Source organism: Bos mutus, chromosome 3 (assembly GCF_027580195.1).
Source record: "Bos mutus isolate GX-2022 chromosome 3, NWIPB_WYAK_1.1, whole genome shotgun sequence".
Taxonomy (NCBI): Eukaryota; Metazoa; Chordata; class Mammalia; order Artiodactyla; family Bovidae; genus Bos; species Bos mutus.
The window spans coordinates 104804734-104948912 of record NC_091619.1 but is presented as its reverse complement, the minus strand read 5'-3'; the positions used below and the strand labels follow the sequence as shown (position 1 = coordinate 104948912).

At 42.9% G+C, this 144179-nt stretch overlaps 4 protein-coding genes, 1 non-coding gene and 2 pseudogenes across 8 annotated transcripts; 2 read left to right on the top strand and 5 right to left on the bottom strand.

Moving 5' to 3' along the window:
- Positions 1-44637: 44637 nt before the first annotated feature.
- RRAGC (Ras related GTP binding C) lies at positions 44638-59736 on the bottom strand. Its single transcript, XM_070368381.1, has 7 exons — positions 59407-59736; positions 57470-57673; positions 56316-56515; positions 53686-53800; positions 52032-52174; positions 50165-50313; positions 44638-46180 (listed from the first exon to the last, which is right to left on the bottom strand). Exons 1-7 carry the CDS (start codon positions 59641-59643, stop codon positions 46029-46031), a joined length of 1200 nt encoding a protein of 399 aa, XP_070224482.1. The 5' UTR covers positions 59644-59736; the 3' UTR covers positions 44638-46028.
- Positions 59737-62850: 3114 nt separating this feature from the next.
- MYCBP (MYC binding protein) lies at positions 62851-69811 on the bottom strand. 2 transcript variants are annotated; one of them, XM_005907781.3, is made up of 5 exons: positions 69640-69791; positions 69373-69445; positions 65635-65683; positions 65315-65444; positions 62851-64063 (listed from the first exon to the last, which is right to left on the bottom strand). In XM_005907781.3, the coding sequence occupies exons 1-5, from the start codon at positions 69721-69723 to the stop codon at positions 64019-64021; spliced, it is 381 nt and encodes a 126-aa protein (XP_005907843.2). In that variant the 5' UTR covers positions 69724-69791; the 3' UTR covers positions 62851-64018. The 2 variants fall into 2 exon arrangements, with proteins under 2 accessions (XP_005907843.2, XP_070224485.1); XM_070368384.1 differs by lacking the exon at positions 62851-64063 and having other exon boundaries at positions 64076-65444; positions 69640-69811.
- A 604-nt stretch (positions 69812-70415) lies between these two features.
- GJA9 (gap junction protein alpha 9) lies at positions 70416-76534 on the bottom strand. Its single transcript, XM_070368380.1, has one exon. The coding sequence runs from the start codon at positions 72499-72501 to the stop codon at positions 70960-70962; it is 1542 nt and encodes a 513-aa protein (XP_070224481.1). The 5' UTR covers positions 72502-76534; the 3' UTR covers positions 70416-70959.
- Positions 76535-76785: 251 nt separating this feature from the next.
- On the bottom strand, positions 76786-134777 carry RHBDL2 (rhomboid like 2). 3 transcript variants are annotated; one of them, XM_005907779.2, is made up of 8 exons: positions 134547-134777; positions 107733-107998; positions 104639-104787; positions 102683-102795; positions 85930-86030; positions 84245-84305; positions 78100-78161; positions 76786-77325 (listed from the first exon to the last, which is right to left on the bottom strand). In XM_005907779.2, the coding sequence occupies exons 2-8, from the start codon at positions 107976-107978 to the stop codon at positions 77146-77148; spliced, it is 912 nt and encodes a 303-aa protein (XP_005907841.1). In that variant the 5' UTR covers positions 107979-107998; positions 134547-134777; the 3' UTR covers positions 76786-77145. The 3 variants fall into 3 exon arrangements, with proteins under 3 accessions (XP_005907841.1, XP_070224483.1, XP_070224484.1); XM_070368382.1 differs by lacking the exon at positions 134547-134777 and adding an exon at positions 127097-127240; XM_070368383.1 differs by lacking the exons at positions 84245-84305; positions 85930-86030.
- Positions 97147-99934, bottom strand: LOC138987262 (NADH-cytochrome b5 reductase 3 pseudogene; annotated as a pseudogene).
- A 5384-nt stretch (positions 134778-140161) lies between the features above and the next one.
- The window catches only part of LOC102284647 (probable ribosome biogenesis protein RLP24 pseudogene), a 10088-nt pseudogene continuing 6070 nt past the window's right edge, over positions 140162-144179 (top strand).
- Positions 141628-141699, top strand: TRNAA-UGC (transfer RNA alanine (anticodon UGC)). The gene has a single exon. It is a non-coding gene; the product is annotated as a tRNA-Ala (tRNA).

Sequence of the window (144179 nt, the reverse complement as noted above, 5' to 3'; positions counted from 1 at the left end):
CTAAATATTAGAAGGCCGAGGAGCAGGAATTCAGCAGTGGAAAACCAACAGGCTTCTGCCTTGAGCATCCTCTCCATCATCCCAGCACCTGCCCAGAAAGCAGAAAACATCTCAGGCCCATTTTTTTACTTTTAATTCTGAAAGACCAGAATGCAGGAACCACCCAGCAGGTGGTGAAAGAGTATGCAGAGTGTGCTCGGGGAAGGAATCTAAAAACACCTGGACCAGCCCTCAGCTTAATCTGGGGCTGACAGGGGCTTCAAGCAGAACTAATGGCTCAGTTACAGACCTCATTAGGGGATGGGATTTTCCCACTTTCCTTACTGTGACTGAGGTTTGTTTGTTTGTTTTTCCCCCCTCTCTCCTGTTGAGCAGAAGGAGTAACAACGTTAAATTATTTGCCGTTTTCAAGAGGGGGAAAAATCAATTAAAAAAGAGAGAGAGGATAAAAATGAATTTCTCCATCATTGGTGCTGATTATTGAAGACAGGATTTTCCCCTGCAGAGCTACGGCAAAGAAAAAACGGTACTTCTAGGGCGTTTGCTAAAGAAAAAGTTCTTTCTCACTGGGATTATCACTGCCATGTCCCACCCCTTTTCTGCAAAAGGGGCTTGGAATTCTTCAGTTTAATCTCCAGCTTGGTGTAGTCTCCTTGATGTTCCAATCTGGGGTGCTCAGCAAAAGAGATTTTATATGGAAGCAGCCATGCCATGCTCACCATGGACAAATGCATAGCCCTTATGAAATAAGAATGCATTTTGTCCCTCCTGCAGAATCCCAGGGGCGGGGGAACCTGGTGGGCTGCCGTCTATGGGGTCGCACAGAGTCAGACACGACTGAAGTGACTTTTTCCCTTTCTGGGGAAAGCCTGGCTGCCCTTCCTGCCAATGAGTCTCTTTCTAGAAAATGGGGAAATGAACTCCCCAATACCAAGCCTCCTTGTCTGTCCACCCTTGTGCTGAACCAGAAGCTTTCTGCACCGCAAGCAAACCTCCATCTCTGCTCTCATAAACCTCTGAGAAGTCGAATTACTAACAATATTTCCGTTTGGAGAAACTTTTATAAAATATTACAATCAATTCAATTGCATTAACACACTTGAACCTCTTAAAGTCACCACAGTGGAAAACACAATACTTCTCTATTACATCAAATGTCTGGTCAGATCTGTATCATAGGAAACTGAAACCAGAGGCACTGGGGTGGGGGGCTGTTTATCCCAACTTAGCAAAAGGAATTATCTGACAGTTGGAAATGAAAAACTTCTAATAAACATTACGGTTTATTGAAAAGTTTAAACAATAAGATTAAGGAAACTTCTGAAATATTAAGAAATGTATATTATCCTACTTTACCTTGCTTGGGGAATTCCTCAAGGATTTATTATTCTGTTACACCACCAAAAAGCCTGTGTTATGTTAAGAGATTCTGCCTTCCTGCCTGCATTCCGCATGAATCTAAAATTAAGAGGCAATCTTTCTTCAGCACGTTGTACTTCCCTAAATTAGGTTTGGTTTCCAGTGCAGAATTTGGAAGCCAGTGTTTTTCCTCCGGGTACCATTGGCCCCTAATAATAAATGCTCTAGAGAAAAGAGTCCCCTTTTCTCTAGTGCTTTTGTTGTTCCCACTGAAAAATATATGCATGTGAGGCTGGTAAGGATGCTGGCATGGAAGCTGACCCCCAGAGCCCGGGGCCCAGGGTACAGGGTGATGGGCAGGAGCTCGGGGCTGCTGCAGGAAGTGGTCTGGCCTTTGACTAGCCAGTCACAAAGAGGTCCTTGGGTGTTTCAGCCTTCCAGAAAGCAGCCTCTAAAATCCTCAGAATATGATCAACCTATGAGTGGCCTGGCCCATGGCAATGTCCTGCTTCCTGGACTACCTTACTCCCCCTTGAAAGGAACTCATCTTTCAGTGGGTCTCCACCTGATCCCCAGCAGCCTACCAAGTCTCTCTCCAGGCATGAGAGATTTCAGGAGAATCAGGGTAAGATGTTGCTAGCAGGATCTAAAGCTCCAGATGGGAAAAGAATCTAACACTTGACCAGTCATCCAACAACCTCTCAAGGTTCAGATGCCTCCACTATAAATAAAGGGTGTTGATAATGTCAGCCAAATGTAACCGCAGCCTGCGGGAGCTACAGAGGGGCTTTTTAAACTTTCCCCGGATGTGGGTTGTGTCCCCAGACTCACACACCTGTGGTCTTAATTCTGCTCCCCCATCATGCCTCTGTTCTCCCCCACATCACCCCAGGTGCAAAACTCAGCCACTTGACTAGTGTCCACTGGAAATCCATTCACTCTGAGCATTTAGTGAGTTTCAGTAAAATCGATGAAGAAGGTAACAGCAAGGGAAGTAGGGAGAGGGGAGAGGGAGGGGCCGCATCAGACAGTACAGAGCATGCCACCCCTCCCCCACTTTGCAGTACCAGTTCACAGATAATCCCACAGCTTTTAAGTAGCAATGAGCATTCCACCACCTCAGTGACACTCCCTCCAGCAGGCACTCTTGCCTCTGAATCGTTCATGCAGCAGGGAGGGGGATAAAGCACCCAGAGTCATCCACACTCAGCCTCTTGGGAGGACCAACTGCAGGGCATGGGGCAGATGATACAGCCTTTGGCTAGGATTTGAAGGTTTCTCTCCTCCACATTGCTAATTAGCACCTGCTGAAGCTGAATCTATAATCCTGGTGGGGTTCATGCCAACCCAAACAACAGGCTATTGAGATCCAGTTGGAGAGGATCCATGTGTAAGACCAGGATAAGGAGATGTGCATTATTGTCTCACAAATGCCTCACTCCTCGGGTAGCCTCTAGAAATCTGTGTGTTTCTGAGCCTCAGTTTACCCCAGCTACAGAATGGGCATCATTTTGTGTCCATACTGATACTAAATGGATCTTTACCAATGCCATCATCTTTTATAACTGAAACTCCAAACCAAAACTACTTTTCTGTCCCAGAATCCCTGGGGTGGTTTAGTTCTTACTACTCCCCTTAAAATCAAATTCGCTAAAGACCCCTTGGTCTCTTGAATGCCACCCCCCTCAGTTGGAGGTGTGAGGACAAAGCTTGGCTCCCACAGGTTAGCTCATTTAGGACTTGCTTTCATCCACTCTGTTCATGTATGTTGGAAATGTCCCCAAATGCATTTTAATCTCCATCTGCCATTATAGGGAAATTTTCCCAAATTTTTTTATTATTACATCTTGTAGTTCTAGAACGTAATGTTTAACCATCAAACCTCAAGACAGGCTTGTCCTTCAAAATTCCAGATCTTTCCTCTCTTGGAAATTTCTGCATCGTGAATTGTTAAAGTGTTAAAAATGTAATGGTTTGCAATGGTATTCAGCTGTATTTCTTTTTTCAGCACAATAGAATTAACACTCCAATCTGACTTTCCTCGGCTCCACAGGAAGCAACCAGGCAGCTGCATTTCTTGTCCAAGGAAGGTCACTTTACCAAACTGGACATCCCAATAATGCCCCAATAACTAATTCACAAAACTTAGGAAAAGTAGACAGTGAAGCCAAATATAACAGAAACCACAGCACACAACAGCACCTACTCATCATGATATTTGGTCTGGTCTGGCCACAGTCACAGCTTCCATATAATCTAAACCTTCTAATACAAAAACCTCTAAACCCAAGCATACCTTTTGCTGTGTGGAAAAAGATGGGATTGAGCTGCAAAGAAAGACAAGTGCTAAAAACAACATTCATCTTCCTGAACGTTAGGGAGAATCCTCCCTACTTCACAGAATCTTGGGGTGAAAAGAAACAGCATTTTCTCCCCAATACCCCATTTGCTCTTCACAACCTCCTGAGAAGTTGATATGTCTGTGCCCATTTCATAGATGGGGAAACTGAGGCTCTTTTCAGCAGTGATTTGCCAGAAATCACACTATTAGGGAATTGCAGAGGTAGGAAGCTGTACTCAGTTCTGTCCAGCTTTAAAGTTCTTCTCATTGGTTTTTCATAGTCCAATCAACGCCCACCTCACTCCCCATTCCTACCCCCATCATCTAATGCCTGAATCCCTTCTGTGACTTCCAAATATCTAGTGGCCATCCTGCCTCTGCTTGAACACCTGCAGTGGTAGAAGGCTCACTCCCTTATGAACAGCCCCCGACCCCCATCAGCTCCTCTACCCTTTCTTCCCTCTCCACTGGGGAAAGCCAGGAAGACTTTCACGCCCACTGAGGTAGAATGATAAGAGGGAAGCCTCAGAGTTAGCTTTTAAAAAATTAAAATTAGAAACAATCACTCAAAGCAAAGAAGAACAAAAACAGACAATGCAGCCTGCTCCAAAGTACTCGTCAATTTTCCTTTTCTAAGGAAAATGGGAACAAGTGAAGGGAGTAGGTGATGGAGAAGACATCCCTCCATGGGTCTGAGTGAGTCCAGCTGGACACATCTGGGAGATGGCTCCTATCATCAACCCAGATGAACATCCAGGGAAATGTGGATGGGCTTTTCTCACATCCTTACTCTGTGTCTAGGGGGAAAATACACTGTACAAGTTTTGTGGATCAGCAGAGAAATGCAACAGTTTGACTTATTCAACTCAACTAAGGAGTTGGGAACCAGCTTTGCCATATCTCTCACGTGCCTATGGTATACCAGGATCTCTGCTGGAATCCTCACCTGTCACTGCATCTCCTAAATACCCTGGGAGGCAGATACCATTATTACCCCTGTTTCATAGATGAGGATTTGAAAGTCTGCTTTACCTCTGTGCTCTCACCCAGTCATTGGCAACTGAGCCTCAGTTGCCCCATGTCACTAGTAAGTGGCAGAGCTGGAATTTGACCGCACTGGGTTTCAGAACCTGTGCTCTTAATCGCTAGCTACACTGCCTCAGTATATTGTGGCTAATTGCATGGTGTTTATACAATAGGCAGCAAGTGTGTGTGTGCTCAGTCATATCGGACTCTTTGGCTCCTCTGTCCATGGGATTAACTAGGCAAGAATACTGGAGTGGGGTTGGGATTTCCTTCTCCAGGGGATCTTCCTGACCCAGGGATGGAACTCAGACCAGTAACTTTTATGAAGCCAAAAATCAACCAACCAACAAGCTGGAAAAAAAAAAAATTCATACAGAAACCACAAGTCCAAAATCACTGGTGAGAGTAGAGGCTGCTAAAAAGCTTCCAAATCTGTTTTCGTAGTCAGTATAATATCAAAGCCAAAACTCTACAAAGAACCAAAAATGAAAATATCTTATCCTATTCATGAATATTGAATAATAATCTAAATAGACTATTAGCAAACTGGCTCCTACCACATATTAAAAGACTAATATACCATGACTAAATGGAGTTCATCCCAGGAATGCAAGGCTGGTTCAGTTTTAGAAAATCTATCACTATAATTCACTATAACAACCAATTAAAGAATAAGGACCATATGATCATTTTACAGGTGCTGAAAAAGATTTTATAAGTTTCAACATTCATTCCAGATTTTTAAAACAGAAAAACTCAATAAAATAGGAATAGGTAGATACTTCATTAACATGATTTATACATCTTAAGCATCAGCACAAAATTTAGGCAATGCTGAGTGTTGGCTAGGATACAGAGCAACTGGAACTCTCATATATTGTTGGTGGACATGCCAAACTTTTTGAAAAAGGACGGGTACTTTTTTATAAAATTAAATGTATTCTTATCTTACAACCCAGCAAATTTTCTAGGTATATTCTCTAGAGGAATGAAAGCAAATGTCCCCAAAAGGCTTTTGCATAAATATTCATAACACCTTTATTCATATTAGTCTAAGACTGGAAAGTATCTGGGTATTCATCAATAGGATAATAGTTAAGCAAGCTGTAGTATATTCATGTAACGAATATCTTAGTCTGCTCAGGCTGTTATAACAAAATACCATGGACTGGTGGCTTAAACAACCCAAAAGTCTATTTTCTCACAGTTCTGGAGACTAGACAGTCCAAAGTGAAGGTGTTAGCATGGTCTGGTTCTAGCGAAGGTGCTTTTGTTGGGTTGCAGGTGGCTAGCTTCTCATTGCACCTGCACATGGAGAGGAAAAAGAGAGGGAGAGAGAGAGCTCTGCAGTGTCTCTTCTTATAAAAGAACTAACACCATCAGACCAGGGCTCCACCACAATGGCCTCATCTAACCCCAACTGTCTCCCAAGGGCCCCATCTCCAAGCACCATCACACTGGGGGCTCAGGCTTCAGCATATCAATTTGGGGGAACACAGCACTCACTTCCTAAAAATGAAATAAGACTCAGCAATAAAAGGACTGCTGATACCTATAGCAACATGAATGTATCTCAAAAACCGTTACACTTTGTGAAATAAAACTTATATAAGAGAATGATTTATTTGATATGAAATTCTAGAAGAGATCTAACTAATCTATGGTAAGAAAAAAATCATAACTGTGGTTGCCTGAGGTGGAGGGATGGGAACTGAGCTAGAAATGAATACAATAGTATTCTGGAATCATAGTAATATCATATATTGATGAGAGTTTAGGTTATGGAAGTGTATGAATTCATCTAAATTCACAGAATGGTAGAATTAGGATCTGTGCATTGAATTGTATGTAAATTTTACCCTCCTAAAAAAAAGGAACCATCTCAAACATTGAACTCTGGTTAATGAGATGCATGCTGAAATTTTTAGAAGTAAATTGCACTGATGTCTTCAACTCACTTTGAAATGCATCCAAAAACTCAAATAGAATGATGGATGGATGAAGCGAATGGTAGATGGATAGATATGTAATAAAACATGTAATAATATGTTAATTGTAGCAACCAGGTGCTGGGTATGTGAGTGTTTGCTATATACAATTCTCTCCACTTTTCTGATATTTGAAATTCTTCATAATAAAATGTTAGAGGAAAAAGCCAGCTTCATACTTAACAGTAAAATACTAGAAGCATTTCCATTAAAATCAGAAATAAGTCAAGGATATCCACTATCCATCAATATTAACTTAATTTCTTTCTGAAAGTACCAACAAGGTTACATACTCAAATGCCTTCAGGGGCCATGCAGGTAATGAAAAAAGTAAAGAGAATTAGGTTTTAAAAAAATAGGGACAGGTTAAATTCTGGAGTCTCGACCCATCTTAGGACAGCAGCTCATGAGTTCCAGTGCATTTTCTCCTGCAGGAATACCAACCCAGTGTGGTCTAATCACCTAAAATTTCACATGAAGCTAGGATTCCAGCTTTTGGTGTTTGTGGGAAAGCTCTCAATTTTTTAAAAGATGGTCTAACTGTTTTGCAAATACAGAAAATATACCTGGCCCTGGAACACTTAGTTATCAACCTCCAGAGTGGCAAATAAATAAGAAAGAGAAGGCCATTTATATGTGGAGCCCGGAAAACAATACAAACGAACGTGTATGCAAAACAGAAACAGACTCATAGAAAACGAACTTGTAGTTACCAAAAAGGAGAGGGGCGAAATAGGGGTGTGGGATTAAAAGATACAAACTACTACGTATAAAATAGATAAACAATAGGATATACTGTATAGCACAGGGGGAAAGAGCCATTATCCCCTAATAACTTTTAATGGAGTATAATCTATAAAAATACGGAATCACTATGCTATACCCCTGAAGCTAATATAATATTATAAATCAACTATACTTCAACTCAAAAACTTAAAACTTTTAAAAGGAAAGTAAATCCAAAATAACTGAAAATCTATTAGAAAATCTAAGAGTTTCCATAAGATGAGTAATTACAGATGTAAAACAATAAACACTGATAGCTTTCCTATATATAAATCACAAGCCATTAGAAAATATACAGGAAGGAAAAAAAAGTCATTTATAATAGCAACCAAAAAAAAGAAAGAAACCTAACAAGAAATGAGCAGGATCTAAAAGAACAAAGCTTTAAAGCACTACCGAAGATGCATCAGGCAGTACAGGCTAAATGATGTTGCAGAAACAACCAGCACCAAAAATCCCAGGTTTAACACACCTGAAGTCAGCTGAGTACCGAAGCAGCTGTCCTCCTACGTGGTTCAGCAATAGGCTTGCTTGGATCCTACGATACCTCATGCTTCTATAATAACCAAAGCAAAGGAAGAAAACAGAGAAAACCACACGTGAGTTTGTCATTGTCTCAGCCCCAAAGTGTCACATGTTCCCTTTACTCATATTTCACTGGGCAGAACCAGCTAGGTAGCCCTACCATGTCCAAGACACTGCAAAATATAACAGAACAAATTAAATATTTGCTGAGCATTTTCTCCTCCAGAGCAAAGGAAAGTCATATTATGACCTTGACAGAAAAGAATAAAGATATCAATTCTCCCTAAATTATGTCATAAATGTAACATAATCCCAAAATATCAAAAGAGTAATTCTTGGAACAAGACAAGTAAATCTTAAGTTTATATGTAAAAATAAGCATATAAATACAGCCAGAAAAATTCTGGGGGAAAAAAGAATAATGGCATATGATTGATCCTATTATACATTAAAATATAAAACATCAGTAATTAAAATAATTTGGTACTGAAACATGAATAGACCAACCAATCAATGGAGAGAATAAAGGGTCTAGAAATAGATAGAAACATATATCAGGATTAGGTATATAATAAAGATGGCATTTCAAAACAATGAGAAAATGTTTGATTCTTTAATAAATACCATTGGAACAACTGGCTAGCCATTTTGGGGAGAAAAATTAAATTCTTACCTCACTTCTTATACTAAAACAGATTCTGAAAAGATGAAAGATCTAAACACTAAAAAATAAAATTAGAAACATATGAAAGAAAACATGAATAATATTTTTGAAAATGTAAAAAACATTTTTAAGATCTTTCTAAGTAAAATACACATCTGATGAATTTTTTCAAAATTAATCAATTTAACTACACCAAAATGTAAAAATTTCTGCCAGACAAAACAAAAACCAAATCAAAAGACAATGGCAAGCTGGAAAAAAGCTAATTTCCATAATATTATGTAAGAACTCTTGGAAACCAAGAAGAAAAAGTCCAACAACCCAATAGAAAAAAAGATCATAGAAAGAACACAAATGACTTAAACGTTTTAAAAGATGTTCAGCCTCAGTCATTAAAACAATGAATTATTTTTTTACCTAGCAGATTGGCAAAGATAAAAAATGTAATAATACCTAGTATAGACAAAGAAATGGAGATACCAGCATGCTCATGAATTATCAACAAGGGTATTAACAGATACGACTTTCTTTGAAGGACAAATTGGCAATAAGTTTCACATTTTCAATCTACTTGTTCTCTGAGCCAGCAATTTTGCCTCTAAGAATTTTTCGTACAGACACGCTCACACATACGTACCAAAAGTACGTTTGCTGCAGCTTTTTTTATGGGATCACCAAAAAAAACACCCAAACTGAAAAACGTAAACACTTGTCAATAGGATAGCTAAACACTTTAAGAAGTATAGTGAATGTCATACAAAGAGACGTTGGAAAGAGACACTAACAAAAGCAGATGCTCGAGGTGGAAGGGGAACTCCCACAGGGGAGACAGGGATAGGAGTAAGACTTCTCAATATACTCCTCTTTCAATGATTCTGGGTTTTGAACCTTTTGAATGTATTACCTATTTCAAAAACAAAATTGAATTGAAAAAAAAAAACAACAACAAGGAGAAGAATGAGATCGATCTGTACACGCCAATACAAAATGATTTCCAAACACAATGTTAGCGGGGGGGAAAGCAAGGTTCAGAAGCCTGTGGAGTATGCTACTATTCATGTGGCAAAGTGTATGCATTGAAAATGTCTAGAAAGATACACAAGAAACTACTAACAGCAGTTTCCTCTCTAATAAGGAAACCAGAAATCTGGAGTAGAAGAATTACTTTTCACTTCATACCCACTAATACTTGTTTTTTGACAAACGAATGCAATACAATTTCATTTAATCCTCAGATCAAAGTCACTAGTCTAGAATCACCATGATGAAATCAGCAGAATCTCACAGAAAAAGATGTAGAGCTTGTGTGTGAGATTTAAAAAAAAAATACATATATATACACATATATATATAGCAAAGCGCCCCCCGCCAACACTCAGTGACCTAAAGGATACATCTAGCTGGGCACTGAGCTTTTGGAGATGAACAAGACTTCAGAGTCAAGTCCACTTGAATCCTGACTTTGCCACTTACTAGCTGTGTGACCTCAGGCAAGTTCCTTCACCTCTCTGGGCCTGTTTCTTCATTCCTTAAAAAACGAATTATTACACTTGCCTTCCGTTACCATGATTAAACGAGATGGTACAGGTAAGGGGCTTAAAGACCTGGCATGTAGCAAGCATTTAATTAGGAGTAGCAAGGGAAAGGTTAAGTTAATTATTATACCCTGGTGCTCTGGAATATTATTATATGGTTTTGAAAATAATTACACAGGACTTGGCCTGATAACGTGGAAAGATCTCCAGGGACATTCTTACGGGAAGAAAGCAAGTGAGAGACCAGAATGCACAACGGGATTGCAGCCTGCAGGGAGGGAGGACCTATATTATGTTTCGATTATGAACTTTTAAAAAAAATCAAATTGCTATATTAAAAAGTCTGGAAGGCTTCATACCAATGGTAAAAGGTGTTTATCTTTGGAAAGGAAGTTTGGGGAAAGACAGATTGGAAGGACGTTCGCTTTTTACTTCATGCGTCGCGGTATTGTTCGAGCTTTTCACTACTAGTGTTGATCACTTTTTTTTTATTTTAAAAGAAGCAAAGACCTTTTCATTAGAAAATTAATGGGAATTAGGAATCAGGGGGAGGCTTCCGCAGCGACCGGGGAGGTGGGGCGGCGAGGCGCCCACTCCTAGCTCTTGACACAGACCTCCCTACCCGCTCCCGGTCCCCTGCCCTCCCCCCGGCGCGCCTGCCCTGGAGGGCCGCGGGGGCACACGGGTTCACTGGGGCCGCGGGGCCGGGAAGGGGTCAGGGGACCAGGGGTGGAGGGGTCCTCGGGAGTGGAGAGGGTCGCGGGGACCTCTGGGACGCCGGGGGCCAAGGAGGACCCGGGGTGGAGGGGGACACGCGGGAGCAGAGAAGAGCGGGGAGAGGGGGGGACACAGAGCCACGGGGGGCGCGGGGCCCCGGAGCGTGCGGCCCGGGCAAGCCGGGCGCCCGCTGAGCCCGCGGGCCTCGCCGCCGCGCCATCAGCGCCACCATCAGCCGCGCCGCGTGCGGCCCCGTGTCCCCCGCTGCTCGCGGCCGCGGGCCCCCGGCAGCAATAATGAGGCAGAGCGCCGTGACCGCGGCCCCGGGCTGCGCCGCCGCCAGCCACGCGGGCGCCGCATTAGCATTTCCGAGGCCTTGCTGTTTGTTCTTTTGTGCTCATTTTCCAGCCCGAATGCTCAGCACATCCCAGGCCGCGTCCTTAGCAGCGGGGCCACCGAGGCAGAACGCGGCTGCCCGGGTTTGGGAAGGCGCGCCGGCCGCGGGCCCGGTGGCCTCCGGAGGACCCCTGCCTCCCGCCCTGCCCGACCAGACCTCCTTGGGGACGGCCCGCCAGGGAAAAAGAGGCTGGGCAGGGACAGGCTTCCCCCCAGAATATGCCCTGAGCGGAGGCCGTCGTCTCTGCAATTTCGGCGGGGGCGCACAGGCTCCAGAGACCGGAGTGGGCTTGGGTCCGAGCTCTGCCACGAAATAATATGGTGCCCTGATCTACAGACTCTTCTCTGTGTGCCTCGATTTCCCCACCTTAAAAATGAAGCTCAGTACATATCTCATCGGAGTAAATGCTTCTAAAGTACTTAGTGCTTGACACATTATCTAATTTATTCTTCAACAATCCTGAGAGGTGGATATTAATACTGTCAAAGTAAATGGAGCTCAGAGGGGTGAAGTGGCAGAGGTCTTGACAGCTAGGGAGCTACCGCACGGCTGAAGGAAGCAGCCAAGAGCAGAAGTATTTGTCTCTAAGGTAGACTGAGGCGTTCTCTTTGCGACTGAAGTTTTCAGGCCCATAAGTTTAAATGAGGAGGCTGGAGAAGGCTATGCTTGGGGTGACACCTTTTAAGAAGGGGCTAAGGAGCCCTGGTTCAAATGTAAGTGTTCATGCATCTGCTGCCCCAGTATCAATTAAAAAGAGCAGCTGCCTCTTTCCACCATTGGTGCCCCCTGCCCATAGCCTGAGGAAAGGGACTGGAGAAGGGGGCACAAAACCTACTACAAAGCTACAGTAATCAAGACAGCATGGCACTGGCATAAGGATAGGCATAGATCAATGAAATAGATGAAAGTCCAGAAACATGCCTTCACATTATTGGTAAATTGATTTTTTACAACAGAGTCAAGATAGGTTTACCTATGGCTGATTCATGTTGAGGTTTGACAGAAAAGAACAAAATTCTGTAAAGCAATTATCCTTCAATTAAAAATAAGTTAATTAAAAAAAAAGATAACTCAAAGGGGAAAGACTAGTCCTTACAACAAATGGTGCTGGTACTACTGAACAGCCACGTCATCATACACAAAGAAGGACTGGAAACAGATCATAGGCCTGGATGGAAGAGCTACAGCTGTAGGGTTCTTAGAAGAAAACACAGGAGTAAATCTTTGTAGCTTCATGTTAAGCAATGGTTTTTCACATAAGATACTGAAAGTGTGTGTGCACGTGTACAAAGGAAAACTGAACTACATCAAAATTTAAAACAGTTGGGCTAAAAAAAGAGAAGACAATCACCAAAATAGGAGAAAATATTTGCAAATCACACATCTAGTTAAGGGACTTGTATCTAGAATATATAAAGAACTTACAACTCTATAATAAAAAGATACCTACCTGATTATTTTTAGTGGGGAAAGAATTTGAATAGATATTTTCCAAAAGAGATATACCAAATGTACATGAAAATAAGTATATGAAAAGATGCTCAACATTATTCATCAGGGAAATCATATTAAAAATACAATGGCCTTACTACCTCACCCACTAGGGTAGCTGTAGCCAAACAGGCAGGATGTGGAGACACTGGAGCCCTCATGCACTACTGGTGGGAATGGGGAATGCTGTAGTGATTGGAAAAGAGTTAAACAGTTACCATATGACTCAGCAATTCTACTTCTAGGTATATACCCCAGAGAATTGAAGACATATGTCCACACAAAAACTTGTATATGAATGTTCACTGCTACTGCTAAGTCACTTCAGTCGTGTCTGACTCTGTGTGATCCCATAGACAGCAGCCCACCAGTCTCCCCTGTCCCTGGGATTCTCCAGGCAAGAACACCGGAGTGGGTTGCCATTTCCTTCTCCAATGCATGAAAGTGAAAAGTGAAAGTGAAGTTGCTCAGTTGTGTCCAACTCTTAGCAACCCCGTGGACTGCAGCCTACCAGGCTCCTCCGCCCATGGGATTTTCCAGGCAAGAGTACTGGAGTGGGGTGCCATTGCCTTCTCCGATGAATGTTCACAGCAGCTTTTATTCATAATAGCTAAAGTGTATTAAAACTCAGGCTTCCCAGGTGGCACTAGTGGTAAAGAACCCACCTGCCAATGCAGGAGACATAAGAGACTCAGGTTTGATCCCTGAGTCAGGAAGATCCCCTAAAGGAGGTCATGGCAACCCACTCTAGTATTCTTCCCTGGAGAATCCCATGGACAGAGGATCCTGGAGGGCTACAGGGTCACAAAGAGTTGGACATGATTAAAGTGACTTAGCACGCATGCGTGTGTTAAAACTCAAATGTCCATCAACTGATGAATGGAAAAATAAAATATAGCATATCAGTACAGTGAAATATTCAGCCCGCACTGTCTCCAGGTATAGGAAGTGGTCTATATCTGTGTTGAATGAGTGACCAAATGGAAAGTGAAAGAATGACTTCAGCTGAAAGCTGTCCATCCACATTCCCCTGGGTCCCTGCAGAAAATCTCAAGGCACAAGCAAAGTGCTACCCTGAAGCCGGGTGGGCACCCTGCCTGCCTCCCCGCCCTGCTGTGGGAGCTTTCACTGCCCTCTTGGAGCAGGTTTACTCACCTGTCACAGAGTCATCAGTGCCTGCCCACTTCCCTTCCAGGGCTGTGTGACTCAAATGGAGTGTGGCAGGTATTAAGTGCAACCTTCACACTCAAGTGGCCAAGGAATCTTTTTATTTTCTTTAAGTAAGTTTAAGTCCAGCTCTGAAGACCCAGCCCTCTAAACCATTGGAAATCTAAACAGGCATGACTAGGTCTCTTCCTTGCCCCAAGGTTGCTCCAGGATACTGGGGTCTTGGGCAGGACCAAGCCTCAGACAGGCCCTCTGGTCACTACCTGCCCTACTTGTTCCAAAGGATGTGCCAGGAGACCCAGCCTCACAGTCCCTTAGGCCAGACCAACTCTGCTACCCCCATACTCTGCCAGCCTTCCGAGGCTGTGTTCTCTCCCAGAAATGGGTCCCTGGGATCCCTTTGGAGGAATTCACTACCCTCTCCCATCCCAGGCTCATGAAGCCTCTGTCTTCTCCCTCTCTCAGTGCTTTGCAAGGCAGTCCCTACTTTCTAAGCCAGTCAGCATCACGTTTTCAAGGAACTCTGGCTTTTACAGAACAAGAGCCCTCTCTTCAATCAACTCCTGCTTTGCCCCAGGAATTTGAAGGGCCAGGCTATTGGCTTAGAGCATAAGGACTGGAGAATAGGAGAAAAAAAAAAGCAAAATGCATTCATATGTCAAAAATAGATTCCGCCACAAGCATGTACCAAAAAAGCTCTAATAGATTGCGAAGGGCCATGCCTAGGGTAGGAGTTACACAGCTTGAGTGGGGCTTCAGTTACTTCCACGTGGGGACATCATTTGGGAATGCCCTGCCACAGGAGGCATGGCAGACAAATAATAATTTGTGGAAAGAAGAGAAAGGTCTAACTTCTTCAGTCCCAAGCAGCAAGCTTTTCCAACTTAAGCAGGGCCTTCAAAATTCAAAACTCAGTCGCCTGATACCCGACATTGGCCTTTGGGCTGTCTTTGGTTTCTCTGTTGTTCTAGACCAAGGGCAGGATTTGCAGCCAGAGTGCAGGTGCTGACTGCCCCAACTGGGCTGCTTCTTTAGAGAAAACATCTTGCTGAGCCATCCTGGAAATACCCACAACCGCCCTGACATTGAACACACTAAACACTAGCCTCCGAATGCCCAGTACCCTCCTCTCTTTGAAATGGTATTTCACTTAATCTGTAGGAGAGTCCTACTGTATTCCTTTTTTTTTTTTCCCACCACATGGGATCTCAGTTCCCTGACCAGGGATCGAACCCGAGCCCCCATGTAGTGGAAGAGAGGAGTCTTAACTACTGGACTTCCAGGGGAAGTCCCTGCATTCCTCTTTTGACACCAAGAAAATTATAGCAGAAAGAAGTGGGTTCAACTAGCATCTGTCTGACTCCCAAGGCTGTGTTCCTAACCTCCCTCACACATACTGCCTCCAGCTGTTTTTTAAAAGTCTGGAAATTTACCCGTGATGGGAGAAGAAAATTCACTAGTTTCCTGGGAGACAATTACTAGCTTCTAGCAAGATTTGGGGGCTTTCCTAGTAGCTGAGACGGTAAAGAATCCACCTGCAATGGGGAGACCTGGGTTCAATCCCTGGGTTGGGAATATCCCCTAGAAGAGAGTATGGCAACCCACTCCAGTATTCTTGCCTGGAGAATCTCGTGGACAGAGGAGCCCAGAGGGATACAGTCCATGGAGCCACAAAGAGTTGGACACGACTGAGCAGCTAAACACACAACAGCAGGATTTAGGGGAGAGGGTTACTCAGCACTGGCCCACAGAGCACCAGTAGGGGGCAGAGTCACAATAGCCCTGGTGTGTGTAATACTGCCCCTCACTGTCTCGGACTGCCCTGGAGTTCTGGGGCTCACGATACAAGCTCAAATGCCCAGGTAGTCCACACCATATCATACTTCTGCTCAAACATCTTCAAGGCTTTCCCATCACCCCCACAGCCAGACCCTTCGACCTTTTTCCAATCTGCTGTGGAGCAAGCACTCGTCTGGAGTCTGGCAATCTGAACTTTCTTTTCCTCCTAGAACCTTGACTTCCTCCTCTGAGAAAAGAGCATCCACATCCCTCAGCCCTTCCAGCTCTAACGGCTAGACTCCATGGGTCTCTCTGCAGCCCCTCTCTTAGCCTTTCACACTTCACCCAAAGGACTTACCTTGCCCTGAATCTTCATGCTCTCTCTCCCCTTTGTTTGTTCACGATAATCCTTTCTGTGAAATCTTCCCTCCCATCTCTGCCCACCCACATCCTCTTCCTACTCCTAGCCCAAACATCACTTCCTCCAAGAAGTCTGCTCCAGTCCCAAGAGGAAGCAATCTCATCCCCTCTGCACTCTCCCAGCACGATGTCAGTGGTCTTCTCTTCTTTTTTTTTCCTGGGGTTGGGGGGACAGGTTATGCCATCCCAAAAGGCACAATATTATTTGAGTCAAGAATGCAGCTTTGGGGAATTCCCTGGCAGTCCAGTGGTTAGGACTCTGTGCTTCTACTGCAGCAGGCCCAGGTCCAGTCCCTGGTCAGAGAACTGAGATCTTGCAAGTCACACAGCATGGCAAAAAGAAAAGATGCAAGTTTTGAGTCAAACAGACCTAGGTTCAAATCCTGGGTTTCCTGGACGGTGATGATCTTGGGCAAGTGACATAATGGTTCTGAATTTCACTTTCCTAGCACGTAAGACAGGAATAACACAGCCTCTCCGTCAGAGGGTCTTGGTGAAGACTAAATAAAATGATGTACATTAAAGCCCAATAAATAGTTGGTATTACTATTGTCTTGTCTTTCTCTTGATGTAAGTACCTCGAAGGAGGACATAGCATCTTTCTCCTGACAGCTCAGCACAGGGTCCTTCCTGAGCATGGTTTAAACATTTTTAGAATAAATGAAACAATCAGAAATAGTTTCAGGCTGTATACCTATGTTCACAGAGGCATTTTTCACAACAGCTGAAAGGTGGAATCCACCCAAGTGTCCATCAACAAATAACTGGATAAACAAAATGCAGTATTTACATAAAATAGAATATTATTCAGCCTTAAAAAGGTAGGAAATTCTGACATATGGATGGATGAACCTTGAGGCCATTATGCCAAGTGAAATAAGCCAGTCACAAAAAAATAACTATATGATTCCACTTATACAAGGTACCTAGAGTAGTCAAATTCATAGAGAGGAAAGATGGAATGGTGGTTGGTATCCAGGGAAGCCGGGAGGGAAGAATGGGGAGTAGCTGTTTAGTGGATACAGAGTTTCCATTTTGCATGATAGAAAGCATTCAGAAAATTGGGGGCACAACACTGTGAATGTACCTAACATTATTGAGCTATACGCTTAAAAATGGTTAAGATAGTAACTTTTATGCAATGCATATTTTATCACAATTAAAACTAAACAAGATAAAAATCAATAACTTGCTCAGACCTTTAAAAAAATATATATATACATATGCTCCAAACGAGCTCATTTTTCTTCTCCTTTCTGCTCTGAAGGGTGACATAAAGATCACCAGCACAGGAAGGATCTGAACGACCTGCTGATTACAGGATAATATTCATACAATGAGGTTAAAAGCACTGGCTGAAAAGTTCTTTCATAAAACCTGCTACATGAGAAGAGAAAATAATTTATGAGAACATGAACAATTAGCACTTTGTAAAAAAGAAATAATGCACTTAACTTGATCCCTATATTTAACATCAATTAAAGATTATCCTCATGAATGAAACTCGACCTGGAAATTAACAAGGGATTTAAATTGCATTATGCAAGCAAAAGATAGAAACCAAGAAGCCAGTACGTGAGCTCAGGGCTTCCAATATTCAGCTAGGCTGGCATCTGTACGATGAAGCCTGACCATTTCTTCACATTTCTCTGAGCCACAAGATATTGCTGCAACATAAAAGGACATTTGTTTCAGCCCCCAAATCGCATGATAAAAATCCCTAGGTAGCTGCAAGCACAAGGTTGGCACCCTTGATTTTTAAAAATAACTTCTGGGTCATTTTTTTTTTAATAAAACTAACCAAGAGATTCCCTTTAAAAGAATGACTGCACTGCTTCTAGATTTGACTCTGGATCATTTCCATAAAACTATTCAAGTGAATCTATAGGGTGAGGCTAGATCAGAAATTCTGGGTCACCTAGTTTCTACCCAATTTACAGAGCATTTTATTCTCTAAAATGAGCAGCTCAAAGGGTGTGAAATGGGTCTCAGAAAACAAGTGTGGACTGTAGCTATTTATGTGTGATTTTAAAAAAATAGTTAACCTTGTACTGAGCCATACTCTGTGCTAAGCAACCCACAACCCATCAGGCCAATTTTACTATCCCCATTTTATAACTAAGAAGAGAGAGGTTCAGAGGCTTCACTTATGGAGATTCACATGGGCAGATATGGGATGGGGACCCAGGTTCCTCTGTTTCCAGAGTTCACTGGCAGTCACACTCTTTACCATGGAGGGCAGAGATGATGGCAGATGCAGAGATGATGGCAGATGCAGAGAAACCCTCAAAGAAGACATACACAAGACCCCCTCAGAATGCCCCAGAGCCTGTGTCTAAAACCAGAGGCGGAATCTCTGTTTGTCTCCTGATACAAAGCATCCTGCTGCTCCCCAGGGAACATGTCAGGACCACAGCTCTGATGCTGATTGCTAAGAATTGCCCCACTGGGAGGAAGCAGAGAGCTTCTTACCATCATTCAGACCCCCTGCAAGAAAGGGTCTTGTTCACAGCCCCATGAGAGATTTGGCTTTGTTTCTTTTTTTTCCTTATCTCACTGTCACTCTCGCTACATCCAAGTTTTCTGGTTATTGTTTCTAGTGCCAGATCTGGGGACAATTTACCCTTTGCAGAGAGAAAAATTCGGCTCTCACAGTCCTGGCTTGGTGTGTGTGTGTGTGTGCAGAGCACAGGCTTTCCCATTGTTATCTTGGGAAGGAGAAAGCAGATGTTAACCGCTACCCCTTGAGAATTCACCTTGCTGTGCTGTAAAAGTCTGCATTATTAATATTCCAAAATCCTTCCACTCTTGTACGCATCTTAGATGGGAGTGCATTTTTGAGAATTCAAAAATGTGGAGAGGATGGAGGTGGCAGAAGTTTATTAAATTGGCCCAGGGCAGTTTTGAAATTTGAAAGTTTCTCACTCTCCATGGCTCTGGGCCAACTCAGCCAACTTGGTTGAACAGCTTGTGCAGAGGTTTCTCACTGGGTAGCCCTCCCCATCCTCACAGAGGGTGAAGAGCAAGTACAATGGGTACCCAGGGAGGACAGGTTAATCCAGCTCCACTCTGGAAAAAGGGCACAGTGGCAAAAGGAAGATACTCCATAAGACTTCACAGTAAGTGCATTAAATATTAGTTAAATTAATTGATCACTTTTAAGATAAATAATTCTAAGGCAACTTCTCTGTTATATAAGTCAGCAATGAAACTCAGCAGTTTCTTCCTCCTCTGATCTGGCTGACCCATTGGAAAGTAAGAGCTGGGGCTTTTTTTTCACTCTATTTCGAAAAAAAAAAGAAACAGCAAAACCAAACAGCCACTCATTGCAAAATTGTAAAATAATTGTAAAGGGTATTTCCCCAGATACAAATGAGCTTTGCAGCAAATAACTGCAAGTTTCTGTAACAATAGAGCAGAGTGAATAAGTCCAGAGTTTTGAAATCAGAAGGACTTAGGCTGAGTTCCACCTCTGTTCCTTTCCAGCTGTATCACCATAAGCAAGTTAACCTCTCTGAGCCTCAGTTTCCTCCCTTGACAAAAGGAGATGACAATAGCACCTACTTTATAGGTCTGCTCTGAAGATTAAATAAGATACTGGAGACAGAGTATACAGTACCTGACACATACTAGGTGCCCAAGAAATGTTAGCTGCCTCATGTTATTATTTGCATCATCATTATTGTTGGCGAGGTTGTTTTTCAAGTACACTGGCCCCCAGATGCAGTAGCATCCACACAGCCTGCCCTGAGACCAACAGCTGGGATTTGATTTTGCCTCATGAGCTAGACCCAAGGATCTCCTAACAGGAGACAAACTGCAAAATAAAGGCGCCTTCCAATAGGAAGGGTTTCTCTTCCCCAACCCTCAGCCCCACCCCCTGGTTTTGATCTCAGAATTCCCAGCTACTGAAGATTTATTAAGGCCATTTGGGGATAGGGAGAAAAGAAAGACAAAATAGAATCTATTTCTGTAATTAACTACTTAACTAGAGCTTTCAATTAATGGAATCTCTTAAAGAAGAGAGGGATGGATACCCACCATCTCTCATCTGTCTTCCCAGGGGTGAGTTGTTCCCTAACCCAAGGGCAAAGTGTCATCCCAAGGGAACTCAGGTGAGTCCTGTTTGTTACCTCCTGAGCCTAAGGCATCTGAGGACAGAAGACCCTCGCGGGTTTGTAATAGTAATAAAATATGGGGTCAGCGGAGCCTGGAGCGGGAGACGGACGTTTACGAAAGACTGGCACAGGTCAGGATGAAACCGAAAAGACTGGTCTCATTAATAGAAAGTAACCGGCCAAGTTAACTGACCCAGAGCCCATCTTCCCCGAGCATTTGGGAAAAGGGAGCTTGCTGAAGCCACAGCTCCTGGTGTGGGAGGCTGAGCGGCGCTCCCTGCAGAGGGAGCTGTGCAGGCGCTCCCCCGCCCGGGAAGACAGCCATCCATCACTCCGGGAGAGGCGGCGGTGGGGACGTGAACTCGGTCACCTCCTCCCCCTCTCCCTTCCCCTGCAGGCTCCAAGGAGCCGAGGCGGTGGCGGCAGCGCGAGGAACAGAACGCGCTGCAAACTGCTTGGCTACCCCCTTTGCAAGACTGACGCCGCCGACACAAGTTTTTCCATTTCCCCAAACAGCCTCTCCGGCTGCCAATAAAGACGGCGGCGCTAGGCCCAGGCACGCGGTCAAAGGGGGCCTTTCCAGCGGCTTCGGAGAGGCCCTCTCGGCCCGCGGCGCGCGCTGGGGCCCCCGGGGGACGCTCAACCTTCCCCCTTCTGTCTGCCGGTGCGCATGCCGGCGACCCGGGCCGATTGCAAGGCTGTGCGGAATAATTACCGAGTAATTGATGGCGGGCCTGATAGGTGCCAAGTCCAAGACCCTTCGAAACCGCCGTCTGCGTCCTGCATGGGGAAGGCACGGTTAACGCCCAGGATCCTACTTTCGCAGGGCTCTGAGGCTCTGAGTTGACAGGCTCCATTAGAGAGCGGCTGTGTCATGGAAATTGTGATCTTAGCAGAGGAGTATGTGGTGGATACCCAATTACCTGCACCAGCCTACACTGACTGGCAGGCCCCTCTCCCTGCCTGATTAATAGGATCAGGGGCTGTTCTCATCCCTGACCTAACCCATCACCATGACCTAACTCCCCAGACCAGTCCTCATTGGACTTGACCCGCAGGGCCGAGATTGGGGAAGGCATGGCCTGGAGACCCTCACAGCAGGGGAAACAATGTCCCTTCTGTGCCTGACCCAATTCCTAGACCCAGGCCTTCTACCAAGAAGGTTCAGATGCTTCTCCAAACTGCAGAACTTTGCAAGGCTCTCAGATCTAAAGTAGAAAAGTCTTTGGATCAAGGCTTGCAGCTGTGTGGGACACGTGGATGCCCAGGAGTGACCTTGAGAAAGGCCTTCTCCTGGGTCCTCAGTCACACACACACACACACACACACACACACACACACCCGCCCCGCCTCCTCAAGTGCCACGACAAGGCCCAATTTCTCAGAAGCTGAAGCAGATCAGGTCTGTCCCTGACCAGTACATAAAGACGGTCACTAGGCCAAGACAAATTCCAGTGCAGCCCCCTTCCTTCTAGAAAGCAGAGAAGGCACCTGGAGAGAAGGGACTTGACTGGAGAAGGGAGGGGAGAGGGTGTTTGTAAACCTCACCTGCTCACAAAAGAAAAACTTGGAGCCCAAAAGAAAGAGGCCAATAAAACAAATCCACGAATTCATATCACACACTCCAGAGACAACAGGACTGACCACAGCCCCCTGCATCCTACCTTCCCCCTACTCAGGAAAGACAGGATTTGCCCCCCTACCACCATGGCCCCCTCCTCTACACAAACAAACGTCTCTCTCCAGTGGCTGGGTCCAGGTCCCACGGTGTGCTAGCCTCAGAGACACGCCAATCGCTGCTCCCCAAAGGTGGGGCCGTGGGGATGGGGAGAGGAGGGATGACTCTGTCGGCCACTGCGGGTCTTGGTGGACCAAGCACCGCCGTGGCTGAGAGGCCAGCAGGGACTGGCCCAGGATCACCACGCCCCTAGTGTGAGGCCCAGAACGCTCAAGTCTGGGGCAGAGAGAAGGGGGAAGGCTTAACCGTGGGCCACATCTAAAGGGACGGGATTAGAACAGGCTAGGTGGCCTCCCCGAGGGCCCTGCGCCCGCGCGCCCTGGATTGCCAGGGCTGAAAGCGCCGCCACCCCGGGGAGAATCACGGAGCTCTCTCTCGGACCCCGCTCCAGGAGAGCCCTGAACAAGACCCCGTTCATTCCAGGCAGGGGAGCCTGGACTGCTTCCAGCAACCTTCTTCCCTTGGTCACTTGGAGCCTGCCACCCGGTCCTGGGTACCCACGGAAGCGCCTCCCACGGAGCAGCCCGCGGGGCCTCCGGCCGGACCCTCTGGAGCGTGGCGGCGGCGCCCGCCGAGCCCTCGCTGGCCGCGCGCGCGGCGGAGACCAAGGCTGCCATCTAGCGGGCGCAGTAGGCAGGCGCCGGGGGGCCCCAAGCCTAGGGATCCCGGTGTCCGCTGCAGCCCGGCAGGGTTTGGAAGCCAAGGACTCGGTGCAAACTTAAGCGCAAGCTGCGTTACCCTGGACAAGCCCCCGACCTTTTTGAATCAAACCTGTTTTCCTGGTAAAACGGAGAGGGAACGACTTCTCCGCTCAGGGTCGTCGGGAAAGATGCGTCGGGGAGAGAGGCGCAGCCCCCTTCCTCCAGGTCAGCCCTCCGCGCGCCTGCTTCACACCCCACTCCTGCCCAAATGAGTCTTGAGCAAACCCAGTCCCCCGAAGACGCGAGAAGAAGGCGGCGCTGAGGAAAGCCAGCAAAGCAGGAATCCGCACTGAACAGCAGGATCCTTTTCTAGGAATTGTAAACCCAGAATTGTAAATAAAATGCTAATGATTTATTCGTGCTCAAACTCCGGGGGCTGCGTCGCAGCTTTTGAAGACAATTCCAAGCGAAGCTTTCCAGGAAGGCGGGCCTCCCCGCGGCGCCTTCCAGAGCTCACCGGGGGCTTCCAGGCGGTGGTTCTCGGCCGAGAGCTCTGAACTGCCCTTGACTGAGACCTGCACGGGGTTAGAGGAGGACTGGTCTTTTTCCTTAAGTCTGCAACTGAGTCAGACCCCTCAGCATTCACCCATCATTCATTCAACAAATATTTACCCATCACCAAGCACCTACCAAACCCTTAGCTAAAACCTGGTGATCAAAACAGACATAGAATTCAAATCTGGTTGGGTAAGTTTGACTTAATGAACAGTCCTAGAAATAAATCCATGCAAATTACAGTGAGTGCCTCAAAAAGGAAAAAAAAAAAAAAGCAAGAGTATAGATTTTTAACTTCCAAGGATGGATTCCATAAAAGTTCTGGAAGCTTCCAGGGGTTCTGGAGGGTGATCTGAGGGTTGATCTCTGAGTGTCCTAAATATTTCACAGTATTTCTTCAACAGATGAGCTTTTTTAAAAAAAACAACAACAACAACTTAAAAACAATTCAACAATATGTATAGACATCTGCTGTACATGGTAGCCATGGTGATACCTGGCCTGGCTGGGTAAGGTGGTGATCACTGAGCACCCATAGGTTGAGAAGGAGAACACAGCTAGCCCATCAGACTGCTATCCAACCAGTGCAACCCACAAAGCATCAGAGAGAGCCTCACTTTTAGCTGCTTCTCCCAACAAAGCAAGAAGCTCAGCACTAGCGGGAGAAGCTGCAGTGGCTACAAACCCTACCCCTCAGATCAGGAGACCTGGAGCAGCCCCACCCAGCTCGTCGGAGCTCCCTGCGAAAGCACCTTGCCGGCTGTGTTTGTTTTTAATAAACCTCTCTTCCCCACACTCCCTTTTATGTAATTTCTTGAGAAATGGTGAGTCTCTGGTTAACACTGACCTTTCTAAGGTCTTTTTGAATATAAGATACAAATGCACTAAAGATGATCCAGATTCCTGTTTCCATCACTAAGCTGAGTTTTGCATTTGGGGGGCCTCCATCAGCCCACCAAGGAAATAGTTCCTCCCTCACTGGTCACTGAAGGCCACATTGTTGAGGAAATTCAGGCATCCTGCAGGGGGCATTCTGAATAACTTTTATTCTTTTCTTCAGTGGACAAAGTTTTATTGCTCTCCTACTATGCGTGTGTGCTAAGTTGCTTCAGTCATGTCCCACTCTTTGCGATCCCACGGACTGTAGCCCTCTGTCCATGGGATTCTCCAGGCAAGAATACTGGAATAGGTTGCCATGCCCTTCTGCAGGGGGATCTCCCCAACCCAGGGTTCGAACCTGCATCTCATGTCTCCTGCATTGGCAGGCAAGATCTTTACCACTAGCATAACTTGTGGACTGACTCTACACTGGGTCCTGGTGATGTAAGGCAGATAAAACACCTCCTGCCCTTAGGGGGCTCACAGTTTAAGTCTGGCTTCTCCTTTGCAAAGCAAGGAATTAGGAATTCCCTTTCCCTGGCCTGGCTGTGTCGAGACCTGGACCCCAGCAAAATTCTATGTCCTTTAAATTAGTGTATGCTTTGAGGGAATTCATAAAGCAATCAGGTCCCTAATGCTATAAAAAAAAAGGATGGCATTTGATCAGAGCATCCAGAACCAAAGTCCAAAGAACAACTTTTCTGGGACACCCTTGTTCCAACTCCTGCCTTGTAAGCTGAGTTTTATCATGCTTTATTTCACAAGGCTGGGTTCTCATAAGTTTCTTTAAGATAATTCCCATGTAAAAGGAAAAATACCTGCAATGAAAATGAATGAAATTCAACTACAGGAAACAGCATGGATGAATCTCATAATGTTGGAACCAAGAAATAAGACACATACGTACAAGATGGTTCCATTTATCCAGACTTTAAAAGCAAGCAGCAATAAGCTATTTGGGTGGGAACATTATGAAGAAAGGCAAGGATCATGGTCAAGAGAGGGATTATTTCTAGAAGGGAGGTGGTTGAGATAAGGGAGGGGCAAACAGTGGGCTTTGGGGGAGCTGGTAATACTCTAGTTCTTAACCTGGATTGTGGCTGCAAAATTATTTGCTCTATATATTATTTGTCAAATCATGTCTGTTTTATGCACATTTCTATATATGTGTGATAGCTCACAATAAAAAACATATTCGTTCAAGAAATAGGTAGAAAAGTAATATCCAACCTATTTTTTAATGTATTACAATTTTTTTCAAACTGAATTGTTCAGTTTGAGTATCTGTGTAAAGTGAAGTTGCTTCAGTCATGTCCAACTCTTTGCGACCCCTGTGGACTATAGCCCGCCAGGCTCCTCTGTCCGTGGGATTTTTGAGGCAAGAATCCTGGAGTGGGTTGCTATTTCCTTCTTCAAGTTTGAGTCTCTGTACCCTTTCTGAATTTTCTGTAACTGCTGTATCAACACTTTGTTTGATTCTCTCACATGACGGCAACAGGTTCTAATCTCTACTCAGCTTTATAGATAACACAGATGAGGAAGAGCTCAGCCCTGGAGCTGGAATTCTGGTTCTGTACTATTACTAATTTACTGTGTGACCTTGGACAAGTCTCTTCCCTCTCTGGGCCTCAGTTTCCTCTAGTACACAAGAAGGGGGTTGGAGGAGATGATTCCCCAGGTCTGTAGTTATGTGAGAGGTATCTTGCATGTTGAGTGAGGTTTTCTCTGTTCTAGAAACCCCCTTCCATCTCCCAAAGGACCCGTACTTGTGGAGCCCAGCAAATCTCACAGTGATGCCACACTGCAGAGAAAGTGAGGGCACATCCTAAAAGCAAGGCCATCAAACACTCCAGGTGGCTGTCTGAAACTGCCATAGGCACCCTGTCTTTCACCACCTCCCAGCATCCACGCCCAGAGAATCCCAGCGCCTTCAGTTCTCAGATGTCTCTGCTTGGCCAAGGCAAGAGCTGTCTTTGGGCCTGATGGCCCTTGGGGATGTGAACACTGCTAAAATCCCATTGATTAATCGGGTCCCACCCTTGGATCAATGGCTGGCATTAGGCAAGCTTAGCACAGTTTTATTAGTCTGGCTGCCCTCTTGTAGATGTTATAGATGAAGAAATAAAATGAGGAGGAGAGGGAAAAAGGACAAAATCATTAGTCTGAAAGGAGCAAAAGAGCATCTTCTCTATTTTGTATTCAGATTTAGAGCTGCACTGGGAGCACACACAACAATCCATTTTTATGCTGTTTCCAGAAGTTCAGTTCAGCCTCCTGATTTCCCACTTTGCCTGAGAGCTAAGATCCCAGGAGCATCTGATCCAGAGCTAAGGCCAGCCTTTCCAGGACCCCCCTCTTCAGCCTCTTCAGCCATTCCAGGACCCCCCAAAACCCTAGGGTCCCATTCATTCATGTGTTCACTTCTCACAAGGGCAGAAGGCTTTTGCCTGATGCAGGGGAACAGCCCTAACCCTCCACCAGGAAGTCCATCTTGAAAGGGTCCTGTTTGCTCTGAAGGTACTGCTCCTTGCACAGGACTTGCAGAGAAACCTGCTATACACACATCCCCGTGTTGCCAAAGCTTTGGTTCCAACAGAGGAAACACATGGCCTCTGCTCACTGAAGCTCTCCAGAGAGATGCTTTGAATTAAGACCAGAAATGCTTTTAAAAGACTTCAGTCCCTGGCCTTCTGATGATGACCTCTTCCTTAATTTTGTGATGGCTTCATGTGCCTCCTTCCATCATCTAGGTAGCTATAAAAAGCTAAACACCTCCTACTAACCCCATTAGGATGAAAGCGGAGGATTTTATTATTCATTTTTAATAGGAGGAAGAGGCTCAAACTCCCCCAGGAAGTGTAAAAGGTAGGGTTTTGATGTATCTGATGTGGAGAGGTTGCAACAAAGCAGAACCCCCGAGAATGGGGAAGCCTTGTCAGAGGACAAACAGGGAAGACTAGGGTGACCGGCTTCTGCACACAAGGCAATGATCTCAGGCAGCCCCAACCGACTTCTCCAAAGCGCTGAGCTCTGCGGCATGAACTGCTTTCAGAACCTGCCTGGGAATCCAGGAATACCCTGAATCCCCTAGAACACTGTCTCCTGATAATTGTCTGTTAAACATTTGCAACTCACACACAAAGGTAACTAATCGGAACGGTTCCCTCCAGGACCACACTGTTCATAACAGTAATAAAGCCCCTAACACAGACAGCGTCATTATCCAAACGCCATTAACGTCAATATTCGTATCAAATGCCATCTGGCAATGAAGCCCGCAAGCCTTAACCCCTCCTACTCTGGGACTTGGCAGCCTGGTGGGGTGAGGGTGGCCCACAGCCCTCCTCCCCTTGTAGCCTGATGCTCGGGACAGGCCTGCCAGGGAATCAGGGCCAGGCTAGTAGGCTGATCCCAGGAGGAGACCGAGGTATATATACAAAGAAGAGCAAAAACATCTAATTTATTCACTGCCATTGACTTTTCTTCAAGTCTTAATTATGAAGATGCAGTCAACTGCTCCTCCACATTGTCATAATAGGAAACTGATTGAGTATTTATATAAACCTCGAAAGAATCATTGTTTGGAAGAGAAACAGAACTTAACCGCCTGCCGGTCCTTGGGGTTGCCTTGCAGACAGCGTCATCTCCAGAACCCTATACTTAAGTTGAAAGAGCTTTCTGTGGGGAGTAATTAGGTGACCCCAGAACACGAGTTCTTCCTGGAGAGAGAGGCTGGGTGCTTGGGGCACAGCTCAGCTCCTCCCCGGGGCTGGATCCCGTTTCCTCAGCCTCTGCATTTGTGTCACCAGATGGCCCTCTGAGAATCACGGGTCACCAGGCCGTGGGGCCATCCTCCCTGAGCATGGGCATGTGAAGGCAATGGAGAAGGCGGGAGCCTTGTAGGTGTGGGCTTGTCAAAGTGATGCTGAGCACAGGCAGAAACACAAGAGCAGGCTTCAAGGAGATCCTCACAAACCACGCCGAGCCGCATTTTTTCCCACTGTCAACTGTTACTATTACGTTGCTGTTGTTGTTTAGTCACTAAGTCATATCTGACTCTTTTGCAACCCCATGGACTGTAGCCCACCAGGCTCTTCTATCCATGGGATTTCCTAGGCAAAAATACTGGAGTGGGTTATGATTTCCTTCTCCAGGGGATCTTCCCAACCCAGGGATGGAACCCACGTCTCCTGCATTGCAGGCGGATTCTTTACACTGAGCTACTTGGGAATAAATAGCTGTACATGAATCAATCATACCGGCTGCTCGGGCTTACGGTGAGATTCTGAATGAAGTAGTAATGATGATGGTGATGATGTTGATGGCTGCCATTTATGGAGTGTATGTGTCAGGTACAAGGCTGAGCGCTTCACGTTTTGCCATTTAATCCTCACCACAATCATGTTAAAAAGTATTGACCTCCATTTCACACAAGACAAAACAGAGGTTCGGAGAAGTTAGGTGAGCTACCTAAGCTTACCTTAGCTAAGTAACCTACTAAGTGGGAGAGCTGGAATTTGAGATCAAATCTACCCAGCTCTAGTGCCCAAGCACTCGACCACTATTCCGCCCTCCTCCCAAAAGCATTTTGTGAGCTCTGATATACTGAGCACAGGATCTTGAAGTAGAAGGCCAGCGTTTCAGTCCCAGCCCCCTGACTGCTAGCTGTGTGACCTTGGGTTGGTCACTTTGCCCCTCTGGGTCAAAGTTTGTCTTCCTGCCTCACGGAGTGGCAGTGATGGTCTTAGGAGATGAAGGCTGAGACTAACTGCTCTTAATGGGTAAACTACTGAACAGATGAAAAGAGCAACCACCAGCCTTGCTCCTAGGAGAGCAGCATGGACCAGCAGTAAATAGCTGGGAAGCAGCATCTACAAAGATGAGTGGCTTTGGGGACGCACCAGGGAAGAAGGCTGTTTGAGCCCAGTGTCTGAGGCAGCCAAGAAACAGAACAACTGTTTCCAACCACAGCGGGCTTGCTAGAGAGCCACCGAGGGCCAGAGAGATGGGAACCGGGGCTATCTGGGAACAATGGACTCCCAGAACCAGGAACCTGGATGATGGCAATGGGAACATAGTTGCCCTTAGCAGCAGCTGCCGGAGAAGGCAATGGCAACCCACTCTAGTACTCTTGCCTGGAAAATCCCATGGACGGAGGAGCCTGGTAGGCTGCAGTCCATGGGGTCACTAAGAGTCGGGCACGACTGAGCGACTTCACTTTCACTTTTCCCTTTCATGCATTGGAGAAGGAAATGGCAACCCACTCCAGTATTCTTGCCTGGAGAATCCAAGGGACAGAGGAGCCTAGTGGGCTGCCGTCTATCGGGTCGCGCAGAGTCGGACACGACTGAAGTGACTTAGCAGCAGCAGCAGCAGCAGCAGCTGCCAGGTCTTTCATACTGAGACATGACTGGCCGGCAGCAGCACTTAGAACTGCTCTGCCTTATACTGTCTTTAAAACGGCTCTGACTTATACTGTCTCAATGAAAAGTGGAAAAGTAATCATACGGCAGGAAGCTCTTCTCTAATCCCATTTTAAATCCTTTTGGGAGAGATACAGGGCTCAATAAATTCAAGAAACAAAACAAAAAGAAGTGAGCTTCCTGACACAGGAAGCATCTGTTCACAGCCCACCAAGTGCTGTCCTAGGGAGGAATTCCTTCATTGACAGGGAAGTCTTCAGTCCCAGAAAAGTAGTTCTATAGCCGCCCTTTGTAATCGGCCAGCACAAAGCCTTCATACAAGAGATAGGAACAGACTCGGAGAGGATATGTCGTTATTCCCTGGAAGAAGCTAAGTCTTCGGTGCTGCTACTCCGTGTAGCTCCTGTGATAAAAGCGGAATCATCCCACACAGCCCATCTCCCTCTCTCTATATGCCTCTTGGGGCCAGCATAGTGGACACTTGTCAAGGGCTAGGATTGGGTAGGTTTGGAGGTCAGGACAGAACTGGAGTTCCCTGGCCTTGGAAAGCAGAAGACACCACTGCCAGATGGGAGCAAAGTCAGAATGAAGCTCTGAGTCGGGAGCAAGAAGATAAGTCCAGCGAGGCAGGTCAAGATCTAGTGGAAAATCTGTGTGATTGCATCGAATTCCAGCCAGCATTTAGAGCTCACCTTTACAGCCAATGAGGACTTGATTCATGGCTTGGTCAGCCCTGTTCAGAAAAGATCGGAGAGGATGGGTGCTTGGAAGTGAATAGGAGCAGCCCCTGCCCATGCAAGTACCCTGACATACACTGGACCCTCTGAAAACCTTGGGCACATCCTTCTTCAACTCTATCCTACTAATACCGCAACCCTGGCAGAGAGAACTTTTTCCTTTTCCACTTTTCCCTAATGCATTCAGGCAGAAGAGTCATTAATACTTCACAAGGAATGAAAAATCAAAGGAAGAAGACAATTTTTTACTGTATTTCTTAAACATTTGGGTAAGAAAAGTCAGATGTCAAAAAAAAATCCCCATTTACATCTTTTAAAATGTGAGCAATTAATATTTTCCATGGAGGTTCACGCTCCCTCTCTTCATTCTGTTTGCAGGGTATTGTTAAGCCATGCTTTGTAATTTGTTGCATGTTTAAATATTCAGTCTGTATTTCATTTGGGCTCCACATTTAATTCAGCCAACATGTTCATTTTAAGATCAATACTGTCATAACTATGTTGAAAAATTAAATTATTGTAACTTTATTTACATTTCTTAAAAGTACTGTGAAAATTATTCTTAACCAGGACCTAATCAATGTTAGAGTCTAAAAATATGCCACTCTGCATGAAGCTATAAAAAGATTAATGTACATTTTTTTACAAGAAATTAGTAGCTTAATGAAGTGGATAAAAACGCTGTCACAATTTTTATTGGATCTAAATTGCATAGTAGTGGAGGTACAGTAAGTGCCTTCTGCATAATGACATAATGAGTCATGACTGGTGCTGGAAGGCTAATTTGCCCTTAACTGACACAAAACCAGGGAATTAACATCCCAGTCGCTCTACGCCAATAGCAGATGCATTATTTCATTGCACAGCAGGGTTTTTAACTAAACTCTTAACTGTAGAAATATTGATCTATTCTTCTGTGAAATGATGAAATTGGAATTTTTTAAAAGGACGTCTTAAATTATGGCTGCTGCAGTGACATTTGCTTTCACAGTACCATGTCTGCCGACAGAGCAAATGTAACAAGAGAAGTTTGATGAGGCTCCTACCTGTGTTTTAGAGTCTTTAGTCAGAGGAGAGAGGAAGGGGAAATTTTGTATGAGAGCAAGTGCTGGTGTTTGAGAAAATGACAGACCATCTATAGGAACCTCAGTTCTAGAGGGAATATTCTTGAGCATTGTCCTAGCCCATGAACTGGTTTCCTTTGAAGAATATTTGGTGCTTGAAAGTTGTTTGGGGTAAAACACCACCAAAACAATAATATTTAGTCCAAAACAATAATGTACTCGTGCAAGGTAGCCTGGGAGTAGTTGAAGGAGCTAGAGACCCTTATAAGAGATAAAGTTAGAGACACTGTACTACCATGGTTTCAACTTTGTGATTCATTCATTCACTCATTCATTCTGCCTATATTTACTAGGCACCTATCAAGTGCCAGAGATGGATAAATACAATCACTTCTCTATGGGGGCTAATGATCGCTTCTGTCAAATAGTGCAATGCAATATATTTCTTTGTTTAACCAAGTGAATCAAACTTCATCTTGTTTTGAAATTTTTGCAATAAACCTGGTAATAACTGCAGACATTGTGAGCTATCGCAACCCAGGAAGTTAAAAGAAAAAAGAACAGGATATAGTCTAGCAGATATACATCTGACACCTCTCATGTGTCGATAGAGACACATGAGTTAACATCAAAAAATAGTAATAATAAAGATTGGCAAAATCCGAATTCTTTGTGATCAAGGAGCTGGCAGACCAAACCTATTTAACTCAATTCAACAAGCATGTATTATGTTCATGACCTAAACCTGGACACCCAGAGTAATTAGATTTGGTTGGATCCAGAGGATCTCAACAACACTAAAAGATAGCAAGTCACAAGGGGACAGCCTTATTAGGACAACCTGGTATCACTATTTTTTAAAAATCAGCCCCAAGTGATTCTGGAGTACAGCTGGGGTTCAGAATCACTGCTTAAAAGGCTTACAACATAACACAATAGAGACTGCTCAGACCACACTCAGAAAGTTGGAGGACTTGAGGGTCCGGCTCTGACTAGGAGTGGAAAGGAAAAGGGCCATACACTGGCCAGGTGAGGATGCACAGAAGAGGGGCAATTTGAGGTACTGGAAACTACAGACAACAGATTTGGTCCCCTATGCAGATTCTTTCATGTCTGAGCCACCAGGGAAACCCTAACACTGTTCTGAGTCTAGGACCATGCTCTGCTGCATGTTAGAAATCTCAAAACCTCTCCTCCTCATCTTCCCTTCAATTTGTATAGGATATTTTTAAATCCGTGTGTGTGTGTGTGTGTGTATGCTGCTGCTAAGTCACTTCAGTCGTGTCCGACTCTGTGCGACCCCATAGACAGCAGCCCACCAGGCTCCTCCGTCCCTGGGATTCTCCAGGCAAGAGTATTGGAGTGGGGTGCCATTGCCTTCTCTGGTGTGTGTGTATATATATAGTTATTTGTAAAAAGGATACATATTCATTGTAGAAAAATTGGAAAACTATTGGTGATGGCATCACCAACTAAATGGACATGAGTTTGGGTAAACTCCAGGAGTTGGTGATGGACAGGGAGGCCTGGTGTGGTGTGGTTCATGGGATCACAAAGAGTAGGACACAACTGAGTGACTGAACTGAACTGACAGCAACACATGTGTGAAAGATCTCATCCTTAGACTCTCACCCAGCATCATCCCTTGGGGAAAAGTGCCCCCTTGATAAGGAGAAAGGGAAGCTGGTTGTGATTTTAATTTCCTTTTCTTTCTATTGCTTGTGAGGTCTTATGGGTTTTCATGTTTGGGGCCTCCTCTACTTTGTGTGTCCGTGTTATTTTTCCTCCTCACTCTATTTTGGAATGTGATTTCTTACAATTTGTAAAATTACATCAAGAATATTAACATTATCTATTACACGTTAGTGAACGTTTTCCCTTGGAGAAGGCGATGGCACCCCACTCCAGTACTCGTGCATGGAAAACCCCATGGACGGAGGAGCCTGGTGGGCTGCAGTCCATGGGGTCATGAAGAGTCGGACACGACTGAGTGACTTCACTTTGACTTTTCACTTTCATGCATTGGAGAAGGAAATGGCAACCCACTCCAGTGTTCTTGCCTGGAGAATCCCAGGGACGGCAGAGCCTGGTGGGCTGCCGTCTATGGGGTCACACAGAGTCGGACACGACTGAAGCGACTTAGCAGCAGCAGCAGCAGAACGTTTTCCCTGGTTTCTCCTGTTTTGTTTATAGTATATTTTGACATAAAAAGCTTTCCATTCTTATGGGGGGGAGGGGAGCAGACAACAAAAAGAACTCTGTTAAATTGCCTCTAATATCTTGCTTATTTCTCCTCCCTACACTCTATGTGTGTCACCAAGCCCCTGGGGCCTGGAGTCAAAAGATCATTTAAATGGTCACTTCAGTTCAGTTCAGTTCAGTCGCTCAGTCGTGTCCAACTCTTTGCGACCCCATGAATCACAGCACGCCAGGCCTCCCTGTCCATCACCAACTCCCGGAGTTCACTCAGACTCACATCCATCAAGTCAGTGATGCCATCCAGCCAGCTCATCCTCTGTCGTCCCCTTCTCCTCCTGCCCCCAATCCCTCCCAGCATCAGAGTCTTCTCCAATGAGTCAACACTTCGCATGAGGTGGCCAAAGTACTGGAGTTTCAGCTTTAGCATCATTCCTTCCAAAGAAATCCCAGGGCTGATCTCCTTCAGAATGGACTGGTTGGATCTCCTTGTACTCCAAGGGACTCTCAAGAGTCTTCTCCAACACCACACTTCAAAAACATCAATTCTTTGGCACTCAGCCTTCTTCATAGTCCAACTCTCACATCCATACATGACCACAGGAAAAACCATAGCCTTGACTAGAGGACCTTTGTTGCCAAAGTAATGTCTCTGCTTTTCAATATGCTATCTAGGTTGGTCATAACTTTCCTTCCAAGGAGTAAGCATCTTTTAATTTCATGGCTGCAGTCACCATCTGCAGTGATTTGGGAGCCCCAAAAAATAAAGTCTAACACTGTTTCCACTGTTTCTCCATCTATTTCCTATGAAGTGATGGGACTGGATACCATGATCTTCGTTTTCTGAATGTTGAGCTTTAAGCCAACTTTTTCACTCTCCACTTTCACTTTCATCAAGAGGCTTTTTAGTTCCTCTTCACTTTCTGCCATAAAGGTGGTGTCATCTGCATATCTGAGGTTATTGATATTTCTCCCAGCAATCTTGATTCCAGCTTGTGTTTCTTCCAGCCCAGCGTTTCTCATGATGTACTCTGCATATAAGTTAAATAAGCAGGGTGACAATATACAGCCTTGACGTACTCCTTTTCCTATTTTTACCAGCGTTTAATTGAGGGTGCCCAACTTCATGTATGTAAATCTGTTTTCCTTCATCAGCATCCCAACTTTTATCAGGATGAAATTCAGTCACCACTCTAATGGCAAGAACTTGGCTATCTTGTATCTACTTGTATATACTTGGCTATCTTGTATCTACTGATACATCCCCAGAAAACAGAGTACTCAGTAGGCACTCAACAAATATTTGTTAAATGAGTGGATAAGCATTTGGCCTGGACTCTGACCCAAAACAGGCAATCAGCACATTGTGGTCTCTCACAACAAGCCCAGATGCCACTATCTTAACCTGTCAGAATCTGTATCTTGTAATCCAGCCATTTACATCTTTGCCATGATTCCCCAAGTACAGTAATGTATGTATTGAGTGTCTAGTATGAGAATAGGCCTGTTCTGAGCATCCCTGGTGGATATGAAAGAGGGCTACTGCACAAACTCTGCCTTCAGCCTAGTGACGGCTCTTATAGGATTTCGTTGTACATACAGAATAATTAAAAGAGGAGATGAGATGAGCCAGAATGTGGGCCAGGAGTCTCACTGAGAAGTGAGATCAAGAAGGGAAAAGCAGAAACACGGAAGGCTTGTTAAAGAAGGAGGCCCCCAGCAAGAGATTTGAAGGATGAAGACTCTTCCAGCATGCAGAGGCGAGGAGGCTTCGAGGCCAGATGATAAACAAGGATCCAGGCTTGCTTTTACTCTTAAGACTATTGGCCTAATGTGCTACTTGACCACAAGACAATTGTATTATATATTCATGATTTCCCTCACCCAGACTATTTTACTTGCTCATTGGCAATGATTCCATATGCTAGTGTACTGGTTTCTAGAAAAGCTCTCCTTTTCCTCTTAGGATTGGAAACCCCAGGGGAAAAATGTGAAATCCAGAACATTCAGCCAAGTCAGGCTTTCATTTCAGTTCTAAATCAACCTAAGTGGTTTATGTTCAGATTCACAACTAATTCTTCAGTTTTTTGAGTGCAGACACACTGGAGAGTGAGAAGAAAAGTGGGGTTCCTTCTGTCCAGTTGGTACATGTAATTTTGCACACAAATACAGGAGCTCTCAGAACACCTGTAGCCCATCCAATGACTCCTAGGGTCATACTGTGAACCCCTTGCATCAGAAGTTGACCCTGAAGAGTAGCCAGCAAACTGCAGCCTTCAAATTCTGTAATTGTTATAATCTCCTTGGCCTGAAAAGGATTATTTTGGGCATTTTGCAACTGGCTACAAAATCTGAATCTTTCCGGTTTACTTCTTTCAAGAGATGATGTCCTTTCTCACTCACTACCTGTCCAAGTTCCTACCTAAAAATCACAACCAAAAGAGTGTGTAGGTGTGTAAGTTAAGATAATACCAACTGCTATAACAAATCAAGTCTAAGGACTTCCCTGGTGGTCCAATGGTTAAGAATCCGCCTTCCAATGCAGAAGATGGAGCTTCAGTCCTTGGTCTGGGAACTAAGATCTCACATGCCCCAGGGCAACTACTGAACCCTCCCACGCTGAAGCCTTATGTGCCACAATTAGTGAGCCCTGCAGGACCCAATTAATATTCCGCATGATGAAATGAAGATCCTGCATGTCTCAACTAAGACCAGACTCAGTCAAATAAACAAACAAAAAACAAATCAAGTCTGTCATCTCGAAGACTTCACATCATTTATTCACAGCTTATGTAACATTCCAATGCAACTGTTTCTGGTCAGCAGATGAGGCTCTCACAGCCCGTCTGGGAATCCAGGCTCCATCCACATCAAAGCTCTGCATTTTCTGAAGAGTTGTCATGCTATTTTTTCCGTCTTGGGGAAAGAAAGGATAATGAGGGAGAGGATTTTATGGGTTAGACTGGGAGTGGTGTGCACCACTTCCTCACATTCTTACAGCCAGAATTCAATCATATAACCATCTGTAATTGCAAGGGAGGCTGGAAATGTTATCCCTGCACCCAAGAGGAGAAAGCTTATTGGTGAACAGGTGTCCTACCTTGCCCACAATGGATGACTACAGCTATTTCCAAACTACTCTTGGGCAAGCCGTTCAGAGTCCTCACTAGCCATTCTTCTTCCTTCTTTTGTAGACTCAGCCTCTAAGGAGTTCTGCCACTACCAAGAAGGAAGCCCTTTGCCCAGGCATCAGACAAGTGAGACTTCAAATCCAAGCTCTGCCAGTAACGAGCAATATGTTCCTGGAAGTTCATCTCTGTGCCTCAGCTTTCTCATCTATAAAGTGGACCACAACAATAGCTCTAACCTCATGATATTGCTTATTTAACTTATATGCAGAGTACGTCATAAAACTGCTGGGCTGGATGAATCACAAGCTAGAATCAAGATTGCCCAGAGAAATATCAACAACATCAGATATGCAGATGATACCACCCTAATGGCAGAAAGTGAAGAAGAACTAAAGAGCCTCTTGATGAAGGTGAAAGATGAGAGTGAAAAAAGCTGGCTTAAAACTCAACATTCAAAAACTAAGACCATGACATCCTATTCCATCACTTCATGGCAAACAGATGGGGAAAAATGGAAACAGTGACAGATTTATTTTCTTGGGCTCCAAAATCACTGTGGATGGTGAATGCAGCCATGAAATTAAAAGACGCTTGCTCCTTGGAAGGAAAGCTATGACAAACCTAGACAGCATATTAAAAAGTAGAGACATTACTTTGCCAACAAAGGTCCATATAGTTAAAACTATGGTTTTTCCAGTAGTCATGTACAGATGTGAGAGCTGGACCATAAAGAAAGCAGAGCACTGAAGAACTGATGCTTTTGAACCGTGGTGTTAGAGAAGACTCTTGAGAGTCCCTTGGACTGCAAGGAGATCCAACCAGTCGATCTTAAAGAAAATCAACTCTGAATATTCATTGGAAGAACTGATGTTGAAGCTGAAGTTCCAATACTTTGGCCACCTGATGCAAAGAGTCAACTCACTGGAAAAGACCCTGATGCTGGAAAAGACTGAGGATTGGGGATGGGGAGGGGGGAGAAGGGAGTGACAGAGAATGAGATGGTTGGATGGCATCATTGACTCAACGCACATGAATGTGAGCAAACTCTTCAAGATAGTAAAGTACAGGGAAGCCTGGTGTGCTGCAATCCATGAGGTTGCAAAGAGCCAGACACAACTTAGTGACTAGACAACACCACCAGTATAACACTGGTGGGCTACATGAGAAGGCACAAGTAAAGTTCTTAGCCTGATGGTTGATGAGTTGTAAGCACTCAAATAATCTAATACCAATGCTACTGCTAATAATACTTAAAACAAAAACAAAGCTATTATTATGGGGCTTCCCTGGTGGCTCAGACAGTAAAGAATCCACCTGCAATGCAGCAGACCTGGGTTCGATCCTGGGGTTGGGAAGATTCCCTGTGAGGAAATGGCTACTCACTCCAGTATTCTTGCCTGAAGAATTCTATGGACAAAGGAACCTGGTGGGCTACTGTCCATGGGGTCACAAAGAGTCGGACATGACTGAGTGACTAACACCTTTGCTTTTGCTTACACTTCCTTTCTTTATAGACTAGTCCAGATTTTGAAAATGAAGAATCTAAGAGATAAGCCAAGGCTTCTGTAAGAATTTTGATTAAATGTGATAAAGCTTACACTTCCTTTCTTTATAGGCTAGTCCAGATTTTGAAAATGAAGAATCTAAGAGATAAGCCAAGGCTTCTGTAAGAATTTTGATTAAATGTGATAAAGGTTTGGCCTGGGGTAAAATGAAGAAGAATTCCAGTGTTCAACAAGTACTTTTATGACCATTAACTTAGATCTGAAAGAAATCAAGAATAAATAATTTTGGGACTTCTCTCGTAGCTCAGTGGCTAAGACTCTGTGGTTCCAGTGCAGGGAGTGAGAGTTCGATTCCTGGTCAGACAACTAAAATCCCACATGCCACGTGGTGCAGCCAAAAAAAATTTTTTTTCATAAATAATTTCAAGATTTAACAATACCATTAATGGGGAGAGGAAAGTAAAGAACCTATAGAAGTTGCAAATGGTCCAGATCTCCAGTTCAGAGGTTTTTCCAAGTCACCAGTACTTCTAGGTAAAATTAAGATCTATTTGTTCTCAGCCTTCAGATCTCTTGCTGCATTTCACATTTCACAGTCTACCTGGTTTTCTTCTCACTACGAGGATCATTCTGACTTCTTCCCCAGCGAGGCTCCTTCCACTGATCAACCATGGCCTTCATTCAGTCCTGCCCTGAATCCCTCCCTCAAACTTCAGCTCAGCCTCCAGCTCAGCCTTGTCACTCGAGTTGTCCAGGGAACATTTCCACTAAGATCCTGTGACCTTTGACACCTAAATGAGTTCCTTTTTGCCAAATAGGCTGCCTTTCTCAATTATCCCCTTTCTATCAATACCCCGCCACAAGGGTCATGCAGTGAGGACACAGAGCCCAGAGAACTTTCAGTCTTAACAACTAACCAGGAAAAGCTGCAGTGCAGCTATAAAGCATCCTCCAAGCATGAAATGGCAAACAGCTCTAATTTCCAAAGACAGGTATTAGAAAATGTCAGTAGGGCTCTAAGCTTACTTCTTAGTTCATCTTGCAAAAGTGTAAAGCCAATACCTTGTCTGGGATAAGGCTCCAGTACAGAGAGTTCCAGTACTGCTTTTTAGAGTAAGATAGGCTCAAATAAGGGCTTCCCAGGTAACACTAGTGGTAAAGAATCTGCCTACCAATGTAGGAGACACAAAAGAAGCAGATTAGATCCCTGGGTCAGGAAGATCCCCTGGAGGAGGGCATGGCAACCTACTCCAGTATTCTTGCCTGAAGAATCCCATGGATAGAAGCCTGGCAGTTCTTAGGGTTACAAAGAGTCAGACACAACTGAAGCAACTTAGCACCCACACACTCAGGCTCAAATAAATTAACATTCCCTTCTCAGCTGACTCATTACCTAGAACACAAACTTTGCATGCCTGTTTGAATACAGACAGGAGAGAGGACAATGAAAAGGAAGGAAGGAATATACACAACTTGCTAACATGAGTGTAACAGCACCTCTCTTAAAAAACAAAAACAGCAAAAAGAACATTGTAGAAGATCAATATTCCGTTTTTACAACCCAAGCTCCTATCTATATTGTAGTAAACCAAATTTTAATTGTTTTCCGTGTCCCTTCTGATATTTGATCACTTTAGCTCTAAAGATGCTTTAAAAAAAAAAAGTATAGTAGATTTACAACTTTGTATCATTTCAAGTATATAGCTTCCCTGGTGGCTCAGTCCATAAAGAATCTGCCTGCAATGAAGGAGACTGCCTGCAATGCAGGAGACCTGAGTTCAACCCCTGGGTTTGGAAGACCCCTGGAGAAGGAAATGACAATCCACTCCAGTATTCTTGACTGGGAAATTCCACGGACAGAGGAGCCTAGCAGGCTACAGTCCACTGGATCACAAGACATGACTTAGCAACTAAACCACCGTCACCACCAGGAATACAGCAAAGTGATTCAGTTACACAAACATGTGTATATTCTTTTTCAGATTCTTTCCATAACAGATTATTAGAAGATATTGAATATAGTTCTCTGTGCTATACAGTAGGTCCTTGTTGTTTATCTATTTTATATATAGTAGTACGTATCTGTTACTCCCAAAGCCCTAATTTATCCCTCTCTTTCCTTCCCCTTTGTTAACCATAAGACTGTGTTCTATAGCAGTGAGTCTGTTTCTGTTTTTTAAATAAGTTCATTTGTATCCATTTTTAGATTCCACATTTAAGTGGTACCCTTTGATACTTGTCTTTCTCTGATTTATTTCACTTAGTATGATAATCTCTAGGTCCATCATGTTGCTGCAAATGGCATTATTTCATTCTTTTTGTGACAAATATTCCACTGTATACATATCACACCTTTAGCCATTCATCTGCCCATGGACACTTAGGTTGCTTTCACGTCTTGGCTACTGTAAACAGTGCTGCTATGAACATTGGGTACATGTATCTTTTCAAATTAGATTTTCCAGTTTTTCCGGCTATATGCCCAGTAGTGGGATTGCTGGCTCATATGGCAGCTCTATTTTTAGTTTTTTAAGAAACCTCCATACTGTTCTCATAGTGGCTGCACCAATTTACATTCCCACCAACATTGTAGGAGGGTTCCCTTTTCTCCACACCTTCTCCAGCATTTACTATTTATAGACTTTTTGATGATGGTCATTCTGACTGGCAAGAGATCATTGTTTTGCATTTCCCTAATAATCAGCAATATTGAGCAAAAGGATGGTTTTTGAAGTGCAAGGGTCTTAAACTGGAAGTTGCAGTACTTTCTGAAAGACACATTGGTAGTAATGGGAGTGGGGGAGGTCGAGGGGTAACTCGTTTCCTTCTACTCAGTTCCTCATTATAACTGTCCTTTTGCAATTTTCTCAGTTATATTTTAAACAGTTCTGAAGCTACACTGATGAATCTAGGTTTTTTTACATTAAAATTTGTCCTTGTGGAACAAAGTCACAGCTGGCGATTGTGGCAAGATGATATGCCCATGGAGGGATAATGTGCTGCAGCCTTTTTCTTTGCAGTGTTTTAGCTCTCAAGTGTGAAATAATTACAACAAACCTCATCTGAGGCAAAAAAAAAAAAAAAAAAGTGATGAATGCAGAAATTATCATTCAAACATGTGGCATTTCCTTCCAAACGAGTGCCCATTACCAGTGCCCATTACTACTAATGTGTCGTTAGAAAAGTACTGCAACTTCCACTTTAAGACCCTTGCACTTCAAAAACCATCCTTTTGCTCAACATTGCTAATTATTAGTGAAATGCAAATTTCCTTCCTTCCTTTAAGAGCACACTCATCTACGGCAGATGGCTTGGTGAGCAAATCGTTCTGCCTGCTATAGGCATAAGGACAGCATGCTCTTATTAAAGCTGCTTTGTAACCCATAATCCAGTGAAGAAAAGAATGTTAGGACCTTCATCCTATCCAACCCCTTGTTAAAGAGCTGATAATGAACAGAAAAAGTGAAAATCACAAACTGCTTCACCTCCAACACACTGTCTCAATCAGCACGGAGTATGATTTCAGGGGAAATAACTTCAGCAATCCTTTGACTCTCTAAGTTAGGTGTATACTTGGGTGATACAGGCAATTGAGAAACTTTCAGAACAGAGCCAACTTCTGGGAGCCTGAAAGCTTGAGTTTAAATGATACAACACCGCCACCTAGAGGTCAAGCAATGAGGAACTGGACACTGCAGCCAAACGGGTAAAAAGCTTGACAAGCTTACCGCCCAGCCAGGAAAAGCATCATTGCCTTCACGTCAAAGCTGCAATGAGAGACATTTAAATGAGTCTGGGTTTTCCTCAACATATGGGATATTGGAGAAATCCTACAGAGTAGAAAATATGCTTCCCCCATCACAACCTACAAAGACAGGTGCTGAGCAAGTCACCAAAAAAGAGGGCAGAGAACAAACCCACCCATGGTGCTAGGGAGGCTCAGTGGTTAGAGGGCTTTTGTAGAAGTTAGGACATTTAAGCTGACCTTGGTAGGATGAACAGAATTTCTATATGCCAAGGGAAGCAGATTTCGAGCTGAAGGACCAGCATGAACTACTAATTTCAATTATGAAAATATACAAGATTTACTCATCACCAGTTCATTATAGGTTATATTAAGCCACTTGGAAAATGGAATAAAAAATCATATTTCCAATTCCACATAAAACATTCCAGTAAAATGTCCTTCTGTGTACTTATTTAACATGCTGTCATGCCTGTCTGCAGCCCAATGAACTACAGCCCACCAGGCTCCTCTGTCATGGGATTCTCCAGGCAAAAATATCAGAGAGGGTGGGCATTTCCTCCTCGAGAGGATCTTCCCAACCTAGGGACTGAACCTGAGTCTCCTGGACTGGCAGGCAGGTTGTTTACCACTGAGCCACCTGTGAAGCCCATGCTCTTGAAAAGGCATTTCTTAAAACAATCAAACTTAGGAACATAAACCAAGGTAATCAGACTTCTTTACTGCAGGTCTTCTCAAAGAATTTAGTATTTTACTGTACACAGTAAATCTCCGAGAACTACAGAATGTGGTTTCCAAACTTCACAGAATTTGTTTTCTGCACAATTTTCCATGAGCAAACCCTCCCTCCCTGTGAAGGAAGTGAGGTAAAGTGATGGTTGAAGGATGCAGGTTCTAGAATCAAACTGCATGGACTCCACCGCTACACCTCCACAGGCCTGTTTCCCCACCTGCAAATAGAACTAGAGGCCCTAGCTCACCAGGTACTGTGAAGATAACGAGGTAATACACACAAACACCTGAAATAATTAGTAGTTGCTGCCCCTTCATGTCCCTCCCGCCACGCTCTTCACGGCTAGACCCTCAGCTCCATAGGACCAGTTTGAGCACTACTAATGGAAATGCACTCCAGCTTTGCCCAGCTGCTGCCTACAGTCCCTTGGAAGACTCTGTTCCTTCAAGGTCTCTGGGAAACAAAGGAGGAATGTTTCAAGTTACTTTGGTAGCTTAGATGAAAAATAACAATATTCACTAATTAACCTCTTCTGGATATAACTCTAAGAGCTGTCAGCATTTGCAAAACAAAACAGGACCGATACAGAACCTTAACAAAGCCCACGAATCACACACATTAAGCTTGTGACAATCATAATTTTATCTTTCAAGTCATTTGTTTCTGTGTGTACACACAGAATCCTAAATGTAGGAGGGAAATATATACAATTCCAAATACCTTGAACATTCGGTTATTGAGACATTATTACATAAGTGTGTCTGTGTACATATATGCACATGTATGTATGAATGTGTGTGAACAGGAGAGGCAGTGTTACGTGAAACAGTTCCAACACCCTGCTGCAAAAGATGATCAAGGTATTCTTCCACCATGTCTGCCAGCTCTCTGAGGTAGTCTGGTGCATATAAACATCCATGGAGATACAAAACATTTCAGGCAAATCCTTTTCTGACTTTTGTTTCCTTTTTCCTGAGTCTGTTTCACCATTTTCCACTTTTTCTCCTTATCACTCCCTGAATTTATAACTTCCCACAGTAGTAGAAAAAAAATTTTTATGGGCACCCGTGTCCCTCTTGAGGCATTATCTCCATTGGGTCAACAGGAGCCTGAGGCTGGAGATGCAGGCAGGCAGCACAGGGCTGCCAGGTCTGGAGCACAGGCGCCCCTTCGGCTCTAACTAGCTCTGTGACTGAGCTGCTACCTGGCTTGCCCCGAACAGCAGAGTACACACCTGTTGCTCTGGCGTAGTTATTAACGACATCCCTTTCACTCTCAACAGTACCCTGGATTTAAAGTTACAATGGTCATGCCATCTATTACCCTAGACAGGGCTCTTTACTCCTCTGGATTTCAGTCTCCATAATTTGAAAATGGTATAGGATTAGATAGTACTTTAAGGGCTTTTTGTTTTAACTTGTTTTTGTGATTTCCATTTTTTTTAAATAGCCCAATCACAAAATTAAAGATCTTTCAACCTCTACCTCCCTCCCTCCTAATATACTATTTTCCCCAACCAGTTGAGATCCAACCTAACTGTATAAGCAGAAGAGACATTTAAGGGTCAATAATGAGTATCTCAGAAACTGGAAGAAATGAAAACTAAACTGCAATCAATACATATTTTGTAAAATGTGTTCTACTTAACTCATTCCTTTACACGCTTCCTGGCTTAGATATCGTACATCAATTATGTGAGGCCCTGGATAGTCCCCACCATGAACCACCACAAAAAGACTACAACCAAAAGACCCATTTCTACCTATGTTTAGATCTCCTAAACAGAAATGGGTGAGAGAGAGATGCCTGGACACAAGGCATGGAATTCCTGCACCAGGACAGAAGTTTAAGTCCTGAAACATACAGTATCTTAACCATATGAGGCAGCAAAAGAAGAAATGTATAATAAAATCAGAGTGGGAAGAGCCAATGTTTCGTTGCCCCAACCCTCCATATCTTATGCAAATAAAAAACTGATTCTGGAGTAAATACATTTATTGATACCCATTTTATATAGTTCAATGAAATAACCTATAAATATAAAAGCATTTTTCTTTTGGATATCACCATGGTCCATGTAAATACTCAACAGTCAGAATCACCTGCAGGAAGCACTCAAGTCACACAGTTGGGTTTACAGACCTGAATACACACACTTCATTAACAGTGGCACTTATGTACTCAAGTGGTCCAGTGGCTTCGGATATATGACAACTGGGCGTGTGGAGTAAAAGTAACGTATAAGTTTAAGTCAGTGGAAAGGGTATCAACTTTCAACAAACAACAACCAATTATAAATCAATATCCTGGGTGAAGAAAGTACCACAGTTGACACCGGGTGTCTGGACACTGGAGACGAAGCACGTTCACCGACACGTCGTGGTGCCGTACGCTCTTCAAGCCCCAGGGCAGTCCACCAGTGCCTCCGGGTCATTCAGGGTCAACAACACAGCACTTCTTAAAAGACTCTCACCAGCTGAGAAAAAAGGTATGTGGAGACTGCTATCAAGTTTAAAGAAAAATGAGCTAAATATTTCAATGACATGATGAGTTTTCCTCCTAAGAGGAGGAAGAGATTGTGGGGAAAACAACTTTTTTAATTCCCTTTTTTTTTTTTCAAAACAGTGATCAGAATCATTTATCAAATGCGAGGGAAGGAACCCAGGTATCTGGTATCCAAAACACAGGTGCAAAAATCTTCTGTCTCAAAGTTTGTTCCTCAACACTTCTGAGGGAACGAACACAGCAGCCACTGTTGGAGACTTGCTCTCGACTTTATGCAGCATAAAATTTTCTCATTTCTTCAGAAACAAATACAGGAATGTCCTTTCTTGCTGCAGTCAGACCACGTGTCTTCCGAGTTAGCAAGCAAATGCGTTTAGAAGGTCTGAGGTGTGCAAGGTCCAAAACTGAAATCTGAGAGGCAGTGTTAGAACTTAAGCGAGGCAGGATTTTTAGAGACTACTCAAATGAAAATCTAAGTGAAGCATATAAAAATTCAGTTCTTTCTATTATTTTCAACTGGTATTTGATGGAGACATCCCCTGGTAAGGACGGGTTAAGGGCTGTTATCTCCAGGTCCAAGATGTCCCAACTACTTAAAGTAGGGCCCCCAAGAGGAGAAAGACACACACTTCTGTGGTCTCTGGAATTCTTTTTTGCCTTTTTTTTTTTTAAAGAAATAGTAGCTTCAGTTGCACACCACTGGCTGAAGGTGTTTGCATCCAAATGAGAAACTCTACCCCTTGTCTCTAGTGGGACAGGCACCAGGTTCCCACAAGCGGCAACTCCTATGTCCTGTAGCACATGGCACCTGACCCTGGAGTGAAGAATAAGCTGGCACAGAGCCCCGATTGCTGGCGTCCAGGCTAGATGGCGTTTCGTGGTGTGCCGTTGTGTGTCAACGCTTTCAGGCTGGGGGCACTGGTCTGGTGACTACAGCTCCTGTGAGAAGTCACACCCACCTCAAAAACCTCATGAATGGCTTTTCGGAAACAATGGAAGTTATAGTCTATTAAACCTGCAGGAGAGAAAAAGGAAGATCAGGCACCCTGAATGTCAACTATCTGTTAGGAAACATTTGGTGACGGAAAGAAATAATTGGTATGTATTTTAAAACATATATCCAATTGAGAAATTCTCTACAATGGAAGCATGATAAAGCATATGCCCAAGTTGTTAACACTGATTACCTCTGGGCCTGGGAATGAAGAGAGTAAATAAAAAAGCAATTAGGAAGACAAATTTGCTAAGAAAATTTACAATGAACTCTAAAGTGAAAGTAAAATACTTTCGATACATCAAGTTTTTCCTTTTACAAGTCTCTGGGGCAGGCAAAGAAAAGCTGAAGGAAACAGTTGGAACAAGAGTTGTGCAAACTGCTTAGTAGAGCCATGGGGATGGGAGGGATCAGGAAGGCCCCTAGGGCAGAGCCTCAGGAAGCCAGCTCCCCCACCTCAGAGGGGAAGGAGGGCAACTCTGTCCTTTTCTGCTTATGAACTGGCTTCCAAATCAGATTTTAGTCAAAGGGTTCCTTGCAGGTGCGTATGGACATATGACCAATTCCGGCCACCAAGAAAAGTGCAAGTGTGTAAGACCTGCATGGAGTCTCCTTAAAAGGAAGACCTCCCTGTTCCTCCCCCAATCCTCCTTAGTGCCCAGAATTTGAGGGAGATTGCTGGAGATCCAGAAGTCCTTCCACATCACGAGAAGAACCTGAAACTAGTAGCCAGTACTGAGAACAGCAGAGCTGAAAGAGAAGCACTGGTCCTCGAGGACACCGGGACAGAAAGACAACAAACCAAGAAACAAACCGAAGCGACTACAGATGCGGAAGCAGCCCAAAGGTGGAAGGGTCAAGTGCAAGGCAAAAGCAGCCAAGAAAACTGCAGGGCACAGACAAGACTCTGAGGATACGGGCAAGATTTAAATAGGCAGGAAAGAGGAGCAAAATCACAAGAAAATAGCAGGGCGTTTGCACTGAGAACACAGCACACAGGTGAAGACAGGAAAGAAGCTGGTCTGACTGGAGATGGGAGCAGACAATTCTTGGGAGAAGTACTGGGAATGGCGGCTGAAGAAGCAGGTTAGAGTCAAAATAAGGAGTTCCTTCAGATTCAGAGAAAAATAAAGGTTTTGGTAACTTCAACTACATTAAAACTGAGTTCTCCACAAATGGTAAAATTAAACTGACAATCAAGGAAGCCTGAACAATGTGTGGATATGTGATGATGATATGAAATCATTGTTAATTTTTTTTTCTTTTAACATCTATTAATGGTAATACCATTACGCTTTAAAAACAGCACTACTGCTTAGAGATACCTGCTGGAATCTCTATAAGACAAAATGATTTGATGTCAGAGATTTGCTTCAAAATCACCCAATAGGAGAAAAGGTACAGAGATGAAATAAAAATGGCTATGATTTTGATAGTTGTTCAATCTGGGTGATAGATACGAAGGGCTTCCTTACATTATTTTCTCTCCTCTTTTATGTGTGACACTTTCCACAACAAAGGATTAAAAAAAAAAATGAAGATATACAGGAAACAAGACTGACCATGTGTTCATGACTGTGAAAGCAGGGACAGGTACATGGAATCGCTGAGCTGCTCAACTTTTGTGTTTACTTGAAAATTTCCAGGAACCAAAAGTTTTTAAAAATTTTTAAAGATTAGAATGGAAAAAGATAAGAAACTAAGAGGCACAGAAAAGATAAAAGCATAGGAACAAATAAATTACTAGAGAAGCCTAAACAGACATGAAAGAGCACCTGCAATAAAAAAGATGCTTGCTCCAACCAGTAATTAGAGAAATAAAAACGAGACCCTAATGAGACATCATTTCGCACCTACCAGACTGACAACAACTGAACAATCTGACATCATCAAACATTAGCAAGGACATGAAGTGACAGAAACTCCCACAAAGCTCTGTCTGGGGTGAAAACGATAAAGCCACTTTGGAGAGCAATTCAATAATGCCTAATAAAACTGACATGAACTTGAGCAGGGGACATGACCTTGGGAAAATTTTGGGAGATGGTGAGGGATACACAGGCCTGGGGGGCTGCAGTCCATGGAGTCACAAAGAGTCGGACTGGGCAACTGACTGAACAACAACAATAAAACTGAACACATATGCCCTCCATAAATTCCACTCCTAAATACTTCCTATTCTAGAGAAATTCTCCCTATGTGCAAAGGCAAACTTGTTCATTAATTTCTTGCAAAACTATTTGTAATCTTAAAAATCATCTAAACATACAGTAAAAAGAATATAAACTGTGATATACACACTCCACAGTGACAAAGAATGAACTGAAGCAACATGCTATTAATATGGATAAACCTCAAAACCAATCTTGAATGAAGAGAAACAAGCAAGCTGCAGAAGATGACTTACATTTTGACATGGTTTACACAAAGATATATAACACCCTATATAGTTTAAGGAAAGATAAGAAGTAAAGACTAATTCAGACACAGGAAAAAGAAAACACTACATTCAACAGAGCACAAGAGAGGGTTTCAACTGAGAAATACACAAAAGACAAATATGTATTGGTCATGTTTCAGATCTTAAGCTCAAAGGGGAATATATACATTTTTGTTTTATCAAAAAAACTTTGTATATCTAAAATATTTCATTAATATAAGCATCAGTGAAATATTAACTCATTCAATATTAATTAATATCACAAACCCAGACAGAAGAGAAGGAACTTGTTGCATGAGTAACAGAGCTACTACAGACCCTTGAGTAGTTAAATAACACGATGAAAGGAATATTCTGAAAACTAGTCTGCCTTGAGAATAAAGGATGATACAGACTGAGCCCTCAATATATATGTTGAATGCAGCACCTTAGGCCTGGATGGGTGAGGACTTGGACTGGAGATACCAACAGTGGAAATGGATAGGACACCCTAGAAAGTTCCACAAGAAAATGTTAAAGAGTTGGTGAAGATTCAATGAAAACCACAGAAAAGAATGGGAAAAGGAGAACAAAGAATACCCTCTGTGAGATGCTGTGCAAGGGCCTCGGAAGCAATTACACCACACGATTACCAGACTGCACACAGCTAAGTGTGGACACCAGGAAAATGGCATAACTAGTAACAGAAGTAGAGTAGCCATGAGTCACGAAACAATGGGGAAAATATTCATCGGTTTTTGACATCATGGAAAGATAAATATTTAAGTAAAGATGCCTTACTAACAGCTTCAAATATGGAATGGAAACAGGCCCAAGTCAGAGCTGGAGAGGTGAATTTTTCCGTCAACTACACAGAGATTAACTGAAGTCATAGATGTGATGTGCTGACCAGAAGAATAAGTGAAGAAGTGAGCCAGAAGCCGCGGCTCTGAAGGGCACTCAGAACTGAGAAAAAGAAAAATTAGAAGAAACAGGTGGTCAGAGAAACAGACACACAAAAGAACCCAAAGAGCTCTGCTTTGGGAAAGCAGAGAGAAGAGGGCGTGAAGGAGGACGGGATGACACGGTCACATGCTTGGGAAGGCTGAAGAGGAAAGGCCACCAAATGTGGCAAGAAGGTGACCCGGTGACGTCTCAAACCACCTCAGGAGACTGGTGCAGGTGGAAGCCAAATGCAGGCAGACAGGTAACAGAAGGATGTGAAATCAGAGGCTGGAATAAAAAATGTGATTTAAAAACAAAAGACCAAAAGAAGGCAGGAGAAAGCATGGACTGTACATGGAGGGAAAGGCACAGAAGTAGTTGAAAACGTCATGCAAGTGAAAGTGTTAGTCCCTCAGTCATGTCCAATTCTTTGTGACCCCACAGACTGTAGTCTGCAAGGCTCCTCTGTCCATGGAATTCTCCAGGCAAGAATACTAGAGTGGGTTGCCACGCCCTTCTCCAGGGGATCAAACCAACTGGTAAATCCTCTAACACTGCAACAATGTTTTCTCTTGTTTTCCAGAACCTAAGAAATTATGACAAAGACCTTTATATAAAGACAGTTTTTAAAATGTCATTACCTTTTCTTTCAAAACTTTCTTCCCTAAGGATGCAAACCAGTGCCAAAAATTTAGTCACCTCCTTTAAATACAGGACAGTTGTGTTATTCAGCTTGATGATGGCCATGGACTCTTTGTCATAAGCACTTCCACTTCCATCTTCCTTTAGCCTGTTTTAAAACAAAGTATTGTTCATTATAGGTTTCCCAACTCGGCATTCTGTCACATTTGCACAACAAGTCTTTCTACCCAGTTTCCTAAATGTCTTTTGAGAAAAAAGGCTGGCTCGACCACAGTGGAACAGAAGCTGTGTTTAGCTGTGGGTGCCCAGCCCCTGCTGCATAATCATTCCATGTGCTCACACCACCTTGTTGACCTAGGAAGCATGGAAGACAGCAGACTTCTAATTTTTACTTCACACTAATCAGTGCTGACACCCTCCGCAAATAAAGAAGGACCTGAAATATGAAAACTGTGAGTAGGGAAAAAGGAGTAAGTACAAAAACTAAAGTAAATACGGTCTATCAAAGATACTGTGGAATCCTGATGCCTGCAAAGTGAGCCTTACAGGGTCTGAAAGCTATTTCATTTATCAGATTAGATTGTCAGAATTACATGGAGTCCCCCTTCAAAAAACACAAATCAAGAGCCAAGTAAGCAACAAACTGAACTTCAATAAAGCATACCAAGTTTCACACACGGGTTAATAATAATGAAGTAATGGCTGTTTCTTTTCTTTTTTATAATATACTTTATCATGTGTAATGTAGTTTACAATGTGTCTTATACTGAAAATAAAATTTACAACTAAATTTGATTCTTTAATTATAAAAAATACACTCTATTCATCTCTTTTTAAAACTAGGAACAGGAACATGAAACTTTTCTGCATGACCTACAGACAAAATTACTTCTTCTCTGGGGAAAGAATAAAAACAAAGGCAAGCATGTAGTCACAAAACTGACAGGAATAGAAAACAAGAATAGACAGGTAAAGAAGAGCTAAGACAAATGCATTCCCTACCCCGAGGCAGCTAGAGAAAGACACTGACAAGTGAGGCACAAAGACCAAGGTGCCAGGTAGGGACAGAGAGATGAAAGAGGGATTTAGACTAGGTGGAACACAGAGGAACAACAGATCAAGGACAGAGGCATCAAAAAGCAAAGGTAATGTCAGAGCATCAAAAAGCAAAGGTAATGTCAGAGCATCAGGACAGTGCTTGGGAGGGCTGACATTAATATACAAGATGAACCATCACTATTAGAGGCGCAGAGGTCACTGGCTTTTGAAATAATTATTAGTAAATCCACCAAGGTTTTCACTTGTCTTCTGGACTATTCTACAAAACCATTTCTTTACAAATTTCTGTATAAAGTGTGGTGAATTTAAATAAAAGAAGAGTTTATATTTTAGAGACTTCTTAGAAACTGAGACGTGTAGGTCAAACATTCCTTGTTTCTGTGCTCTCTGAAAGATTAAGGACTCCTCAGTTCCACAGAGCCTAAATCAAATTAGGAACCAGTACATACTCTTGTTATTCAGTGTTTTCAATAAATTAGTCTAGTTTATTGATCTAACAGTAGTGAGAAGTCGCAGTAGTGAGAAGACACAGTATAAACCCCCCAAATTAAAGCAGGTGAAACTTTCACTGATAATTAAGTCTGGCACTAGTCACACCTTTTCAACTGCTCTTGTCCATCCACTCGGAAAGAGTAAGACCCAGCAGTCCACTCACAGAGAAATTATGCTCCAAACTGAAGCACTATGGTCAGTTCTACTTCATACAGTACTTGCTAGATGCCTCAGAAATTAATCCCCCTAACAAGTCAAACTGGTGGTTTTCCACTTGTCTGAGATCTTACAAAAATATATACAAACACAACTTACCCATATATACAAGACACATCAATTACAACATCAATCATGTCACAGCAAAGTTCATATGACTGCATATCCACAGGAGAACTGTCTGTTGCAATGTAGATTTTGCTGACAACATCGAAGAGAAAAGCTTTTTCAATACCTGAATTCTTAAAAAAAAACAAAGTCAAGTGTTCATTTTTTAAAGAATCACAATTTGTAAACTTATCAAAGATCCTGAATCATTAACATCCAAGAACATTTTTAACAATACAACCCAATACCAAGAGTAAACAGTACTTTGTTTAGGAGACACTTTTCTTATCCAAAGAAGAAAAGTCAAAATGTTTCTCTGCTCTTGATTTACTGACATAATAGCACACTCAAATTTGTTCTTCTTTCGTCCTCTTTACTTAAATGAATTATTTTCTAAGATACCACCATAAAACAAACAAAATCCTCCTAAAATCAAGCCATGCTACATTTCTGATGATCCTTTTCTTGACAATAATCAATCTCTGATTCAAATGATCCTGCTACCAGAAAGGTTTGATGTGGCACTCAGCAAACAATGTTTCACATCAACATCCAGCATAGTGCAAAAGCCTAAAGAACTGGGGATCACTACACACTGAGTCCTTCAAAGCAGTGTTTGGAAAACACAGTCGCTGAATGCTAAACTGATGGGAAGAATATCCTTTTTAATTAAGCTGAATCCTCAAAATAAGAAATGTGAAATATGACACTGAGATTACAGTTAACAAGGATCAATTTTTCAATGTGACCTTCAATAAAGCAGAGATTAAACTGAGTCTAATTCCCAACACCCAGTATATCCCACTTTCTACTCTTCCTTCAGGAAAAGAGATCACAAAGATATTTTTAATTAAGAAAAGCATAAGAAAATTTTTCATCAGAGCCTTTTAAGACAAAAAAAGTATTAAGGAAAATTTCAGAAAATAACTCAAACCATGTTTTAAATGTTTCTATTATTTATTAAATTAAAAGACGCTTACTCCTTGGAAGGAAAGTTATAACCAACCTAGATAGCATATTGAAAAGCAGAGACATTACTTTGCCAACAAAGGTTCATCTAGTCAAGGCTATGGTTTTTCCTGTGGTCATGTATGGATGTGAGAGTTGGACTGTGAAGAAGGCTGAGCACCGAAGAATTGATGCTTTTGAAGTGTGGTGTTGGAGAAGACTCTCGAGAGTCCCTTGGACTGCAAGCAGATCCAACCAGTCCATTCTGAAGGAGATCAGCCCTGGGATTTCTTTGGAAGGAATGATGCTAAAGTTGAAACTCCAGTACTTTGGCCACCTCATGCGAAGAGTTGGCTCATTGGAAAAGACTCTGATGCTGGGAGGGATTGGGGGCAGGAGGAGAAGGGGATGACAGAGGATGAGATGGCTGGATGGCATCACTGATTCGATGGACGTGAGTCTGAGTGAACTCTGGGAGTTGGTGATGGACAGGGAGGCCTGGCGTGCTGCGATTCATGGGGTTCCAAAGAGTCGGACACGACTGAGCGACTGATCTGATCTGATTATTTATTTAATATTTAACTGTGTTGTCTTTAAATTTGACTCAGATTAATTCAAGGCATTTTTTGGAGAATTTGATAATACAAATATATTCAACAAAAACCAGAAACAACACTGAATTAAATAGCACACTTACTGATATAAAGATATTTAATAGGTTTTCCAAGGTCGGTAGCTGTGGGATAAGTTTCTGCACCACCTTACTAAAGGCTTCAAATATTGAATGGTCATAGATACTAGTCAAATAAAAGCTGAAAGACACAACACAGTTTGATTAATTTGAAAAATATCTTAAAAGTCCAACAACAATTATCACAATACATAAAATTTTAAGTTTCTTCACATTTCATTTCAGTAAGTTCAAATAAAGCCTACTTTGTGCACCATCTCCCTCACTCAAGATGACAAAAGCAATTTCCCCACCTGGCTTATAGCTCTCCATCCCTTTAATACATTTACACAGAGGGCAACTGAGGTAGTACTAGGAAAACATTTTCAGATGCGGAAACCTGAACATTCACCTAAGTCCGTGCAATCTGATCCAAAAAGCTTGGTTTCTTAAGCCCACAACTGACAAAAAAACCAAGAGAAAGCTCAGAGTAGATAGGTGACATTTATTGACATTTATTAAATAAGAATACAATACAGGTTTCTAATAAAATGTTACCTCTAATAATGTTACCTCTAATAAAATGTTATCAGAAAGTTCCTTTCTGATCCCACCTAAAATGGTAGTCCTGTGCCCTTTGCTTTCAACCTCTTCCCCCTTTGTTTTTCTGCATAGCACTGATGAGTACTTAAAATTACACTATACGTTTATTTATGTGCCTTTGAGCTGTCTCATTCATCAGAACGTAAGCTCCATGAGAATAAAGGCTGTCAGCCTTGCTCAGAGCTGCGTGCCCACTGCCCTGTAGAGTATCCGTGAATATTTGTTGAGTAAACAAATGAATAAAACTGGCACTTAGAATTTATGTAAATAACATGCTAAGGAAGATGAGAGCAGGAGCTCGAGAGAGAAGGGACAGCTATCTGGAGGCCTAAAAGGATACACAAAGAAGTAAATTTGTAGATTTAACAAAACACATACTTGAGAGAGAGGCTTTTAACAATTTAAACAGTGTGGTCAACTGTACCCGCTTTTTCACTCATGAAGTATACTCTTAGTTACACAGCTCTATCCATTATGTAATTACAAACACAGATAACAAAGTCAGAGACACAGAACTGTTTATATCACACTTTTTATCAAAATTCAAAGATACTTTCAAAGACTACACCTAAGAACCTAACTTAGATGGGGCTCTAATCTAGATGTTAGAACAATGGAAGAGGTAAGACCAAGATTACCCCCCACAGGCACGGAGGTAAAGGAATATTTTAGGTTAGCAATGTAAGAAGGTCCTGCAGGAACTGTGAGGTTTGGAGATGGGTGGCGACAGGAAGAACCTCCCAAGGCACAGGGCATTCTAGGAAGCTGAGTTTCTGGAAACTGGAAATTAAAAGAACCTCATCCATAGGTCTGTTAGTAATTAATAAAAGTTTAATGCTGTTAACAAGGCCCAGGGCCCCACAGAGAACTGGAGAAAGGGATAGTGTGTACCACTGAGGCGGGTGCTCTGGAAAGGGACAGACATGGTGCTAAGAGGATCAGAAGTGTTCTTACGGGTCCTGGAGAACACAGGACAATCATGGCTTAAAACCCATCATTCATTGCAGAAAAATAAGACTGAGGAATTTTATTGGAAGATACTTTCACTTTCTCCTACAAATACTGCTGAATTTTTTTAAAAGCATGAATTACTTGTACATATTTTAATCCAGGCTAAAGGTCTGGGACTTGTCTATGTGGTTTCTTAGGAGAGTAACAGAAAGATCTTATAGCCGGAGGCCCTAGGGAATATTAGGGTAAGGATGGGGGTTGGCTTGAGCCTAGAGGGAAGTCATTATAACAGACCAAGGATAAGGAAATAGCTACGGTTGTCTCTCTGCTGCTTCCCCTTTAAGTTGTTTGTACCATCAAAAGAACATTTTCTTGGGTACTTTTTATTACTCATTTCTACCTAAACCATAAAAAAGGATGCAGAAAATAATTCTCACATATTTTTAAAATACAAGCATACAAACCACTGAGTTTATCTAGTAGGTGTTCTTTAATATTAATTTTGCAATGAGAATTATGAATCAGCAGTTCTTTAACTTGATAGCAACCCTAAGCAGATTTAACGGATACAATCACTTCACCCAATTTTTAGAGGTTTATAAAAGCATAAAGTGTTTTAAAAAACATAAACAAGAAACATTAGAATCCAAACTTAAAATGTGCCCTCTTTAAAAGGCCCCTCCTACTGAGAGAGATACTGTGAAAGATCAAGCTACAGAGTTCTACAACAAATGTGAGATTCCTCAAACTGAGGCAAGGAGAGGGGAAAAAAAAAAAAAAAAAACCAAGAGGGGGGAATCCCAAAGCAGATTTAATGCCATGAGGAAACAGCCTGACTCCAGTCTCTTGAGATGAATTTGTAAACACACCTACAGAAACAGACCTTGCCTGACTTCAACCTCTGGGAAAATGCAAAAAAGCAGGGGAAGTAACTTCTCAGTAACATTAGGCTCCCAAAACTGTTTGAATTCAACAGAAATCAAAAACATTACACATTTGGGAAGGGTATACCAGTAACAGAGAGCTACGTGTTTGTAATGACAGAGATGGGAATACATTTACACACTTTTCAGGGCTCCCATATCAAACACACAGGTTGTTACCTAAGGTGGAGTTTTTCTAGCCCAGCATCTGCAAGGTCATCATTGGCCCTTTGATGAATGTCCCTCTGTGTTTCTATTTTGTGATCATCAGACAGACCATCAACTTTGTGAATAAAAACCTCAAAATTCATGTCTGGGTTAACTTTGTAGGCTTTAGAAACAGTAATGTGAAGTCTTGTTAAAGCCTCCATGTAGTCATCCTGTAAGTCAGAACAAAATATTTTTTAAAAAGAAATCTTATGTTAGGAAAGCCTCAAACCACCTCTTTCCCCAACCACAGAATATATATTACCCTAATCATTCATAAGTATTCAAACAACTACATTAACTTATACCACTAAATAGATCTTCAATCTCTCTTGTTAAGAATTCAACTACCAAGTTAATGCTTGTAATTTTTAATACTGATAAGAAAAGGAAATGGAAAATGGACACTTATTCCCAATAAAAAATTTTTTAAGTAATCCCAGCTCTGCCATTTATTAGATGTGTGACTTTAAGCAGGTTGCTTAAATTCTGTGATCTCAGTTTACTCAGCCATAGAATTGTAATTACAATACCTACCTTACAGCACTGTGACGAAGAAATCAAATTAGGTCATATGTATGAACGCACTCATAACAGAGTCTGTACCTCAGAACTCATTCCTAGCTAATGCTTAAGCTTAGAAAAAAAATTAAGATTCTTAAGGATAAAGACATGTCCCATTTATCTGAGTGTCTGCCACATGCTAAGCCCTCAATAAGTGCTAGCTGAGCTAAACTGAATTTGGACAACTAAAGAAACTATTCATTTAATATTTACTGACTCAGTTCTCACATTCCTCATTACAGGCACACTGATAAGACTTTTTCAGTGGGTGACATTACAACAGTTAATAAAAATACAGCAGTATCTACTATTAACAAAAATGGAACACTGCTCATTAACTAGAACTCAGAGATATAAACCCTATCTCCTAGTCATGTCATATTCTGTCCCTGCACAAAGGCATGCCTGCTCCTAAAGCACCTCTGCAGGTACATCTCTCAGTTAGGAAATCTAGTGGCAAAGAAACAAGCTGCAAGAAGCACATGACAAGATAAACAACTTTTCTTTGTTCCTACATGTTTTGCCTTCAGAGAAGAAAAGTAAACATCATCATTTCCAACTACCTGTGCATCAATGACATATATCAATGCTCCTGTTCCCCTGAAGATCATCTCGTAGTCAAAAGTTGGGTCAAAAAAGTCCATTTGCCCAGGAAAATCCCATATTTGGAAATTCACAAAGGAGCTATTAGAAATGTCATCTTTGTAAATCTTGTTGGTACTTTCCAAAAAGAGAGTCTCATTGGGTGACATTTTATGAAACACCACCTGTTAAAATAAAAAAAGACAATTTAATGACTATTCCACTTTTTATTTAAAATAAGTACAAAAACTCCACCTGGAATTAACATAAAGAATGTGACCCTACAGCAAAAATTTTAAAAGAGATGAAAAGTGAATGGTGTATCCATTGGTACTCACTCTCCTCTAACTTGTAACACAACAGAAAACACCAAATTACTAAAACCAAATCACCCAGAAAAGCTAAAACTTTTCTATTTTCTCTGTCTGTATACAATACTAGCAGTAGCAATGTCTCTCCTCAGTTTTTTTTCCTCCCCATTGTATAAATTCAGCCAAAATCTGCTCTAAGATTATGAAAATTTATAGCTAAAGTTTAAAAAGTTTTGTTCATTGAAAATTTATCAGAATGCCCACATCAGGTTCTAACGAATAATCAGAAAAGAAACAGACTGGACCCTGTCCTTCATGGGTTTGCAGTCTTGTGGAAGAAATAAAACAAAAGCAAATTATACCAAATAGGAAAAGGCATATTGGTAGAGAAGGAATATTTGTGAGGAGGGGAAGAATGGGACTTGACAAGGAAAAGACAGTTCCCATGGAAAAAAAAAGGTAAACGCAATTGTTAAGAATCACAATTATCACAATCCACACAATTCCAACACACAAGGAATTTCCCTCTCTCTACTCGCTGGATGAGAAAAATGGATAGTTATTCCTGAGGTTTAGACGGTGAGTAACACTATAACGAATCAAAACCAGTTTGCTAAAAACCTGCCATCAGTGTACTCCGATTTTGCTGTAACGGTGAAAAGATAATAAAACACAGTAATCCCGTAAATTTGGAAGGCTACTTTTTAAAATCATCATGTCTACAGAATATCACGCAGAGATTTATTTTGGAGAGATCTTTGCCACAGAATGAAAAGAGCAAAAAGCCAGGTATCTGGCATTTTATCACCAGCTCACCTTGTGTTTAAGAGGAATGGCTGATGGAGGTCGTCAACCCTGCCTCTATTCTCCCTTACTAAAAAAGCGAATAGCCCTCCATCCTCTCCTGCCATTTCCCAAGTGAAAGCACACGTACAAAGGTCTGTAAATATTCTCCAGGTCTCAAGACTTTTGGAGCCACACACACACAGAAGGGAAATCACTACTAATTATACTCACCGGACTAAAAGTACTAAAACTGGTGGAAGAACAGCCCCCATTCCCACTAAGGAATGTCACAGTGAAGTCTCCTTCGTACTAGTAACAAGAGCAGGCATTACAAAGGCCAAGGAGTTAGTCACAACTCTTTCTGACGCTGCTCCCTGGGGCTCACCTGGGAAGCCCTGCAAACTCAGGTCACCTGAAGTAAGAGGCACACACACAACCGCGGTCGGGGAGGGAGTGTGGGAAAGTTCTCCGAGTTAGAACCGGGGAGCAAGTCTCAGTTTCGTGAATGGCACGGGGGCTGGGTCCCAGGAAGTGAGGTCCCAGGAGGTGAGGCCACGGGCACCTGCCTCGCTCCGGCCACTCGGGGAGCGCGGGGATCCACTCGGCCTCGGCTGACCTGGGCGTGGACTCCGAGATCGGGGTCCCGGCGCGGACCGCGCCCGGGCTCTGCTTCCCAGAGGAGAAGAGAAAGCGCGCTGGGACAATCCAGCCGGCCACCTCAGCCGCCGCCCTCCTCAGGGCCTCCCCTCCCGGCTGGCCCCCGGCGCCCCCGGGGAGGAGAGGGAGGGGGAGGGGCAGAGGGCCCGAACGGCCCCACTCACCTTCTGGATGGAGGACTTGCCGCTGCGCCGGAGGCCCATGAGCAGAATCCTCGGCTTGGAGCTGTCAGCGCCCCCCGGGCCACAGCCTCCTCCGGCCCCCGCCCCAACCCCGCCGCCCGCGGCTGCCGCCTCCTCTTCCTCCTCCTCCACGCCGTAGCCGAAATCCTTTGGGAACGAATCCGCCGCGCCGTAACTGCCGGCGAGGGGCGTCTCCTCCGCCCCGTACTGCAGGGACATGGTGCTGGAGCCGCCGCCGCCCGCGCCCTGACAGGCCAGGCCAGGCCAAGCCAGGCCGCCGCCTCCCCAGTCCGCCGCCGCCGCCGCCGCCCCCGGCAGCCGCCGCCGCTGTGAGGCCCGCCCCCCGGCGCCCGGCTATCATAGGCTCCCCGCCCGAGCCCAGCCCCTCATTGGTCGCCTGAGCTGCCACTCGGGAGCAGCAAGGTAGGTGGTGCCCGTCACGTGCCCGGAATCACCTGACTCGGAGCCGTGGAGGGGGAGGAGGAGTCACGAGGAGGGTGGCCAGGCCGAGCCCTCTGCCCTCCGCCCCAGCCCGCACTTCGGTCCGACTCAGCCACGCGCCTTGCTGCTCACCGTTCTCCTGCCTTCCTCGGGACTCCAGAGGCCAACGCAATGAGTGACGCTCTCTGGGCACTTGGGAGAATTGATTGTCCTCCTCCTACTATTGTGCTTGCCCAACCAATACTTACTGATGCCCGCGAAGTCCTGGGGCACAAGGGGCACAAAACTGGAACTACCTTGGATCCTGCCTGCCCTCAAGTTGCCCCAAGGTTAATGGAAATCGGACCTCTGAGTAAGTAGCTTCTGTATGAGATAGGAAGTGGGAAGGTCAGAGGTGCAGATAAAAATGCTCGGCAAGGGTGGGTGAAAGCATCTCTAAGGAGCTGGCGTCTGAACAGGTCTGGAAGGATGGCATTGGTTGGGATGTTCAAAGGTAGAGAGGAGAAGCTAGCCAGAGTGAGGGCAAAACCTCAAACAAGGCAGAGTCATCGGTGAGATAGTTTGTTCTAGCAGGTAGCTGGACCCTGATGGGAAAGCAAATGCCAGCAAGCTAGAATGTTTTACCCTCTTTCTTCAGCAAATCACTGACAATGAATACTGCTACTGTTTCACACTTACCAGGATCTGACTCCTCTTTCCTCCCCACCCAGTATCTATTTCTTTAGTAATTCCATCACCCCGTGGAACATTGCATCTTGTGCGATCTCCTTCAGATCAGAGACCAAAGGAATTAATAATGAAAGCTGACCAGAACAAATGCTTGTCACCAAAATATGGGAAAACTAGAAGAATTTTACTCTTCACAGGGAGGCTTTAGAATTGGAAATTTAACCAAAAAAGGTCCTTCTCTTAACGGGGACATGGGTGGTGGTACTGATCTTTCAAGGAAACTTTCTTGATTATGAAGGGAAAGCAGGTATGCAAATCTAGAAGTTGGTTTTGTCTGAATCTTGAAGTTAAAGCTAGGACATCCTTAGAGGTCATCTAGTGCAACCTCTCACCTAAAAAGAATCCACTGTATAGCGTTTCTGACGCTGCATGAAAGACTTGCAGCATACATTTCAGTAAAGCCCAGGGAAGAGAGCTCACTATCTCAATAGGCAAACAATTCCACTGTAGTAAAATTTGGCATAGAAGTCTCTTATTCAGGCCAAAAATCACACTCCTTGGAGCTTATACACCACAATCTATTAGCAGTGGTCATCTTTTTTATGACAGCACCTCAGATATTGGATTACAGTCTTCATTACCCAGTCTTCTGTTCCACATTAAACATACTTTAGCCAGGCCTTCTACTGTAATGTCCAATAGCACTTTGTGTGATCACAGAAATGTTCCACATCTATACTGCTCAACATAGTAGCCAGTGTGGATTGAGCACTTAAATTGCTTTTAGTGTGACTCAGGAACTGAATTTTTAATTTTACTTGCCAGATATGGCTAGCGGCCACCATGTTGGACAATACAGCTTTGTGGTTTCAAATGTACTCTCCACATTTATATGCAGTTGAGCTTGTCAACATCCATCAAATGTCTGACACCTACAGTAAAGACAAGTAGAGCCTTCAGGGTGATTGTTTAGCACCTGGACAGTATTTCTGTTAATGCTTTCCAGAATGGAATTTTTTTTAAAAATGTACAGACTATAAGTGGTTCACACTAACAGTCACTGGAACCAGTACTTTGTCAGCAATCCCTAAGTGCCTAAACTTGTGCAGCTGCATTTTTAACCTCAATGTAAGACTTGATATTTCAGCTTTTTCATTTAGGCCGTGAAGTTTAGGCACTCCCAAGTTGTGAATCATTTTCAAGCTCATCTCAATATAGTCTACCAACCAGCCTCTCCAACTCTGTGGCAATTAGAGAATTAGCATTACTACCATCTGACCCATATGTAGTCCTTTACAATTTGCAAGGTACTTTTTACATCCATTATATTTAATTTAATCCTTAGAACACCTTGTGAGATAGGCAAGATATGAAATCTACATTTTACAGATAAGGCAGCTGGAACAGCAGGAACTGAACAGATCGGATCCTTTTTTTACTCCATTGAGCATCATGTACACTGTCTTCATCCAGATCCTTGATAGAAATGTTGAAGAGGACCTGCAGAGGCCAGGCTCACCCTGAATTCTTACATAGCACTGACTGATACAGCAGTGTAAGCATGTCAGTTCCCCCCAAGAGTCTGATTATCCAACTCACAGGTTGCCTTTTTTCAAAAGGATGGTACAGGAGACAATCATCTGATTTACATAAATATTAATACCAGTCTCATTAGGAAAAAAAAGCAAATAAGGGTTGGCTGCCAGAAAAAATTTCTACTTGCCTGTCCACAAAGGGACTATGACACCAACTGCTTAAAGAAGCCATGTCTCCCTCTTTCAAAAACCCCCAGGAGGCCATGTTTTATTACTATCGTTCTTAGCACATCCTATCCCACATTGTGATTATATACATGTCTTATAGTTAACTTCAAGTCATTCGTCTTTATAATACTCAGCCCACTGCTGTCCCTGTAGGAGGCACTCAAACTGGTAAAAGATAAACCAATTCAAGTAAATGTTCTTCCAGCCATATCTGATTCCCCTACAAAAACAAACCTGTGACTGGAAGAGACAGACCACTGCCACATTCCTGCCACTGTGACTGATTAAGATGCCCTTATAATTGGCTTGGTCACAGCTTCCAGCAGGTGCTGAGGCTTCTGCTAGTTAAAAACCAGCTTTCATTGTATGGTTTTCTCTGTGTGTTTTGACCAAAAAATAAGGACATTTCTGTAACACTGGGGACAAAGTACATGAGATAGGGCTACTTCTTAATAATGCTAATCAATCAATAAGGAAAAGAAGTGAAGAGTAACACAAAAACATCTGACTGTAGGTCTTCCAAGAAAGGAAAAAGGACTAACAAACAAGAATATAGTGCTTTACCATTTACAAATCTTTCATATACATTCCATTTGACCCTCACAACAACCCTGTGAGGTAGGCAGCACAGATATTATTTTCATTTGACAGATGAGGAAAGTGAATCTTGGAGCAATTTACTAATGTGCCCAAGGTTCTACAATTGGTAAATAATTGGTATTCATATCAGTCTTTGGCCTAAAGATTCAGCACCCCACCTCCCCTCACACTTGCCTACCTACTTCACAGGGATAATGAAGATAAAATGAATTCAAAGCTAGAAAAATACTTTGAGGGGAAAAAGCACTATATAATTATACCCACAAACTATAATTTTCCACAATATATGGCTCATTCCCCTTGTCATCCAGGCTTGTGCGTGAACCCAGAATTTTAAATTGCCTCTGTTCTGTGTTCCGCTAAGCAACTAAGTAAGGCAGGGGAACAGTGTGATCCTCTTTATATAAATTACAGTCAGGGTAACTGCTATTACAGGAAATTGAAAAACAACACAGAAAGGCCAATGTGCAACTGGGACCCAGGGAAGCACAGTAAAGCAAGGCAACAGTATCAGATAGGGCATGATTGCATAGAAGGAAAGGTGGTGTCAGAGTTCACACTGGCACACACACAGTATCTAAGGCAAAGTGGTGGCAAAGAGTCATTGCGTCCACCTAATATAAACAAGAGCAGAAGATTCATGAGACCCCCATGAAACAGCATCGTATCACACAGATCTCTCCAGCTGCCTACAGAGAATATAAAACAACAGTGTCATCTTCATTTTAAAGAATGACTGTACCTGTGCTCATAATCCTGAGCTAAACCAGGGAATAGCTCTGTGCTAAACTTCCTTGGCTAAAATACAACCAGTACCATCATTCCTAGTCAGACTGATAGAATGTCTTTTAAGGTAATGAATTGATGGCTGTGTTTATAGATTTTTTTTTTTCCAGGATTCACTTTTGATTCTCCTGCTTTTTTAAGACCCAAAGAAAGTTATACTGAGTTTTTATTGGTGATTCTAAGTATATGTGTTTATAACAGTTAACGTGTGATAGGTGAATTTAACATATTTAAAAGAGTGCTATAGCATCTGTTCAGAAAAGATTATATACTGTACAAACTATTCGAGTCATACAAAACCATTTTTTTCAGTGTCTTTTCAACTGAGAAGAATCCTATTCAGCACGTTTCTCCTCCTGAGGTGGTTCATACTGAGCAAGCTATGGGGGCAAAGACAGAGGCGTTTAGGTGAATTTTATTCTAAATTGGGTTAAAAAAAAAAACTATTAACAGTAACAAAACGAGTCAACTACTTTGTTCAATGACTGAATCAGTTTATAAAATCCTAGCCTTTTTAAACCAGTGATTTTTTTAATATTTAATACAATCAAACCTAGTGAAAGTTTTTTTTGTATAAACCTTACAAATTACTGGGAAACTAAAATTTAATTCCCATTCATGACTGCACTGCACAAACATCTATGCAATAATCCGTATCTTCCCTAAGATGTTGTGGCTTATATAGTAAAGGTACTTTCTTCCTCTCCACCATAAGTTTACTGAAAACTTTCTTCTAGAAAGTATAAAAAAAACATCATGTGACATGTATTAATCTAGCCAGTTAATGAAAAAGCAGCTAATGTCTTGGACTTTAAAAGGTGTCAAAAAAGTTATCTAGCATTTATAATAATTTGAATAATTTAAGATACTGAATGATCTCTTATGCTGAACTGTGGTTTACTGCAAGAACACTAAGATATGAGTTGTTCCAATTAGCTGTGAGATTTGAGAAGCTAGACTTCACTGTGCTTTAGTTTCCTCACCTATAAAATGGTCTGTGCACCTGTGTCATTTATCTCACAAAGTTGTTGAGAAGATAAAACACATTATGAGAAATGCCTAGAGTCATGTGAAATGCATTATGTGATTCAGAATGCAGTTAAAACCTCAAAGGCTTATTAGTTGACAAAAGTTTATGAAAATTCTCATGGAGTTTAAACAAAGAAAAAACTTCAGCACTAGACAAAATTAAGTGCAAACAAATGTACAGAGCTTAAGTGCAAACAAGTTTACAGTTAACACATTTCAGGGCCACCACGTAACTATACAGATCATGAACTGCACAGTCTTAAGGTGTGCCATTCGCAAAGCAGTGGCCCCATAATGACCTACTTAACTGCCTAAGACTCCCAGAAATTTCCATTTACTTAAAAACCAGTATTCTTCACCAGTATTTTCATCTTTTTGTTGATGAAGGTTCCCAAGAACCTCTTCTTGACCACACTTTGCTCATCCTGTTTACAATCTGCTAGTGGTTTTCTAGACAGGGTATCAGCTTCTCCTTGCAGTTAACTGAGCTGAGATTGATATTCACCCTCCTCCCTGCTCTACTGTCCATTTTAGTGAGGTTCTGATCATACAGTCATTAAAGGTGAAATTATTTTTAACATGAATTCTTTCAAAAATTTTACCTTTGTTTTCAGTTTTTTATTTTCTTCTACAATAGCTTCATATTTCTCTTTCATTTCTGCCAATTCTAGGCGAAGCAGCTCTATTTCTGGATTTTCTGGGGTAGCAGCTCCTAAGTGATGCTTTAAAAAACTAATATCAAAGTTAAGGATTTACTTGAGCTCATTAAAACTAATGAAATAGCCCTCTATTGAAATAACTCTGATGAGAGTCACCCCAACCCTACCACCAATATTTACCCAGAGATCAAAACCCAAATACTCAAAGTAACTTTTTCAACAGAATAAAGGCTTTTTTCTGACTTGAAAAATGAAAAGGATACTCCAAAGCACTATTAGGTTTCTCTGGTTCTTCATATAAGGCTACCAATACTGTAAATCAAAAAGCAAAAAAAAAATTAAAGTCTTAAAATGGCCGAAGTCATATGCCATACCTCGGTAAATATTAAGCATCTATTATATACCACACATCTCGCTAGGACATACCATGGTGAACAAGAAAGACAAGGTCCCTGTTCTCAATGTATTTACAGTCTAGTGCGAAAGAGTATCAAGCATCAGTAGGGTAATGGCTGATGGGAGCACAATGGAAGAACACCTAACTCAGCCCAGGGCACCAGGGAAGGGAAATAAGACCTAAGACCTTGGCAATGAAGGCTTCAGATAAAAAGGGAAGGCCAAGGGCAAAAGAACAATGTATTCAGGAACTGAAAATTCAAGTGTGGCTAGATGGAGTTGTGAACTGAAAGGAAGCTGAAAAGGTGGTTAGGGAGGAGATTGGAGGATCCTGCATGTTCAGTCGGGCCTTGATCCTAAAACAAAATGGCATATAATTAAAACAGTTTTAAGCAGGAGAGTGACGGGATCTTCATCCTGTGTGGAGTCAAGTAGGCTAACAAGTGGGACAAGGATTTAAATGCACGAAGAGCAATTATGGCTCAGTGGTAAAGACTCTGCTTGTTAATGGAGACGGGATTTAATCCCTGGGTAGGGAAGATCCCCTAGAAAAGGCAATGGCAACCAATATTCTTGCCTGGAAAATCCCATGGACAGAGGAGCCTGGTGAGCTATAGTTCATGGGGTCGCAAGAGTCTCCGACACAACTCAGCAACTAAACAACAACAACATGCTAATCACTTTAAAAAAAGAGTGCCTGGGAATTCCCTGGCTGTCCAGTGGTTAGGACTCCAAGCTTTCACTACAGGGGGCATGGGCCCGATGCTTGGTCAGAGAACTAAAATCCTGCATGCCACATGGCATCCCCCACCACCACCAAAAAAAAAAGAGAAGTGACCTGTACTGGAGTAATAAAGAGATGAAAACAAGGTAGATACATTTGAGAAAAATTTTTAGAGAATCAATAAGGCTGTGGTTAATTGTTGGAAGAAAGAAGCTTTGAATCCAAAATATTCTTCAAGAATGAAGTTTCACACACCACATTCTAAATAACCACCAACCAAAAACTACCAGTAATCAACGTGCTCAAATTAAAATACATACTTTAGTGGTTTCATATCCAGTAATTCATGTCAGCACTACCTTTTCCATCTTATATTGAACACAGTCCTAGGATCCTTCCCAGATAAAAATCTAAATCAGTGGTTAAGTTTTTTGTGCACAAAATTCTGAAAAATCTGATCAAAGACCAAGAGCTGTAACTACATACAAAAAACATGCATATCTAGGCCCCAAGTTAAGAACTCTTATAAACCAACTTAACATGCTTTGCTTTTTTTTAGTTTTAATAACATCAAAATAATTTAGACAGCATGAAAAAAAAATCAAATGGCCAACTACTACAAACAACTTACATTAAGTTCTGATAGTTATACTTTTAAATGTATTTACAGCACTATTTTTTGAGAAATTGGCATACTTATGTCACCACTACCCTCTCCTGTCCTTCCCTCTTCTTTCAGTGTTACAGGACACTTTATTCCTCTACTTACTACCTTTTTCTTCAAACTATATACTCAACCCTATGTTTCTTCTTCCATTAATTCCCACTGATCCCTATCAAATTCTGATTTTATAAGACATAAGTACTCTTACCCTTTCTTCCTCTTTTTCTCCTACCCTTTCTTTTAGCTTCTAAATTTCTGTCAGTGGTACTTACAAGGTTGATAATTACAGAACATAATGTAAACGTCAAATTTCCTGTGTTTTTCTATAGATGAAATATTCTTCCTTTTAAACAGACAAGAACTCTATACCCAGTGTTTCCCTTTTTGTCTTAGCAGCCAGGATTTTTAGAGGTTGATATAGTGCTCAAAATAACTAAAATGCCTTTTCTTCCAAATAACTTATCTTTAGACATCCTTATAGTGTTTTAATGTTAGCAGCAGTTTCAAATCCTCTTGGAAATGAGCTGGATAAAAAGTATATGCTAAATCTGTGTGAAGTACACAAAATCAAATATTAAATAGATCATCATATCAGTAGATACTGTGTTGTCTGATGTTACTTAGGAAACTGGAAACCCAGGAAGGTTGAGGGGGAATACCAATAGATGTCAGCCAGGGAAAAGAAGCCTCCAAGGGTTTCGTTTCTCATGAAGGAAAATCCAAGTATGGCCACAAGGCTTAATATCTTCATTTACCTCCCACAATGGTCACTTCTCTGCCCTTTACCAATGTATGTTTCATTCACTCCATCCAGCCACTCTGGCTTCCTTACACTTCCTGAAACTCAACAGCACACTTCTTTCAGGTCTTTGTTCAAAGGTTACTTTCTTAAGAGAGGCCTTCCCCCACAACCCTAGGTAAAATGCCACCCCCATCACTCTATCAGCAACGTTCTTTTCACAACACTTAGCACTGGTTGACACTGTGTATTTATTATCTGTCTTCCCCAACTAGGATATAAGTTCATTTAGAGCAGGGGCCTAGTTTTTCCCCCCACTGTTGTATCCTCAGTGCCTTAACAGACACCTGAATAAAATGGTTAAATAAATGAAAGAAATGTGCTTGTGGAGTTTTTTGAGGGGAGCGGGAGGTCCATGAAATTCCAATGGTGTGATACTTTCCAGGATGACAGCACGGTGCTTTCACACTACCTTAATGTTTACTGTAATTTGCAAAGAGTAGGAAATTGAACCTAAGGTAGGTAGCAATTCAAAATGACCAACCCAGGCTTGAGAATTAAAAGCCCTGCTTTCTGCTAAGACCCAGAGTTGTTATTCTCCCAGTTTTTTCAAACTTTTGCTTCTGGACAAAGAGCAGATACCAAAGTATTTCCAGATACTTAACTACACTTCTCATATGGACCCAAACCATCATCCCTGCCAGCTCTTCTGTTCCACACCCTTGAAAGGCCCAGCCAGTGAGCTGAGTGATAGATAACAGCATTCGCCTCACTGCCTAGCTGATGAAATAAGCAGTACCCACACTAGTTCTTGGAACCTTCCAGTGTCAATCACCTTACTCATCTACTTAGATCCTGAATCCAGATTAAGAAATACAGTGTAACGACTTCCATTTTAAAAAGTGAAAACAATATAACCATTTTGATGTGTCCTCACGTTCTTTAAACTGTAATTCTACTTTATGAAATCTGCACCAAGTAGGAGTTGATATAGACTACAAAATGGGGTTCAGCTGAAAAGCCACATCCAAAGAGCTAGTTCAAGGATTAGGTTCACTTAGCTACTTTATAAACTGCTTTCAAATCTGGTCATTTTCCCATTTGTCCTTTGTTCGAGGGAAACTGTTTCTAAAGGATTTGGAGGGCTCGGGAAAATTTGTCAGGAGAGAGGAGTTGGGCTCTCCCAAGGTCTCTAGCAACATGCTCACTGCGGCGGCTAGAGGCAGAGCAACGGAAGTTGGAGGGACTTTGCAACAGCTGCGAGAGTTTTACTCACCACGGGGAGGGTGAGGCTCCCCGACCCGGGCAGAGTCCGGCAGCCAGGCGTGCGCCGGTCCCCGCTGACCCCTGAGGCCCACCTCGCTGGACCCGGAGTGGGTCCCCCCTGTTCCCCTCCTGCCCCACACCATGCCCGTTCGCGGCACAGAGCCGAGGAACACGACGACGGCATGAGGAACCCTCTCTTGGCCCATGCTCACCCTTGGTCAGCGTGTCCAGCACCCCCGACTTCTCCAAGTACCTCCGGAACTGCTCGCGCTTCGAGTCGGCGGCCTGAGGAGACACGGCGGGTCAGTGGCCGAAGCCCGGGGGCCAGAGCAGGAAGAAGGCGCTGGGAGTCCGGCAACGCCGCCTCCGCCTCACTACCTCAAGCCCCCCAAACCTACGCGCACGCCCCTACTCCCACCCGAGCCGACCAGCGGCTGGCTACCGCCCGCACGCCCCCAGCCACGCCGCGCCCCCCTCACTTTGTAATGGGCCATAGTGACAGCGGCAGCGGCGTAGCTGGCGCCGGAGACCGTGGCTGGCGGGCTCGGAGCAGCACTGCTCATGCGCGGAGGGGCACGGACGCCTGCGCACTTGGGATCCCTGGGCCGGGATGGCCGGGGTGTGGCCTGTTTTCATGGCGACCAGGACGCTCTGAATGCCCCATAGCGAGATGAGCCGAGGGAGGCTGCGTGCACCCGCCCCTCTGGTTAGCGAAGCGTCGCCTCTCCTTCCTCTTCCGGTCCTCGCCAAGATTTGGTTGCTTAGTAGGAGGCTAGGTTTTGGTAACGGGGCGAGTGTCCAGGTGGGGCCAAAGACGGGCGTGGCGCCAGGGGGCGGGGCCTGCGGAGCCCTGGAGCGCTAGGACTCACTCGAGACGCCGAGAGTGGGCGGACCCGTCTCAACTAGGACCTCAGAAGCCGTGGCAGGCGGCGCCTACTGGTGTGTGGACTCTCGTCTTGAAAGAGGGCGCACGACCGTCGAGGGCAACCCTTGGATTTCCAGTGGCTGGAAGACCGCTTAGAATCGTCTGTTTGGGCTCCAGCTCTGTCGTTTGGAGTCTCCTTATTTTGTGGCCGACTTGATGTGGGTCTCCAGAGGGTGAGCAGTAATGTGATAATAATAGCTAGCACTTTTGAGCGCTTACTGTATGCCTGGCAGCACGTTAAACACCTGTTTCTTATTTTAATCCTCACACCATCCCTGTAAAGTAGACACTGTTAGTAAACTGTAATGGTTAGATGGCCAGTGTAGTAAAGCCAAGACTCGGATCCTGGCACTGAATCACGATGCTATAAACTGGTAAAAGAAAGCGACATCTTTTTAGGATTTTATTTACTAGAAGCAACATGATGATTATATCCAGGACACATCGGGTTGCAGTCCATAAGAAAACTAAGAACCAAGGGCAAACAAAGTTTAATCAGTGTCCAGAAAGAAGATCAGTAACTAAAAGAGGGAATTACATAGATCAAGAACAATCTCCGAAGGCTGTTTTCCCTTCAAGGAAAAACCTGGTTCCATTTAGCTTCAATTCTGACATAGGTTTTCCCAGAATCAGTGTTTTTCTGAAGGGAACCACAAAAAAGTAATCCTGATTTGGTAACTCTGTGTCTTTAAACTTCAAACTAATCCTTCCCAGTTCAGAACTAGAGCCATTTTCCCTTTTTAAAAGGATTTGTAGTCGTTTGTCTAAACAGCTGGTCTTTAGAGCTGCCCTATCTATTTCTCCTGTGTTCCACCATCACTAGGCTACTTCTGTGATAATGTAATATGGAGAATGTCTAAACGCCAACGGATGTTCAGATCTGAAGGTCTGTGGGAGCCCGCCTTCCAATGAGGTTGTTTGTCAGTGACACCAAATGAGTTGGAGTACAAGCGGTAGGGTTACTGCAGGTTCTGACCAACTTGGATTCAAAGGACAGCCCTCCCGAAGAATCAGGAGTGTCTGGAATGTCAAGTGGTTGAAAGTCTCCCTGTGAAGGAGGAAGGATTCTGGTTGTGCTCTCTCTGAGCTGGCCCTTGAGGTAACCTTTAGGAGGTAATGCCTGGTTTTCACTTTCTGCAGAGGGACCCCGGGTAGCCCGAGGCCACTTCGGTTTCCAGGTGCAGTTAGCTGGCAGAGAGAAAGCTGTTTGGGGTGACTGTCCCACGTGGTTGTTAAGCTCTATAGCATCACCTGGACTGGAACAGTGACCTTTAAAGTAGTGATTTCTTTTGCTGTCTTTGCCATCAATTTCTCTTTTTCCCCTCAACTGGTTACCATTAACTTCTTTTCCAGATAGTTTATGAGTGTCTTCTTTATTACTTGAGCTGATATTTTGAAGATGACCACAGGCTGTACTAAATGTGCACATCTCAGAAAGTAGAGTTTCCTGTTCATCCAAAATGCCTTTGTCATCATTTCCAATATGGTTATCAGGGTCTGTCTGAAATGCAGAGGGATTTAAACTAGGATACGCTGCTGTGTGTGTTTGCTTGTCCACTAACAGACTATAATCAGGTACAGAAGAGAGTCGTTTCAGTGAGTTTGCAGATGTGTTTTGATATTTGGCAAGGTTTTGTTTTGACTTGGTACAAAATTCATTATGTTCATCCTTCAATTTATATTGTCCCCAAAGCCCTCTTTTAATCTTTTTAAAACCTAGATGGAAAATTTCTAAAACATTTAAGAAAAGTGAAACAGTTGCTATGGATTGCATGAATAATAGGAATATTGTCTTTTCTGTGGGTCTAGAGACAAAACAATCAATTGTATTTGGACATGGGTGGCCGTGGCATTTAAATAGAGGCTCTAAGTGAAATCCATATAAAAGATACTGTCCAATCATGAACCCAACTTCAACCACAGAGCGAGTAAAAATGTGTATCACATAAGTGCAAAGCAAAGTTCCTCTGAGTGGAACTTTATTTACTTTCCTTTGCTCCAGCTGACACAGTTCTTCCTCCAGTCGCCTCCGATCCCCAGGCGTTTCAAGCTCTGCCTCCTCCAGTTCACCTCTCAGTTGCTCCTTCTTCATCTGCCTCTGCTTCTCCAGAACTCTCAGTCGGTACAAAGCATGGCCCATGTAGACCAGGGATGGTGAAGACACAAAGATCACCTGCAAAACCCAGTATCTAATGAGGGAGATAGGGAAGGCCCGATCATAGCATACATTTCTGCAGCCGGGTTGTTCTGTATTACAGATGAAGCCAGACTGCTCATCATTCCAGACATCTTCAGCTGCTACACCCAGAACAAGCATTCGAAATATGAACAGGATGGTGAGCCACATCTTTCCAATCACCGTGGAGTGGATGTGAACCTCCTCCAGAATGCCTCCAAGGAAATTCCAGTCCCCCATGTTTATTTAGTCAGTCATATTATCTCTGAACCCCACCAAATAGGAGGCCGATACATTCTTCCATTTCTGAAGCGTGTGCTATTTCTTAAGCAAACCTATGGCCAAAATATGAACAAAGCGTCACTCTTTCAGCATGCTGGTTGCTCTCTTTTTTCCCTAGAAAGTTGTAATAATATGTTACCAAGAATATGTTTAAGATGTCAAGCATAGAAAGTCATTTACATTTAGACATTATAATGCAGTAGGAGGAAAAAAGATACCTGGAGGAGGGGTTGTATATATTCTCTATGAAGAACAGAATTGTAGGAGTTCCTGGAAGAAAGGAGTCTTACTTGGCTTTTTGCTTTGTTATTTTAAACTGATAACTCTTAGAGAGGTTCCTGAGACTACTGACTTGATCTTACAAACCTATTTATTAAGATTATTTTATATGGAAGCTGTGACCAGTGTCAATGATTTTAAAATCTCATTTATGTACAAAGGAAAAGGCATGTGTTTCATTTCATAATCCAGTAAGGTACAGCATTTTATGAAACCACAGGAAACAGATCTGGCTCTTGCTATAAGAATTTAGATCAGTTTTTTAATCCACATTTAAATGTCTAAATTCTAGTTTCTTTCTGGCAGTTTTTGAGCATTTTCAGAAATCATTTCAGTAAAAATATTTATGAATATTTATGTAATTATTACTGTACTTTGCTATGAAAATTATAAGGATATTATTAGATATTGCTTGGATCATTGGTATGTTGGTAGTGTTATAAAAATTTTCATTACAACAGTATTTGACCCTTTTAAGACATATAGCTTGCTTTGTGGAGCGAGCAGTAGGGCCAGTTATAATTTAGATGCTTGGATTATCAGCCAGTAGGTTCCATATTAGAGTTGATAACCCTGAGATATCTAAGAGGAAGTACATCCCAAAGGAAAGAAAAAATGGGGGAATGTTTTCATTCATTTTCATTTAATATGTAAATGTATCTCATGTATTCCTCACAGAAAGGGAAATATTACACAATCAAACAACATACTGGGATATTATAGCTACAACATAGATATTATAGCTATAATATAGATATTATAGCTATATATTCATCACAAAACTCCTGTGAGCTAGGTATATTGTTTCTCCATTTTACAGATGAGGAAACTGAGGCACACCTTAAATTACCCAAGATCACACAGCTAGAACTGGCATTCAAAGATCAATGTGGTTCTAAAATCACCTCTTAACTGTTTTACTAAACTGTTATTTTTCTTCTCCAAACACACTTGAAGTTTTCATGAAAGAGATATTAAGAAATCACCTGTTTTCTCTTATAATTTTAATTATTTAAATTAGGTATGTCAAATAGTGAAAGTTTTGATTTTTTAAATAACAAGTTCTAGAGTTTTTAGTTCCTTTTTGAAAGCTTTATATAGTTCAAAAGAGTTGCAAAAGCGTCAACCTTCTAAAATTTAGTTGTATTCCTGAGATAGAGAAATTTTGTATTTGACTTTTTTACATTAATAGCAGTATACTCTTTGACCCACAGTCCAAAACACTTTAAAATATAAGCAAAGATATTATTCTTATTGTTGTTTATAATAATTATAACTTGAAACTATCCAAAATAATTATCAATACAAGAAAGACTGTATTGCACATATAAATAATAGTACATCCACAGTATGGTACTATGCAACCAGTAGAGATAATAAATATATACTAACATAAAAAGACATTGGATATATTGTTTCAGTGACATTCGGGTTATAAAACAGAATAATGTAGCCTCATTATTGTAAATTTACTTATATGTAGAGATGCATACAATAAAGCCTAGAAGGATATTCATCAAAATACTAACTGGATTATCTCTGGGTAGAATGATAATAATTGACTTAATTTTTTATAATTATATATCTGTTTAATTTCTTTTACCATGAGCACTTTACTTTTAAAATTACCAAAGAAAATTAAAGTTGTTTTTTTTTCCCTAAAAGGACAAGTGCATAGTATTTTCTGAAAGAGGAAGCACTGTTATGTAGCTTCAAATCTTAGGTCCTAAAGCTTTCATAGCAAATAGCATGAATACTAATATACATAGATACAGTACCATAAAATTCAAAAGAAAAAGAAAAAATATTTCAAATGACTCTTAATTAGCTAAGACACATTAACACAGACCTTTCTTGATTTAGGTAAATTTGAAGCAGATCACACTTTAAAGTTACACCACAGCCGTCTTCAACGTGTTGTCTCCACGTGTCCCTCTGCAGGTGTAGAGCAGATTCGGTTTAGCTCGGCGCAGTGAATCAGCCGTCAGCTAAACTGCATCTCCCTGCCTTCATTCTTGCCTCTCAAACAGCACCACCCAATGGAAGTTTTTTTAATCCAATGGAACTTTTTGCAGCAGTGTTGAAGTAGACTGTCTGCACTGTTCAATAAGATGGCCACTATTAATACATAGCTATTGAGTACTTGCAACAAGGCTTGTGTAACAGAGACACCGTTTTTAATTTCATTTAATTTTAATTAAATGTAAACAGCTACATGTGCCTGGTGGCTACCTTACTGGGCAGCCCACAGAAAGAATATTTCTAATATTTCTGATTAATACAGCACAGTTTAGAAGACTAAAACTATGAGCCCGAAATTAAGCTGAATAAATGGTTCCTGTATTATTCAGAAATGTCAAACTTAAAATGCCAGACATATGTGTGCTTTTTTAATGGTAACTTTGCGCCCTGGAGACCCAGAAAGATATCACTGTTTTTGGTAATGTAAACAATGTTTCTAGTACCAAAATAACCTAACTAGATAATAACTTCTTAGTCATCGGTCTTAATAATCAATGGGTCATGTCCGATTTCATAGTTAGATGAATGCTATTTCTCTGTCTAGTTTTCTATTTGCACTTTAGGTCATTAAAGATCTCCAGAGTACTGACCTAGTGGGTTGGTGATGGCAGATAAATATTTCTTCCTTGGGCTTCTTTGCTATCTAATAGCTACTTTTCAGTTTAAATTCAACCCTTTCATCAGGAAATATATATATACATATATATATTCATACTTGCATATTATATATTATGTGTAATATATAAATTATAAATATTAATAAACTTTTTAAATGCTAAGCTTCATTAGTGTTACATATGAATTGAAATAAAATATTTTTAATCAAAATGTAAATTTTTTAAAGATTTATAAAGCCACCTTTTGGCAAATGTATGAGGAAACTGTTACTGTCATATAATATCAGTAAGAATATAAATGAATACAACTATTTAAAAGGTAATTTAGGGAATTCCCTGGCATCCGGTGGTTAGGGGGTTTCCCTGATGGCTCAGCAGTAAAGAATCTGGCTGCAGTGCAGGAGATGCAGGAGACCCGGTTTCCATCCCTGAGTTGGAAAGATCCCCTGGAGGAGGGCGTGGCAACCCACTCCAGTATTCTTGCCTGGAGACTCCTATGGACACAAGACCCTGGCAGGCTACAGTCCATAGGGTTGCAAAGAGTTGAATACAGTTGAAGCAACTTAGCACGCACCAGTGGTTAGAACTCAAAACTTTTACTGTGGTGGTCTGGGTTCAATCCTTGGTTGGGGATCTAAGATCCTGCAAGCTGTGTGGCACAGCACAGCCAAAAAAAAGAAAAAAGTGGTAGTTTAAATCTATCAAAATTAACATAACATTTCTGCTTCCGGATGCTTGAAATACCCATTCATTCAATCATTCTCAAAGACACAGCAGCATACTAGGATGATCGCATAGCACTGTTGGTAATGGTACAAAATCAGCAGCAACTCAAGTGTTCAATAGAGGAATGGTTAAGTCAACGATAGCACGTCTTGTTTAGTTACTAAGTCATGTCCCACTCTTTGTGACCTCATGGACTGTAGCCAGCTCCTGTGTCCATGGGATTCTCCACCCTGGAGTGGATTGCCATGCCCTCCTCCAGGGGATCTTCCTGACCCAGTAATCAAATGCACGTCTCCTGTGTCTCCTGCATTGCAGATGGATTCTTTACTCACTGAGCCATCTGGGAAGCCCTGTCAAGTCATTAGCAACCTTTAAGTCCTGCCCCCTCTTAGACAGAGTACTTAATTTTTTTCTTTTTTAAGAATTCTCATAGCCTCCTCTCTAAGATGCAGAGTAATAGCTGCCTTTCTGGGTTGTCAACAAGATTAATAATAATGCACATAAAGCACCCTAAACAGTGACCTATTGACTCAAAACAGTGATGGAAAGTGATAATCAGTAGTCTGACAGATATGAAAAGTTTTTATTATCAGCAGAGTACATTATTTGTGGATTCTATCAAGCAATCTCTATACCATATCCTCCTAAGAGCAAGTTCTTTTAGAGAATAAATACCCTTGACACAGCATGCCTAGAAAAGAGCCAGTCTCTGGTTCTTACTTCCCTTCCCTTTTCTCTCTTCCCCCTCCCCCTCATTCCATCGGAAGAGCTCCTTCCTTAAACCCTAACCCCTTTTGTAAGCAGTCTTTGAAACCGACAACTTCAGGGGTGTTTGTTCTCTTTATAAAATTGTTAGCATTTCCTGGGACTTCTCTGTTTCTTCATAGAGAGTTCTCCGGTTTTGATTTTTTTTCCCCCAGATGACCCTTTTTATTCATTGGTTTGTGTTAGGGGCAAGTCAGTTCGCTGGGGATAGGAAAATGTTGAAAAACACAGCAAATAAAACAAAAGCTAAATAAGCTGCAATCGCTGTCCAAAACCTTGGATCTTTCAGCAGTGCCTGATCAAAGCAGCTGAACACGGTATAACCAATGGACATTCCAGCAAATCCACCCGCAATGTGAGCTGCAAAAGACACCTTGGGAGAAAAGGAGAAAATGAAAATAAGTGAAGAAAATGCTAATTGTATATTTCAGCTGCATCTCACTTATTAGAGAACAAATACCATCCCAGTCAGAGTCTTAAAAGTCTGAACAGTGAGGCAGTGAGACAAAACAGACAAGAAAACTCCATCATGCAAAGCTAAAAAAAATGTCATTTCACTGACTCTTGAGTACATGCGACAGCCAGCCTGTCTCTCTTCTAGGCCGTCATTGCATTAGGATGGTTCTGTACAAGGCCAGCCAAGAGAGTAAGAGTTGAGATCAGTGAGGGTCCTTTATAGGAGCATAATCTATCCCACATAAATGGAATGTCTGAATTAAAACACAGGTAATAACATACGCACAAATAACTCAAGCAGAAATTACCAAATTTAGGAACCAATTTCAATAAAACTGGAAATCTTTGTCAGTTTTCTTTATATTGTAAATTTATCTGGACCCATATTATTGCTGCTTTCCAATATGCATTTTATCCTCCATAGACAGTAAAGTCCCTTCACTCCTGTTTTTTGGAATAGCTACCCGTATAGCAGGTGCAGAGAACTAGAGCCAGTTATCTGGGCTATGGGAGAAGTGAAAAGGACAACCCAAAAGGCTGGTTTGCCAGGAATTTTCTTACCTTCCAAATGGAAATCTGACAGCTTTAAATCTCACAACTGTTGCTGCCCCTATTTGGTGACCCTTTTTAGCTATTGATAGATACCATAGGTAGACAAATTTTCACTTAAAAAATAATAAACCGAACTCACCGGAGACCCATTTGCAGGAACAAAGAACCGTCTGTAAAGAGCAAATCCCATGTCCGACACAACTAGAAGGGAAAACAGCCTGATGAAGCCCCAGGATCTCCACAACAGTATACCAGTTATTTCTGGTTCCCCTCTAGCAACGGTAACATTTATTGAGACTTACTCTGTGCCAGGTACTGTTCTAAGAACTTTACACGTACTAACTTTGTATCATTAATCCTCACAACAATGCCATGAAATTGGTACTGTCATTATCCCATTTTATAGATGCATCGATCCAACAAGTATTTATTAATGATCTCTCATGTGCCAGCCACTATTCTAGGTGGTGGATATACTGCCATGAAAAGATTAGACTGCCTCATGGAACTGAAAGTCCAGCTGGGAAAGGTGAATGAAAAAGTAAAACGTTACAGTATTGTCAAAGGGTGCCTAGTGCTGTAGAGAGTGCACAAAGAGAAGGAGAATTGAGAATGCTGGGAGTCGGGTGTGATGTTTAACTGGAGAGGCAGGAAGGATCTCAAGGAGAATTTGGTGAAGATAAGGGAGCAAGCCATGCTGACCTCTGAAAGAGCCTTCTAGGCAGGCTGAAGTACGAAATCACTAAGGCAGAGCCAACAGTGCCTGGTGTGTGAGGAATACCAAAGCAGTTGATCTGATGGCGTCGACGGTTTTCAAAGGATGGTTCCACTTCCCACTGGGGATTCCCAGCTTCACTGGGAACTTACTAGAAATGAAAACTCTCAGGCCCACCCCAAACTTACTGAACCAGAAATTCTACAGGTACGATTCAACAGACTGTGCTTTACCAAGACCTGCAGATGATTCTGGACTCAGGCTGGGGATGAAGTTGTAGGTGAGGAGATCAAACCATGGCAGATGCAGATCACATAGAGCCTTATGGACCCTCGTAAGGACTTTGACTTTTACCCTTCAAAAGCTTTTGAGCACAGAAGTGACATGCCTGGCTTGGGTTTTTAATAATTTTTATTTATTTGCTTATTGGCTGTACTGGGTCTTCACTGATGCATGAGCGGCCAGTGGGGGCTACTCTCTAGCTGCGGTGCACAGGCTTCTCATTGGAGTGGCTTCTCTTGCTGAGCACAGGCTCTAGGGTTCACGGGCTTCAGTAGTTGCAGTGTGAGGGCTCAGCAGTTGCGTCCCCTAGGCGCGATAGTCGTGGCACAGGCTTAGTTGCTCCATGGCATGTGGGATCTTCCCTGATCAGGGACTGAACCGTGTCTCCTGCACTGGCAGGTGGTTTCTTTATCACTGAGCCACCAGGAAAACCCCCTGACTCACATTTTTTAAAGATGATTCTTGCTGCCATATAGAAAGCATACTCTAAAGAAGTAAAGACAGAAGCAGGCAGGCAAGCCAATTACCACTATTGCAGCATCTCGAGTAAGGAAAGACCTGGTGTTTTATACACAAAGAAGCCAAGACACAAAGGCTAAGTACTCACCCAAGGCCACAGAGCTCTGAGGCAGTGGTGGGATTTGAACCTTAAGCCGTCTGACTATGGGGGCTTCACTCTCACCCACCTAATCACCCCAGATTAAAAGATGAAAGCCTACACCTTGTCTTGAAGATCCCAAGATGAAAGGTTGTGGCTATTAGCCATGAACGATGCTGGGATTCTTGGCCTCCAGAGGAAAGGATTTTGATGTGGAGCCAAAGACGAGGCTTGACCACTTGGAGCTTTTGTGTAGCCAAATTTTATTAAAGTATAAAAGAGAGAAAGCTTCTCACATAGACATCAGAAGGAGACAGGAGAGAAGCCCTTTTGCAGTTTTTTGCAAGGCATCTTATAGTCTTTAGCAAGCTGTTGATCATAGATAAAAAAAAACACCTCAAGGCTAAGAGAGTTGCACCAGGTGCAGCTCTCTCCCACAACAGACACATCTACACACCGGGAGTCATCTCTGGACCTCGATGTGTCTGGCAAGATACTAAAGGAAAACAGACCTCCAAGCAAGATACATAGTTTTATTAACATAGCCTAAGAAAAACATTCCCATGAGTAAGATGTATTGTTTTGTTGGGCAATCAGCCCCTCAAGGTGGGAAAAAGTAACTTTCAGGAAGAACGGATTGTCTCATAGCAACAGAATTAAAGGAGCCTACTGCTGCTGCTGCTAAGTCTCTTCAGTCGTGTCCGACTCTGTGCGACCCCATAGACGGCAGCCCACCAGGCTCCCCCGTCCCTGGGATTCTCCAGGCAAGAACACTGGAGTGGGTTGCCATTTCCTTCTCCAGTGCATGAAAGTGAAAAATGAAAGTGAAGTCACTCGGTGTGTCCGACTCTTCGCAACCCCATGGACTGCAGCCTACCAGGCTCCTCCATCCATGGGATTTTCCAGGCAAAAGTACTGGAGTGGGGCTACCTGGCTAAAGCGGGAGCAAAGGAATGTAGAAAAAAAAAAGCCCACCACTGTCATTTGCCATTTGTCTCCTCCTGCAGCTTGGGGACCTCTGGCCCCCTTAGTGAGACCTGCCTCCCCATTAACCCTTTCATAATTACCATCAGGAATACAGAAGACAGCCCGAGAAAGGAAGTGATTCCACAGTCACTAATGGAACAATAAGAGCCAGAACTTAGACATTGCTTAAATAAGTCATATCGGTGGTGGCTTCTTGGGTTAGAAGAACTCTGCCCTACATGTGAGCTTGGAAACATCTCCTTCCACTGTCACATTCCACACCCATCCCCCAATACTCTATGCTCTACTTAGTGAGCGCCCCAGGAGACGGAAAGACCTAGTCCTTGCCTTTGGGAAAATAGCATCGGGACCATGTGTTCCGGCTAGCTTCCCTTTCAATACAGTATCGACGCTGAAGTCACTGGGTAGGAATTGAGGTCGGGGAAGTACTCAATATTAATTTAATTGTAAATGACTATCACACCAAATGCTAGATAAATGTGGCTGTTATTGTATTTTAAGTCATTTGCAATCCCTGAGGTAGTGTAAATAACAGATGCAGTGCTAGGAAAGTATAAGAAAACCACCACAGGGCAGACTTACTAGAAACAGCTACTTTGGTCTAGTCTTTCACAGTAGGAGGCCTTTCAAAAAAACTCTGTAACTCTTAGCATGCCAGTTTCTCCATTCAGTTTCTCTCCTGCCTTCTGATTTGTATCTGCCTGGCCCTTTCTGCTTCCAAGGGGAGTTTACTTCTAAACTGCTGCAGTCTCTAAACTGAGACCTGTCTTCCCACCTGAAAAGAAGCCCTTGTTCCAGTAAGCCAAATCATTATCTTCAATAAAACCTAACACTCATTTTTAAGGGAGTTGCCTTTATATGGGTTTTTTGAAGGATGAAAATCGAGATGTCCTGAACTTTTTCCAGGGAAGCTCAGTTGCTTTGTTAGAAAACACATCTAAAAATTGGTGCTAATGAAGGAAGGTCCTTAAGGCCAACTGTCCTTCACAGTTAAGAATAATATTTACCATTAAAAAAAAAAAAAAAAAACTATAAATTTTCCGAAGAAAACATGCTTAAAATTAAAATGCATTTGTGTTTCATTAATCTGGAGTTTGTTGTAGGTGTGTGTGCGCGTACATGCTCAGTTGTGTCTGACTCTTTGAGACCCCATGTGCTGTAACCTGCCAGGCTCTTCTGTCCATGGAATTTTCCAGGCAAGAATGCTGGAGCAGATTGCTCTTTCCTTCTCCAAGGGATCTTCCCAACCCAGGGATCAAACCTGCATCTTGCATCTCCTGCATTGGCAGGCAGGTTCTTTACAGCTGAGCCACCGGGGAAGAACTTTTAGAAAAAATGGCATGTGGGGAAGGTTGATGTTAGCTGGCCTACCTGTGTTTGTAGGATATAATGCAACCACATCCTTCAGTGACTGTATTACTTACCTCGAGAATGACAGAATGTTACATAAACTGTATTTGGAGATAACTTTGTGCATGAGGAAAGGGTTTTAACTCCACCATTAAAGAGTATTAGAGAATTAAAATCATTTCCCCACTGAGAGTTTGAGGCTTATTTTACAAAAGTCATTATTTGACAGAAACAGATCAACTGAAAACCCAGGTAACTTGCGTAAGAATATTTTTCTAAGGGCTTGTTCCTTGGTTCTGGTTGTGACCCTTAACAACTCAGGTAGCTCAGCCCACACAGTGACTCCTCCTAACTAACTCCCAGACATCTGCCCTCCTTCCTGTGCTGACTACTTTACCTCTTTTTAAATTTCTCGATGTCTATGGAGAAAACATTATATACGGTATGGTATAAACTACAAACAAGTCACTTCTTTTCTATCTGGGTGAAATACTGTTTTGTAATTATACCATTTATAAACTAAACTTAGTCTGTTTTTTGAACACTTGATACCAATTTGCAGGATCATTTTTTTCCTACTATGTGGACAGCCAAAATTGCATGCGCGTGTGCTAAGTCTCTTCAGTCATGTCAGACTCTTTGCAACCCATGGACCGTAGCCCACCAGGCTCCTCTGTCCATGGGATTCTCCAGGCAAGAACAGTAGAGTGGGTCGTGCCCTCCTCCAGGGTATCTTCCCGACCCAGGGATCAAACCCACGTCTCTTATGTCGCCTGCATTGGCAGGCGGGTTCTTTACCACTAGCGCCACCTGGGAAGCCCTGACAGCCCAAAGTAGCCTGTATCAAATGTCACTTCTGTCTCTGTCTTCAAGTCTGAGCCTCAAGGTCAGCCTTCTCCCCACACCTCTGTGCAGATACATCTGCAGCAGGAGCAGGCCTCGATGTACAAGTAATAAGCCCTGCCTTTGCTCTTGTTTGTTTCTGCTCTGTATGGCTTGCCATCATCCAAAATCCTGACTTTCAGACCCAGCTAAAATTCCACCTCTTCTCCAGAATGAGGCTTCCTAAGCTCCTTCAGCATGTCATTCTCCGCTATCATTCTTGAGATTTCCAAAGCCACATCAGTCATCTTCCTAGTTCCCTGACCCTTCTCTTCCTCCACCTCTGCTCTCATCAGCAATCCTCAGCCACCACTCCATGCTTATATCCTAGATCAGTTTTTTTTTAATCTGAAAATGTAGAAATTGAAGAAGAAAATGGATAATGTGAATGGTTTTTAAGGTTTCCCTTTCAAACAAAATTGTATACAGAATCTAGTTTATGAATGAGAAAAATCCAGTGTATAAAAAATAAATGACAGGGACTTCTCTGGTAGTCCAGTGGGTGAGAATCTGCCTCCCAATGCAGAGGATGTGGGATCCCTGCTAGGAGAATGAAGATCCTGCATGCCACAGGGCAGCTGAGCTCACATACCACAACCAGAGAAGCCCTTGCACCGCAATGAGAGCCCACACAGTCAAAAATAAATAGGGCTTCCCTGGTAGCTCAGTGGTAAAGAATCCACCTGCCAATGTAAGAGACTCGGGTTTGATCCCTAGTCTGGGGAGATCCTATGTGCCAGGCAGCAACTAAGCCCATTCACCACCACTATTAAGCCTGTGCTGACTGAGCGACTTCACTTTTACTTTTCACTTTCATGCATTGGAGAAGGAAATGGCAACCCACTCCAGTGTTCTTGCCTGGAGAATCCCAGGGACGGGGGAGCCTGGTGGGCTGCCGTCTATGAGGTCACAGAGAGTTGGACACGACTGAAGCAACTTAGCAGCAGCAGCAGCAGCAGCTGGAGCCTTGGAACCGCAGCTACTAAAGCCCGCACATCCTAGAGCTTCTGCTCCTCAACAAGAAAAGCCACTGCAGTGAGAAGCCCAAGCGCTGTAACTAGAGAGTAGCCCCCACCCCCTACAACTAGAGAAAAGCCATGTGGCAACAAAGACCCAGCACAACCAAAATAAATAAAATTAAATAATTAATTTTTTAATTTAATAAAAAATAAATGATAGCAGAAAGTAACACAATGTAAATCAACTATACTCCAATAAAAATTAAAAAACATAAAAAAATAAGTGATGGTATGGTGGATGAAGTGGAGAGAGTACCTCGAGCCCTACTCTCTTAACTCCCCACACCCCAGAAACAGGCACCTCTAAGAACCACCCACAAGGGTCTGTGAAAACTCCACTCATATCTTTCTGCATCAGGACATGTAGGATGTGTTTGGGAAATATGAGAAGGCCTTCTGAAGGTTGAACCCATAAACTTGAAGATGTGAAGTATTCACAGAACACACTTACTTATAACAACAATGATGAGTAGTCTGACAACGCCAAAAGCAGGAATCATTTCTTGAAAATTCTTGCAAAGAGATAAATGACAGTAATAACACAAGTTATCTATTGGCAAAGGGAATCTCAACTGTACTCCCCCTCCATCTGCTTTTTCATTTAAAATAAAGTGTGTCAAATGTTTGCCAATCAAAGCATCAGTGTTAACAGTCCAGTTTTCAAATGTATTTGGGAAGTACAGTGCCAGTATACTTTGGAGTGAAAATGAAACATGATATTCCTTGAAATAGCAAGAAATATGCTAAGTATAAGTAATAAAAAATCAACTCTTAATATGTCACAGATAGTTAATAGATGCTGTCAAACTAAATCTGGTGAAAATATTTCCAAGTTTTTTGTTTAATATTCATTTGATACAGCTTTACCCTCTTTCTAAGTAGGAGTTAGCAAAGACAGCTAAAATTTGAGCATTACCTTGATTTCTTTTTAAGATAATTTTTTAAAAATTAAAAACACTGGTCCAAAAACACTCAGTTTGATTTTAGTTTCAAAAAGCCTCAGACCAACTTGCATTTACCCTCATGTGTTACCAGAGGACCAAGCAGACTCAGAAAGATACCTCCACTTCAACCCAAATTGCCTGTCCCTTCCCTTTAAAGTTATTAACTCTCTTCCCAGTGAGACATGCTGAAATAGCTATGTTAATTCTAAATCAGTTATTTTCAAACTGTTGTGACCAAGATGTACAGTAACAAATAATTTACGTAAAAATCCAGCACACGCATAAACAGTACCTACTCTTATTTTACATGACACGTACTGAAATTTCTGTGTAAAAGGATTTTCACAGCCCCTCCACCTGAGTTCACAAGCACTAATGTGATGTGACCCAAAGTTTGAAAAACGTTTTTCTAAGTGACTTCTAGTTTGGGAACAGTTTTTTAATTGCTTCAAATTTTTCCTCGTATTTTTAAGGCACACCTACATGGTTAAAGGGTTAATTTAATCAGGATTTTACCCTGTTTTAAAAAGTGATTGGCATCTCACCTACTATATCATGGTTGTGTAAAATGGTATGCCAACTTTGGAGGCCTTTATATATAAAAATGTAAAGCCTTCACCCAGTAAATGCACTTCTAGTAACTTGCCTACAAAAGAATCACACAAATGCAAAAAGACAGGTGAAGGTACATTCCTGACAGCATTATTTTGAGATGTAAAAAGCTGTAATCACCCTGGACCTTTTCTTTCAATGAAAAATTGAATAAGTAGGGCTACTATATAGAAGGTACTGTGGAGCGCCTGGAAAGACTGGGCTGGATTTCGGTGTCCTGCTCAAGTACCCTATGAGTAGATAGGATACTTTGTTAAGATGCAGAATAATGTAAGGGTGGTTCCATTTTTGCAGTGTTACTACTGGTAGAATTTTGCACACATACAGAAAACATCTGAACAGATGTATATCAGACTGGTAACAGATACTGCGTTGGGGACTTTGACTTTTCTCTTTTGCAACTTTGAACTTTCTTTAGTATTTATTCCTTTTGAGATCAGAGATGAAAGGAAAATTCTTGTGGTCAGATGGAAGATGTGTGCTTAGTAAATATTGATAAATAAGATTCCCTGAACCAAATACCAGTAATTATTTTAAAATTTTTTCTTAAGGTCTACAGATTCATCCCCAAAATTCTTACCACTAGAACATTCATAAAATAGCCTCCCATCAGAGCATAGACTCCTCCTGAAGCACCCACAAGAGATTTGAGTGGGTCAAAGATGGAGCTGGCAAGGGATCCTAAAGAAATAAAACACAAAGAATTTCAGACATGACTGTAAGAATCATGAAGGATAAATCTTTCTAATCTAAGGTAAAAGTTGGGGAAGCTTGGCCATTATATTAACAAACAACAAATTCACTTTGTTGCTTCCATACTAGAAAAGGATAGCCGTGTGATCTCTCTCAATTATTATGAAACATTAAATGCTCAATATGAAGACAATATAACAGTAACAAAAACAAATACTCTGAAGCCAGAATTAGCAACTGTGTGACTTGAGCAAGTTTTTTAATATCTCTGTGCCTTTGTTTCCCTTTCTATAAAAATAGCGGTGTTAAATAGAACTTCAGTGGGTTGTCAGGGGAAATAAATGAGTTTACATGTACATTATGATTAGAATACTCCCTGACATGTGTTAAATACTTGTTAGCTACTGTTTCAAAATATCCTACACAGTTAACCAAAACTATCAAAATACGTGAGACATTCCAACATTTTATTATCTACGGGCTAGCTTTCTCATGGAGTCAAGATGTGGTTTCAGAATCCTTCTTAATATACCATTCAATCAGTTTCACCAAGCAAGATGAAATCCTGTTTGCTAATTCAATCTTACTTGTCTGAACCAAAACAAGGCTTTAGAACTACCTTATGCCAACTCTGAAGTGTTCTCCATACTGCTTAGCTCTATTATTCCCTTGCCTTCAAGTCCCTCCTTCATTTTTTAAGATACAGTACACTTCAGAACCTACTTTAGGACTGCCCTAGTGGTCCAGTGGTTAAGAATCTGCCTGCTAGTGCAGGGACAGAGGTTCGATTCCTGGTCCCGGAAGATCCCACAGGCCAGGAGACCACACCCTGGAGCTCATGCTCCACAGCAAGAGTAGCCACTGCAGTGAGGAGCCAACTACAGAGCACCCCACCCCCGGCTCACCACCACTAGAGAGAGCCCAGCAACAAAGACCCAGTGCAGCCAAAAAGCAGTCAAATGAGTTTTAAAAAGGAAGTTCTCATTAAAAAGTAGCCACTTAATGCAAAAAAGGGGAAGTGTCTGACCTTAGGAATCTTACAAATGTATGATCAAACAGTTATCAAAAAATTCAGACTAATAATTACTGTGATTTTTTTAATGTGATAAATTTGTTTATGGAAGCACTTAGGAAAGAATGACTTTCTGAGCAGAAAGGTGGAGGCCCTGCTACTCTGAGAGGAGGGAGACAGCATTTTTTTAAAATTAATTTATTTATTATAATTGGAGGCTAATTACTTTACAATATTGTGGTGGTTTTTGCCATACATTGACATCAATCAGCCACTGGGCTGGATTGTCCCAGTGCACCAGCTTCAAGTGCCCTGTTTCATGGATCGGACTTGAACTGGTGATCTATTTCACGTATGGTAATATACATGTTTCAATGCTGTTCTCGCAAATCATCCCACCCTTGCCTTCTCCCACAGGGTCCAAAAGTCTGTTCTTTATATCTATGTCTCTTTTGCTGTCTCACATATAGGGTCATTGTTACCATCTTTCTAAATTCCATATACTAATATACGGTATTGGTGTTTTTCTTTCTGACTTACTTTACTCCGTATAATAGGCTCCAGTTTCATCCACCTCTTTAGAACTGACTCAAAGCATTCTTGTTAATAGCTGAGTAATATTCCATTGTGTATATGTACAACAACTTTCTTATCCATTTGCCTGCCAGTGGACCTCTAGGTCACTTCCATGTCCTAGCTATTGTAAACAGTGCTGCAGTGAACATTGGGGTGCACGTGGGGAGACAGAATTTTGATTAAATTCTGAAGACACTTTAAGATTTGCACAGGAAAAAAAGGGGGAAGAAGGCAAGGATTTAGGGATCTGGAAAAGCAAAGACAAAGTTATATGGGTTACTGAAGATCAGTGAGAAGCAGTCCATTAGGGCTATATGGACCCAGTGGTTCTCAAATGTTAACCTACAAGCTAGAGCTGGGGTGGTTGTATCTTAGTTATGAGAAATTTATTTTTAAAATATAGATGTCCACTTCTGGCCACAATGAAGTAACAGGACAAGATTTTTCCTCCTGCTTGAAAGCAATGGACAAAATATATGAAACAGTGGTCTTAAAGATACTGGACATCAGATAACAAGGGACAATGAACCCTAAGAAACAAGAAATAAATGAGTTGACTAATTGCCTAGCTACTGCCTTGAGAGAGACTGCAGGTAGCCGTGCATGAAGGGCAAACCTAGGCAGATAACAGTAAACTTCAAGTTGATGAGATAGAGTCTAGGTCTATATAGAGCTCAGCAGCTAGAGTTCAGACTCCTTCCAAGTAACTTTACTGAGTTACAGAACAAATCTAAAGAATACTTACATGAAAACAATAATACCCACCATCCAAAGATAAAATGTCTAGCATCCAAACAAAAACTCAAGACATGCAGGACATACAAAGAAGCATGAAGTTATGACCCATACTGAAGAGAAAAAAATCAACTAAAACCTACCAGAACTAAAAAAAAAAAACTAAAAGTAAATTTAAAAAAGTAAATTTATTTATGATCTAGCAATCCCACCCGAGGAAACTATAGCTTGAAAAGATACACGCACCCTAGTGTTCATTGCAGTACTAGTTACAATAGCCAAGACATGGAAGCAACCTAAATATCCATCGACAGATGAATGGATAAATAAGATGTGGTATATATACACAGGGGAATATTGTTGTTCAGTCGCTAAGTCATGTCTGACTCTTTTGCGACCCCCTGGACTGTAGCCCTCCAGGCTCCTCTGTCCAAGGGATTTCTCAGTCAAGAATACTGGAGTCGGTTGCTATTTCCTTCTCCAGGGGGTCTTCCTGACCCAGGGATTGAACCCACATTTCCTACACTGCAGGCAGATTCTTTGCCACTGAGCCATTCCATTCCTCACAATGGAATATTAGTCATAAAAAAGAGTGAAATAATACCATTTGCAGCAACACAGGTGGATGTAGAGATTATCATACTAAATGAAGTAAGCTACACGGAGAAAGACAAATATCATATGATATTGTCTATATGTGGAATCTGTAAAAATGATACAAATGAACTTACTTTTAAAACAGAAATAGACTCACAGGCATAGAAAACAAACTTATGGTTACCAAAAGGGAAGAGGGAAGATAAATTAGGAGTCTGGGATTAATATATACAACTATTATATATAAAATAGATAACCAACAAAGACCTACTGTATAGAACAGGGAACTATACTCAATATCTAGTAGTAACTTACAAGGGAAAAGAATCTGAAAAAGATTGTGTGTGTGTGTGTGTTCAACTGAATCACTTCTGTACTCCTAAAACTAACACAACATTTTAAATCAACTATATTTTAATTAAAGTTACCCAAACTGACACAGGTGTTAAGATTTAGCAAATAAGGGCAATAAATAATTATTTCAAATATATTCAATGTGTTCAAAAGTTAAATAGCAATAAAACAGGCTCAATCAAACTTCTAAAGATGAAAAGTACAACATCTAAGATGAAATAATAAACTTGTTGAGTTGATTGACCAATTAGACATTGCAAAAGGAAAGTTTAGTGAACATGAAGATGTGGCAATAAAACTGTCCAAAATAAAACACAGGGGACTTCCCTGGCAGTCCAGTGTTTAAGACTCACCACTTCCACTCCAGGAGACACAGGTTCAACCCCTAGTCAGGGAACTAAGATCCCCCATGCCGTGGGGTTAAAAAAAAAATAAGAATATTTTTTAAAATACATACAGTATCAATGAGCTATAGGTCAATTTCAAGCAGCCTCATAATATCTATAATAATAAGTGCATAGTAGGAATCCCTAGAAGAATGAAGGCACATAAAAAATACTTGAAGAAATAATAGCCAATTTTTTTCCAAAGTTTTGTGAAAACTATAAACCCACAGATCCAAGAACCTCAACAAATCTGACACAGGAATCATGAAGAAAACCACAGCAAGGCATAACAGAATCACATCTTCAAAACAGTGAAAGTCTCAAAAGCATCTAGAATAAAAAGACATGCTTCATACCGAGAAACAAAGATAAGGATGGCAGGAGATTTATCATCAGAAACAATGCGCATGAGAACCACAGGAGAGCAACATTTTAAAGTAAAGAAAGGAAATTACTGTCAAGCTAGGACTCTAAACCTCAAAATGCACTACAGAAATGAAGGCAAAAGACAGATTTTCTTTTTCAGACATACAGAGGCTGAAATAATTGATGACTAGCATTTCCATACTATAAGAAATGTTAAAGAAAATCTTCAGGAAGAAGGAAAAAGAGATGGAAAAATAAAGCTACACAAAGCATAGGGAGCATTAGAAATGGTAAGAACATGGGCAAATATACAGGATTTTGTTATTATTTAAATCTCTTTAGAAGTTCATTGTTTAACAGTTAAACTATTGGACTACTAGAAATAATGACTTTATCAAGAGGGTACAAGGTCAATACCAAAAAAATCAACTGTATTTCTACGTAATAGCAATGAAAATCAGAAATAGAAATTTTAAAAATAGTACCATTTACAGTACATCAAAAATATGAAATGTAGAAATAAATATGACCCCAAAAATGTGCAAGCCCTAAACACTGAAAGCTAAGGACGATGCTGAAAGGAATTCTGAAAGACCTAAATAAACAGAAGTCTATACCTTGTTCGTTGGTTAGAAGACTCTGATATTGTTAAGATGTCAATTCTCCCCCAGTTGATCTAAAGATACTTTGCCATCCAAATCAAAATCCCAGTAAACTATCTTATAGAAATTGACAAACTGATTCTCAAGTTTACATGGAAATGCAGAGGACCTAGAATAACCAAAACAACTTGAAAAAGAGCAAAGTTGGACCACTGAGGTGTCCAATTTCAAAACTTAGTAGAAAACTACTTAATCAAGATAGTATGTAATGGATGTTCAGTTCAGTCGCTCAGTTGTCTCCGACGCTTTGTGACCCCATCAACTGCAGCACGACAGGCCTCCCTGTCCATCACCAACTCCCGGAGTTTACTCAAACTCACGTCCACTGAGTTGGTGATGCCATCCAACTCTGTCGTCCCCCTTCTCCTCCTGCATTCAATCTTTCCCAGCATCAGGGTCTTTTCAAATGAGTCAGCTTTTCGCATGAGGTAGCCAAAGTATTGGAGTTTCGGCTTCAACATCAGTCCTTCCAAAGAACACTCAGGACTGATTTCCTTTAGGATGGACTGGTTGGATCTCCTTGCAGTCCAAGGGACTCTCAAGAGTCTTTCCCAACACCACATTTCAAAAGCATCAATTCTTTGGTGCTCAGCTTTCTTTATAGTCCAACTCTCACATTCATACATGACTACTGGAAAAACCATAGCCTTGACTAGATAGACCTTGGATGACAAAGTAATGTCTCTGCTTTTGAATATGCTGTCTAGGCTGGTCATAACTTTCCTTCCAAGGAGTAAGTGTATTTTAATTTCATGGCTACAGTCACCATCTGCAGTGATTTTGGAGCCCCCAAAAATAAAGCCTGACACTGTTCCCACTGTTTCCCCATCTATTTCCCATGAAGTGATGGGACCAGATGCCATGATCTTCGTTTTCTAAATGTTGAGCTTTAAGCCAACTCTTTTACTCTCCTCTTTCACTTTCATCAAGAGGCTCTTTAGTTCTTCTTCACTTTCTTCCATAAGGATGGTGTCATCTGCATATCTGAGGTTATTGATATTTCTCCTGGCCATCTTGATTCCAGCTTGTGCTTCTTCCAGCCCAGTGTTTCTCATAATGTACTCTGCATGTATGTTAAATAAGCAGGGTGACAATATACAGCCTTGATGTACTCCTTTTCCTATTTGGAACCAGTCTGTTGTTCCATGTCCAGTTCTAACTGTTGCTTCCTGACCTGCATATAGGTTTCTCAAGAGACAGATCAGGTGGTCTGGTATTCCCTTCTCTTTCAGAATTTTCCACAGTTTATTGTGATCCACACAGTCAAAGGCTTTGGCATAGTCAATAAAGCAGAAATAGATGTTTTTCTGGAACTCTCTTGCTTTTACGATGATCCACCGGATGTTGGCAATTTGATCTCCGGTTCCTCTGCCTTTTCTAGAACCAGCTTGAACATCTGGAATTTCATGGTTCACGTATTGCTGAAGCCTGGCTTGGAGAATTTTGAGCATTGCTTTACTAGGATGTGAGATGAGTGCAAAACACAACAGAAAGTCCAGAGATAAACCCACATATATATATGGACAACTGAGTTTGACAAGATGCAAAGGCAATTTAGTAAAGAGAAGATTGTTTTCTCAACCAATGATGCTGGTACAATTAGACATTTACATGCAAAAATGTGATATTTCAGTCCATACCTTGCACCATGTATAAAAATGGATCATATACCTATACGTAAAGTCTAAGATTATAAAACTTCTAGAGCAAAACATAGATAAAATCTTTGTGATTTTACATCAGGCAAAATGTCTTAAATATGATGCTAAAAGCGTAATTCCTAAAATTTAAAAACTGATGAATTATACTTAATCAAAATTCAGAAATTTGAGTCTTCAAAATGTACTATTAAGAGAAAAAACAAGCAACAGACTCGGAGGCAATATTTGTAAGTCATATATCTGATAAAGAACTTAGAATATATAATAAGGAATGTAAATCAATTTTTTAAAATATTTGTTTGTATCTGTGTCAGGTCTTAGCTGTGGTTCGTTACAGCCTTAGTTGTTTTGAGGCATGTGGGATCTTAGTGTCCGAACCGGGGCTTGAACCCGTGTCCCCTGCATTGAAAGGCAGATTCTTAACAGTGCACTGGACCTCCAGGGAAGTCCCTAATTCAGTTTTTAAATTGGCAAAAGATTTAAACATATACTTTACCAAAGAAGATATATGGGTAGCAACTAAGCACATTAAAAGATGCTCACCATCACTGTCATTAGGAAATGCAAATTTAAACCCAATGAAATGCCTTTATATACCTAACAGATTGGCTACAATTAAAAGACTGATCATACCAAGTGTTGATGAGGATATAGAGGAGCTGAAACTTATGGTGGGGATGTAAAACTATACACTTTGTTACCATATGACTTAATTCCATTTGCAGATATTAATATATACACAAGAAATTCACACAAAAACCTGTACACAAATATTCATGACAGTGTTATTCATAATAGACGAAAGTGAAAACAACCCAAATGTCCACCAAATGGTGAATGGATAAGGAAAATGTGGTATATCCATACAATGGAATATCATCCAACGATAAAAAGGAATGTAGTACGGATACGTGCTACAACGTGGGTGAAGGAGGAAAACATTATGCTTAAAAAGAAAGTCGAGAAAAGACCACATAGTATATTATTTCATTTATATGAAATGTCTAGAATGGGTAGATTAGAAATTAGATCAGTGGCTGCCTAAGGCTAGGGAGGGGGTTTGGGGTAAGGAGTGGGGAGTGACTGCTAATGGCTACAGGGTTTCTTTGGAGCACAAGTGTTTTAAATTTAGATTGTGATAATGGGTGCATAACCTGTAAATCAACTAAAAAACACTGAATTATACACTTTAAATGGGTGCATTATAGGTTGTATGAATTATTGATATATCTTAGAAAAGCTATTTTAAAAGTTTGATAGTTTCTTACAAGTTAAATATAACCCTACGGTAGAATCCAGCCAGTCTGTTCCTAGGTAATCGTCGAAGAGAACTGAAAATACTTGTCCACACAAAGACTGTACTGTGTTCATAGTAACTTTCATCTGTAATAACCCCAAACTGGAAACCTCCCAAATGTCCATCAGCTGGAGAGTGGATAAACAAATTTGAGTGTATTCCCACATTGAAAGACTACTCAGCAACAAAAAGGAATCAGCTGTTTATACACAGCAACAACATGAACACACCTCAGAGTAATTATGCTGAATAACATAAGGGACCCAAAAAAGTACGTATTTCATGATTCCATTTATATAAAATTCTAGAAAATACAAGTTAATCTGTGATGGTCAACCGTTGCCAGGGGAAAGCAGAAGGAGGACAAGGAGAGGCAGGAAGAAGTGATTCCAACAGATTACAGGAACTCTGAAGGGAGTAATGTTCATTGCCTTGACTGGGGATAGTTTCACAGTTATATACACACATCAAAACATCAGCAGTGGACTTCTCTGGTGGTACAGTGGATAAGAATTCACCTGCAAATGCAGAGGACATGGGTTCAGTCCCTGGTCCAGGAAGACTCCACATGCTGCAGAGCAACTAAGCCCACGCTCCACAACTACTGAGCATGAGCACCTGGAGCCTGCGCTCTGCAACAAGAGAAGCCACCCCAAAGCACCAAAACGAAGAGCCGCAACTGGAGAAAACCTACGCCTAGCACCGAAAACCCAGAGCAACCAAAAATAAATAAATTATTTTTAAAGTTCAGTAGTTATTATATGTCAATTATACCTCTCTAAGGGCTTCCCTGGTGGCTCAGTGGTAGAGAGTCATCCTGCAATGCTGGATACTTGCAGGAGACGCAGGTTCGATCCCTGGGTCCGGAAGATCCCCTGGAGAAGGAAATGGCCACCTGCTCCAGTATTCTTGCCTGGGAAATTCCATGCAAGAAGCTTGGCGGGCTGCAGTCCATGGAGTGGCAAAGAGAGACGTGACAGAGCGACTAAACAGCAACAAAAAACCTCACTGAACAGAAAAATGAAAAAGCAAAAAAAGAAAAACACAGATCCTAGGACCGTGTTCTTAGAGATTCTGATTCAGTAGATCTGGGTGTGATCTGAATAATATTTTAGTTGTAACAGGTTCTTCAGGTGCTTCTGATGGTCAGTCACACTGGGGGACCCAGGGCTGGAGTGCAGGCCAGTGGTTCTCAGTTTTTATGAATCACCTGTGGACTTGTCCAAATGCAAATTCTGGTTAGTAGGTCTGGTGTGGGACCCCAGAATTCTGCATGTTAACATGATTTCAGTTGAGGCCAGTGCTGCTGATTCGGTGACCACACTTTGCCAGGAGCAAGGATAGGGAAACTAGACTTATGTTACGTATGAAGGAATCCAGGAAGAAAGCAAAGCAATGGGAGAAATGGACGAAAGGGGTCAAAAGGTAAAATAAAGTATTACTGCTTCCCTCGTTTAAAAATAAAAAGCAAAGCAAGAAAGACACTAGCAGGGAGAAACTTTCATAGATGATAGATATGTTTACGGCATAGAATGTGGTGATGGTTTTTTGGGTGTATACTTTTCTCCAGATTCGGCAAGTTGTATACATTCAGTTCAGTTCACTCACTCAGTCGTGTCCAACTCTTTGCGACCCCATGAATCGCAGCACGCCAGGCCTGCCCATCACCAACTCCTGGAGTTCTCTCAGACTCACGTCCATCGAGTCGGTGATGCCGTCCAGCCATCTCATCCTCTGTTGTCCCCTTCTCCTCCTGCCCACAATCCCTCCCAGCATCAGAGTCTTTTCCAATGAGTCAACTCTTCGCATGAGGTGGCCAAAGTACTGGAGTTTCAGCTTTAGCATCATTCCTTCCAAAGAACACCCAGGGCTGATATCCTTTAGAATGGATGGTTGGATCTCCTTGCAGTCCAAGGGACTCTCAAGAGTCTTCTCCAACACCACAATATACATTAAATATGTACAAAACTTTGTATGTCAATTACACCTCAAAAGTGATTTTTTAAAATGTTTTATGTTATGTAAACATGTCTAACATCTTCATATATATTCTTCCCTGAAGAAAAAGGAGAAAAGAATAAAAAGCAGTGGGGCCAGATGGTGGAGGGTAATACAGAGTAATCTCAGACATTTCAGGGACTTTCTGGTCCAGTGGTTGAGAATCCACCTTCCAATGCAGGGGACCTGGGTTAATTGCCCCATGGCAACTAAAGCCCACCTGCCATAATGAAGACCCAGCCCAGCTCCCCTTCCCCCCCACTCCCCGCTCCAAAAAAAAATCTCGGATGTTTCAACTTTTTATTAGCCACTGTAAATATTTTAGGAAGGATGTGTTTGAGGAAGTTGACCAGCAGCAGTATGAAGGAGAGACCGATTCAGCAAAGAGATACCTGCCAAAAGGTATTGCAAAAACAGACAGAGGATGTGAACAGGTTATTCACGTTCTCTCCTCTCTCTCTCTGCACTGAAACTGGGGCACAGCTGATTCCACATGTTGAAATCCAGCTGTGGGGGAAACAAGCATAGATACTAGAGCCAGGAAAAACGAGTGTGTGCAGGAACACATGGAGGAGGTGGAATAACAGCATCCACAGAGGCAGGGGGGAAGTAACTTGGGGAGCTGCATCACTAGGCCTGGCCAAGCCCACCTCTTTACCGCATCTTTACCAAGGCTTCCCACTCTCCATCCCCACTGCTCTAGGAAGCAGGCACAGTTGTGATTGGTAAAGTTTTGAGCACTGCCATGGGTCGGATTGGGTCCTCCCCCTCCCCAAAATAGGTTTAAGTCCTAACCCCCAGCACCTCAGAATGTGACCTTGTTTGGAAAATTGTTACAGATGTGAATGGCTAAGAGGAGGTCATATTGGCCTTGGAAACTAATACAGCCACCCCCTGCAATACGGGTATATTCACTTATAAATTACATGTATCAATATATGTACCACTTCTTTAATGTTTTGTAAAATCACATAGAATTTTAAAGGATGGGACTTATTGGTAACATAATATTCTTAAATTATTTTTACTTCATTAATAACACAAAAAGTTATTATCAAGAAATAAAAAGACATGGGGGAAACCGAAAAGCATATTACTAAGTGAAACCAATCTGCAAAGGCTACATAGTGTATCATTCCAACTATATGACATTCTGGAAAAGGAAACAATGGAGACAGTAAAAAGATACCCTTTATAATACTATAATGATGGATACATGTCAGTATTCATTTGTCCAAAACCACAGAATGTACACCAGCAAAGATGAACCCTAGTTTTAAAGTACTTTGGGTGATTGTGATGCCATAGATGTAGGTTCATCGGTTGTAACAAATGTGCCATTCTGTTGAAAATGGAGCAGGCTGTGCAGGTGTCATGGCAGGCGATGAATGGGAAACTTCAGCACTGTCCTCTCGGTTTTGCCATGAATCCAAAACTGCTCTAAAAATTAGTGTTAAAAAAATCCTTCAATGAGCAGTGTTATTAAATAAGGGCTTCCCAGGTGGCATTAGAACCCACCTGCCAATGCGGGAGACACAAGAGACACAGGTTCAATCCTTGGGTCGGGAAGATCCCCTGGAGGAGGGCTGGCAACCCACTCCAATATTCTTGACTGAAGAATCCCATGGACAGAGGAGCCTGGTGGGCTACAGTCCATAGGGTCACAAAGAGTCAAACACGACTGAGGCAGCTTAGTACACGTACACATTATTAAATAAGCATTATTATATTTTAAAACCCTGGTTAAATATCATGCCACAGAAATGCAAAGATTTTTTTTCAACTCAGCAATTTTACTTTAATGTTATGTTTGCTCATAAATGACTCTGAAAAAGCTGATATGCAAGAGACTAACATGCTGCGGTCTAAAGCAACGTCAAGGCCAATGAAAACGTCTCTTCAGGAAAGAGACTGTACTCTAAATCTCCCCCACCTGGGGCAAGAGCAGCAGAAGTGGGTACTGGGACAGACAAATAAATACACATGATCTTGGCTTTCCCACCAGGGCTGGCGGCCCAGGACCCCAAGGCACATGATCGGAGGTCGATTGCTTGGAACTTCCAAAGCCTCCCAAATGTTTGGGTCTTTGAGGGCAAGGCTGAGGTTTTGGGAGGGCACATGTGCCAGCTGGAAGGGCCCTCAGCCAGCTCCCTCCTCCCACTCCAGCCCCAGGGAGAGCCTAACTCCCTGCTGGCCAGGCCTGCTGGGCCCTGGGATGGGGGCAGACTTTCACCCCAGCAGCCCCTGCCAAAGGGACATTTTGGTGTTCCCTGCCATGCAGTGTCAGGTGCTGAGGCCTGGCAGTGGCCCTGAAGCAGAAATAAGTCAAATGCACATGAAAAATGGTGATTGCCCAAGACACTATTAGTTATACTGGCACAGGGTTGTCATTCTTCTCAGGGGGTAGATTTGTGATTGCTGGGCCTTAGGAAGAGGGAGTGGGGGGCTGTTGAGGCACCTTGCCAGGATGGAATGGCAGGTGGGAGGAGGAGACAAGGGTCCCGAGGCAGGGGGTAGGGGCCTGGCACCTGCAACTACCGGTACCTTCATGTTTATTACCAGAGCGTGGGATGCGCTGGGGAGGGCGGGGTGCATAGTGCTGGCAGCCTCTACCCAGTAGTGTGTGTGCTGGGGGCGAGAGTGGGGCGAGGAAGGGCAAGGGCCCAAGCATCTGTAGCAAGGTCCAAATAGGAATCTGCCCTAAAGGTGGCCAAAGCAGCCCACCTGTAACACAGCCCTGCTCCCAAAGGCAAAGGGCCAGCCCAGCAGGGTGACCTCCCAGGCATGGCCAAGCCAGGCTGAACCCAGCCACAGCAGGAGATGCAAGGGAAAGTGGTGGTAATGAACAGTGTTAGGAGAAGTGGGTGCAGCCAGGGCCCATCCATCAGAAGGCAAAGTAGCACTCCTTGGGATGGCCCACATGGTCCAGGCAAGTATACTGGCTCGTGGGAAGGGGTCTGCACATCTGTACCAGCAGGCTCCTCTTCCAGGGATGGAAGGTAGTAGGGATGGAAGCCCTGGCTGTATTTCTAGGCTTCAGGGGCTCTGTCCACCATGTACCAGAGCTTGAAGCATGCAGAATGCTCATTCCTCAGTTTCTCCAGCTCAGGCTGCAGCACGATGTCCTTCTCGGTCTGGTTGGCAAGCAGCAGGTGACACACGGTGCGATCGCTGGGGTCCTTCATGATGGCATGGATCACCTGCAGCATTGAAGTGGTGCCAGTCCCTCCAGCAATCATGCCCACAGACTTCAGCGTCTTGAAGACAGGGTTGGATTTCTTGTCCAGAGAGATGGCAAACTTCACTTTGCCCTGGTAGACCAGCAGCCCATTGGAGCCCCAGCACTCAAATGGTGTCTCCAGTCTTTGTGCTTTCCATGTACTGGGGCATCTTTCCTCCAGAGGGAAATGTGGGATGGGTGTCTTTAAAGTAAACCTTGATGACCAGGTCCACAAAGCCCTGGTCATCATCACTGGAAACACGCGTGTAGGGCCAAAGGACCAGGTTCCTATTGATTCAAGCAGAGAGGTAGATGTGCTGGCCAACGGGGAGGCCCAGGATGTGCTGGGGTGACGGCAGAGCAAAGCAGAACCGCCAGGTATCCTGGCTGATGACCTTCTTGTTGATGAGCCACAGCGGGTACTTGATGTCCCAACTCTGGAGCATGATGGCCGGGGTGGAGCGCTGAAACAGCTTCCCGAGGAGGCTGCACAGGAGCCAGACTGGGGAGAGGACCCTGTGGCCCAGGGTACCCAGCTGGGCCCCCATATTGGCACCACTCTGCACTCACTCCACAGTCACCACCACCAAGACCCGCAAAGATATACTTTTAAGTTCAGTTATTTTCCATAGAAATTTTTTTCTTAATCACTTAAAATATGAAATTAAAAAAGTAATGTCCAGTTTCAACTGGAAGAATTGCATCATGGTCTGTGTGTATGTGTGCGTGTGTGTGTGTGTGTGTGCGCTCGCACGTGCACTCAGTCTCTTCAGTCGCATCTGACTCTTTATGAGGCTATGGACTATAGCCCGCCAGGCTCCTCAGTCCATGGGATTCTCCAGGCAAGAATACTGGAGTGGGTTGCCGTTTCCTCTCCCAGGGGATCTTCCCCACTCAGGGATGGAACCCGTGTCTCCTGTGTCTCCTGCATTGCAGGCAGATTCTTTACCCTCTGAGCCACTGGGGAAGCCCCATAATTGTCTATGCTCATTCCAATTATCCAAAAAATTTGTTATAATATGGCTATTAATTCCCACCTTCCCTAACATCAGTCAGTTGTTCTTGCAAACTAATCAGAAAGTATTAACAATCAGTAAGTTTAAAATTTACTAAAACTCTCCACTGAGAAATTTTAAATCAGATGAGAAAAGTGTTTTCTGGCTTTTTTAAGTGTGAACTGAAAAGAGTTACTTCATCTTCTTCAGCAGCAAAAATCACATAATGATGGAATGATTTCCAATAACCAGTTTTCAAAATGCCCTTTTCAAAGCATGAGTGTTTTTGGAAAAGCAGTTACATTCTCACTTCTTAAGAGAAAAATACTACTGTGTCTTCAAAGGGACATATTTTGTGTTTGTTTTTCAGCATCTATAAAGTAGCTTACTAGTGAAAGCCTAGTGTTATCACAGAAAAAAAACAGACACCCAACTGTTTTTAAAAGAGAAATACATAAACTAATCAGTAAATGAGCAAAAAAGGAGAGGAATCCCTCTCGCTCATTTCAGGACTTACAGCTCCAGTGGTACTGTGTGGTATTGGTGGAGAGATAGACACACTGATCAATGAAACAAAAAGGAGAAGCCAGAAAGAGTTCCATGAAACTACAGCCACCTGATTTTTGACAAGGTATAAAAGCAACTCAGTGAAGGAAGAATGGTCTATTCAGCAATTTATTCTGATATTCACAAACAAAAAGAAAATCTGAACCTCATGCTTTAACTAACCAACTCAAATAAATCACATATTTAAATGTAAAGTGCAAAACATAACTTTAGAAGATAACATAGAGATTAAATTCAAGACTTAGGGCTCAGTGAAGAGTTCTTAGACATGACACCATGACTCGTAAAAGGAAAAAACTGATAAACTAGACCTCATCAAAACTAAAAACTTTTGCTCTGTGAAAGACTCTGCTAAGACAATCAAAACATAAGCTACAGACTGAGAGAATATCTGTAAACTACATATTCTATAAAGGACTAGGTCTGGGATATATAAAGAAGTCTCAAAATTTAACAGTTAAAAAAAATCTAATTATAAAAAAAATAAAAAATTTAAAAAAAAATCTAATTAGATAAGTGGGCAAAATTCATGAACAGATATTTCACTGAAGAGGATACAGAAATGGCAAATAAGCACATGAAGAGATGTTTAACATCATCAGCCCACTAGGGAAATGCAGGGTAAGACCATGATGAGATCACACACGTGGAGCACAGCTAAAATTAAAAGTGACAGTGGACTCCCCTGGTGGTCCAGTGGTTAAGAATCTACCTGCCAACTTAGGGGACACAGGTTCGATCCCTGGTCCAGGGAGACTGCACATGTTTCGGGGCAGCTAAGCCCACACGCCTCAACTTCTGAAGCCTGTGTGCCCAGAGCCCGTTCTCTACAAGAAACGCCACCGTAATGAGAAGCCCGCACACCACAGCTAGAGAGTAGCCTCCACCTGCCACAGCTAGAGAAAGCCCGAGTGCAGCAACAAAGACCCAGCTCAGCCAAAAATAAATAACTGTTTTAAAAAATAGCGACAACACCAAAAGCTGGCGAGGATGTGGAAAACTGAATTGTTTACACAGTACTGGGAGGACAGTGAAATGGAACAGCCATCCTGGAAAACATTTTGGCTGGTTCTTAAAAAAACTAAATATGCAGCTACCATACAACTCAACCAACTTGCTCTTGGGCATTTATCCTAGAAAAATGAAAACTCAAGTTCACAAAACTATACTTAAGTTTTAAAAAACCTGTACACAAATGCTTACTGGAACTTTATTTGTAGTAACCAAAAACTGGAAACAATACAGATATCCTCCAGCGAGTGAACAATTGAACTAGTGGTGGTATACCATCCGTACCATCGAATACTACCCAGCAATAAAAATGAATAAGCTGTTGATAAATGCAGCAACCTACATGACTCTCCAGAGACTCATGCTGAGTGAAGAAAGCTAATCCTAAATGGCTGTACACTGTATTATTCCATTTATATAACATTCTTGAAGTGAGAAAATTATAGAAACAGAACAGATTAATGGGGTTGCCGGGAGGGTGGAAGAAAAGGGGGTATGGCTATAAAAATGAAACTGTGAGGAATCTTTGTGATGTTGGAAATATTTTGTACTTTGACTGTATCAGTGTGGATATCCTGATTAGGATACTGTACTGTGGTTTTGTCAGCTGTTACCATTGGGGGTAACTAGTTAAAGGGTATATGAGACCTATAGGTATTTATTTCCTACAGTGTGAATTAATAATTATCTAAAAAGTTTAATTTTTTAAAGTTTCTAATAAATAAATGGGTAGATAGGGGTTCTAATATTTCCTGCCGACACCCTAATGAATTTTTGGCATACCCAATTTGAGAGATCATTGGCATCCCAGGATGCTAGTCCCTACCCAATCTTTGGGTCCCTTTAGCTATTCTCAATGTTCTCTTGAAGTTATCTTTCTTAAATGCAAATTTGATCACGTTATTTCCCAAAATCATTAGTCTTGGGACATAAGGACCTTCTGGCTTTAGTCCTTTATCCAGTATATACACCTGGACACCAAACTACTCACAGTTGCCAGTCGTGCAGAACTCTGAGGTACCTGAGAATGGGCACAAAGACCTCTCGATATGCTTCTCTCTGGTTAACTTATTTCTAAACTTACCAGGTGCCCTAGCACATATTAGGAACACAGTAAATCTTGATTTAAAAGTTTATTGCCTTTGCTTATTGCCTCCTAAGAGTCCAGAGACGTTGATTCTGTGCTGTGTTCAGAACACTAACCTGCTATCACTCCTGCCAGGTACACCAGCCCCACGCGGAGGCCTTTATGGACCATTTCCAAGGGGATGCCCAGCCCGAGCTGCATAATGAGATTCCCCAGGATGTGCTGAACTCTGCAGAGACAAAAACCATTGTCAAACATTAGGACTAGCCCAGGCAGTTATCTCCTTGGGAGGGTAACAGGCACTGATATGTTGTTTCTAGTTAAGAACATGAATTCCATTTTCTAATTTTGTTAGGTGACTTTTTAAAGAGATAAAATCTTGAGCTTCAATATGTGAAGCAGATAAAAGGACATTTTAGAAATACACATTTACTTTATGAGTTTTGTTTTACAATAATTACTGATAATGTCAAACAGAGCAGTGAGGAAGCTTTAAGGAATGGAATATAAGCTTGCAATTATGGGTTTAGCTGACAGTTGCCATCACATGTCAGCCTCAGCACTTGATTTTGTTTTAGTTGCACAGTAATATTGAGAGAATACTAATTCACTCATATTGTATTGAAATTTCAGTAGGTTTTTAAACATCTCTTGCAAGCTCAGGGTAGTCTTTAATAAAACAGAGGTGGGACTTCCCTGGTGATCCAGTGGCTAAGATTGCACTCACTCCTAATGCAAGAGGCCTGGATTTGATCCCTGGTCAGGGAACTAGATCCCACATGCCACAGCTAAGACCTGGCACAGCCAAAGAAATAAATAAAACAGATATGGCAAGAGAAACCTCATTCCCAGTTCTGTATTTAAAAGGTTTTAAATTTACCAGAATGGAAAAAAAAAAATGTTTACCTAGTAACACTAGCTAAACTTGGTTTCTCTCATATAAATATACTATAATTTGGTATAAAACATTGTTGAATACAAATGCTTTTTATTATAGTTTATAAATATGGAAAAATATTTTTAAGTGGAAATTGACATTATTTTGCTTGTCAAACCCCACAAGCATCTATGGAAACTCTCTGAATGTTACTTGGCAAATTTCCATATAACAGTAATCCTTAATTTAGTTGCTATGTAGCAAAATGCTTCAGTTTTTTTAAGTGGGCATAGTGATCAGAATTCTGAGCGAGGTCGTAAAAGGCTATTAGCATTTAAGAGACTGTAAGCAAAACTAAAAGGCAGGCACTGCATCACCCATTGCTTGTATTATTCTAAATAAACTATTCTACACCCATCAAAATGTTGATGAATTACGTTTTTAACTTCGGCAGAGGTGGGGAGGAAGGCACTGGCAATTCACATTTTACAGGGAACATTTAACAACACCACACAACGTGGGGGACACAATTCTGGTTTGGTGACAATTTGGTCTCTTCTCATTGATATTCCTACGTAAATACCAATATTAGGCAGTTACGATACAAAGTACACTGGACTTGGAGTCAGCACTAATGAGTTGAGATCCTCACTCTGCAAATGACTGCATCCCGTAAGCCTCACACAAAACAGCGGGAGCAGCGCTTGCCTCCTAGGGTTGCCAGGAGCATCAAACAAGATTATGGATATAAAAGTGCCTGGTCGATAATAAGGGCTTCCCTGGTGGCTCAGAGGTTAAAGCGTCTGCCTGCAATGTGGGAGACCTGGGTTCGATCCCTGGGTCGGGAAGATCCCCTGGAGAAGGAAATGGCAACCCACTCCGGTATTCTTGCCCGGAGAATCCCATGGACGGAGGAGCCTGGTGGGCTACAGTCCACAGGGTCGCACCACCTACAGCACAGGGAACTGTGCTCAATATTCTGTAACCTCATTGGGAAAAGAATTTGAAAAAGAATAAATACATGTACATGTATGACTGAATCACTTTGTTGTACACCTGAAACTAACATAGCATTGTTAATCAACTATAGTCCAATATAAAATAAAGTTATAATAATAAAATACCAAACAAATGTTCAGGGTTATGGTTACTTGCAGTCACCTCTGACATCAGTGACTCAACTGTCATTGCTTACCCAGCATGAACCAGCATGTACGAGATAAATCTCCAGGCTTCCTCCCGCTTCTCAGGACGGTAGATAAAGGGACTCTCCAAGATGCCTGTGTCCAAGGTGATCCACTGTTTCTGAGGCTTCCATACAGCATAGTAAATAAATACCGCCAGCTGACAGGGAGGGGCAGACACTAAAGTTAACCATACCTGCTGCAGAAAGCGGCCCCATTAAAGCCCACGGGTACTACCTCTGTTTGAAACAATTTGCTCGTAAGAGGACCGCTCCACAGCATGTGCTCAGATGGCAGAATTCAATTCCCTGCTGTATATCTGACCGTGTAACTGTAGGCGTCTCCTGCTTCTTCCAGCAGTTAGGAGCAGCCCTAGACCAAACTTCAAAGAAGAGTCTCCCTTGAACCCACTTTCCCCTCCTCTGCCCTCCTCTTCCCACCTTCACCATTTGATCACTCATCTGCAACTTAATAGGAAATTAGGTCACCGCTGGCTTCTGAAAAATAGAGGGAAAGGGGAAAATAGTGACTTTACAGTGGGAAAACCTGGCAAACAGGACCTGAACCAAGTGACGAAGGCTCATGTCACAGGGATGGCATGTGGATGCCCCCATTCCCGAATGTGATGTGATGAGAAGGGCACTTCACTTCTGTGGTCTTCCTCCCCCAAACCCATAACTCCAGTCTAACCATGAGAAGAAATATCAGACAAACCCAGACAGAGGGACATTGTACAGAATACCTGGGCAGTACTCCTCAAGACGATCAAAAGCATGGAAAGCAAAGACAGAGAGGGTCAGAGATCAGAGCAGACCGGGGAGATGTGACAGGTAAGTACAGAAGGGACAGAAAGAGGTCACCGATGGAAAAACTGGTGAGATTCAAATAGGCCTGGAGTTTAGCTAATACTAATATATCAATATGAGTTTCCTAGTTTTGACAAATGTAAAACTGTGGAAATGTAAGATATTAACATTGGGAGAAACTATCTCTGTAACTTTGCTATAAAGCTAAAATTACTCCAAAATAAAAAAATTTGCTTAAAAATTTTTTGGCAGCACCACTCAGCCTGCAGGATCTGAGTTTCTTGACCGGGGACTGAACCCAGGCCCCTGCAGTAAAAGTATCGAATTCTAACCTCTGAACTGCCAGGGAGTTCCGTCATTTTTTTATGTACAGTCTATCACCTCCAGCGAAATATTGAGTAGAAATGGTGATGGTGGGAATTCTTGTCTTATTTCTGATTCTAAAGGAAAAAAACGATTTTAACATTTCACTGTTTGTAGTATTAAGCCCCTAAGATGGTCCTCAAGGGTCCTCACCACTTCATAGTCACACCCTTGAACAGGTTCCTCCTTCAGTGACTCAGGGCTGGTTTCTGTGTCTGCCCCAACCAACACAGCATTGACAGAAGCTTCTTTCAGGAACGCCCCATTGGGGCCTTATCTTTATATAAGCCATAAGAGGCCAGGTCCCTACGATAGTTAAATTTATGTGTCAACGTAACTAAACCACAGTATTTGGTCAAATATCATTCTACATGTTTCTGTGACTTTGAATAAAGCAGACTACCCTCCGTAATGCGGGTGAGCTCCTATCAGTTGAAGGCTTAATAGAACAAACACTCCTTGAGCAAGAAGGAATTGTGCCAACAAATGGCCTTTGAACTTCAACTTATCCCCTGGTTGCTAGTCTGCAGGCCCACCCTGTAGATTTTAAATTTGCCAAGCCTCTGCAATTACATAAACCAATTCCTTAAATCAATCTCTCTCTCTATCTCTCCCCCCATATATGTGTGTACATAGATGATAGATTGTGTGTGTGTGTGTACATCCTATTGATGCTGCTTCTTTAAAGAACCCTGACTAATACAGTCCTTGATAAAAAAAGTTGAGGCATCAGTGGGCACTAAGAGAATAACATCAGAAACTTTCTCATACTCTTAAGTCGGGGCTTCCCTGGTGGCTCAGAGGGTAAAAAAAATCCACCTGCAATGCAGGAGACCTGAGTTCAATCTCTGGGTCAGGAAGATCCCCTAAAGAAGGGAATGGCAACCCACTCCAGTATTCTTGCCTGGAGAATTCCATGGAGAGAGGAGCCTGGAGGGCTACAGATCATGGGGTCACAAAGAGTTGGACATGACTGAGTGACTAAACACACAATGCCCCTAAGTCACATCCCACGGGCAGCCAGACTCTGTCAATTCCTTTATGAGGCATCATGGTGTGGGAGAAAAAGCTGGGTGAGATGAGGCTCAGGAGAAGCCCAGTCCTGGTTAAATAACTAAGTATGTGGCCTTGGGCAAGTCACCCCACTCTTTTCTGGAAAACAAAACAGCTGACTGGACCAGAGTCTGATACTCACTACATGCTGCCCAGAGCTGACATCATTAGAAGATCCCAATCCCATTTTTTCCCACTGAAATCTGGAGGCAATCTATATCTCTTTTAAACATAGAGCTCCTGATAGACCTTACGAATCGATCATAGCTGGTTCATGAGATCAAACCAATTGGACACCCAGAGATTATTTGATCTCTAAAGCCCCCACCAACTAAAATGAAATGCTGCTGCTGCTAAGTCACTTCAGTCCTGTCCGATTCTGTGCGACCCCATAGACAGCAGCCCACCAGGCTCCCCCGTCCCTGGGATTCTCCAGGCAAGAACACTGGAGTGGGTTGCCATTTCCTTCTCCAATGCGTGAAAGTGAAAGTGAAGTTGCTCAGTCGTGTCTGACTCTTAGCAACCCCATGGACTGCAGCCTTCCAGGCTCTTCCATCCATGGGATTTTCCAGGCAAGAGTACTGGAGTGGGGTGCCATTGCCTTCTCCGAAAATGAAATGAAGCCACTGCAATTGTGGTCACTGCAGAGGAGTTGTTTGAAAAATAAAACTCAACACGTAACTGAAAGTGCCTGGGAAGGCAGGAAGGACCTGGGAAGGGGACTCTGAAGAGGACGAAGTCGAGCTCTGTGTGTGCTCTACTGCCACCCCCAAGCTCTCCTCACATGTTTCCCAGTCTTTCCTCCAGGTGTGATCTGAAGCCCCAGTGTATCTGCAGCCCCCCAGGAGTCCTTGCGCCAGTGCACACCACCCCGCACGTTTACCTCAGCGATGCTGATGAAGATGATGAACAGGGGGGGCGGGAGGCAGTTAGCTCTTTCCAGGTATGTTCTTCGAACCGGTTCAGGAAGCATCCATTTTGAGACAATCCTGTGGACCTTTCTAGGCTTGAAGGGATCTTTATCTGCCCTGCCCTCTCTCATTTTCTCCTCTTCCAGCTCTTCTTTCATCTCTGTCTCCATATTCAGATTCACATCCTCCTCTATTTCCAAATCATGAGCAGCAGCCATTGTTCTGGGTCCCCCTCCACCTGAAAGGAACAAGACTGTCAGGGGAAAACAGATGACCCTATGGTCTTCGGGCCATAGCTCTTTCCTGGGCTCTCGGGCACCACCATTGGTTTCCAGTACCTTCCCAGTGAGTCAGTAGAAGGTGGCTGCAGATCTGTTGCCCAAACACACGTAATATCCATACCCTCATCATCTGGGTGTAATTGTGAAAAAGTACTAAGTTCTCCCCAGCTGAGGAAGAGGACTCCCCAGAAGTCACTTATGGAATTACCTACTGTCACCACCCAGAGTGGACTGGAGCTTTGGGATGGCAGCTCTACCTCATACACCCTTTCCTTGCCCTCTGCCACTGACTCCCAAGGCAGTTATTAGTGTAAGAGATAGCTCTGCCACGAGGCGATGCATCTCAGAGTCTAAGCCACACACGCGCGTAACCGAATTCAGCTTTGACTAGCTTACGTAAACAGTCTCCTCTCAGCTCTTAGTTTCATCTTGCTTCTACTCCCAAGCCAAACACAGGTCTCTGGTTTCTGATTCCAAATCAAAAACTATTTAATGAGCATCGACTATGTATCGGGTACTATGCTGAGAGGTGCTATGTATCAGGCACCCATTTTAGTTTAAAAAATTCCCCTCCCCTCAAAAAAGATTTAAAACCACATCTTCCCTTCTTAAATTACCGGTGTCCTTTCTAACGTGCCACCACTGCCATTCTGCGGCACATGAGTCAAGTAGGCCATTGCTCACTGACCCTCCAGGGGCAGCGCTGCCGGTCTCCCTAAAACACATCTTCCCAACAACTCTTTGACATCTGACACTCTTGGCTGAGTTGCTACTAATGTCTATACCCAGTATCCCCTTGAACTCAATCCTCAATATGTAGACACTCAAGCATTTATTCACAGACATCTGTTGAACACCTACTATGTATCAGGCGACCAGTCCCATCCCAAAGTGTTTGCAGTGTCAGGGAGGAGGCTGAGGTCAATAAAAATCACACAAATAATTGTACAATTACAGCTGTGCTAAGAGACACCAAGCAGATGCATAAGTTACTGAGGCAGCATGTCTGTAACAGTGAGGCCTGAACTACATACCCCCTCCTCTCCATGTGTCATGGTGCTATCTGTACAGTCTTTCTCCTTTTGGTTTAGTTCTGTTATATTTTACTTCTGGTTGAACTATTTAATCAAATATTTTCATAGCCAAAAAAATGGGTGCTGCTGCCTCTTACTCGCTTCAGTCGTGTCCGACTCTGTGCAACCCTATGGACTGCAGCCTGCCAGGATGCTCTAGGCAAGAGCACTAGAGTGGGTTGCTGTGACCTCCTCCAGGGGATCTTCCCAACCCAGAGATCGAACTCGGGTCTCCGGCATTGCAGAAAGATTCTTTACCACTGAGCCACCAGGGAAGCCCCTGGCAGGGATGGGGGAGGCTCAAATACACTAAAGGAAAAAAAATAATGTTTCCAGACACTACATAGAGTACAATCCAATTTTTTTTTTAAGGAATGTATTGATACGAAGGGAAAACATCTGGAGAATTAACCATGATTATATTTGCATGATAGGATTTCACTAGATTTTTGCCCTTTATGCAGGAGTGGGTCTACATTTTGTGTATGCTGAAGCTTAAACAATATGGGGGCGTGCTCTGGGAAAAATAACATTGTATTAAAATTATAAAACAGAAAAACTATAAAAGTACTTAGAATGCTTTAGAAGAAGCCTGTGTAAGTAGAAATCTGAAGCTTAAGCTTTTTTAGTATCACAGATAACCCAGCCAAAACAATCTTAAAAAAGAACAAAACAGGAGGTACCGCATTCTCTGACTCAAACTATAATTTAGAAAACTACAGTGATCAAAACAGTATGGTACGGGCACAAAAACAGATACAGAGCAAAGGAACTGAATAGAGAGGCCAGAAATGAACTCACACCTATACAGGCAATTAACCTATGACAAAGGAAGCAAGAATATACAATGCGGAAAAGACGGCCTTACACCACATATAAAAATAAACTCAAAATGGATTAAAGACTGAAATGTAAGACCTGAAACCATAGAACTTCTAGAAGAAAACACAGGCAGTCTGCTCTTTGACATCAGTCTTAGCAATATTTTTTCTGGATATGTCACCTCAGGAAAGGGAAACAAAAGCAAAAACAAACAAATGGGACTATATCATACTAAAAAGCTTTTGCACAGCAAAGAAAACTACCAACAAAAGGAAAAGGCTGCCTACTGAACGGGAGGAGATATTTGCAAATGATAGATCTGACAAGGAGTTAATATCCAAAATACACAAAGAACTCACAATACAACCCAACATAAAAAACAAACAACCCAGTGGAAAAATGGACAGGGGACCTGAGTAGATTTTCTTCCTATAAAGAAGACATACAGATGGCCAATAGACACATGAAAAGATGCACATCACTAATCTCCAGGGAAACACAATCAGAACCACAATGAGGGGAGTTTCCTGGCATCTCCGTGGTTAGGACTCCACATTTTTCACTGCTGTGGCCCAGGTTCAATCCCTGGTCGGGAAAATAGATCCAACAAGTCATGCAGTGCAGCCAAAAACAAACAAAAAGAACACAGTGAGAATCACTTCACACCTGACAGAATGGCTGTTATCAAGAAAGACAGCATAACAAGTGTTGGCCAGGGTGCTGAGAAAAGAGCCTCATGCCCTGTTGGTAGGAAGGTACTTTGGTACAGACACTGTGGAAGTGGTACATGGTGGTGGTGTAGTCGATGAGTTGGGTCCAACTCGTGAGACCGTGTGGACTGTAGCCTGCCAGGCTCCTTTGTCCACAGAATTTCCCAGGCAAGGATACTGGAGTAGGTTGCTATTTCCTTCTCCAGGGCATCTTCCTGACCCAGGGATCAAATCAGAGTCTCCTGCACTGCAGGTGGTTTCTTTACCAACTGAGCCGCCAGGGAAGTCCATGGAAAACAGTATACGGATTCCTCAAAGAAAAGCAGAATTACCATTAGATTCAGAAATTCCATTTCTAGGCACTTATCCAAAGACAATTAAAATGTACCTCCATGTTAAATGCTAAATTATTTACAGTAGCTAAGATATGGAAGCAATCTAAGTGCCCATCAATAGATGAATGGATAAAGAATATGTGGTATGCACACACACACACACACAGAGGAATATTTCTTGGCCATGAAGAAGAATAAAATCTTGCTCTGCAACAACACGGATGGACTGAAAGGGTATTATGCTAAGAGAAATGAGTCAGGCAGAGAAAGACAAATGCTGTATGATTTCATCTATGTGGGTAATCTAAGAAGCACGTGAACAAACACAATCAAACAGAAACAGAGTCATAGATACAGAGAACAAACAGGTTTTTGCCAGAGAGGAAGAGGTTGGGAGGAGGTAAGAAAAAGATGGGAGATAAAGAGGTACATTTCAGTTACAAAATAAATGTCACAGGAATAAAATGTAGTGTGGCGAATACAGTCAATAATTGTGTGATAACTATGTATGGTGACAGATGACAACTAGACTTTTCATGGTGATCATTTTGTAATGTATAGAAATAACAAATCACTATGCTGTACTCTTGAGAGTCCCTTGGACTGCAAGGAGATCCAACCAGTCCATTCTAAAGGAGATCAGCCCTGGGTGTTCTTTGGAAGGAATGATGCTAAAGCTGAAACTCCAGTACTTTGGCCACCTCATGCGAAGAGTTGACTCATTGGAAAAGACCCTGATGCTGGGAGGGATTGGGGGCAGGAGGAGAAGGGGACGACAGAGGATGAGATGGCTGGATGGCATCACTGACTTGATGGACATGAGTTTGAGTGAACTCCAGGAGTTGGTGATGGACAGGGAGGCCTGGCGTGCTGCAATTCATGGGGTCGCAAAGAGTCGGACACAACTGAGCTACTGAACTGAACTGAACTGATGCGGTATACCAGGAAGTAACAGTGCTGTGGGTCCATTATTTCAAAAACAAATAAAGTCATAGAAAAAAAGATCAGCCACATCAGATATATGTGACTACCAAAGGTGGGGGTGGGAAGGGGAATTAGATGAATGTAGTCAAAAGGTACAAATTCCTGCTGCTGCCGCTCATTCAGTTGTGTCCGACTCTTTGCGATCCCATGGACTGTAGCCTGCCAGGCTCCTCTATCCATGGGATTCTCCGAGAAAGAATGGAGTGGGGTGTCATTTACTCCTCCAGGGGGATCTTCCCAGACCAGGGATCGAACCCACATCTCTTACCTCTCCTGTGGTTATAAGATACATATGTACTAGGGATGTAACACTACAACATCATAAAGATAATTAACTGCTGTACATTATAAATGAAGGTTGTTAGGAGAATCCCAATAGTTCTCATCATAAAGAAAAAAATGTTTTTTCTATTTCTTTAATGTTGTATCTATATGAAATGATGGATGCTCACTAAACATATTGTGTTAATCATTTCATGATATATGTAAGTTGTACAACAATCATTATGTTGCACACCTTAAACTTAAAAAAAAAAAAAGATATAATAAAACAGACCCATATGTACGAGACCTTTGCTGGACCCTAAAGTCTCAAGCACTGTACAATTTCTTCCCTCCCCTTGTGGATCAATGTCTTAAAGGATGAGTTTGTATCCACTAAACACCTTGTCATCTGCAACCCCGATCGAAACTGCTCTGCTAAGTTATGCCCTTTAAATAAATCCACTTCTGTTGTAATGTGAGTTCTAACGAAGTGTGTAGAGCAGCCCAGTCTCTTCAAAGCACATCCTCATGCAAATTCTCACGTACTCCTCTGAACAATCTGGGAAGAAAAGCAAGCAATATGTTCCCAATTCTGACCTTCCACTTTCCTAACTGAGCTTCCTGTTGAAAACCCTTCATCCCTGCCTTTCATCCCAACCACATTCCATTGGGTGACTTCTTTTTCCTACTACCCAGCCACAGGCATCCCCTCTGCGCACTTCAGCAACACTGTCCTCCTGCAACTGACCTTCTCTAACTTGGTGGGAAAAGGCAGTGTCAAGGTCACTAAAGGGCGGGTACACAGGCTAGACAGACTGGGGAATGGCCATGTCTTATTTTTATATGCCACCCCAGTAAATAGCCCTGGATCTGGGACTGTGAGCCATAGAATGGGGGCTTCGAGGGGTGGGAGGCAGGGGAATGGAGAAGTTTATGTTTAATGGGTACAGAGTTTCAGTTTGGGAAGATGAAGAAGTTCGGGAGATGGATGATGGTGATGGTTGTACAATAACGTGAATGCTATGAATTAATTATACACTTAAAAACAGTTCAAATGGTAAGTTTTATGTGTATTTTACCACACACACAAACTAAATAGTAATATTAAATTTTCAAGGTCGCTGTGAAGACTAGATAGAATATACTGTTTGTCATTCAGTTCAGTTCAGTTCAGTCGCTCAGTCGTGTCTGACTCTTTGCGGACCCCATGAATCGCAGCATGCCAGGCCTCCCTGTCCATAACCAACTCCCGGAGTTCACCCAAACTCACGTCCATCAAGTCAGTGATGCCATCCAGACATCTCATCCTCTGTCGTCCCCTTCTCCTCCTGCCCCCAATCCCTCCCAGCATCAGAGTCTTTTCCAATGAGTCAACTCTTCGCATGAGGTGGCCAAAGTACTGGAGTTTCAGCTTTAGCATCATTCCTTCCAGTGAACACCCAGTGCTGATCTCCTTCAGGATGGACTGGTTGGATCTCCTTGCAGTCCAAGGGACTCTCAAGAGTCTTCTCCAACACCATACTTCAAAAGCATCAATTCTTCGGCGCTCAGCTTTCTTCACAGTCCAACTCTCACATCCATACATGACCACTGGAAAAACCATAGCCTTGACTAGACAGACCTTTGTTGGCAAAGTAATGTCTCTGCTTTTGAATATGCTGTCTAGATTGGTCATAACTTTCCTTCCAGGGAGTAAGTGTCTTTTAATTTCATGGCTGCAGTCACCATCTGCAGTGATTTTGAAGCCCCAAAATATAAAGTCTGACATTGTTTCCACTGTTTCCCCATCTATTTCCCATTAAGTGATGGGACCAGATGCCATGATTGTAGTTTTCTGAATGTTGTCATTAGCATGTGCTTAATCAACAGTACCCAACGTTACTGACATTTTCAGCTTAGTCCAGTGTATCTAAACTTCCTCTCATGCACATGCTCAGATGCTCAGTCGTGTCTGACTCTTTACGACCCCATGGAGTATAGCCCAGCAGGCTCCTCTGTCCATGGGATTCTCTCAGCAAGAATACTGAAGTAGGGTGCCATTTCCTTCTCCAGGGATCAAACCCACGTCTCTTATGTCTCCTGCACTGGAAATGGTACATCTTCCCAAGGGGTACCACTAGCACCACCTGGGAAACCCTCTGAGTATTTTCCACTGGAATTTTCTTTTTTGGGAGGGTGGGGGGCCACATCAAGCAGCATGCGGGATCTTAGTTCCCCAACCAGGGATCAAACCCAGGCTCCTTGCAGTGGAAGCACAAAGTCCTAACCACTGGACTGCCAGGGAAGTCCCTAAAATTAACCATTTTAAAGTATATAATTCAGTAGCATTAAATACATCACCACTATCTATTTCCAAAATGTTTTCATCACCCCAGACAAAACCCTCATACTCAGTAAGAAGTCACTTCCCTCTTGCTCCATCCCTCCAGCCTCAGGCAACCATTAACCTGCTTTTGGTCTCTATGGATTTACCTATTCCAGATATTTCATATGAATGGAATTATATAATATGTGGCCTTTTGAGCCTGGCTTCTTTCACTTAAAGTCTTCAAGGTTCATCCATGCTGTAGCATGTGTCAGTACATCATTCCTTATGGCTGAATAATACTGCATCACATAGATAAAACCACACTGTTCATCCATTCATGGGTTTAAGGGCATTTGGATCGATTCCACCTTTGGGCTACTGTGAATAAAGCTGCTATGAACATCCCGATACAAGTTTTTATTTAAGTACATGTTTTCAATTCTTTCAGGTATATACCTGAGAGTGGAATTGCTGGGTTATATGGTAATTCTGTGTTTAATTTATCAGGAAATCTTCAGATCCCATTTTAAAGTGGTTAAGACTCTTCACTTCTATGGCAGGGGACACAAGTTTGATCCCTGTTTGGGAAACTAAGATCCCGCAAGCCAAATAATGAGGTGGAAAAAAAAAAATTAAAGTGGGGATAAGGACAGCACTTACTTCATAACATTTTTAATTTTTTTTATTGCAGTATAGTTGGTTTACAGTGTTGTGCAGAGATTTACAATCTCTGCTGTGCAGCAAAGTGACTCAGTTATACACGTATAGACATCCTTTTATTTGTGTTATTTTTTATTACGGCTTATCATGGGATATTGATTACAGCTTCCTGTGCTATACAGTAGGCCCTTGTTGTTTATCCATTCTAAATGTAATAGTTTGCATCTAGCAACCCCACCTCATAGCATTTTGGGGAAGATTATTTGAGATAATGCATATAAAACCTTAGGACAATTTCTGGCACATAGTAAACATGCCTTAATTATTAGTCTTATCGGCTATGGATGGATGAGTGGGTATGTGGATAGGCAGATAGATGGCTAGAAGGAAGGGTGGGACTGAGTCTGGGGTCTATTTTCACACTGCAAATTACTAGGAATTGGGTCACTGCCGGGAGCCAGACGGGAGTTCCCACCCATGACAAAGGTAATGCAGAGAGGATCTAACATGCAAAGGCGAATCAGAACTCGAGAGGCCCCCTGGACCTGCCCGAGCATCTACCCCAAAACCAAAATCTGTCTGTTTTACTATTTCACGACTTTCACCAACTCTTCTGACATTAACAGGGGGCTATCCCCAACCACCTTTCTCTGAAGAAAATCAACTTGGAGCTCTAGTTAATAAGTCTCCTGGGCATAATAGGAGTGTTTCAATTCAAACCCCTCTGATGACTTTCTCGCTTGCCTGACAGGTTTGTTCGAACTCCTGCAGCTACACATGTGATTGTTCACAGCCTCCCAACCACGAGAGGCAGAGAGGCACGGGAAGCTTAAGATATTCTAACAATGCAGAGCTTCTCAGAGAGTTAAAATTGTTAGAATAGAACTAGTAGAGGAGATTTCTTTGTTGAGCTAATGCTTGCTGCCAAGTTTCCATATCCCTTACCTACTGTGTCCCTGGGAGTGTATTGATTAATATAGTTGGTATATAGAAATGTAAGTAGTAGCTTTAATGTTTGTAACCTTGGACCCTTGAGTTAATTCTTTTCTTGTTATAGCCCACCACACCTTTGCCCTATAGGAATGCAACTTTATCTAATGCTTTCAGAGGGTGGTGCCTGACTTTAGAATAATCACCTTTAGAGAAAATAAGTTTTTTGATTGACTAACCATTATTCAGAAGAAAGGGTCATAAAATGTTACCAGGCCTCCTGGCCAGAAGATGATGTAAATCACCTAAAGCCTTTGCATATAAGTTTGCAGAAAGAAAGCCTGGCTTCGCTAAGGGTCAAGGACTGCTGACCTTGCATGACTATACTCCCCCTATTATCCTCTATGCACAACTTAAGGTATAAAAACTACTTTGGAAAATAAAGTTGTGGGCCATGCTCATCAAGCTTGGTCTCCCCATGTCGTTCTTTCTTGTTTCCTTTTCTCTCCTTTTCTTCTCTGTTCTTCCTTCAGGATGACTAATTTGGAGCACGGGGGCCCTCTGAGACCACTTATTTGCCCGGGCTTCTAAGACCCACTCGAGAAGATGCCTAAGGTGGGGCACTTTCCGCAATTTGAGAGGGCGTCTGTGGCCTCTGTGGTCAGTGCAAACCTGATGGCACAGGTTTTATTGGCTTTCTGCGTAAACCAGTTAGCTCAAGCCTCTGTTTCTCTGCTTTGCTATCCTTTCGCCAACACCATCCTCCCGAGGGAATCCCTGGATCCAGCCGGGGCTGGACCCTGGCAGGTCACATTTATTTTTTTTCAAATGCATTCCATTAGGCAAGGGTGCACATTATAATAGATTATAGTTAATAAATTTAAGGAAGTCCCCTTTTATTACTTTTTTCCCAGTAACTTTGCTGAAAATAAAGGCTTCTTCTCTCACACTCACCCAGTCTCCAAGGGTCAGACTCTAAGTGTATAGAAATAGCTATTGGGTTGGCCAAAACTTTCTTTCAGGCTTTTTGCAATGTTTTGTGGAAAACCTGGATGAACTTTTTGGCCAATCCAGTATTTAATTCATTTTCCTTGCATATTGATGATTATTTCTAGTTTGTTTCATGTCTCATAAATGGCAAAACAGAGTATGGATTTAAGATCAGCAGCTCTTAAACGCAAATACTAAGGCACTTTTAAAAGAAGTTCAGGGACTCCCTGGTGGTCCAGTGGCTAAGACTCCACACTCTCAATGCAGGGGGCCTGGGTTCAATCCCTGGTCAGGGAACTAGATCCCACATGCCACAGCTGAGACTCGGTGCAGCAAAATAAATAAATAAATGTTTTTTTAAAAAATAAGTTCAAGTAGGAGTGATTAACATTGTGTTAATAAGCCCTAGTCATACACGGTCATTTCACGAGGAAATAAAATTCCACATTGTTAATAACACAACTTTATATCTATAAAAGGGCTTCCCTGGTGGCTCAGACAGTAAAGAATCTGCCTGCAATGTGGGAGACCCACGTTAAATCCCTGAGTTGGAAAGATCCCCTACAGAAGGGAATGACAACCCACTCCAGTATTCTTGCCTGGAGAATCTCATGGACAGAGGAGCCTGGCGGGCTACAGTCCACGGGTTCACAAAGAGTCAGACACATCTGAGTGACTGACACACACACACACACACACACACACACACCCCTATAAAAGGAGCTAGAAAAACAAGGATTACATTTCTCCCCCAATTTTTCTCTTTTTTCCAGACTTCAAAATTTCCAGAAATTTTATGACCTCAAGGCCATCATTTTATTTATTTTAGTGAAATATATTTCCTGTGTTGCAAAAGTATCTGACCCATTCAGTTTAGCTGAGCTCACTCTGTGTCTGCTTTCTCCTTGGTATGTGTGTGAGTGTGTATTAGTCACTCAGTCGTGTTCAACTCTTCGCGACCCCGTGGACTGTAGCCCGCCAGGCTCCTCTGTTCATGGAATTCTCCAGCCAAGAATACTGGAGTGGGTTGCTACTCCCTTCTCCAGGGGATCTTCCCAACCCAGGGATCGAACCCGGGTTTCCTGCATTGGAGGCAGATTCTTTACTGTCTGAGCCACCAGGGAAGACCTTCTTCCTTGGTACATGCAGTAAAGGGATCTGACGTCTAGGTCTACCTACTGTCGTAGATTCTAAAAATAGATGAACATGTTGGTAGAGATGGTGGCATTTTGTTTTGATCTCTCTTCTCAAACGCTATTACGCTCTGACTTCCGTACCTGGCTGTGTGCCTATTGCATGAATATCGAGGCCTGTCTCTGGTTCATCTCCACAGGTGCTGCTTCTCATCTGACATTCCCTGTCCCTCCTACTCCTGTTTACCTTCTGCTCCCACAGCTGAATTTCTGAGCACAATTCACCACCATGGAAACACTACTGACCAGATTGGCAACAATGAAAAACACTGATCCATACTTATGAGGCTCTATGGAAATGGCTGCCGTTTATGAGGTGTAATTGATGCAGGCTTTTCACAAGGCAATTGGGCGGCTTCTATAAAATATGAAACTCATATACCTTTCAACAGACTTATTCTACTTCTAGAAATCTCCTTCTAGAAATGTATTTGAGCAAGTACTCAAGGCTATCATTCAAAGATGTTCAGAGCAGAACTATTTAGAGTAGTGAAAAATTACAAAGAAACTTAAAGTACGTTAATCAGGTTGTTGTATTTTCTGATAGTTCTACTTCCTTATACTGTGCTGAAATCTGCTCACCAGCACTTCCTGGGTCAAAGGTTCCCCTCCCCAGGGCGTCACAAAGCAAGTATAAGCTAGGGTCATGTCATTAATCATGAGGGTGTAGCCTATATAGGCCATGGGTTCAAAGTTGGGATAGATAATCTGAATTTTCTGGATTACCAGAATTTTCAGAGGCTCAGTCCATAGCACAAGATCTCAAAACAAGTCACCAATGGTTACAACACATTATAGTCTCAGAAATATAAAAACATCTACAGCTATCAAATTATTTACTTGGTCACTCTCATCACAGTGTTACTCATGGAGTGAATTGCTTACTACATTGACTGCTTTCTTATTCATTAAGCAAAGGTTAGGGTTTCTTAAGCTTTCTTGAATGTAGACTTGATATTATGCCTCAGCTCCTACCTTTTATCTGCAGCAAGTGGCTGTCAACTCTTTGTTGAAATCACACACACACGAACACACACACACACATGCAGATCAAAACTGGGTGGAACTGCTGTGAAATGTTGTCATCCTACACTTAGAGAACAACTAGGGTAGATTATTAAAAAGAATACAGGAAAAGTAGAAAAGACTCAGAGCCTTCTGGTTAAAAATGGAGATGTTCCCCTGCACACAAGAACTGAAGACCTTCCCTTCAAGTTAGCAATTATTCTCAAGAAGAGGAAAAATGGAAAGAACTTTTCGACTTCCTGACCTTACCTGGTATAAGCATTGTTCTTGTTATGAATCATGGAGCCAGTGTGCTGGCCAAGGATTGGAAAGGGGAGGGCTCTGCAAAGGGGAGGGCTCTGCTCATTTACCCAGAATAGTGATTTGCCTTTAAAATATATATATCTGTAGAAAAAGAGATTTCCATAAGATTTACGTAGGAGACTCTAGACATTGGCAAGGGATTTTTCTGAAGACCGTTTGTCAAGTGAAAGTCGCTCAGTCATGTCCGACTCTTTGTGACCCCTTGGACAATACAGTCCATGGAATTCTCCAGACCAGAATACTAGAGTGAGTATTCTTTCCCTTCTCCAGGGGCTCAAACCCAGGTCTCCTGCGTTGCAGGCGGATTCTTTACCAGCTGAGCCACAAGGGAAGCCCAAGAATACTGGAGTGAGTAGCCCATCCCTTCTCTAGTAGATCTTCCCAACCCAGGAACTGAACTGGAGTCTCCTGCATTGCACGTGGATTCTTTACCAACTGAGCTATCAGGGAAGCCCAAAGACCTCTTCGGTGCCCTTATTCACTATTGAGAATACTGATAGGGACAGAGTAGCGACAAAGTTGGTATTTAAATAGTTAATCCCACTAGGAGATTATAAGTCAAGAAAAAAGTATGGGAGACCCTTGTAAGTTAATGATCACTCAAGAAAGCAGGTTTGCTTAACCACAAAACCAAGCAGGGCTGCTTAGCAACAAAACCACACAAGAGAAGCATGAGACATGCCCCCTGACTGTAAAACCATGGTGGCATGAGACCCACATCTTGCCCAGTGAGCCTGGTAAGTTAATGACCCCTAGGACATGCTCTCTGCACACATAAAAAAACAATAATTTATGGAAAGGTAACATTTCAAAGTGCAAGATCCTCAGTGTACTGAGATCTGAGATAATTTTTCCATAGTGTCACGACAGTCATAGTAACAGTCATAGTGTCTTGACCATGTAGGGACAAAAAAAACCTCCCCCACCTGACATAGAGGAGGAGCTGACGATGGAAGCATGACATCTACTCAAGAATGAGGAAGAAAGTGGTTTTCTCCCTTTCTGACTTCTCCTTTGATTATAAAACTGTAGCCCACTAAGTTCTTGGGGTGGGGCACCTTCTCGCCTGGCCACTTATAAGCCTCACAAGCATCCTGTTCTAATAAATTACTTCTATCACTTTGCCTCTCACTGAATTCTTTCTGCACTGAGACCTAAAGGACTGGAGCTCCTTGGAGTCCCTCAAAATGCCATGTAGCATTTTCAATATCACATAGTGTTTCTCAAAATTATGTCATAAATTAAGTCAAAAAAATTTAAGTTAAGGACTTCTGTAACTGAGCAGGACCCTATGGGGCCTTCCCAGGACAGACCTCTCTGCCATATCCTCCGCTTCAGCTCCTCTCTAAGGTACCTAGATAACAGTATCTGATGCACATTTCCTGAGTTGTTTTGCAGATACTAAGTGAAAGTGAAAGTGAAAGTGAAGTTGCTCAGTCGTGTCCGACTCTTTGCTACCCCATGGACTGTAGCCCACCAGGCTCCTCCGTCCGTGGGATTCTCCAGGCATGAATACTGGAGTGGGTTGCTGTTTCCTTCTCCAGATCTTCCCAACCCAGGGATCGAACCCGGGTCTCCCGCATTGCAGGCAGATGCTACTAAAACCCCCACCAAATGAAAGATGTTAACTACCTGATGATGATGAGCACAGAGCCCCCAGGCCTACTGAACCTAAGGATTGATAACATTAACCCTGTGACTCCACCCTGTTACCTCATCAGAGAACTGTGTGCCAGCTGATCACATACCCTGGGTCACCCCTTCCTCGCCTTGCCTTTAAAAAATGCCTGGCTGAAACCCATTAGGGAGTTCAGGTGTTTAGAGAACTAGCCACCCTGGACTCCTTGCTTGATGCCCTGCGATAAACACAGCACTTTCCTTCACCACAACCCAGCGTCAGCAGATTGGCTTCAGTGCATGGATGAGTGGACCCAAGTTTGGTTCTGTAACACTTCCACTGTATTCTTTTGATAATGCTTATGTAATGGTCATTGGTTAATTTTCTCAGCCAATTACTCATTTCACAAATCTGGGTGGGCAGCAAGGACCACTTCCCAGTACAAAAGCTAAAAATGTTCAATACTCACTTTTCCAGGTTCTTAGGCTCAGGTATGTGACCTGGAGCAATCAGCTGCATTTGCTTAGAATTTGGAGGACTGGAGCTGCGGATGGGGAAGATTCTTTACACAGCGCACTTTAAAGCAATGGCAGCAGTATCTCGTGTCCCTCCAGCTGTGCCACTGGAGTCAGTGTGGCACCCAGCATCCGATGCCAGCTGTGTCTTTCATGCAGGTTGAAGCAATGAGCATGCAGCAGCAACAATGTGGCTCTTTTTGCCTACCTGGCTCTGTAATTTTGGTGTACTTCTAACTGCCTGGTCTCCCTTTGTTTCTCCTTATTTCCTTCCAGTGATCTTGTAATCTACCATGACATTGTGATATATTAAGAAATATATATATTTGGTCTTCCTCCCCAGCTCCTGGCACTGAGCTCCTAAAACCCCTGAAATTTCCTGAGCAATGTGAGAGGAGTATCTTTTGCTATTCTTAATAAGCCTCTTTCAACTGTACCTGAGTTTATGCAAATGAAGTTATTCTTAGAGGATGGGGACTGGTCACCAGAGGAAACAACCATGTGATTAGAGGGTTGGGACTTTCAGTCCCCCACCTCTGGGATGGGAAGAAGTGCTCGAAACCGAGTTTAGTCATCAGTGGTCAAAAATTTAATCCATCATCCCTATGTAATTGAATCTCCATATAAATCCTTAACAAATAGGTTTGGAGAACTTCCAGGTTAGGTAAACAGTTCAAGATGCTGGGAGGGTGATGCATTTACAGAAGGTGTGGAGGCTCTACATCCCTTCCCACATACCTTGCCCCACGCATTTCTTCCATTTGGCTGCTCCTGAGTTGTAGTCTTTATAATAAACTGACAATAGTAGGCAATGTCCAGTCCTGAATTCAGTGAGCTGCTCTAGCAAATTATGGAACCCAAGGAGGGAGGTGACAGAAACGCTGAAATTATAGCCATTTGGTCAAAAGCCCTGGAAGCCTAGGCTTGCAACTGCATCTGAAATAGGGAGCAGCTTTGTGGGAATGAGCCCTTAATCTGCAGGGTAGTCAGCGTCAGAATTGCTTGACATGGAAGACACACACATGTGGTGTCAGAAGTGTGAATACTATTAGAGGTCCACTCTATCTCACAATCTCTGTGATCTTCCAACAGGAGGCTGACACAGTTTTGTTGCTGTTTTCCTCAAGCCCAGAAAGTTCCTGATGCATCAAAGGTATTCAGAAAATACTTGTATCTGAGTAAAAAGTAAACAAACTCTGCAACTTTGATGTATTAGTAAATCTACAATTGTTCCAAAATACAGTTTATTTAAAAGAATGCTGGAAGGAGGGAGGGAAGGAGAGAGGGAAGGAGAGAAGAATTCCATGTACACCATATTAACTAAGAGTTTTGGTTACTTCTCTTATACCGAGAAGCACTTCCCCTCTTCCTTTTCCTCCGCACCCCTCCCCCCCGCCCCATCGTCATCATTCTGCCATCACTGAGCCTTCACTGAGACCTGCAGAGCTACCATGCTGTATTGGTTACAAAAGGGGCTGTCACCTGTCTTCAGGGAGCACTATTCCTTGTGCTTGGCACTGTGAAGACTCGAGTTCTACTCCCCTCAATATCTTACAGAATTATTGTAAGAATCAAATGAAATTCTAAGAGTTGCCATAATGGTAAGCACTTAGTGTGTGCCAGCTTCTATGCCAAACACTTTAAGAGCACGCTCTCCTTTACTTCTTACAACAGTCTTGTAAGTTGGGATAATAACGTCCCCAATTTATGGATAAGGTAACTCAGGCTTCCCAAGCACCTTGCTCACGGTCATAGAGCTGGAGAGAAGAAGGCTGGAGCAGGAGACTTGAAGGCGCCTGACTCCAAAGGCCCCATGCATTCCTCTGGCTTGTGATTCCCATGTAACAAGTGTGCAAGAAGTGTGCATAGTTTTGAGTATTTTCATCCTATCCTTCCCTCTTTCCTCCTCCCACTTCCTCCTCCAGCTCTCCGATTAGATCCCAACTAGACTCTGAGAGTTCCCAGATGGGAGCTGCAGAAGAACTGGCAAGCGGGGCTGGGAACGCCCACCACTCCCATTACTGCTGCAAGGAGTCAAGATGGAGAAAGACATCCAGGAAAGAAAAAGGATGTGATTCTCTGAGAACCCGAGGACTAAGTCAGGCTCACCTTCCCTTCTTCACCTCACCCAGGAGAGCACTGCCAAGGCCACCAACCTTAGGACAACTCCTCTTTGACAGAGAGGCTTTCGATCACTAAGCTGTGCTGCTTCCCAGCTGCACTCGAACAACTGGGTTTCAGACATCTGAATTGTTTTTTTAAACAGCTGGCCCCACCCATTCATTGGTACCAGGCGGGCCCTTGCAGAGGCTGAGTCCAGCCTTGATGTGGCCGGGGTATCCAGAAGGCTGGGCAACAGACTATGCTGGGTGTACCCAATTGCTGCCCAGCTGGGCCTGGTGGGGAGGCTTTGGGTGGTGTTGCTAGGCAACCTGGGTAATTGGAGAGGCCACGGATTGGGCTTCTGGGCCACAGAGACGAACAGCCTCCTTCATCACATTGCAGACCATCATTATGCCTCATTCCAGAGTCCTGCAGCAATCTCTCTGTGGTTATAGCCTGAAAGAGGGCTTTTTTAGCTACAGAAATTAAGAACCAGCCTTTCCAATTTATGGGTTTGTGGTTGTTTTCTTTTCGCTACATCTCCAAGAATACACTTGAAATAAATAGGCAAAAGATTTTAAAACAAAATAGAAAGTACCTTCACAAATCCCCTTTTCCAAAAGTGTTCCTTATTCCTGAAGCAAAGCACACTTGCCCTCAATTGTGAGGGCACCTAAGGTAGGGATGCTCTTCTTCCTGAGGTCTCTGCATGCCCACTCTGTGTTAAGATTCTTCTTTGGAATCCCACAACTGCGGCTGTGGTTCAAGGTGGGGGGACCAAGACTCTGGTCATGTACGAGACCTCTCAGTGGAATAATTTCTTTGTGTCTCTCCCATTCAAAGACTATCATGACTGCCCCTTCCCAATCCACAGAACCACTTTCACTTGTGGGGTTTTTAGTTTGTTTTTTGTTTTTGTTTCATTCGGCCGTGCCTCAAGGCTTGCAGAATCTTAGTTGCCTGAACGGGATCGAACTTAGGCCCACAGCAGTAAAAGTACTGAGTCCTAACCACTGGACCATCAGGGAATCCCCATCACTTGTGGTATTTTGATGAATCCTCCTAGCTGCCTTGCAGAGAAGGTGATGCACCCCACTCCAGTACTCTTGCCTGGCAAATCCCATGGATGGAGGAGCCTGGTAGGCTGCGGTCCATGGGGTCGCGAAGAGTTGGACACGACTGATCGACTTCCCTTTCACTTTTCACTTTCATCCATTGGAGAAGGAAATGGCAACCCACTCCAGTGGTCTTGCCTGGAGAATCCCAGGGACAGGGGAGCCTGGTGGGCTGCCATCTATGGGGTCACACAGAGTCAGACACGACAGAAGTGACTTAGCAGCAGCAGCAGCAGCTGCCTTGTGAAGAAGACACCATTTTTATTCCCATTTTACAGATGAACGACTAAGGCAAAAAGAGGTACCTGTGATTGCACATCAAAAGCAAAGCCAGAGCACTGTCCCATTCTTGAGGCTAGATCCTGAGCCACTCCACTATTAATATACCCACTGCCTCCCCACAGAGCTATTTAAGTACTCTATTATAACATGTTTGTTTTCCATTATAATAAATAATAGTAATAATAATATATACTGTAAAGACCAAAGCTTTATGTTGTATCTCATACTGTCCTCAACACATTTTCCTTGTTGATTGTGATCAGACTTTCAAAGTTGCCACATGCACACTAAGAAATAGAATATGGAAGAAGTCCCAAAGACAGACACACTATTTAACTAGGCTAATGACCTAGCCCGCCAGAGCACAGAGCTAAAGGAAAACTCCCAGATGGTGCCGGTGGTAAAGAACCCACCTGCCAATGCAGGAGACATAAGAGACACAAGTTTGATCCCTGTGTTGGGAAGATCCCCTGGAGGAGGAAATGGCAACCCACTCTAGTACTCTTGCCTGGAGAATGCCATGGACAGAGAAGCCTGGCGGGCTACAGTTCATGGGGTCACACAGAGTCAGACACGACTGAAGTGACTTAGCGTGCAGCACGCAATGACCTAGCCCACCAGAGCACAGGGCTGAAAGAAAACTCCCAACCTCCTTAATTCAAGGAGTTGGCTCTGTTTGATAACATTATGATACTATTTCAGTCCCTTCAGTAAGGAGGCAGAATCACTGCTCTCAGTAGGTATTTGTAGGTATTCTTCAAAAAGGCTTTCACTGCCTCATCTTCAATGTTTCTTAAATAATGGTCCATTGATGATAACCAACTGTGCTGCTTTGCACAGGACTAGGGATATGTGATTTAGGGTGCTAAAATTAGGACAGTCCTGGGCACACCAAGAACAGCTGGTCACCCTGACATAAACCAGCTACAGAATCATCTGAACAAGTCAAGTGGAGATGGCTGGTTCTAATCCTAGAGCAGTGGTTCTTAACCCTGGCTACACATGAGAATTGTCTGAGGAGATTGTAAAGCAGTATTAATATCTGAGCTCACCCCTGATCAGTTGAACTAAGGCCTCTGGAGCTAGGGTGCATTGGGATTTTTTGATGTGCAGCTAAGATTGAAACCCCCTGCCCTAGAAATTTGGATTCTGGGCTGGGGTCTTGCCCAGGAATCTGCCTGTCTTTGTAACAGCTCCCCAGGGGATTCTCATGTACACTATGATTTGATAACCTATGAATTCTTACGTGATGTGTAAATTTATTGGACAACATACCCTGAATGCTTGTATATGCTATACTCTGGAAACACACACAAAAAACCAAAAACAAAACCACCTCCTATTCCCCAGGCCCTCTTTTTTCCTCAGTGGAGAACAAAGACCTATAAATTGTTCCAACACAGTATACAGTAGTCTCCCCTTATCCACAGCAATACAATCCAAGTCCCCAGGGAATATCTGAACCTGTGGGTAGCACCAAATTTCATCTATACAATGGTTTTTCCTATACACACATACCTATGGTAAAGTTTAATTTATAAATTAAACATTAACAACAATAACTAATAATAAAATAGAATGAAAACAATATTCTGTAATAAAAGTTGTGTGAATGTTGTCATCTTTTTCTCTCTCTCCAAATCTTATTGTACAAATTTAAAGCTGTTTCCATATTAACTAAGCACTTGTCATACATTGTGGCTGTAACTTTTGTGGTTTGAGGTGAGATAGCAAATCTAGCATGAATTTTTTTTTCTTCTTCACAGTTTCATAGATGATTCATTTTTATCTTAGCAGCCTCAGAATGCAATTTGTTTTTCTTACCATTTTTTGTTGTTGTTGTTGGTCACCCCATGTGACTTGTGGAATCTTAGTTCCCTGACCAGGACTCGAACTTGTGCCCCCTACAGTGGAAACACAAGAGTCCTCACCATTGAACCACCAGGGAAGTTCCCTTTTTTCTTTCCTTATTAAGTCAAGAAGTTTCACCTTTTCACTTAAAGGAAGCACTTCACAGCTTATCTACAGCATATCCAAATTGCCAGCATTATTACCCTTGTGCTTTGGGGCCATTAGTAAGTTAAATAAGGGTGACTTTGGCATACCTCAACTGATAACCAAGACTGCAGCTAGATGACTGGGCAGGATACACTAGACAAAGAAATGATTCATGTCCCAGGCCAGATGGAGCAGGACAGCTTGAGATTTCATCAAACTACTCAGAAGAGTACACAACTCAAAATTTATGAATTGTTCATTTTTGGAATTTTCCACTTAATATTTTCAAACCAAGGTTGACCTCAGGTAACTGAAACCAAGGAAAGCAAAATCTCGGGTAAGAAGAGGGCGCTACTAAACTGTGGTTTAGATTTTCAAATGGGTCAGTCTCATCAGGGCAGTTGTGGTTATTCCGTTTCCAGAAGCCCAGTGTAGTAGATTAAAGATGGAGCATATTACTTGCTGTTTCTCCACTAAAAGGTGGTTTTGTTTCCCCACCTTGAATCTGGGCCAGACCTGTGACTAATTTTGACTGATAGCATGAGGCAGAAGTAGTGCCAGATACCTCCAAGGCCAGGCCTGCCGAGATCTGCAGCCCTACTTCTGTTCCTCTTGGAATGTCCCCTCTTTGAGATGTGACATCATATAAGAAGAATGACCTCTGAGGAGTGATTTGTTATATAGCAATAGTTACCAGCGCCCCTCATCAGAGCCAGAGGACAACATGACATTCCACACCATTCTGCCTTCCCTTTAACACCATTCACCTTCACACCCCCTCAGCAGAGTAGACAGCAGCTGTCTCACCTGAAAGGGCCTCTCAGTTAATCTCCATCTCTGTTTCCATTCCTGCCCCCCTTCCAAAACAAAACACAATCAACTGTCTGCTTAAAATCCTTTAGTGGGGGGCTTTCCTGGTGGTCCAGTGGTTAGGAGTCCACCTTGCAATGCAGGGGACACTGTTCAATCCTTGGTCTGGGAGCATCTCACATGCCCTGGAGCAACTGGGCCTATGTGTCACAACTACTGAGCCCTGTGTGGCTTCTACTGAAGCCCACGCACTAGAGTCCATGCTCTGCAACAAGAGAAGCCACCTCAATGAGAAGTCCCCACAAAGCAGCTAGAGAGCAGCCCCTGCTCACTGCAACTAAAGAAAGCCCACGCACAGCAACAAAGACCCAGCACAGCCAAAATACACAAAGAAATAAAACCCTTCAGAGTTTCCCATTGTCTTCAAGGTAAATACAGGATCCTTGGCATGGCTGGTAAATCCTGCACCACCTAGCTCCAGCCTTCTTTTAACCTCCTACTACTCTCCCCACATCTCTGTGCTGCAACCACAGGGGCTTCTTTCTGTCTCAAGCACACACCAAGCTCTCTCCTGTCTCAGGGTCTTTGCACTTGCTGTTGCCCCTACCTAACCCTTTCTCCTCCCCACCCCCCCACCCCCCAAACCCCAGCACATACACTCAAGGCTAGCTCTTTTTCTGGCCTCTCTGTAGTGGCAGCCCAACCTCTGCCCACCCCATATACTCTATCACATCCCCCTTCTAATTCACTTTCAGCACTTAACTATCTAAAAATACCTGGTTTGGGAATTTCCCTGGTGGTCTAGCGGTTAAAAATCTACCTTCCAATGCAGGGTACATGGGTTCAAGCCCTGGGCAGAGAACTAAGGTTCCACATTGGTTGGTTGGTTGGTTTAGTCACTAAGTCGTGTCCAACTCTTGCAACTCCCTGGACTTTCACCCACCAGGCTCCTCTGTCCATGGGATTTTCCAGGCAAGAATACTAGAGTGGATTGCCATTTCCTTCTCCAGGGGATCTTCCCGACCCAGGAATCGAACCCGGGTCTACTGCATTGCAGGCAGATTCTTTACTGACTGGGCTATAAGGGAAGACTCCACGCCCCACAGGGCAACTAAGCCCGTATGCCACAACTACAGAGCCCACACACTGCAGCTACTGAGCCGGAGCTCTGGAGCCCACGTGTGCAACAAACTGAAGCTCACATGCCACAGTCAGTATTGATCCCGCGTGCCACAAAACGATCTCCGGTATGACAACCAAGACTCAGTGTTGCTGCTGTTGTTTTCAATCGCTAAGTTGTGTCCGGCTCTTTGCAACCCCACGGACTGGAGCAAGCAAGCCAGGCTTCCCTGTCCTTCACTATTTCCCGGCGTTTACTCAAATTCATGTTCGTTGGTAATGCTATCTAACCATCTCATCCTCTACCATTCTCTTCTCCTTTCGCGGCCTAAGATTTGATGTAGTCAAATAAATATGTAAAAATAAAAATCTGGTGTGTTTATCTGTTGTTTGTCTCTTTCTACTAGAATATAAGCTCCAGGGAAGTAGGAAATTTTCTTTTTTATCCTATCTAATGGTGCTTACTGTTTGCTGAATAAACCACTAAGTGAGTAGAAGAAGAAAGAAGGGGGAAATTTGGAAAGAACACTGAATTGTTACACTCGGAAAACCCTGGTTCTTGCTCCAGTTCTGCCCCCTGCTTATCTCCAGATGAGCCACTTCACCTCACCTGATCAGTCCCCACTGTGATGCCCTGGACAATGATGTTGTGTGTGCCACACACCTGCAGTGTTCACATTTGTTGCTCATGAAGCCCCATAAGAATTTCGGACAAGCTATGTTACTCTCATACATTTTTAAGTCAACAATAAATTATTTCTCACAAATTAAAATCAGTTGCAAAATAGAACTTTCTAGCATAGTCTTTATTAGAGACATGCTTTAGATATGTCTTCCTCTAAACCTTGGAGCTACAGATTTAGCTTGCTCAGTGTATGGAAAATGTCTGCCATATAATCCAATTGTCAAAACCAGTCCTCACTGTCAAATCGATCAGCCAAACCAGAATAATCTTCTGTCTGTAAGAGAATCCGCCTTCATTCTTTTCTTCCTTGTTACCTCTAATTAATTTTTTACTGAGGTATAGTTGACTTGTGGTACTATGTTAGTTTCAGGTGTACAACATAGTAATTCAAAATTTTTATAGGTTATACTCCATTTAAAGCTGTTATAAAATATTGGCCATTTTCCTTGTGCTATATAAGATATCCTTGTAGCTTGTTTATTTTACACATAGTAGCCTGAACCTCTCAGTCTCCCACTCCTATCCTGCCCCATCCCTTTCTCTCTCCCCACTGGTAACCACTAGTTTTGGTCTTACTGAGCGCCTAGCAATTCTAGCTCCCACCCTGCACTAGGCCTTTTCATGAGCATCTCTCTCTGTTAGAACATCTTCCCTCCCCAGTTTGTTCTCCTGGCCAAGTCCTAACACCCCCTCCAAGACTCTGTCCTAACATTTCCTCTGCAAAGCCTTATTAAGCCTCTACTAGGCACCTGCCATTGTGCTAAGCAAAGGATACAGTAACGAATAAAGCAGACGTGGAAGAATTAAATGCCCCTTAGGGTACCACTGTCTTCTTTGTATTATCACTGTCTCCTCCACAAGGCTGTGAAAGCCCTGAAGATAGAACTTGTTTTATTCATCTTTTAAAGTTATTTCTTTATTCACGTTTGGCTGTGCTGGGTCTTCGTTGCTGCATGGGCTGTTCTCTAGTTGTGCTGTGCAGGCTTCTCACTGTGGTGGCTTCTCCTGTTGTAAAGCATGGGACTTAGGGCGAGTGGGCTTCAGTACTTTCAGCTCGTGGGCTCTAGAGCATAGGCTCAATAACTGTGGCTGCTCCACAGCATGTGGGATCTTCCCAGATCAGGAATTGAACCCGTGTATCCTGCATTGGCAGGCGTATTCTTTACCACTGAGTCACCAGGGAAGACCTGTTTTATTCATCTTTGAATCCCTATTAGGGAACCCACAGAACGAATCAGATTATGTTTGTTGAATTAACTAACGAAAGATTCCTCGAACATTTCTGTATCAGGAACATACAGGGTGCTCACTATAAGCTGTGAACATATACATAGGACCAACGGAGCACACGACTGAATGAATGAAGTATGAGTGGGCGACTGAATGAACAAATCAGGGAAGGACTGGGTTCTTTCCCACTTGGATGAAGCAGCCCAGAGCAGGAGATGTACTGATGTACGGCAAGTGAGAAGCCAGTGTCTAGGAAGCTGGGAGAAGGCTGATGGCCTTTTGTTCTTTCTGATACACAGAAATTTGAAGGACAATAAGGATTTGAACAAAGTGTGGAATCCAGAGTCTGACCTAGATTTGAATTCTGGATCCACTACTTATTATTAGCCATGTGACCGTAGGGAAATCCCTTTGTCTGTTTGTATCTTCGTGTTCTCAAATGTAAAATGGGGCTGAGGAAAATATAATAGGGTTATGATTAAATTAGATTACGCATTTAAAAGGCTGTAACCTGAGGCCAAGGGAACATTTCATTCAAAGATGGGCTCAATAAAGGACAGAAATGGTATGGACCTAACAGAAGCAGAAGATATTAAGAAGAGGTGGCAAGAATACACAGAAGAACTGCACAAAAAAGATCTTTACGACCCAGATAATCACGATGGTGTGATCACTGACCTAGAGCCAGACATCCTGGAATGTGAAGTCAAGTGGGCCTTAGAAAGCATCACTACGAACAAAGCTAGTGGAGGTGATGGAATTCCAGTTGAGCTATTTCAAATCCTGAAAGATGATGCTGTGAAAGTGCTGCACTCAATATGCCAGCAAATTTGGAGAACTCAGCAGTGGCCACAGGACTGGAAAAGGTCAGTTTTCATTCCAATCCCAAAGAAAGGCAATACCAAAGAATGCTCAAACTACCGCACAATTGCATTCATCTCAACACGCTAGTAAAGTAATGCTCAAAATTCTCCAAGCCAGGCTTCAGCAATATGTAAACCGTGAACTTCCTGATGTTCAAGCTGGTTTTAGAAAAGGCAGAGGAACCAGAGATCAAATTGCCAACATCCACTGGATCATGGAAAAAGCAAGAGAGTTCCAGAAAAACATCTATTTCTGCTTTATTGTCTATGCCAAAGCCTTTGATTGTGTGGATCACAATAAACTGTGGAAAATTCTGAAAGAGATGGGACTACCAGACTGGCTGACCTGCCTCTTGAGAAATCTGTATGCAGGTCAGGAAGCAACAGTTAGAACTGGACATGGAACAACAGACTGGTTCCAAATAGGAAAAGGAGTACGTCAAGGCTGTATATTGTCACCCTGCTTATTTAACTTCTATGCAGAGTACATCATGAGAAACGCTGGACTGGAAGAAACACAAGCTGGAATCAAGATTGCCGGGAGAAATATCAATAACCTCAGATATGCAGATGACACCACCTTTATGGCAGAAAGTGAAGAGGAACTAAAAAGCCTCTTGATGAAAGTGAAAGTGGAGAGTGAAAAAGTTGGCTTAAAGCTCAACATTCAGAAAACAAAGATCATGGCATCTGGTCCCATCACTTCATGGGAAATAGATGGGGAAACAGTGGAAACAGTGTCAGACTTTATATTTTGGGGCTCCAAAATCACTGCAGATGGTGATTGCAGCCATGAAATTAAAGGACACTTACTCCTTGGAAGGAAAGTTATGACCAACCTAGATAGCATATTCAAAAGCAGAGACATTGCTTTGCCAACAAAGGTCTGTCTAGTCAAGGCTATGGTTTTTCCTATGGTCATGTATAGATGTGAGAGTTGGACTGTGAAGAAGGCTGAGCGCCGAAGAATTGATGCTTTTGAAGTGTGGTGTTGGAAAAGACTCTTGAGAGTCCCTTGGACTGCAAGGAGATCCAACCAGTCCATTCTGAAGGAGATCAGCCCTGGGATTTCTTTGGAAGGAATGATGCTAAAGCTGAAACTCCAGTACTTTGGCCACCTCATGTGAAGAGTTGACTCATTGGAAAAGACTCTGATGCTGGGAGGGATTGGGGGCAGGAGGAGAAGGGGGCGACAGAGGATGAGATGTCTGGATGGCATCACTGACTCGATGGTCGTGAGTCTGGGTGAACTCCGGGAGTTGGTTATGGACAGGGAGACCTGGCGTGCTGCGATTCATGGGGTCGCAAAGAGCTGGACACGACTGAGTGACTGAACTGAACTGAACTGAACCTGAGGCCAGGCAAAGTTGGTGGTAGGAACTGAGGGTTCCCATCACTGACTCTAAGTATGCAAATTCAGAAACACAGCAGGAGAGCCTTCCTTTCCTTCCAGCTAGAGGTCCCAGCCCTGATTGCTGTTCTAACCTCAAATGGCAGGAGGCGCTTTCCCTATTCAGCCCCTCCCTTCACCACCTGCCCCTTCACTCCCAGCTCAGTGTTTACAGGTCGGCCCAAGTGCTTTCAAGGCCGAGGGTGTCTGCTACATGTTTACAAGATAGAGAGGGGAGGGTGGCAGTTAGGGTGGGTCATGGCAGGAAGCGGGCCAAAGAAGCACAGGTGTTTCTGGAGCCGGCCTTGCTGTGTGCCCGGCACTGGGCTTGGTGTTTGATATGCATCATCTCATGTCCATGGAGTCCCAACAACAAAACAACATCTCATGTCCTCTTTATAACAATACTATTTAGAGCTAAGGAAACTGACCTTCAGGAAGAGGTGGGATAGCAATCCAAATGCCTAAGACTCCAAAATGTTTCCACTCTGCCACGCTGGCCACCTGCTTACAGATGATCACCATACATTTGTGAAATAAATTTCAGTTCTCTTATTCCCAGGAAGAGCGAAACTGTGTGTCCCACGCCTAACTTCACCCCTGCCCCACCCTATCCCCCCACCCCCCACGGAGACTCATGAATAAAGAATAAAAAGTAACATATTCAGGAGTGAACAGAATCCTTCAGACACCCATACCAGGAAGGAGGAAACAACCTCGGAGACTTGCTGGGCAGGAAGCAGCCAGAGACTGTCCGGCCCTGGCTGTGGTCTCCCGGGGCAGAGGTCTAGGGAGGACTAGGATCTGGCTCAGTTGGAGGGAGGAGAGAAATGTGGGACTGGAGTTGGGGACAGGTTACTGAGGAGAACAGGATGAAGGGGGAGAAAGAAGGCGAGAGATTGACCAGGGCTCAGAGGGGCAACGGCATTACCTGGTCCTCCCACCATCGGGGAGAGGGGTGAGTCAGAGACAGCCCCCCTGACTCCTGGCCCAACCTGCTGCCAACTTTTAAAATGAAAGTGGCAGGAGCGGACACTCCTGAAGCCTCCTCCGGAAGGAGGTTGCTAAGGGAGCACTCCTCGGTCGGCCCTGGGCCTCGGGCGCTCCCCACCCCCGACCCGCCCGACAGAGGGACCCGGTCGACGGCTCCCACCGCCCTCACCAGAGCCGGCAGCTTACCTGGGGGAGGCCAAGGTGCGTCCCAGGCAGGACAGGCTGCTCCCTGCCAAGGGGCTGCCTCAGGTATCCTGAAGTTCCCGCCCTGCCAGACACTCCTAGGTCGCTCCTCAAATTAAAATCCTCCGCACAGTTTCCCGCTCGCCCAGCCCTGGGGGAGGGAGCCCGAGGAAATTCCCTCCCAGCCCTAAGAGGGCCTGGGCCGGGCCAGCCAGCTCGGCAACCTCAGCCCTGGGCTGGCCCTGGATGAATGAGCCCTTCCGCTCCGCCTGTCTGGGTTTGTGCCAGTGAGCCCGTGACTGCCCCTTTGCTCTTTCTCCTTGGCCCTGGCCCTGAACTCCAATCCTCTTCCTAGTCCTACCCTCCCAGGTCTCTTGCTCTGTTCTCAGCTCTCTGGAGAGACCTCAGCCAGAGGACTCCCTTCTTTTCCCACCTTCTTATTTCCTGATTCCTTGTCAAAAAGATGCTGGAGAGCAAGAGAGCTTATTGATGCATCCCACAGGGGTCGGCGCCCCAAGACCCAGAGCAAGACAGAGCCAGATAGAGAATGGATGGAGGGGGGAAGGGGGTCTAAGGAAAAAACAGTCTTCCCTCCTGTGTTTCTTCTTTACTCACATAGGAATACCATCCAACACTTCTGACACCAGGTGTGTGGGTTTAACCCACCCCAAACAATTCTGTAATAGCAGCTGGGTGTCCTCCAGTTTAACTCAGTTCTGACACAATCTACCTGAAGTGAATGTCAGATGCCCCAGGTGAAGGGCTCAAACTGCTGCCCACTTTAGAAGCCAATTGCAAGAAGTAGGTCCCCAGGTCACCCATAACTTTCGTCCAACTTAGCTACACATCAGAGGTTCCTGTGTTCCCTTCCTGACATCTAGGGTGAGGTCTGGATGGTTACCAAGCACAGGAGTGTCTGTCCTCGTGGAGTTGGGATGCAACACCCTACCCATAGGTGGATGCGTTTACCAACCTGGAAAGTCCCTGAACTCCTAATGTTGGGATTTTATGGAGACCTCCTCACATAGGCATGATCAATTATTAACTCCATGTCCAGCCCCTCTATCCTGTCAGACTATAGAAAATTTCAATCTTCTAATACTGCCTGGCTTGGTCTTTCTAGTGACGAACTCCCATTCAGGAGCTCACCCAGAGTGGCCTCATTAAAACAAAAGATGTTCATTGTGCTCTTATCTGGACTGAGAAGTTTTACAAGTGTTTTAAGAGCCTTGTGTCAGGGACAGAGTCAAAAACCAAATATTAGAACAAAAAGATGCTGGCAGCGCTCTTATCACTTGGGAAATTACAAGACTTTTAGGCGCTCTCTCTAAACCAGGAACCTGGGACAGAGACCAATATATACATTTTTTTTCTATTATCTCACACAAGGGAACCAAACAGCTGGAAAAAAGATATTTAGGAGTGGTACAGAAATAGCAACTGTACCTGGGAGATGCCCTAAAGCACTAAAGATGGATCGCTGAGCCTTTTCTTAGGAGCTTAAGGGAGTAGCACCCCACCCCTATTTCCTAACTAAAGTAGGGGGCACAGTCACCTGTTAGGAGTTAGAGGGATAAAGGTTGGATGGAAGATTGCAAGGAATTGTCAAATGTTTGAAAAAACTATTGAGAGGAGAGAAACTTGACCAAAGTAATGTAGAGGCTCACAGAAGAGTATGGAGAGTCCAATCAGAACAACACACATACGTGGAGACTTCCCTGGTGGTCCAGTGGTTAAGAATCCTTCTTCCAATGCAGGGGACGTGCGTTTGATCCAGGGTCAGGAAACAAAGATCCTAAGCCTGGGTGCTGTAACTACTGAGCACGTGAACTCTGGAGCCTGCGCCCTTAAATAAAAAGAACACAGATTAACAAGGAGGCAAGGTTGAGGGGCCCTCAGGGCAGCTCCTGTCCTAAGTGACGTGATGGTGAGATCAATGGGAAATGGATGAGACTCATGGGGAATGCCACCAACACCGTTCAGCTCCCAGATCTAGGGGAGATGTTCCGTAAGATGGGAGCTGTCTACAGAGAAAAGGTCCTGCTTTAAGGGACTGTGGGCAGCCATGAAAGTGCGAAGAGCATCTGAGGCCAGCAGTGGCAGTGCTGGGTTGCAGAACCGCACGGGAACAGTGGCTGTGCCTACTCGACTCCAGGATCCAGTTCTCCCCACCAAGTAAAGCAGGACCCGGGCTGTCAGAGACACCATTGAGCAGTCCAGCCTCCAACCAACCTCCCTTGTTCTTGTCTCACCCTCAACAAGCTGCTTCCTGACTGTGACTTGGTTTCTCAAGCTATGTGATTTCAGAGAAGGAACGTGTCTGGTGACACCCAACACACACATAAGTTAGGGAGCTCTCAGAGACCAAAGCCTGTATTTAATTTATCTCTGTGTCCCCAGCACCCAGCACTGGGTTCAGCAATTAGTTGGGGTTCAGCAATTAGTTGGGATTCAAAACGGTATTTGAAAAACAGACCTGGGGAAGACTGATATGCCTTTAAATACATTTTGTAAATTAATAAATTCTCATTTAGGATTTGTGTATTGGTTGCTGTTGAAACCCCATTCATATGAATCAGTGCCTACAAATCATGTCAGTTCTGAAACATTGACAAAGGTTTCTAAATCTGCAAAATTCAGAGCCTGGCCCTGCACTGTGGTGAATTCACCAAAATCATACTCATTTCCCTTTTTAAAATTTATTTTATTGAAGTATAGTTAATTTACAATTTGTGGTAATTTCTGCTATACATCAAAGTGATTATATATATAATATATATATTATATATATACACACACACACACACACACATACATTCTTTTTCATATTCTTTTCCATTATGGCTTATCAGAAGATACTGAATATCCCTGTGTTATACAGTAGGGCCTTCTTTATCCATTCTGTATATAATAATTTGCATCTGCTAATCCCAAACTCTCAATCCATTCTCCCCCATTCCCTCCCCCTTGGCAACAAGTCTGCTCTCTATATCTTTAAGTCTGTTTCTGTCCTGCAAAGAAGTTTATTTGTGTCATACTTTATATTCCATATGTAAGTGATATCCTATGGTATTTGTCTATTTCTGACTTACTTCACTTAGTATGTTAATCTCTAGCTCCATCCATGTTGCTACCAACAACATTATTTCATTCTTTTTTATGGCTGAGTAGTATTCCATTATATATAAATATGATGGCCCTCTAGATCAGTGAACCAGGCTTCTTCTTTGTAAAGTAGCATACCCAGCACCATCCCTCCTCATCCAACCAACATCATGAGATCTAGATCTTTTGCCTGGGAATTCCCAGGCAGCCCAGCGTTTAGGACTGGGCTTTGCTGCTCTGGCAAAGAACATAGCAGGATGATTGGATTGATTTGGGTTTGGGTGCTATAGGAAGGCAAGGGCCACGCATCTTTCCAGCTCACCACACCCGGCTCCTCCTCATTCATCCCTCAAAACTTTGGCTGTCGTATATGTAATCTGTGCCCAGAATTTGTTTCATTGGTTTTTCAATGTCCTCAGAAAGAGGACATTTGACTCAGGCTGGGCCAATTTGTTTCCTTTTCCTAAAAATGGCCATAGGGGAAGGGAGACTCTACTTTGTCTCTGCTTATAGCTGTAACTAAAAGAAGTAAGCCTGGGAGCTACCGAGAGTTCCTTACGAAGAAATGCACAGTTAACGAGTCTTTTCCATGGCACTCTGAACTTGCCACACAACTTCTGACACTTCTGGTCACCAAATGTGTGACCACTAAGCAATTCTCTGTGACCCCAGCTGAGTGTCCTACAGTTAACTCTGTTCTGACACGATTGCCCTGAAGAGAGTGTCACATCACACAGATGAAGGGCTCAGTCCCATGAGACTGTCCCCACTTCAGATGCCAGTCCCAAATAACAGGTTACCCAAGACTTCTAAACAACTTGGTTACAAATTGGAAGTTCCCACATTCCTGTACTCAAATTTGAGTAACTTGCTACAGTGGATCACAGAACTCGGAAACACATTTACCAGTCTGTTAAAAAATTATATGATAAAGGATACAGATGAAGAGGCAGGTGAAGACATACAGGGTGAGGTCTGGGAGGGTCCCAAGAGCAGGAGCTTCTGTTTCTATGGAGTTAGGGGGCATACCTTCCCAGTATACGGCTGTTTCACCAGCATGAAAGCTCTCAGAAGCCCATGCTATTGGCATTTTACAGAGGCTTACTTGTATAGGCGTGATCAATTATTAACTCCCATTTCCAACCCTTCTACCCTCACTAGAGAAGTGAGGGTGGAGGCAGGGCTGAAAATTCCAAGCTTCTAATCATGGCTTGGTCTTTCTGGTGACCAGCCCCCATCCAGGAGCCCACTCAAAGTTGCCCCATTAAAAAGAAAGATGCTCTTATCTATTAAGAAACTACAAGGGTTTCAGCAGCTGAGCCAGGAACTGGCTGCAGAGACCCGTGCATATGTTCTATTTTCTCACACACACCATAACACCTACCACAATGTAAATACCTGGATGCGTGTCTTTCTCTTTCCCTGCTAAAGAGATGATGAGCTCTTCAAGAACAGTAACCTTCACTGTTTCATCTTTGTATCCATGCAATTATGCCCCAAATCTGACACGAAGTAGGAAACAATGAAGGCTGAACTTTCAAACTGGGCAACAAAAATGAGGTTCCCACCTTTCTGAGGTGAAGACTCCCTCAGCCACCAGCAGGTGTCAGGACATGTCTCTGTGGCTTCTGACTACCAAGCTCCTTGTCTGATCCATAGCAATTGGTAAAAGTACAGGTGAGTCACTGAAGGTATGAAGAGTGACCACCTGGACAACTCTAAGGCCAGGGTGTCGGGCTCTAACAAGAAGTGGTGTAATTGAGGCTGCAACAAGCTACTCATTGTATTCCTCCAGGTTCCCGATAGCATGTTTCCCGATAGCAGGTTGTGTGTGTGTGTGTGTGTGTGTGTGTGTGTGAGTGAGTGTGTGTTAGTCACTCGACTCTTTGGGACCCCATGGGCTGCAGCCTGCCAGGCTCCTCTGTCCATGGGATTCTCCAGGCAAGAATACTGGGGTGGGTTGCCATTTCCTCCTCCACCTAAACAGGTTAGATGAACTGCAAAGAGAAGTCTCCCAATAAGTGATCTTTCCTTATGGGTTTTAGCATTCTATGTCTAAAGGAAAAATAAATTGTTAAAAAGATACTCATCTATGAAAAAGTACAGAAAATCTAATACAGAGGAGCTGATAAAGAATCCGCCTGCAGTGCGGGATACCTGGGTACGATCCCTGGGTTGGGAAAATCCCCTGGAGAAGGGAACGGCTACCCACTCCAGTATTCTGGCTTGGAGAATTCCATGAACTGTAGAGTCCATGGGGTCACAAAGAGTCGGACATAACTGAGGACTTTCACTTCACTTCACTTCACTTCAAAAAAAAAAAAAAGGCAAAAACAAAGCAAACAAAAGAAACTAGATAAAATGAAAAGAAAATCTTGTAAATGCATGACTGACCTTGACCGGAATGTGAGGCGTCTCTAGGAGAAAACAGGAGTAAGCAAGTGTGAGACTCATATTTGAACCAGTGCCATATACAGATTCCTAGTGACCCAGCATCTGTGTTTTCATGAACCATGGAGGTAAGGAAAAGTAAAAGTTACTCAGCCACGTCTGACTCTTTGCAACCCCATGGACTGTGATGAATTCTCCAAACCAGAATACTGGAGTAGGTTTGCCAGGCCCTCCTCCATGGGATCTTTGCAACCCAGGGATCGAACCCAGGTCTCCCAAATTATAAGTGGATTCTTTACCATCTGAGCCACCAGAGAAACCCAAGAAAACTGAAGTGGGTAGCCTATCCCTTCTCCAGGGGATTCTTCCCTACCCAAGAATCAAACCGGGGTCTCCTGCATTGCAGGTAGACTCTTTACCAGCTGAGCTAGAGGGAAGCCCACCTTGGGTCTAAAGAGAGCAGAAAATAAAGTCAGAGGGCGAGGCTGAGCCTCTCCAGCACCCAAGCCACTAATAGCCTCGGCGGACAGTGAGCAAACTGAAAATAAAAACTGGGAAAGTGGGAGTGGAGATGCAGGCCTATCTTCACTTGGATCAGAGAAGAGTGAAAAATAAACACAAAACCGTCTCTCCTGAGAATTCTCTATCCCATGCCTCCACTTATACGTGTTTACCTTGGGACATACTCTCCTTATCTGTATGAACCAAACACTCCAAGATGAAAATTTAGAGTGTTTCTGGGTTGGCAGGGCAGAGAGACAGCTGGGAGAAGCAAACCCAAACTTCCTCTTGAAGAATATGATTAAACTCAGGCCTCAAATATTTCCCACAAAGTTTCAACATGACTCACAATTTTTTTAAAAAGCCTCTGACTGCTCGAAGAAACAAATCCCTATAAGCGGAAACAACCAGCTAGAGGAACATACCCATAAAGATCAGAAATATGTTTTTTTTTTTAATTAAAAAAAAATTTTGGCTGCATTGAGTCTCCATTGCTGCACATGGGCTTTCTCTAGTTGCAGTGAGTGGGGTCTACTCTCCCTTGTGGTGCCTGGGCCTCTCATTGCAGTGGTTTCTCTTGTTGTAAAACATGGACTCGAGACGCTTGGGCTTCAGTAGTTGCAGCCCCCCAGGCTCTGGGGCTTAGTCTCAGTAGCTGGGATACACAGGATTTAGTGGGCTGTGGGTGGGGTCCCGTGCCATGTGGGATCTTTCCAGACCAAGGATTGAACCCGTGTCCCCAGCATTGCAAGTTGGATTCTTAACCACTGGACCACCAGGAAAGTCCCAAGATACTGCTATTTTGAACTATAAACTATAGTTTAATTTTGTTTAATTTGTTGAAATAAATTAGAGGGAATTAAAAGTACAACCAAGAAAAATCAAATAGCAATGACTGAAAGTCTAGGCAAGTAACAATAGAGTCTAAAAATCCTGGATATTTTCCTTTGTTTAATTTCACTAGAGAAATTTAGGAACCCTTGACTGCCAGAAAAACCAACAATAGGGTAACTGGAAGGATTGGTATATGCAGCATGATTCCTGGCTGTAATCACTGTATTGAAATTCACCATACTAAAGTTTGTCAGGGGATGTAGCTCAGTGGTAGAGCGCATGCTTTGCATGTATGAGGCCCCGGGTTCAATCCCTGGCATCTCCATATTTTGGGCTTCCCACCTGGCTCAGTGGTAAAGAATCTGCCTGCTAGTGCAGAGGATGCACAAGATGCAGGTTTGATCTCTTGGCTCAGGAAGATCCTCTGGAGTAGGAAATAGCAACCCATTCCATTATTCTTGTCTGGAAAATTCCATCAGCAGAGGAGCCTGGCAGACTACAGTCCATGGGGTCACAAGGAGTTGGACATGACTGAGTATGTGCGTGCACACACACATACACACACATGCCTGCAAGTTATAGAGACTGGTAAAGGTTTTAATTTAGAACTGCTGACCTTGGTTAAACTTCTCAGAATTTTTTTTGATAAAATATACGTAACATAGTACTTACCATTTTAACCATCTTTAAGTGTACAACTCAGTGGATTCTCATTACTTTTTAAGTCTTCTCTTTGTTCTTGATGTTTTGTTGTTCAGTCACTAAGTCAAGTCCAACTCTGCGACCCCATGGACTGCAGCACACCAGGCTTCCCTGTCCTCCACTATCTCCTGGAGTTTGCTCAAACTCATGTCCATTGAGTCAGTGATGCTAACCATCCCATCCTTTGCCTCCACCTTCTCCTCTTGCCTTCAGTCTTTCCCAGCATCAGGATCTTTTCTAACGAGTCAGCTCTGTGCATCAGGTGGCCAAAGTATTGGAGCTTTACCTTCAGCATCAGGCCTTCTAATGAATATTCAGGGTTGATTTCTTTAGGATTGACTGATTTGATCTCCTTGCAGTCCAAGAGACTCTTAAGACTCTTCTCCAGCACCACAGTTCAAACGCATCAATTCTTCTGTGCTTAGCCTTCTTTATGGTCCAACTCTCACATCTGTACATGACTACATGAAAAACCATAGCTTTGGCTAGACAGACCTTTGTAGGAAAAGTGATGTCTGCTTTTTAATAGTCTGTTTAGGTTTGTCATAGGTTTCCTTCCAAGGAGCAAGCATCTTTTAATTTCATGGCTGCAATCAACGTCCACAGTGATTTCAGAGCCTAGGAAAAGAAAATCTGTCACGGCTTCCACTTTTTCCCCTTCTATTTGCCATGAAGTGATGGGACCAGATGCCATGATCTTAGTTTTTTGGTGATGGTTTTATAACATGGTGAATATAACCAATACCACTGAATCATATATTTAAAATTGCTTCAAATGGCAAATTTCACATTATGTGTATTTTACCAGAATAATAAAATATGTAAGAAGAATACCAGAAAGATAAATTTAAAAATCTGGAAATTTAAAAAACATATTTTCAAATGATTGATGGTCAAGGAAGAAATCATCATGGAAACTAGAAAATAGATCATACCATTGTAAATCAACTATACTTCAATTTAAAAAGTAAAAAAAAAATACTTGAAACTAAAATATTACAGGTCAAATTTTTTGGCATGCAGCGAAAGTAGTACTTATAGAGAAATAATATATTTAAATAGTGTATTAATGACCTATTGCTATATAAGTAATTGCCCCAAAACTTAATGATTCAGTTTTAGCAGCAAGTATTTGTTATCTCTTACATTTAATTTCAAAAGCAGCTTTGTTGAATGGTCCTCAGAATCTCTAATGAGGTTGCAGTCATCTGAAGGCTTGACTGGGGCTGGAGGATGTACTTTAAGTGTCTCAGTCATCTTGTTGGCAACTTGGTACATCCTGTTAGCAGGAGGCCTCCATTCCTGTCCTTGTGGATTTCCTCACAGGGCTGATTGGGTTCACACAACCTAGTGGCTGATTTACCCCAGAGCAAACATCCCAAGGTACTGAGGTTGAAGCCACAATGCCTGTTATAATCTAGTCTCAAAGTCACACAGCATCACTACTACCATCATAGAAACCAACCCTGATTCACTGAGGGAGGAAACTACTCAAGGGTGTGAATATTAAGTGGCAAGGACCTTCAAGGACCATTAGGAGCTTACTACTAGAAACAGTGAAAATATTCAAAACATTTTTTCAGGGCCTCCATCATGGTCCACTGGCTAAGACTCCATGCTCTCATTGCAGGGGACTCAGGTTCCACCTCTGGTCAGAGAACTAGATCCTACATGCTGCAACTGCAGCTAAAGATTTTACATGCCGCCACGAAAACCTGCTACAGCCAAACAAATAAAATAAAAGCATTTTTAAATTAAATTCCAAATATACAAAGAACTGAAACAAATAGGGCAAAAAGTCCAAACCTTTGGAAGAAAATATAGCAAAATGTCTTTAAGAACTTTGGCTAAGAAGAATTTCTTAAAGATGTAAATAAATGCATAGCGTTAAGGAGAAGATTGATGAATTTAGCCACTTTAAAATGAATGGCTTTTTATCAAAGAGAATGAAACGAAAAGCAACCAAACAGAAAAATGGGCAAAATACATTTTTAAAATTTATTTATTTTTTATTGAAGGATAATTGCTTTACAAATTTTGCTGTTTTCTGTCAAACCTCAACATGAATCAGCCATCAGATCAGATCAGATCAGTCGCTCAGTC

Coding starts and splice junctions, on each gene's coding strand:
- RHBDL2 (XM_005907779.2), bottom strand. CDS start 107,978: ATGGCTGCTGCTCATGATTTGGAAATAGAGGAGGATGTGAATCTGAAT. Junction 102,796..104,638: donor TACATGCTGGTTCATGCTGG/GTAAGCAATGAC, acceptor TTGTCTCTGCAG/AGTTCAGCACATCCTGGGGA. Junction 86,031..102,682: donor CCTGGCAGGAGTGATAGCAG/GTTAGTGTTCTG, acceptor TTATTTCTTTAG/GATCCCTTGCCAGCTCCATC.
- RRAGC (XM_070368381.1), bottom strand. CDS start 59,643: ATGTCCCTGCAGTACGGGGCGGAGGAGACGCCCCTCGCCGGCAGTTAC. Junction 56,516..57,469: donor TATATGTCATTGATGCACAG/GTAGTTGGAAAT, acceptor TCTGACTTACAG/GATGACTACATGGAGGCTTT. Junction 46,181..50,164: donor AGAAAGTTTTGAAAGAAAAG/GTAATGACATTT, acceptor TCTCTCCTGCAG/GTTTAATAGACTATAACTTC.
- MYCBP (XM_070368384.1), bottom strand. CDS start 69,723: ATGAGCAGTGCTGCTCCGAGCCCGCCAGCCACGGTCTCCGGCGCCAGC. Junction 65,684..69,372: donor GCTGGACACGCTGACCAAGG/GTGAGCATGGGC, acceptor TTTGATTTACAG/TATTGGTAGCCTTATATGAA. Junction 65,445..65,634: donor AAACCTAATAGTGCTTTGGA/GTATCCTTTTCA, acceptor CTTTGATATTAG/TTTTTTAAAGCATCACTTAG.
- GJA9 (XM_070368380.1), bottom strand. CDS start 72,501: ATGGGGGACTGGAATTTCCTTGGAGGCATTCTGGAGGAGGTTCACATC.